General features: G+C 47.7%; 1 protein-coding gene across 1 annotated transcript; it reads left to right on the top strand.

The window, feature by feature from the left end:
* Positions 1-44,901: 44,901 nt before the first annotated feature.
* LOC105471399 (deleted in malignant brain tumors 1) lies at positions 44,902-138,724 on the top strand. Its single transcript, XM_071068709.1, has 39 exons — positions 44,902-44,962; positions 51,525-51,584; positions 54,624-54,653; positions 61,659-61,688; positions 65,869-65,916; positions 67,296-67,343; positions 68,522-68,569; positions 74,012-74,059; positions 76,670-76,993; positions 78,090-78,123; positions 79,067-79,101; positions 80,211-80,534; positions 83,607-83,930; positions 86,402-86,725; positions 90,258-90,581; positions 94,867-94,896; positions 95,794-95,826; positions 96,507-96,830; positions 97,805-97,834; positions 98,732-98,764; positions 99,446-99,769; positions 100,726-100,755; positions 101,682-101,720; positions 102,498-102,821; positions 103,781-103,810; positions 104,734-104,772; positions 110,127-110,450; positions 114,365-114,391; positions 115,023-115,055; positions 118,925-119,078; positions 119,373-119,575; positions 120,061-120,381; positions 120,952-120,972; positions 121,946-121,975; positions 122,270-122,420; positions 124,867-125,075; positions 126,004-126,188; positions 135,069-135,463; positions 138,118-138,724. The coding sequence occupies exons 1-39, from the start codon at positions 44,902-44,904 to the stop codon at positions 138,392-138,394; spliced, it is 5,628 nt and encodes a 1,875-aa protein (XP_070924810.1). The 3' UTR covers positions 138,395-138,724.
* The last annotated feature ends 4,463 nt before the right edge of the window (positions 138,725-143,187 follow it).

Below are 143,187 nucleotides of genomic sequence, written 5' to 3'. Positions count from 1 at the left end.
AGCTGTGTGACCTTGAGCAAGTTCCTAACCTCTCTGCCTGTTTTTCATCTATAAAATGTCCTCAGTTGTCATCTCTGCTTCCATGGAGCTCAGTTTCTAGTTCCTCTTGGCCATTTCTGGTCCCTTCAAGGTCACTCGAACAGCCCTCTGGCTGGTGGGCCAGCACCTGCCCCCTGTTCTGGCTCCTGGAGAACTCCTGCTCACCAAATGTGGGCTCAGCAGTGCCTCTTCCAATCTTGGCTCCCTTGGCTCTAGTCCTCTGCTTCCAGCTTCTGCAAAACTGTGAGCCAACCACGTGACTGGGCTTCCCCAGCAAGCTGCATCACGTGACTGTCCCCAGCCCGCCCTGCCAGATGCTTCTCTTGATGCACTGGCCAGGAGAGAGGGCCTGGTGTGCAGGGGTCTCCTTGCTGTGTCTTTCAGGCTCGGCTGAGTGAATCTGAGCTGGGCAGCTCTATACAGGGTCTACAGGGTCCTCTATCTTTTTTTTTTTTTTCTTTAGACAGGGTCTCATTCTGTTTCTCAGGCTAGAGTGCAGTGGTTTGATCATGGCTCACTGCAGTCTCGACCTCCCGGACTCATGTGATCCTCCCACCTTGGCCTCCTGGGGAGCTAGGACTACAGCTTGCACTGTCATGCCCTGCTCATTTTTGTATTTTTTGTAGAGGTAGGGTCTCGTCATGTTGCCCATGTTGGTCTCAAACTCCAGAGCTCAAGCGATCTGCCTGCCTCGGCCTCCCAAAGGCAGGAACCACCACGCCTGGGGGGGTCTTGTCTTTTCTGACTCCATTTCTCCATCTGAAAATTTGGAAGAATGCTCCTGTCTGGTGGGCGTGGTGAGGAGCGGCACATGTTGTTATCAGAACTTGCACAGTGATTGTCTCCACCTGGTTAATATTTTAGACAGGTCTGAACCTTGGGCGGTAGCATTTCCATGGGCTGGCAAGGATGCGTGGCCCATTTCAGCAAATACCACTGGAGTCAGGGCCAGGCCTCGCTGAGGTTGTGTGGACATATCTCTGGGTGAACGGGCCAGTCCAGTTCAAGGTTGCACCTCTGAAGGTGGTTATAGGTAAGGTCAGAGGTATGACAGCATCAGAGTGGCTCAGTGCCAGGAGGGCAGATAGGTTTCTGTTGTCCATCCTGCCAATGCTGATCCATTGGTGGGAACCATTTAGAGCACTGGGTTGAGGCGGATTGTGAGGCTCAGTGTGAAGTAGCTTAAAAGAGACCTGTGGCCAGGTGTGGTGGCTCATGCCTGTAATCTCAGCACTTTGAGAGGCTTAGGCTGGTGGATCAAAGAGTTCAAGACCAGCCCGGGCATCACAGTGAAACCCTGTCTCTACAAGAAATACAAAAATTAGCCAGGCGTGGTGGTGTGTGCCTGTGGTCCTAGATACTTGGGAGCCTTCGCTGGGAGGATCACTTGAGCCTGGGAAGTCAAGGCTGCTGTGAGCTGTGATCTCATCATTGCACTCTAGCCTGGGCGACAGAGGAAGACCCTGTCAAAAAAAGAAAAAAAAAAAAAAGGAGACCTGCTCTCTGGGTCTCCCTCTCAGGTCCCTGACCTGATGAGGTCCCTGCTCTGGGTGTGTGTCCAGCATCAGCTCCCTGGTTGAGTCCAGGGAGCAGCCAAGGCTGAGGACAGTCTGGAGCACGCTCGTGGGAGCAGGCAGGCTGCCCTGGGGGCTGCTTTTTGCTGCACTGCCCCCACCTCCAGGGTAAGGGTAACTTGCTCAGAAGATGGACTCTTTTCTATTCTTGAGGCATGAGAACAATCAGATCTCTCTTGGAGAGCCATTCCCATTTAGAGACACGTGTTTTTCATGACCTTTGTGAGCGTTCCAGCCTTGGAGGCCCACTCACTGCTGCCCTGGACCAGCTGGGACAGGTGCGCACATTGGTTAGCATTCTGGAGCCCAACAGCTGGGCGCTGGAGGCTTCCTTGCCATGGTAAAGGGAGGGCCGGTGAGAGGGGGCGTCATATCTGAGCTGCATCCAGGGGAGAGGAGTGATGTTAATAATAGAATGGCAGTGTCATGTAGTAAATGCTACCGTAGAATGAGTGTGGATGTGGCGTGCAGGGTGTGGAAGGTGGCAGCAGGTGCTGTCGCTAAGGCTTTCTGTGCCAAGCACAGTACAAGCATTTTACACACATATCTCACTTAGTCCCCTCAGTAATGCCAGGGAATAGAAACTATTTTTGGTTTTTTTGAGACAGAGTCTCGCTCTGTTGCCCAGGCTGAAGTACAGTGGCCGGATCTCAGCTCACTGCAAGCTCCGCCTCCCAGGTTACTACAGGCGCCCGCCACCTTGCCCGGCTAGTTTTTTGTATTCTTTTTTTTTTTTTTTTTTAGTAGAGACGGGGTTTCACTGTGTTAGCCAGGATGGTCTCGATCTCCTGACCTCGTGATCCGCCCGTCTCGGCCTCCCAAAGTGCTGGGATTACAGGCTTGAGCCACTGCACGAGGCCAGAAACTATTTTTATAGCATTTTATAGATGAAGGATTGAAGGCTCAGAGAGGTTAAGTAACTTGCCCAAGGCCACCCAGCTCGTCTCTGGCGGGGATAGGACACGCCTTTGCGGGGAAGTGGGGAAGAATGGGGAGAGTGGGGGCCCCAAGCCCCTGGCCTGGTGTGTCTGACCAGAGGAGGCAAGTGCTCCCATGTCTGTGACAGGTCAGGAGCACACAACTGAGCCCTACCTCGCCCCCAGGCTCCCTGGAACAAGTCTAAACACCTTTCTGGGACACCTGAGCCCCTTCCCGACTTGGTTCCCACTTTCCTTCCCCTCTCACCTCTCCATTCCTCTCCTGTTCTCAATGCTCTGTAATGTGGAATTCACTTCCATTCCTTGAACAGGCTGTTCTTTCTCTTGTCTCTACACCTAAATCCTAGTACCCTCCCTGCCCTGTGCATGGAAGCTCCTCCTCATCTCTTCACCATCTGCCCCACAGGGCTCCCCTGCCAGGAGCTCACACGCTGGCCATGTGCTGTCCTAACAGCCTGTTCTCTTGTCAGGACTCACTCTGGGGCTGCAGCTCCACGGGGCCAAGTTCATTCGCCTTTCCACTGTTGAGGCCATAGGGCCGAGCCCAGCCTGGAAAGCAGGTGTCAATCAACACAGATCAGCCGACAGCTGAGGTGGGCCCACACCTCCCTGGATGGTCACATCTGCCACTGGAGGAATGAATCCTCTTAGCACACACTCTTTCATGGAATCCATCTTTTTGTGTAACCACAGTGCACCCAGGACTATGCTGGGCACATTGAGAGTGGGGGTGTGAGGAGGGGGTGAGGCCGGAGAGGGAGGGAGCGGGGCCCAGAACAGAGAGGCCAGTGGGGTGCCCAGGGGCTCAAGCAAGGGAGCCTCACTCTCAGAGTAGTGCAACTGGGCGGTTTGTGAGGGATAAACAACAGGACCTGTGGGGGCCTCACACGTTGACCTTGGAAGGGAGGGGGACCACGGGTGGAGGTGAGAAGGGATCTCTGAGTCTACCATTGATCCCATCCCTTCTTGCAACAGCTGCTCTCAAAACCACTGCGGGCAAGGCCCAGTGCAGGGAATACTCCCGATCGTGGGTTCAGTCCCAGCTCTGGGCTTTACTGACCATGACACTTGGGGCAAGTCCCTTAATTTCTCTGAGATTCCTTGTCCTTATCTGTAAAAAGTGGCCAGTGGCCGGTGTCAGCCCCTCCTCGGGTCTGAGGCACTGGGGAACGGTGTGTGGGTGCCGGCCATGTGCTCATCTTGGTCATAAGTGGTACCACCATGGCTGTCTTACATCACTCCTTCTAAGCACCTTGTGAGCAGATCAGATGCTCCTTGACTCAGGATGGGGTTCCGTCCTGGTAAATTCATTGTAAAAGGAAAATACTGTAAGTTGAAAAATGCATTTAATACACCTCACCTACCGAACATCATTGCTCAGCATAGCCCACCTTAAACGTGCTCAGAACACTGACGTTGGCCTTCCACTGGGCAAAATCACCTCACACAAAGCCTGTTTACAATAAATTGTGGAATAAATCGTGTAATCAATTATTGAGTACTGTTCCGAACATGAGAAACAGAATGGTTGTGTTGGGACTCAAAGTGTGGCTTCTGCTGAAAGCATATTACTTCCACGCCACAACCGTTGGAAGTTGGGGGCTGTCTGTGCTGTGAGATCAAGTATTTATTTTAGCACATAGGGAAACAGAAGTGCCTGGAGCTAGTAGGAGGACAGGCCAGGTTCTGTCCCACACTCACCTCTGTCTATTTTACTGTCCCTATAATTATTATCTAGCTCCTGTACTTCACAAGGCAATAAAAGTCATGGTCATTTGAGTTTAAAAACTGCTGATTTGCCAATACTCCAAAGACTCTTCAAAATTCCAACACTATGTTGCCTTCCTTTCTCCTTCTCTCACCTCCTCAGTCATTATCTGATCTGATTGGATGAGCTTCCTTCAGAGATGTCCATGAAAAAGTTCTCAAGTCACCCCGTGGTGTGTCTGGGTGTGGACTGTTCTCCCTGGGCCCCAGCTTTCTCCACCACGCACAAGGGTCCCAGGCTCCTCTGTTGTTTGGAGATCTTCGGAAATACCCGAGGGGTGACATCACTCAGCCACGGCCCCCAGAAAGAAGTCTGACTGCCAAGGGGATGCCAGTTTTGGAATCAAATGATGTCTGCAGGTTGGAAACCCATCAGTAGGGCCCCAGTCTTTTCAGGGCACTGGGCCTGGTTCTGGGAGAGCCTACCTGGGCTGCCCACCCCCTCAGCATCCTGTGTTGGGGGGTCCAGCTGCGCTGACTCACTGCCGCCAGTGCCAGCTCCCAACTCGGAGGCCGAGGCTCTGCTGCTTCCGTCAGAATGTGGGTGGGGCACACACAGAGGAGGGGCCTTCCTGCCAGTGGGCAGTTGTTTCATTTAGAACTTTTAAAAGACATTGCCTCGGCGTAGGGCTCTGCCAAGAATCAGCAAGGATCAAGTGAAATAAACACTAACAAACGCGGTTTTAGTTTTAAAAAAGGATAAAAAGTGGCACAGACTCTGTCTGGAAACAGCGTTCAGTTAACTGTGTCTCACCCGGTCAGGTAAGCGTTTATGCACGCCAGCTGGTCCTCCTTCAGCCCACCTCCTCCCCTCACCCACCACCATTGTCAGCACCTCCAACCACCATGACATGTGATGTACACACAGCATTTCACAGCTGCCCCATGAGATCGTGTTAGAATCGCCATTTTACAGATGAGGATGTTGAGGCACAGAGCTGTTAAGTAACCAGCCTAAAGTCACACAGCAGGGAGGAGGGGTGGCTGACACATTGGAACCCAGGATGTCTGGCTCTGGAGCCCTCTCTCTTAACCCCCATGCCATTTTCCCCTTTGTCTGATGCTCATTGATATTTGTGACTGAAGACCCTCTTTGCACCGTGGTGTAATTTTCTACTGGTCTAACTCTGAAGTGGTGAAGTCGGCCTGACACAAGCTTAGTGGTTGATTTGTGAGAATGATTTTGTAAGACTGAAAAGTTCACACCACGTTCTATGGGCATCACCTCCTGTGAAAGGTCATCAATGCTGTAGGCAATAAGAGGGAGAGCCCGTGGGGACACCTGTCTCCCCATCTCAGATGCCTGGCTCTGTTAATTCTTGAGTATTGGGTCTGTCTTTGTGCATTTTCCATTGTGTTCTCTTCTGATGAGTCATTACATTTGGACACAAAGTCTGAGATGATACCCAGTGTAGAAAATGGGCACCATCACCAAAGGCCTTGCATGGATGCTGAGCATAAAGAGGCTCTAGGAACCTCAACAAAGAGAAGCCCAAGGAAGTCATTTGTGTGGGATTCAAACTGCATCAGAAATTCCAACAACCAAGACTCCTCAACTTTGAAGCTATTTTCCCGTTTATCACTCTTGTCCTTTCCTTCGTAAATGAGTTGCACTGACTTCAGTGTAAGGACTGCTGTTGAGAAAGGTGGAGTCGAGATGGAAGAATATGAGCAGCTTTCTCACAGGCACAAAGGCACATCCAAGGGAAGGGAGGTTTCAGGAGAATGTTCTCCTGGGATACTGAGTTAGGGGCTTGTCACATCAGTGTCTACTTTCAACCTTGGCCATGCACCCATTTTTGCTAACTTTCATCAAGCCCTGGTTTTGTGCCTGGTACTGTGCTAAGTCTATACAGTTCCCAGCCCATTAAATTCTCACCACACCTTAGTCAACGTTGCTACTCATCTTTTAAGAAAAGGAAACAAACTCAGAGAGGCAGCTTTCCTTGTCAAATGACACAGAACTACTGAAGTCAGAGCAGAGGGTGGAAACCAGGCTGTCTGCCTCTAGTGCTTGTACGCTGGTTCTCACTGCAGGGACCACTGGGCATTGGTCAGATTGCCTGAGCAGAGTCTTGTCCTGGATCGGCTAAGGGGTAAACATTTGTCAGTCACAGTGTTCTCATCAGTAGAAATTACTTAAAGTATGTTAAGCTGAAAATCCACGAAGTATAAAAATGCTTAAAAGCATCAGGATAGAAAACTTATGTGCACACAAAAACCCAAGCATGGGCATTTATAGCAGTTTTATTCATAATTACCAAAAAATGGGAAGCAGCTAAATGTCCTTCAGCAGGTAATGGGTAAGGAAACTGCAATACACCCAGACAATCGAATATTTTTCAGTGCTAAAAAGAAATGAGCTATTAAGCCATGAAAAGGCACGGAGGAAACTTGAATGGATATTGCTAAGTGAAAGAAGCCAGTCTGACAAAGCTACATCGTATATGATTCCAATTATATAATATTCTGGAAAATTATGGAAACAGTAACATTCTAGAAAATTACAGAGACAGTAAAAAGATCAGTAGTTGCTAGGAGTTGGGTAGAGGGAGAGATAAAGAAGTGAAACACAGGATTTTTAGGGCAGTGCAACTATTTTGTATGATATTGTAATGATAGGCACACACATTTGTCAATATCCACAGAATATACAACCCCCAAAATAAACCCTAATGTAATCTATGGATTTTGTGATGATGACATGTCCATGTAGGTTCATCATTAGGTAACTAATGTACCACTCTGGTGACGGATGTTGATAAAGGGGGTAGCTGGGGGTTGGGGCAGGCAGGGGGCATAGGGGTACTATCTATACTTCTTACTCAATTTAGCTGTGAAACTAAAACTGCTCTAAAAAAGTCTATTAATTAAAATTTAAAAATGAAATAATATGAGGCTCATTATCAAGCTCTAGAGCCAGAAGAAGCACCTGTCTGACCCAGAAAAAGACCCTGTGATGGCCCTCCAGCAGCATCTGCATTGGCCCACGTTGCAGATCTAAGGCAGGTGTCCTGGGCAAAGGTGAGCAGAGAGTGCTCTTCAGAGAAGAACTGTAACCACTCAGTGGGCTTTTCTTGCCCGCTGCTCAGATAGAGCTAATTTATCAAGACAGGGGAATTACAATAGAGAAAGAGTTTTACACACATAGAGCTGGCTTAAATGGGAGACCAGAGTTTTATTATTACTCAAATCAGCCTCCCTGAACATTTGGAGGCTAGGATTTTTCAAAGATAGTTTGAGGATAGGGGGATGGCTAGGGAATGGGTGCTGCTGATCGGTTAGGGGGTGCAGTCTTAGGCGTGTGGGAAATGGTCCTCATGTGTGCTGAGTTTGCTTCTGGGTGTGGCCACAGGGCAGGTTGGTGGGTCTGGGTGGAGCCATTGGTCATGAGAAATACAAAAAACCTGAAAAGACATCTCAAAAGGCCAACCTTAGGTTCTACAAAAGTGCTGTTGTCTGCAGGAGTAATTGGGGAAGTTGCAAATCTTGTGACCGCCAGAATAACAGCTGGTAATTATCGATTTAATCATTATTAATTGGCTCTATCTGGGCAGTGGGCAAGCAAAGCCCATTGGGTGGTTACAGTTCTTCTCTAAAGAGCACTCTCTGCTCACATTTGCTCAGGACACCTGTCTACACCTTAGCAGAATTCAGGTGCCTTTCATCCTCCTAACCTGGGGGAATTTTATTAGCTTTACAAAGGTGGTTTAGTTTTGGGGAAGGGCTATTATCATTTAAACTATAAGCTAAATTTCTCCCAAAGTTAATCTGGCCCAAGTCCAGGAATGACTAAAGGCAGTTTGAGGTTAAAGGCAACATGGGGGTTGGTTCGGTCAGATCTCTTTCACTGTCATACTTTTCTCACGGTTTTGGAACTTCCCAAAGGAAGAGACTCCCCAAGCAGGTTCAAGTTGTGGAATGTAAGCCTGAAATCACTGCAATAGCTAGAGTGTGGCAGGTGACTCTCATGTGGCTCCCACGTGGCACTAAGGTGCATTCCTCCCGACCTGCCCTGACAGTGCTTCCTAACCCCACTCTTTCCCCATGACAGAAACATACATTCCCATGGAAGAAAATCTGTTCTTGACTGATGAGGACTGGGAGGCTGTGACAAGATGGATACATGCACGGTGCTTTGGGTCAGTGTGGCTCTGGGAGGTGCTCCAGGTAGGCCGTCTTCCCCATGCAGTCCTACACCCTGGGCACACAAACCCCTCTCCTGTGGTGCGGTGGGGGACAGTGACCTGTCCTTGTGACAAAGACCTGAGCTGCCTCTCTTCCATGCAGCCACCATCACCTCCCTCCTGGGCTCTTTGGGGGTGCCTCTTGCCCCCGTGCCCTGCCCACCACCCCAGGTGCACGTGCCTGGCTAATGTGCTCCCCCCGCTTCCTTCGTTCATCTGCCAAGCCCTTTCTGCAGTGCCCAGGACTGCTATATCTGGTACAACCTGGTCCTTGCTCACACAGGGCCCCCTCCTCCCACTGGTTCATTTTGTAACCACATTACCTCCTCTTTATTCATGGATGTGAGGGTTAATTTTATGTGTCAACTTGACTGGGCTAAGGGATGCCCAGAGGGCTGGTAAAACATTATTTCTGGATGTATCTCTGAGGGTGTTTTTGGAAGAGATTAAGCAGACCAAGTAAAGAAGATTCGCCCTCTCCACTGCAGGTGGGCGTCAATCAGCCAACCCGTGGAGAGCACTGATAGAGCAAAAAGGCCGAGTAAGGGCAGAAGTTTCTCTCTTTGCTTAAGCTTGGATATCTGTCTTCTGCCCTCTGATGTTAGCACCTCGGGCGCTCTAGGTTTGAGCGGCTTCCTGGGACTCTGGCTTGCAGACAGCAGACTGTGGGACTCCTCAGCTTCCATAATCATGTGAGCCAATTCCCATAGTCAATCTCTTTCTGTAGATTTCTATATGTCCTATTGGTGCTATTTCTCTGGAGAATCCTGACTAGTACAATGAGGTAGGTATATTGCATTGGAGACCCAGAACACTTCAAATATTTATTACTGGGCTAGGAGAGAAGGCAAGGCCCTACTAAAATTTGTGGCTGTATAGGTAAACTTGTTCAGACACATGTACCCATGAATTTAAAATAAAAATTAAATGAAAAGCAAACACTTTTTAAAAATTTTGTGATGATGGTGGAGGTGTGTCCACCAGGGGGTGAGCTGGCCTCGTGAAACTCCAGGGAGGTGTCAGACGACCTGGGTGTGAAAGGGACGGATATCTGGAGGAAGTAATCAAGAGAGGATGGATACACAAGTTTGCTAGCAGGAGTGGGCAGCTTACCCCAGCCGGACTGTGGGCAGCACTGTCAGACTCAGGGGAGGTGGCTCCAAGCCCATTTGCCCCTGTCTGTTCCCTTCTATGCCCCAGCCACGTCTGGCCCCTTCTGTACACCCCAGCATCATTGCCTTGCTTATTCATTGCTTTTTCTCCCACTAAAATATAAACCCTATGAGAGCAGGGACCTTGTGCACAGACTCTCCAGAGTCCTGTACATGAACAGTTGAGGAATGAGGGAAAAATGAGTGGAGGGGCTGTGGGGAGATGTCCACAGGGACCTACAGACATTTACAGCCTCCTGTTTGCTCCATGGGAAGCATCTGCTGCCTCTGGCTTCATGAGATTTGAAACATGAGGCTACTTTAGGCCCTAAAGGGCAGGGGAGCATCACTTAGGGCTAGGAGCACCTTTATGTTCCCTAATTTGGGTGGCTTCTCTGCCACTGTATTCATCTTCCCTACTCATGGTTTCTTTGCTTGCTAAGCATTTCTTCTCATTTTGATGACCAGGGCTTAATCTCCCCTATTGGCACTGGGCTGTGATCTGGTTTAAACCACTCCTTGTCTGTTCATAGGGACATACCTGGTTTGGGGTCCCTTCCACCATGGATTCGTGACCTACCCAGACCCACTCAGGGCACAGAGGGGTTCCTGCCTCAATGGCCTTGGGTGACTTGAGGTACTCGACACGAGAACCCCTGATGCCAAAGATCAAATCTGTTTCCATCTCATGCTGGGCCCTCTTCCTCCCAGGAAGAAATGCTGGAAACTGGTGGTGATAAGTTAGTCTTCTCCAGGGTGGCAAGAGTGTTAATTTACAGCCACCTCTGCCTTCTTCTGTTCCTATCCGCCACCCAGCCCCCAGGCCTCCCTCTTACCAGCTGGGCTCTGATGTGAGTCACTTCTTACAGGGACGTGGAGCAAGCGGTTCACCTTCCCTCAACATCTTGAGCCTTCCCTGTTATTAAAAGTTGAAGGTGCTGGGGTTCCAGGTGATGAATGGGGGAGAGATGGCAGGCATGTGCGGAGGAGAGGTGGTCAAGCATGATGGTCCTAGTCCAGAGTGGAGTGGAGGTGGCCTCTGGGCAGCCTGGGATCAATATCCACTGCTGCTTTGTGCACAGCCTGGAAAGTGTGTGTTAAGCAGCATCCCAGCCAATGTTGGGAAAATGATTTAATCTCTTGGGGCTTCAGTTTGTTTCTGCCTCTCGACATAGCAAACACCCATGCTCCATCTAACCAGATTTAACAATTTGCACTTCGTTATATTTGCTTTTTTATAAGTGAAAAAGAAACGCTCTTTGATCACTCCCACCCAATCCCATTCTTCCCGCCTCCTCACCCTAGTGGCAACCATTGCTATTACTTTAGTGTGTTGTTTTTTTTCATACGTTTATATATGACATATGCATCCGTGGGCAGTACACATTGTCTTATGCAGGTTTTAATAATTTCATAAATGATATTGTAGTGTGTGTTATTCTGCAACTTTGTTTCTCACTCAGCTTTATTGTGTGAGATCTATCCTGTTGCGAGATATATGTATAGGTACGTATATGTGCATGTGTATACATACATACATATTTATAGTTCGCTCCATTTGACTTCTGCATAGTATTCTATCACGTGCATATGCCACAACCCATTTTTCTATTTCCTGGATGATAAGCCTTTATGGTGCTGGGGTTCACTGTGTTTATCTGTATTGGGGATCCTTACACCTTTCCCATATGTTGGGGCTATATGAGGGGCACAGGGGATTGGCCAAGGTGATTGGCCCCAGAACTTTCTCAGGTCTTCCCACAGAGAGGGGATTTTGGCCCCCAGGACTAGTGCTGTTGCAGAACACCTGTGCGCCCATGTCTTCCCCCGTGTCCGGCAATGGCGGTCTCTCAGGCTGCACCCGTCAAGGAGGGCTGTGACCCAGAGAATAGGGCTGGCACTGGGGGCTCCATGCCAAGACTGGAGGGAATTTGGGGAGTCCTCTGACCCAGTTCCGCCAAAAAGTTACCACTGTGAGCTGCGCATCCTGAGTAACACCTCCAGGAATGGGACCTGGCATCCCTCAAAGTGCTACTGTAGGCGTCTGCCTCTGAACGCACACACCTAAGAAAGGAGACTTCCTGTACCCAAAGGCAACTCAGTCTTACATTGGGTTGAAAAATCTGTGTCCTGGTAAGTTCCGTTTCTGTGGCCCAGCTGTGGCTATGGGGCCAACCAGAACCACCGAATCCCACTTTGGCAGCAAGCCTGTTGCATACTGAAAGGCCACAGTTATGCCCATCCCGACTCCTGTCTTTAATTTTCTAGGTGAAACATCCACCATTTAAAAATGATTTCTAGCCATTGAAACTATAGAAAACCAACAGCCACAAGAAACAAAAGCAAACAAAACATAAAATAAAAAAGGAAAGCAGCCTTCCTAGAGTGTGGGCATCCCATGCCCTCACTGTTGTGTTCATCCTCTGAATGTGTTCCTGTTTCCAGCACTAGATGATAAATTCCTGCTTGGGTTGAATTCCTGATGAAATGCTAGGGCCTGCAGTATTATGTCAGAAATAAGTCTGAGGTACCCTCCTTGGTGGAAGCTTTTTGCCTAAGTACAGACAGCTTGGTACTGAGTACCTGTTAGTTTTTCTGCCTAGTTCTCTTTCCCTCATCCACAATCGTCCTTGGAGCTCTCCGTTACTCAGTTCGCATGGAAAATGCAGTGAACACCCAGGCAGCCATTTCGGCAAAGTGGCTCTGCCTCCTGGCACAGTTAATTGGACCAGGATAATGGCTGCTCTGAGAAGGGGTTAAATCCTCCACTTCTCCTTCCCAAAGCCCCTAATCTCCCTCTGAGGCCCCATTCCTTGATGTAGACAATTAGTGACTCTCAACTTACATAAATTGTCATTTAAATACAGTGTCGAGCACCGATTTTCTTAGGTTGCAACTAAGAGATTCTCGGTTCACGGTTGTTGGTTTCCTAAAAGGAGCAGATCCAAATTGGAGAGCTGCTGGTAGCCTGAGGTTTCCTAGCTGAGAAAACTAGTAAGAGAGAGGGGGAAGGAAGCAGTGTGAGCAAGATGGGAGTTTCAGAGTGCTGAGGGAGCAGAGACGAGGGACTGGGAGATGATGAAGGAGCCCAAGCCCCTAGTTCCCATCCACTCCCGAGGGCTGACTGCACCCTAGCCCTTGGGGACCGTGAGACACCCTAGATATGCATTAAAAACACCCTTTCTGCTTGGGGGGTTCCAGTTAAGTTTCTGTTTCTTGCAACCACAAGTCTTGGTTCATGCAAACATAGAGTCCCACAAACTGTATTGCTAAAATGATCTTCTGATCCCCTCCAGAGCCAAGTCTGCTCCCTCGTACCCCTTCCACCCCCCACCCTTAGGCATAGCTTCTATTCTTCTGCCTTTAAATGTCCATTTTTGTAATGTGTTTTTATCCTAAGCCATCTCTGTTGACTTGGAAGGCAGCAGGACTCAGTGCTGACATAAATACAGCATAGGAGCCATAGGGGAAACTGAACCAGAAGTTCAAGTAGGGCCAAGTCATTGCCCTGCACAAAAGGGTGAATCTGGATTTTGTTAAGGACCCCATTCCACCACTTCATCTGGTCCAGAGAGAAGGAAATCAGCTCGCAGTGGGAAACACCTGTGCTTGTAACTTATCTTGAAGTTTATGCAACCAGAAAACTCTCCAACTCAAGGCTTCAGGAAATATGCTGATGTCTGGGCCTGCTTCCATTGGTTTTATCTAATTGCTGGAAAAATCATGTCACCTAAGGAGGAGGTCCACTCCCCTTCCTGCCCCACCTCCAGCAGTCCAGTGTGACCGAAAACAAGGTACTGGGAGATGCAGTGTCTGGCGGGGGTCCTCTTCCAGGTTCATAGATTGTTGTCTTGTTGCTGTGTCCTCATGTGGGTGAGGGCTCTCTTTGGGGTCCCTTTTGTTAGGCAGTTAACCCTTTTTATGAGGCTCTGCCCTCATGACCTAATCACCTTCCCAAAGCCTCACCTCCAAACCATCACCTTGGGGACTAGGTTTCAACACGTGAACTTTGGGGGTAACAGACATTCAGCAGCATCAAATCCCAAACTCATTGGCTTTGCACATTTAGGAGGTGGTCACCAGAAGTCACGGTCCAGTCGGCCAGCCACCACTGGGATCATAACCAACAGTCCCTGGCTTCTTTTTCTCAGGAACCCAACCCAACGTTCTAAAAGAAAACCGTATCTGAGGAAACCTGAGGAGGGCGCTCCCTCCAGTAGGTGAGGACAATAGCCAGCTCCCCAGGCGTGGCCCAAGATGACCGCTGCTGGGCTGCTGCTTGGCACTGGGTTTTTGTGGAAATGGTTTCCTGATTGTGGTCATGGGCATTTCCTTTGGCTGGACTACACCCCAAGCATCTTTGATTCTAAACGGAAATAGCCACGTACGGTTGGCAGGAGACCGGGACCTCTGGATGTGGAGCTCACAACTTCTGGGAAGGAGAATGGCACGAAGTTTGTTTTCGTGGTCACTCTTAGGACACTACGTTTCTCCCCCCAACAATTTCTCTTTTGCTATGTCCTTTTAGCCTTGAGGGCAATAGTCTGAAATGAGCAGTTAAGCTGGTTGTCATCTCTGATGTTTCCGAAATCCTCTGTCTGCTGTTTCATGTCCTAGATTTTAGTCACATGGCATGCTCACCACATGCCAGGCCCTTTACATACATTATCTTATTGAATCCTCAAAAGAGCCTTATGAAATGGACATTATACTAACCTACAAATAAGGAAATCAAGTCTTCAGGTTTGCCTGACTCCAAAACTTACGCTCTTATCCCCCAGTTTGATCTATCCTTCGTGGCTCAGCTGGAGACCTTTCCCTCCAGAAAGCCAACCCCTGCCATCCCCCCTGGGGGCTTTCCCTGCCCCAACCTTGTTTTCTAAATTCCTAGATTTATGCTTGCCTGCAAGTTTGGCTGAATAATGCCCCTCCCCACAGATGTCTCTCTCCTAATTCCTGGAACCTGTGAATATGTGACCTTATATGGCAAAAGGACTTTGCAAGCATCATTGAATTAGGAATCTTGAGACAGGGAGATCATTCTGGATTTTCTGGTGGGCACAGTGTAAATCACAGGGGTCCTTATAAGAAGATGTCAGGAGGATCAGAAGGAAGAAGAGGAGATGGGATGACCAAAGCAGAGGTTGGAATGATGGGCTTTGAAGGTGGAGGAAGGAGCTGCGAGCCTAGGAATGTGGGTGGCCTCTAGAAACTGGAAAAGGCAAGGAGATGGGTGCTCCCCTAGACCCTCTAGGGGAGCACAGTCCTGTGACACCTTGACTTTAGCCTGTAAGACTCGTTTAGGACTTCTGCCCTCCAGAGCTGTAAGATGGTACATTTGTGTTGCTTTCAGCTGCTTCGTTTGGGGTCATTTGTTATAGCAGCTGCAGGAAACTCACACAGTCTGTGTTGTGATCTCCTTTCTCTGCATCTGTATCCATCTCCCAGCCAGGAGGTGAGTTCTGGCAGCACAGACGCACTTAATTCAGTTCAGTAGAAATATTTTGGACACTTGCTGTATTTCTGAGCACGCTGCCTGTGTGGGAGGCAATGCAGGCATGAGTAAAGCATACCTCTGCCCTCCAGAAAACAAGTGTCTCAGATTTTGCATGGCTAGAGGTCCCAGCTCAAAACCTTGCATAAAAAAGATAAGTAGGAATTAGCTAGTGACTACAAAGAAAACATATGGTAATATAGAAAAAAAACACAAATACATTTAGTAAGCTTTTATAAATGAACTAGAAGTAGGGGACTCTTGATTTTTTAAATGAATGACTATGATGACAAACAAATGATGAACAACAAGGAAAAGGGGAGGCAGCCAGAGCCCAGGAGAGATGAAGAAAGGGGAGGTTGGCAAGACGTGGGAGGAAGGGATAAGATGAACGCTGCAGGTGCCAAGGGGCTGGGAGTTTCTGGGATGAGGAGGGGCTTGGTGAACTCTAATCATGCCTACTTCTGTGAGTTATAACCTCTTATCCCTGCCTTTGAACTGCTAAGCAAACACATTAGCCATATTCTTCAAGGTTAAGGTGGCATTTATCATTACGCCTTAGCTCTTACGTCTGAAAAGGACAGTGGAGAGCAAGGGCTGGAACGATCACTTCCCAGCACCAGGGTGTGGGTGAGCCCCAGGGCATTGCTGATGGGCATCTTGCCAGGGGAGAGATTGCCCTGTACTCAAATAGGTTGGTTACATCCCTTTAATGTGCAATTCCCCCAAATCACCTGAATTAGAATGACCTGAGCATACATTAGGATCCTTATGCCTATTCCAGACCCCTTGGTTCTGATGTCACCTAAGATTTGAGAACAGGGTAACTTTTCCCTTTATTGGACAAAAGGTTTTCAAAATATTAATAATCTTAGCAAGCTTAGGAACTTAATTCACATGAAGTTTGGAGGGGCATAGTATACCCACATTGTACCACCTGATTCTTGTGATTAATTTTCCTTATAAATTTCTATATAGTACAGAAAAGTCCAATTGAAGTATTTCATGATTGTCCTCTATTAACAATTATCAGGCATAATAATGGTGGGCATTTTATGGCATCTCTAGCATATATCAATTTCACTAAATTAAAATGTATTATCACACCTGTTCAACACTTCATTTCAGATCTTACGCAATACTTGGTATACCATAAGTTCAGAGTGTGTGGCTCTAACGAGCTTGATGTTTGAATAACAGAAGATGGTGGACTTTGCCTGGAAAACTTTTGGTAATCAGAGTTATCCATAATAATAAAGCAACTCTTGGGATAAGGCATTTCCCCACAAACCAAGTGCTTGATAATCTAAATGCCAGTAATTTGGATGTTTTATAACATAATAGGGTCATGGAAACTAATCTTTCTGTAGATTATTTTTATGCTATACATTAGTGGCATTGTCTAAGTTGTGAGAAATACTGTCAATGATTAACTGCAGTGTAAAAATGGGCTCGCTAGATAATATTCCTGCATGGGTGACAGGAGGCAGCTACGATTTCTCATGCTCATTTTCATACAGAGGAAGCCAGCTTGATCAGCTATTGTCGCACAGCTCCTGAGGCGGGGCTTCTGGAACATGAGGCCGTTGCTTGTTGCTGACTATGTCAGTTGCACATGAAAAAGTGAACGCAAGTGGTGGATGGAAGACTCCTTAAAAATGACATTGAAAAGGAAGTGCGGCATGCAAACCCTAACCCTCCTGAGATCATGCTTCCATATCGCACAGTGCTCCAATCTAGAATTTAAATGTATTTCTTTTTGTTTTTTTTTTCTGTCACCTGGTCTGGAGTGCAGTGGCACAATCACGGCTCACTGCAGCCTTGACCTCCCTGGCTCAGGTGATCCTCCCACCTCAGCCTCCCCAGTAGCTGGGACCACAGGCGCGGACCCCTTCGCCCAGCTAATTTTTTGTATATTTTTGTAGAGATGGGGTCTTGCCATGTTGCCAAGGCTGCTCTGGAACCCCTGGGCTCAAACGAGCCACCCAACTTGGCCTCCCATAATGCTGGGATTATAGGCATGAGCCACTGTGCCCAGCCTAAAATGTATTTCTTATATCATTATTTTGAATTTGCTTCTTGGAAAATGAAGTAAATAAAAGAGATGAACTAGGCACTGCATTCTCCTTACAGCAAAGGGTTCTCAGCAGGAGGCCATGGGGAGGATGAGGGCTCTCCAGGCCATGAGAATTGGGCTCAGGCTCTTGTTCGACTTCTCACTTACTAGCTGTGTGCCTCCAGGGAGTTTTCTCAACTGTACATCATCTGCAGAATGGGCCAACAAACCTCCTTCATAGAGTCGTTGTAGGGTTTTGAGACACTGCATATAATATGCCAGGCCCGATGTCGTTCTTGGTCCTTGTTCTTATTCTTCAATCCGATCCCTTAGAAACATTTAAAGCAATGATTTGCACCTAGTGAACAGGACTGTATCAATTACACCAAATGCATCCTGCATCCTTATTTCTTGCGAGGAAGGATATATGAAATGTTTCATTCATCTTTGTGATTCACCCTCCCTCCCACAGTTGCCTGGGGCCTATTGTCTTGTAGGTAGTAGGTACCATGTAGGTTTGGGTTGAATTGAGTTGAATTATAAACTTCGGCAAAGTAATCTTGACAGGGCATGGGGAACTTGGGATTTTCACCTTTGAGTAGATCACAATTAGGTAGTTAGACTTCAAAAGAGTCAACAGAGACTATTATACCTATCTATTTATCTGTAATTAAGATGCACAGTGGCTCTTTGAAGTATACACATACCAGGCGTCAGAGCTGCTAGCAGCTGTAATCTTGGGAACTTGTCTGGATTCCCTTTACTTTTTTTTAAAAAAAATCAGATTTTGCCAGAGACACTGTTGGGACCTTCTGGTACCAGTCTTTGGACTTGATTTTGATAGCAAAGGGGGTAACTAGAGGCTCTTTGTAATAATAGTGCTTTTTGCTTCCCATAAGAGATGTCAAGTGCTTCTGGCCATGGGGAAAGCCTAGGGTAGTGGTTAAGCAAGCGGCCCTGCAATCATTTAGATCTGGGATTGAATCTGAGCTGTCATTCGTTCTGATAATAGGCTAGTTACTTAACCTTCCCAAGCCTCAGTTTCCTCATCTGGAAAGTTGATGAAATGATATTAGGACTTGCCTTAGAAGCCATGGGGAGGATGCATGAAATACAGCAGCTAAGACATTCTGCACAATGTGTGGAGCCTAAGAAAGCTTATTGCTATCATCGTTGTCTGTTTCTCCTCAATCAGTCAAATGCTCGGCTCTCCTGTGGATGACCATGATTGCAGAATGTGGATTCACTGCTCCATATCCTGCACCTGGGCCTCTGCTCATAATGGCTGGGTAGATGAAAACATAACCTCTAAAGCTCAGACTTCCAGTATTGGATAAAAGCCATGTACTCTGTACCTAGGAAGTGTAGACACTCCCTGAATTTTAGGAGTTCATGGATACCTGAAGTTCATTTGTTTGTGGCACCAGATTTGGGAATCTCTGACTCAGGAAATGAATAATACAGGAATTAGGGGAGCCCTTACAATGCACCATGCTTCCAGTTCAGTAGGATGTACAATTGCATGGGCAGTTACTGTTATACTTCTCACTTGTCCTCTACTCTCTGGAAGTTGAGTGTCCAGCGGGCTGACTCTGGTCTTCTTCCTTGAGCCACAGTTCTTCCAGGGTCATAATCTAGATACTCAATGGAGAGGAGCATCTCTCAGCTGTCTTCCTAGCTCTTTGGAGGAGTCTGGATGCTCAGATTAGAATACCCATATATATATATTTTTTCATGTGCTTGTTGGGCACATGTATTTCTTCTTTTGAAAGGTATCTGTTCATGTCCTTTGCCCACTTTTGAATGGGGTTGTTTATTTTCTTGTAGTTTTGTTTAAGTTCCTTATAGATGCTAGATATTAGACTTTTGTCTGATGCATAGTTTATAAAAATTTCTCCCATTCTGTAGGTTGTCTGTTTACTCTGTTGATAGTTTCTTTTGCTGTGCAGAAGCTCTTCAGCTTAATTAGAGCCCATCTGTTAATTTTTGCTTTTGCTGCAGTTGGTTTTGGCATCTCCTGTCTTTGCTGTTGTGAATAGTGCTGCAATGAACATACATATGCATGTCTCTCTAGGATAGAAAGATTTATATTCCTTTGGCTGTAAACCCAATAATGGAATTGCTGGGTTGAATGGTAGTTCCGATTTTAGGTCTTTGAGGAATCGCCACACTGTTTTCCACAATGGTTGAACTAATTTACACTCTCATCAACAGTGTATAAGCATTGCTTTTTCTCTGTAACCTTGCTAACACCTGTTATTTTTTGACTTGTTAATAATAGTCATGCTGACTGGTGTGAGATGGTATCTCATTGTGGCTATGATTTGCATTTCTCTAATAATCAGTGATGTTGAGTTTTTTTCAAAAGTGGGAGCTAAATGATGAGAACACATGGAGACATAGAGGGGAAACAACAGACACTGGGGCCTATTGGAGGGAGGAGGCTGGGAGGAGGAAGAGGGTCAGGAAAAATAACTAATGGGTACTAGGCTTAATACCTGGGTGATGAAATAATCTGTACGACAAACCCCCATGGCACAAGTTTACCTATATACCAAACCTGCACGTGTGCCCATGAAATAAAAAGTTGAAAAACAAATACTCATACAATGAGAGTTTCATTATGGCTCTCAACTCAATGAGAAGTACTTTTGTAGTCATTTAAGCAAGCTAGCCCAATGAAACTTTTATGGGAAAGGAGCCAGATCTTGAACAGCTTACGTCATTCTTTTCTGGTGGTCATTAAATGTCTAAATAAGTTACTTGAGTAACTAAGACAGGCTAAAGGGGAGAAACATTGGTTCAGTCCTTCTTTGTCTGCATGTTTACTTGTTTAATTGTTCCTCCACCAGTCTGGAAGCTCCAGGAGGCCAGTGGCCCTGTATTCTTTGTTCACCACACAGTGCCTGGCACAGAGTAGGTACAATAAGTATTTGTGGACTAAATGATAATCTGTGATTCTCAAACTGCTGTTCTGTGGGAGGAACTCTGCCATCAACCAGTAGATTGTGATTGTGTTTGGAGGACCTAGGATCCATGGAATGATTTTGACTTCTCTATTTGCTGTAGAAAAATGTATTGAGAAAAAAAGCATATGTTCATATAGAGTATTAAGCCACCCAAAATATCTTCCCCTAAGTTCGTATAAATTCTAACAAGGCTGATACAGTTGATGCTAATAAATATCTTTCTTTCATGGTTATGGTCAACTGTGCTTTAATAGCATTTGGTGGATCCATGATTTACTTATTGTTAATTTCTTGGTCAAGAACACAACTTCCACATACAGAAACCAATAGCATTGCTATACATTAACAGTGAACTATCTGAAAAAGATATCATGAAAACAATCACATTTACAGTAGCTATAGAAAAATACCTAGGAAAAAATTAACCAAGGAGATAAAAGACTTGTACACTGAAAACTATAAAATACTGATGAAAGAAATTGAAGAAGACACAAATAGAAAGGATATCCCATGTTCATGAACTGGAAGAATTAATATTGTTAAAATGTCCATGCTACTCAAAGCAATCCACAGATTCAATGCAATCCTTATCAAAATTTTAATGATTTTTTTTACATAAATAGAAAAACATTCTGAAATTTGTATGGAACCACAAAAGACCTCAAATAGCCAAAGCAATCCTGAGCAAAAAGAACAAAGCTGGAAGCATCACACTGCCTGAATTCAAAATATACTACAAAGCTATAGTAATCCAAACCACACGGTATTGGCATTTAAAAAAATACATATAGGTTGGGCACAGTGGCTCATGCCTGTATTCCCAGCACTTTGGGAATCCAAGGTGGGCAGATCACTTGCGGTTAGGAGTTTGAGACCAGTCTGGCCAACATGTTGAAACTCTGTCTCTACTAAAAATACAAAAATTAGCCAGATGTGGTGGTGGATGCCTGTAGTCCCAGCTACTCAAGAGGCTGAGGCAGGAGAATCACTTGATGGGAGGAGGGTGAGGGATAAAAGACTACCTATTGGATTCAGTGTATATTACTCTGGTGATGGGTGAACCAAAATCTCACAAATCACCACTAAGGAACTTACTCATGTAACCAAATACCACCTCTTCCTAGAACTGATAAGTGAATTCAGCAAAGTTTCAGGATACAAAATTAGTGTACACAAACCAGTAGCTCTGCTATACACCAACAGTGACCAATCTGAGAATCAAATGAAGAACTTAATCCCTTTTATGATAGCTGCAAAAATAAAATACATACTTAGGAATATATCTGACCGAGGAGGTGAAGGACCTCTACAGGGAAAACTACAAAACTCTGCTGAAAGAAATCATAGATGACACAAACAAATGGAAACACATCCCATGCTCATGGATGAGTAGAATCAATATTGTAAAATTGACCATACTGCCAAAAGCAGTCTACAAATTCAATGCAATTCCCATCAAAATACCACCACCGTTCTTCACAGAACTAGAAATCCAATCGTTTTTAACAACATGGATGAATCTGGAGGACATTTCATTAAGTGAAATAAGCCAGGCACAGAAAAATACTGCGTGATATGTGGATTTTTTAAAAAGCTAAACTCACAGGAGCAGTGCAGAATGGTGGTTACCAGGGGCTGGGAGTGGGGAGTGTTAGGGAGATGTTGGTCAAAGCATACAAAATTTCAGTTAGGAGGAATAAGTTCAAGAGATCTATTGTATAACATGGTGACTGTAGTTAATAACAGCGTATTGTATTCTTGAAAATTGCTGAGAAAGTAGACTTTAAGTGTTCTCACTACCAAAAAATAAGTCTGTGAGCTTATGCATATGCCAATTAGCTCAATTTAGCCATTCCACAATGTATACATACTTCAAAATAACATGTCATACATGACAAATATATACAATTTTCATTTGTCAATGAAAATAAATAAACAAATAAGTATTTGTTCACACACACACACACAATAAAGAAACACCACTCTGGCTGCTGTGGGGAGAGCCGACCACAGAGTACTAAGAGTTGAGGCCAGAACACCAGCTTTCCAGGGGAGAAGGGAATGACTTGGACTGGGATGCTGGAAGCTGGCAGCAAAGGTGGGAGCGGTAGATGAGTTGGGATATATTTCAGTTCTGGCACCACCAGGATGTGCCTATGGATTGTACACGGGAGATATGAGAAGTAGGGGAAAAGGGGAAACCCTAGTGCCCTCTGCTGTACCACACTGCCTTGGATGGCCTTGGAGGTCACTTGAGCCTGTATGCTGCTGGGTGGCCTTCGCACATGGTTCCAACACTTCACGGAACTGGGAGCTTGTGCTCCACACAGCTCCCTGGAAACTCTTGACCCGGGAGAAAGCACCTTCCCAGGATGCATTGTATTTTGTTTTTCTGCAACATCCACCTGGTGTTACTTCCAGTTCTCTCTGGAGGTACAACAAGGAGAATCAATTCCTTTTCCTAAGAACTTCCTCCAAAAACTTTGAGACTTCATCCTTCTCAGGCCTTTTCCTGCTTCAAGAAATGAGTGTTTCTCTCAAGGGCTAGAGGAAGGACTTCCATATTCTTCCATATCCTGGTCTTTGCTAGTGTTTCTGCTTCTTACGTGTTCTTTCTTAGTCTTCCTCTCTTCCTTCACACCCCCCTTTTGACCATTCACTGAAAAGCCCCACACATACACACAGCCACTCACACATGCATGCATACTGACTCAAATGGCAGGATTGATATTCTTTTTTTTTTTTTTAACTCATCTGTGTCCCCCACGTGCTAAGGTGTTTGGGAGTAAAAAACAACCTCCTACATCATCCAACTATGGCATCATTTTTATGAGCTTCTTGATTATTTTGCATTCAAAAACTTTAATAATTGTTTTTCTTATGAATGTATATTAAATATGTGCCATAGATTTGAACAATACCAAAATTTATACAGAAAAAGAGGACAGTCACCTTAAAAATGTACATTGCCACCTTCAGAGGTAAATAGTCCTCATGTTTCCCATTCAGTGACCCAAGATCCCTGGGTCACCAGGCCTGGAGATGACCTTGACCATGGAGGAACCAGCATTAAATAGTTGGAATCTCACTGGGAGGAAGTGGATCCTTTTCAGGACTCCGGCACTTGTCTATTAGGTCAAGACATCTCAGTCTGGGGTTAGCCTTTACTGCTGTCTAACAACCAAGGTGCTCCCTTTTAACAACGAGAGAGCACAACTCAGGTTCTGATCCATACTAACCCAACTGACTTTTTGAAATGTAGAATGTGTCTTTCAGAGCACATTCGCTACCTCCAGGAGCTCAGGACATGACAAGTAAACATATGAGAAGAAATTTGACAATGCCAGGTGGTGCATACAAAATGCCAAATTATTGGGAAGACATTTTCTGATGCTCCACCAAAGGGGGCAGCTCGAGGTGAGTCCCGGACAGTGAATGTGGCTACAGAGGTGGAGCTAGGCTGCTGCAAGCAATTGAAAAGAGCTGGCGAAGAGTAAGTTCTGTTACTAGGACACAGGTGGGTAGGAGAAAAGTCTGCAGAGAGGCAGGTGGATTGCCTGGAGTTGGCGTCACACCTGGAATGTCAAACTTGAAAGTCGGCCGGGCGTGGTGGCTCAAGACTGTAATCCCAGCACTTTGGGAGGCCAAGATGGGTGGATCCTGAGGTCAGGAGATCGAGACCATCCTGGTTAACATGGTGAAACCCCGTCTCTACTAAAAACTACAAAAAACTAGCCGGGTGAGGTGGCGGGTGCCTGTAGTCCCAGCTACTTGGGAGGCTGAGGCAGGAGAATGGCGTGAACCTGGGAGGCGGAGCTTGCAGTGAGCTGAGATCTGGCCACTGCACTCCAGCCTGGGCGACAGAGCGAGACTCCGTCTCAAAAAAAAAAAAAAAAAAAAAAAACAAAAAAACCCAAAAAACTTGAAAGTCTGCGCTTTAGGCCACAGGCATTGAAGACGTCTGGAGGGATTCTTTTCCTGGCAGCTGGAAATACAGGACAAAAGGCTAAAGAATTGATTCAAAGCCCCAAGAAGACAAAGAAGTAGGCTATTTTGGCCTCGAGATCCGTGAAGAACTGCTGTAGAGATGAAGCTAAGCCTCCTTGTAGGGCCAGGCATGTGCGTCTCTCCTTGTTCAGGGTGCACACAAGGCTGTGTCTGGTTCCTGCTGGCTTCTGCAGCCTCATCTCTTACCACTCACTTCCTAGACTTTCTTCTGCACTCACAATCCTCCCAGTGTCTGGTGCTTGCTGCTATCTTTATGCCCTGCACATGTTAAACCTTCTGCCCTAATGCTCTAACCACTGTCATTACCTACTCCCCGCCTCCTTTCTGCCTACTCTTCTTTCATGACTTGGCCCAGTTACCGCCTTCAGGACTTGATGCTTTTACTCTATGCTATGCTCTCCAGCAAGGGGACTCTCCTAGGTGCCCTCATGGCCTCTTTGGTTATCTGATTGTAGTAGCAGTGTGTTGTTATTACCTGCTTGCCTAGGTCTCCCCACCTGCATCATAAGCTCTGCAAGAGCAGGGATCTTATTTGATTCATGTTGACTCCCAATGCCTGGGCCAAGACCTGACACGGAGTAGGTATTCTATAATTTATTAGTGAATGGATGATGCGGTTAACTATTCATTTGCCTTCCAGGAGCTAGTTTCAACTAAAGCAAAATGTTGTGTGTTATGAAGCATCAGAAAGGATGTAAGGATGGCGAGACCCTAGGACTGTAGTTCTCAAGTGTTGGGCCATGGCACCTTGATGTGTTATGAATTCTTTTCAAGAGGGTCAATGGATTTGGATCAACATTTGAAATACCTTTTGTTAAAATAAATGATATATATTGTTCTGATAGTGTTGATCACAGGCTCATTGAATGAAGCAGGGCATTTGAAGTGAAGTAGCTTTTCTCCTGACCTTTCTTCCGAGGAAGAGTTAAGAGGCTTAGTGTACAATTGAGCCTGAATCAGATGTGAACATGAGTATATAAAAGAGTCCAGACAGGGCAATAAACATTCCTGACCCGGGATACTCTCGTAAATAATAGTCAAGGGTCACACTAACTGTGGATGCTTTCATAGGCAGCATGAAAATTCTATTGTAATCTTTAGTGTTGTTTTGAGTCTTTTATTCTTTAAGTTCCTGCAAAAATTCTAGACGGGAAGCCCTGCCCTAGAAAGAGTTCCTGAGTGACCAGCCCCCCAGTCAGTAGGTGGCAAGTCTTCGGGCAGAGACTATGGGAGATGTTATCGTCTTATTTGCTCTTTAAGCCTGATGCCATTTTTTCAAATCAATGATACGATAAAAAGCCAAGGACTGCCTTCCTCTTGTTTTTACAAAACTGTCACCCTTTGGCAAGTTTTGAAAATGTGTGTTGTAATCCAGATTATTTAATCGTTTTCTGGCAGCAATAGCTTTTCAGTCATGCTATTCATGGGTAAATGATTGTCAGTGTGGTAAGAGAAAGGGTGCTGACAATGGGCTTACAGTGTGGACGCTTCTGTTTTTTATAACTTGCCTAAAATTGCATCACAGGTTGGATTTCAATCATGATTTGGTGACTAGCTCCCTTTCATATATAACCCTTCTATATTTTTACGAATTTTGTACTTACTTGATGTATAGTGTCTGAGCTAAAATCTTCCATGATGGTTGTGGTTTTATTAATTTCTGCTTGCAATTATGTCAGGTTTTGCTCAGTATGTTTCAGGATTATTTTGGTAGATGCAACCAAATTTTGGTGCAATGTTTCTTTTATTCTTATGTAGCCATCCTCTTTATGTCTGTTAATAATTTTTAGTATAATTATATAATATTTTACTACAAATTAATATCACCATGCAAACTTTTGTTGAGTATTTGCATAGTACATCTTTTCCCAATCTTTCTTGTCATTTTGTTTTAGGCATAACTTTTATAGATAGGACAGACGCAGCCTGATTAAAAACAATACAATATGGATAGTCTCTTTTAAAAAGTTAGTTTAATCCATTTCTGTTTAGTGTGATTTCTTACACATTTAAACTTCATTTCAAACATCTTCTGTATTTTCTATTTACCATCCTTGTTGTTTGCATTTCTTTCCCAGCCTGTCTTTGAAATTTTTTAATGTTCCCCATTTTTCTCCTTTGCTGATGTGGAGGCTGTACATTGTGTATTTCTTATTTTTAATTCTTATCCTTAAATTTAAAATTTTAAGTTAATACTTAACTCTAACTTTTTCTAGAAAAACTGAAAGTTATTCAGAATCTATATTAAATTAGTGTAGTATTTATTGGCATTTTGATAACTTCTTTGTGATGTGTTTATTATGTATAAACATGTCTTCAGGCAGCAAAGTTATCATAGCTCACTACACCTACATGCAGGCTTACACATACTTTATTGTGAGTGTCTTTTTTTTTTTTGTGACAGAATCTCACTTTGTCACCCAGGTTGGAGTGCAGTGGCTCCATCTCAGCTCACTGTGACCTCTGCCTCCAGGGTTCAAGCGATTCTCCTGCCTCAGGTTGCTGAGTGGCTGGGATTACAGGTGCCTGCCATCATGCCCGGCTAATTATTGTGAGTGTCTATTGTTTTGACTACTTTGTCTTCAGTTCTCTTGAGAATAGATTTTTGATTGCTTCTGGAAACTGCTCTATCCATTTGATTGGGCATTGCCATATTCTTGAAGATGGCACCGTTGGCCTTACTGAGCTGATTGGCTCAAGGGTAAGCATGTGACCTAAATTAGCCCAATCAGAATCCTTCCCCAATTTTTTGAATAGGAACAAAAAAAAAAAAAAAGGAGGGCTTGTCCTCTCTAGTCATGGATGCTGCGGCATATGGGATGTCAGCCCTATCAACACAATTCCTCTAATCCACAGTGGAAGAGAATGAAGAAAAGAGCAAAAACCCTCTAAAAGACAAATGGTTGAATGTCACTAGGCTCTTCAGGAGAGGGGCCAGGAGAAAGTGCAAGAGACTCTCTGGAGGCTGTGTGAGTGAGCACAAAGGCCCATAATCATGACTTTTTAAAGGAATACTGGAAGTGAGCATGGTCAAAGAATTAAAATGCTGCTCATACATATAGATATGCCACCATCCGACGACAGACAAAGGAAGACACTAAGGAATAGAAAGATGAGCTGCAGTGGTATTGAAGAAAAGTTTATAAAATCAGGAAAGGGCAAATGTTAAAACAGTAATTCTTTGAAGTCCATGAATGTGGCCCATTTAGAATGAGGAAAGGCAACATGAAGCATGTTATGTGGCGGGAGACACATTCTCAGAATATTTGAACCAGAGCAGGCTGCTGCTGAAATAAGAAGTTCAAAATGAATTTTGAAAAAAACCCTGAATGATAGGCTTCATTTCATATTTGGCTTCCACCTGAATCTCTTTTGGTTCTCCGGGTGTGTTTGTGCATGCACACACGTGCACATGTGCTTAATTAGGGGAGAGGCTGCAGCTTAGCCAGGTGAGAGGTGAAGGAGCATGACCATTGGCCAGTCCAGCCCAATCCTGTTTCTGCAGGTCTCAGAGGAAGGCAGATGGGATATTGCCCCAGCAGGGCTGGGACAGAGAGAGATGAGCATTTTCCTTTCTTTATTTTGGGCAGTGGCTAACGTTTATCTTGTGACTTTTGTGCATTGTTGCCCATAAAAAAGGGTGACTAAGAGTTGTAGAAGCTCATGTTGTAAATGTTTGAAAACATGTAGATTTTACCATCTGGGGGTGGTTGAAGAGGTGTTTTAACTGGAAGACTGACAGGTGGATAAGTTGGCTTCTTAGCAAGTCCTTTCTTGTCAAGAGATCCTCAGATATTACAGATACATTATCTGTGATGAAGACAGTTGCGGCCAGCAAGCCCCGGCCAGATGCCCTAACGAAGAGCATCTGAATGCACACCCTGCAGCTTTAGGTGTTATTTCAGAGCTCATGGTGACAGATGGCTGCAACATTCTGGATGCCTCCCGGAGGCAAAGAGAAACAGTGGGAGTGGCATAGGAAGGCTGTGAAAGAGGTCCCGAGGGAGAATACCCGTGCATGAAGGAGTGGGGCCTTTCTTCCTCCTGTTGTGGGTTTAAGTCTGGGTACTCCTGCTCTTTTGTTTTAGAGACAGGGTCTGGCTCTCTTGCCCAGGCTGGAGTGCAGTGGTGCAATCTCATTGTAACCTGGAACTCCTGGGCTCAAGCGATCCTCTCACTTCAGCCTCTTGAATAGCTAAGACTGCAGGCACATGCCACCATGCCCAGCTAATTTTTAAGTTTGTTTGTTTGTTTGTTTTTTCTAGAGGCAGGGTCTCACTATGGTGGCCAGGCTGGTCTTGAACTCATGTGTCTGGCCTCCTAAAGTGCTGGGATTACAGGCGTGAGCCACCACACCCAGCCTCCCTTGTTAGAAGGCCAACCTATCTGCCACTTTTATTTCTATTTTCTCAGCTAAAATGGAAAGAAAACTTTAAAGATTTCTTTGAGCAAGCTGATGCTTAGGAAGCCAGACTAATCTCCACCCCCAAATAACTCGGAAATGATTTTTCAATGTACAAAGGGAGTCCTCACAGATTCCTATAAATAACCAACCTCCCTAAGTTCCCGTAAAAATAGAGTTTCATTCACAGAATGCTACATATTCCGGGACAGTTTTTTATGTGAAGAAGAATGTAATGAAGAACCTTTCTAGGGATGACATGTGACCCATAAATCTTTTGGGATTAGGTGGTGATGTTTGATGTGTATGATGGTAAGTTGTTCATTTTATTATTTTGTGCCTTATTTGAAAGTTATATTTGTCCTTTAGAAATTCACTAGTATGGTTGATACATTGAATAAACATAATCCATGGTATAATCAAAATGCAAACTTACTTTTCGTCTTTGTATCTTAATTTTTTTTTTTTTTTGAGATGGAGTCTCACACTGTTGCCCAGTCTGGAGCGCAGTGGTGCGATCTCGGCTCACTGCAAGCTCCACCTCCCAGGTTCACGCCGTTCTCCTGCCTTGGTAGTATCTTTCCCTGCTCCAGGAAGAAAACTTGCGTGGGTCCTTCTTCAGTAGTAGAGTGCTATGGTTACTTTAAATCACAGAGCAGAGTTTTGGGGCTGGCTACCTGGGGGCCAGCAAAGGCATGGGCACTAAACCCAGATGCTTAGACACTAGAGTCACCCAACACTGCTTGAGCCAACTGGCCTGGGCAGGAAGCATGTCACACAAGACCTGCTTCTACAAGGCTGCAGTGATGGGCGGAGTGGAGAGGACCAGGATTCAATACAATGTCAGAGAACCACAGGGAGAGACCGGGTCGGGGCTGAGGTACATGAGACCACACTTGGGATCCTCGCATGATTCGACAAGGCAGGAGGACCCTCAAGGATGATATATTTTGCTCTTTAAAATAAAATATATTACCATCCTGGCTAACATGGTGAAACCCCATCTCTACTAAAAATACAAAAAACTAGCCGGGCGAGGTGGCGGGCGCCTGTAGTCCCAGCTACTCTGGAGGCTGAGGCAGGAGAATGGCGTGAACCCGGGAGGCGGAGCTTGCAGTGAGCTGAGACCCGGCCACTGCACTCCAGCCTGGGCGACAGAGCGAGACTCCGTCTCAAAAAAAAAAATAAAATAAAATAAAATAAAATAAAATAAAATAAAATATATTATCCTTTAAAAAAAAAAAAAAAAAAAAAAAAAAAAAAAAAAAAGGAGCCAGGCATGGTGACTCTTGCTTAGGAGGCTGAGGCGAGAGGATTGCTTGAGTCCAGGGATTCAAGACCAGCCTGGGCAACATAGTGAGACCCTTGCTTCTAAAAAAAATTAGACTTTCTTTCGTTATTTCATTGTAAATTTTAAAATGGTTTGGGAATTAAATTTCAACCACTTGTTGCAGCAATTTGTTGAAGAGACCATTTTCAGTCCAAGTGTGAGTCAAATTGTACCTCATTTTAAATTCATGCTAACTGCTTTCTTGGCATGGCATTAGAATTTTCTTTCTTCTTTCTTTTCTTTTCTTTTTTCCTTCTTTTTTTTTTTTTTTTTTTTTGAGACAGGGTCTCACTTTGTTACCCAGGCTGCAGTGCAGTGGCACGATCTTGGCTCTTTGCAGCCTTGACCTCCTAGGCTCAAGTGATCTCTTGCTTCAGCCCCCAACAAGTAGCCGGGACTATACGTGTGCTCCACAATGCCCGGCTAATTTTTTTGTAGAGACAAGGTTTTGTCATGTTGCCCAGGTTTTGTCATGTTGTCTTAAACTCCTAGGCCCAAGCAATTCACCTGCCTCGGCCTCCCAAAGTGCTGGGATTACAGGTGTGAGGCACTGCACCCAGCTTAGAATTTTCTGAAGTGGTTTGTGGTCAGACACTTGTAAGATCTGAGGACATGTTTCCCAGAAATGTGAAGGATCGCCGTGACAGCATCCCATGGGACCCAGAGGAAGCCCTACACTGCTCTGGGGAACCTCGTCCAATCCCTCAAATCCAAGTACTCCTGGCTTCTGCAGAGCCAGCTGGCACGTGCTGCCCTCCTGATACACCATGACAGACAACCTGGTCTCTGTTAGTGGCTTTATTTTCACCTTTACATTTAAAAAACAATTTCTTTTTTTTTTTTTTTTGGTGTAAGTTTTATTTATTTATTTATTTTATTATTCTTATACTTTAAGTTCTAGGGTACATGTGCATAACGTGCAGGTTTGTTACATATGTATACTTGTGCCATGTTGCTGTGCTGCACCCATCAACTCGTCAGCACCCATCAACTCGTCATTTACATCAGGTATAATTCCCAATGCAATCCCTCCCCCCTCCCCCCTCACCCCTCCCCATGATAGGCCCCGGTGTGTGATGTTCCCCTTCCCGAGTCCAAGTGATCTCATTGTTCAGTTCCCACCTATGAGTGAGAACATGCGGTGTTTGGTTTTCTGTTCTTGTGATAGTTTGCTAAGAATGATGGTTTCTAGCTGCATCCATGTCCCTACAAAGGACACAAACTCATCCTTTTTTATGGCTGCATAGTATTCCATGGTGTATATGTGCCACATTTTCTTAATCCAGTCTGTCACTGATGGACATTTGGGTTGATTCCAAGTCTTTGCTATTGTGAATAGTGCCGCAATAAACATACGTGTGCATGTGTCTTTATAGCAGCATGATTTATAATCCTTTGGGTATATACCCAGTAATGGGATGGCAAAAACAATTTCTAAAAGTAATAATTCAAAACAACCACTGGTCTTCTGTTTCTAAAAAAGTAATCCATAACATAAATTAAGATTTGAACTTATGAATGTCTAGGCACTGCCAGGTACTGTCTCAGAAATCTTTCACTATCATCCATCTAACTCTTAGCTGTTCCCCAAATTCAAGCTTACAGAGGTCTTTGATTTCACCTGTCTTTTTTCTTAAAGTCAAGTGTCTTCTAAGGTTTGTAGTACACATCTCCAGTGCCAGTTCTGATTGACAGATCTTGAAGTGGCTTAGTGGTTTGCATCGGTTATTTTCCGACACACCAGTGACTTTTCTCCCCAACTGGATTATAAATTTCTCAGGCAGGGATTGTAGCTTTCCAGACCCCTGGCACAGGCTATTTGGTGTGGTTGTGCTCAAGAAATGTGTGCATCTCCATGCATCTCAATACAGACACACTGTTCTATCTTTTGTCTTTATAAAATTCATCTCTTACCACTACCCTCCTCAAGAACCTGCCAGAGTTACCCATTTCCCACTAAATTAAATACAGAGTCCTCTGTGAGCTCTTTGAGATCACTGCCTTGCAGCTCAAACTGCCTTTCTTCTGTTCCCAAATGAACATGAGACTGCATCAAGGTGAATCTCTACCTGGGTTTGTGGCCAGGTGAGCATGCTCAGCACCTGTAGTCCTCAGTTCTCACACACCTGGTCATGCATCCCCATCGCCTGGGAATTGTATCTACTTCACCACAATTAAAATCATCTGGGAAGCTTGAACAACCTCTCTAGGCCTTATATCAACCTTAGCATATGAGAATCCATGGGGTGTGAGGCCCAGGCATGCGTATTTTAAACCAACACACCTGATGATGCTTATATACCGCCCAGCACAGCTCATGGCTCCAAATTTGGAATCAGTCCTGAGCAATCTCGTCAGTCTGCCACTGCATTTAGCAACACTGAAACACAAAAAGGGCTTTTAATGGGCTCCTATTCTCTGTAAGTTTCCATGGTTCAGTTAAGACACTTTCCAGAAGGTTCTGGAACTTATCTCCCGTATCCTCAGGAAGGACCTCCTAACCTTTGGGCCACAAAGCAATGGGAAGAGAGTAGGTTCCTAGTCTAACCAGGAAGCCAGTGTAGAAAAATCTGACTCTCTTTACCTCTTTCTATCTTATCTCTACTTACCTACTAGCTTTTTTAGCACCTGCTACTGGAAAGGCAGTGCCTTATCAAGGAGTTACAAAAAGTGATAAACCATTGGAAACCCATAAAGAGGCAGCAGGTGGGTCAAGAGACCTTTAACTGGGGGGTGGGGGAAGGTCTGTAACCTTTTAGATCTCAATTTCCTCCTCAAAAAATAAGAGACATTGATTAGGGACCTCTAAATTCTTGTGTTGGGAAAAAATATAAAAAGACAGCCCTTTCTAATAAATCCATTTTGCTAATTCTAATAGGCATGTCTTTTTTGCAATTTTAATGTGAAATTGGAAATTGTCTTGCAATTGAGATGTACTTTTAATGTGCTGTTTCGCCCTTCCTCTCTCACTGTGGTCATTAACATGTTTTAGATATAATCCATGATGCACTATAATCAAGAACACTTGGAATATTTCATGTTGGGGACACAGCCTTTCCCTCCCTGTTGAGTGTTTAGCTTTTTTCCCTTCTCTTCGCTGTCTGAGGAGAGAGGAGAAAAAAGCCCTACAGGAGAATTCTTGAGAGAACAGCAATTTTAGGAGAAACTCTACCCTCCCAGGGGGCTTGTGAGCCCAGGTAAGGCTTGAGAACATTGCCTGGGGATGGTGGGAGAGAGGAGGAGGATGAGAAGGGGACAGGGACCCAGATGCGGGCTTCCTGGGTCTCACTGAGAGCTCTGTTGGCCTAGAAAGGGGAAAGGCCCCTGGGAGTCTTGGATGCTGGAAAACGGACAGAAGAAATTTTAACGAAGTCAAAGGTGATATATCTGGCAGCTGTGAATTGAAATGAGCAGCTGCCAGCTCTGGGCAGCATTCTAAGTACTACCCAGAAAAGCAGAGATGCTTTGCAGGAGCTGAGGTTGTGGGGAGGAAGAAGGCCCAGGATCTGAGCTCATCCCTTCTCCCCCGTTTCATCACTTCCAACATCTCTGGGATGTGGAAACATGATTTGAAAGCCGCAGCCCTTCTCCCAGGCAAGCCCTCCATGAGGCCACATGGGAAACATTTTTCCAGACCCTAGGAACAAAAGTAATGGCTAAGAACAGCAAATGGGTTATGTCTTATAAGCACTGATCTTGTTTCCTTGTTTGCTTTGGCTGCTAGGAACCTTAGAGCCACAATTCAAGTTGATCTATTGTAGCCATGTTCCTCTAGTGGAAGGCCTTGTGGTATTCCTCAATTTTATGTTCTCAATGTACCCTGCCTTTGTTTCCCTAGTCTACCATTGTTTTTCCATTTATGTGGTCTTCCTAACCACTTCATTCTTTGCTGCTGCATTGTGAAAATTGTGAAAATTGCACCAAATGCTTTGGAGCAAGGCAAACAAACTGCCCAAGTTGCCACAGTCTTGGGGAGGGTATGACTGCAGAGGTGATGGAGGGTGCAGCTGCTCCACTCCACTGGGGGGACGAGTGGCAGCTCCTTTCATGGGGCTGACACTCCACCTTCCCGGAACTGCTGGGACCAGCTCTTTGCTGTGCTGGACCTCCTGGTTCCCCTGGTGCTGACTCCTCATTCCCATCAAAACCACCACCATGGCCTTGAATGCCATGAAAAAATGTGTTTATTCAATTACATCCACAATGGGTGTTGGTTGTGCATCTGCTGCGAGTTGCTGCCATATGCATGGGCACACACATACGCTCACACACATGCACACACACACAGGTGCTCCCACACAGCATGTGCCTGCCTGCATGCACACACATATGCATGCACCCCCTACATACAAACATGTGCCCCATACATGTGCACACACACTCATGCCCATGCACACATATATGCACACCCATGCACCCATACCTATGTGCACACACATCTGCCCACACTCGAGCACTTGCACACACAGCACACGTGCACACACACGCAGAGGCACTGGCTCCCGGGCCTGGTGCTATGACGAGGAAGAAGGAAATATAAATGGAATATTTCCCAGTCAAGGAACTAGCTGAGTGCCAGTGATAGCTTCATGGAGGCCATCCATCGCGGTTTCCCTCCTCACTGGTCAGGGATAGGGACCCCATTGTGGCCATGCCCCTCTTTAGCTTTGGTGACACCAGTGGCTCTTTTGTCCTTTGGTTTGGCTGAGTGTTGTGTGCTCGTCATTGCCCTATACGTGTTTAAAACTCTTCCTTTGTTCCATTTCCTTAGAGTATTTGTTGTGGTTTTCAACACTACCTGCCAAGCTCTCAACCACGGCTGACTTGGTAGCTGTTGATGAGTGAGCGGTGGATTTGGGCCTCTGCCTTAAACTCTATGTGAACCAGCTCTCTGGGACAGAGGGGCACGGCCAGGGCTTCAGGGCCCCCAGGGCCACACCTGCCACTGAGCTCACTTTGGGACTACAGTAGGCTCTTCAGCCAATATGGCCAACAGATCCTTGCCCCCTCCTCCTTTTTAAAGGCTCTCCTTCTGGGTGGTGGGTATCCTCTGAGATGCTCAACTTGGCCCACTTTGCTTGCAGTCCAGAGCCACGACCACCATCCTCAGTGTAGGAATAATAGGCTGGCAATGACAACGTCTCCATGACTGGAGCATGGGTGACTTGGGCTGATGCCCTGCCCAGAGGCCCTACAAGGGCCTTGCTGGGCTTTTGCTCAGAACCGGGCTCCTGTGTATCTTCCCTCCAATCCTTGGGCACGGTGAGTTGTGAAGGCACAGCACCATTTGTCACCAGCGTCCCCTGCCTCCTGTTGATCACGCTGCCTTCCTCTTCTGCCCCCTTGTGGTTTCACTGACTTGAAAGGCCCATGCTTCTGGCTGAAGGTGAGAAAGAGAGGTGGGTAGAGCATGTCGGGCCCCGAGGAGAAGGCAGGCTGGTTGGGCTGTAGGTCAGAGGGCAGGAGGACCATGAGCAGGGGCCAGATGTGCACAGGGGATGACTTTAGGGGAGGTGACCACATAATATCCCAACCCACCCCCCTTGCTTGGTTAAGGGGAAGGGAGCTGAAGCAATCACTGCCCTGGGATAAGAAGCAGGACAGGAGCCTGTAGTCCCAGCTACTTAGGAGGCTGAGGTGGAGAACAGTGTGAACCCAGGAGGCAGAGCTTGCAGTGAGCCAAGATCATGCCACTGCACCTCCAGTCTGGGTGACAGAGCGAGACTCCATCACAAAAAAAAAAAAAAGAAAAAGAAAAAGAAAAAGGAAGCAGGACTGGGGCCAGGCATGGTGGCTCACACCTGTAACCCCAGCACTTTGGGAGGCCAATCACCTGAGGTTGGGAGTTCAAGACCAGCCTGACCAACATGGAGAAACCTTGTCTCTACTAAAAATCTAAAATTGGCTGGGCTTGGTGGTGCATACCTGTAATCGCAGCTACTTGGGAGGCTGAGACAGGAGAATTGCTTGTACCTGGGAGGCGGAGGTTGCGGTAAGCCGAGATTGTGCCATTGCACTCCACCTTGGGTAAAAAGAGCAAAACTCCGTCTCAAAAAAAAAAAAAAGCAGCGGGACTGGGACCTGTGGCCCTAGCTAGAGGCTCTGCCATGGAGCTTGGGCTTCATGTGGAGCACACTGGGGTTGCCGCTGAAGGGTTTATTTCACAGGACAACATCGGATTTGTCTTGTGGTTTTTAGGGATCTCTCCAACTTCTGTGCCCAGGGGCCTTGTCTTTATTCCACTTTGGCTTCTTAGCCCCATGGCCACACACTGACCATAGCAGCTTCCAGGACTGTGGTCTGATGTGCCAGTCTCCACTCGGTCCTGGGCCCCAGCCCTCCCTCCCCTGATGGCAGCCACACGGCTGGTGATGGAGCCACATCCCATTTCCCTGATACCTCTTACAACCATTACCCGGCCCCGATATCACATCCATGACCATCTGTTTCCTCGCCTTCCAGACCCTCACCCCTGGAACCACCTGGGACTGTTTTCTTGTTTTGTTTTGTTTTGTTTTGTTTTTTTTGAGACGGAGTCTCGCTCTGTCGCCCAGGCTGGAGTGCAGTGGCCGGATCTCTGCTCACTGCAAGCTCCGCCTCCCGGGTTTTACGCCATTCTCCTGCCTCAGCCTCCCGAGTAGCTGGGACTACAGGCGCCCACCACCTTGCCCGGCTAGTTTTTTTTTGTATTTTTTATTAGAGACGGGGTTTCACCGTGTTAGCCAGGATGGTCTCGATCTCCTGACCTCGTGATCCGCCCACCTTGGCCTCCCAAAGTGCTGGGATTACAGGCTTGAGCCACTGTGCCAGGCTCACCTGGGACTGTTTTCTTCACCCTAACCCATGGGGCTGAGTGTGGCTGCCAAAGACCCCACAGTCGAGTGGGCGTGGGCTCCTTTTATTTGTGGCCCAACCCCAGCTGCTGCTGGGCTCTTGTTAGTCCTTCTATGTACCTTAGGTCAGGGCCCTGTCCTACCCTCGCCAGGGCTAAATGCCCTTGGTGTACAAGTTAAACTTTCATTTAGGTGGAGATGACCAGTGAGTAGTTGGAGGATGGACAGGAAGCAGGCACTGGGTGGAGAGGGCTAGGCTCAGTGGGAGTAGCTGGAGCCCATCAGGAGTGGGAGGGAGAAGAGGGCTGCAGCAGAGCCTGGAATGCACTCACTGTCTCCAGAGCCCACCCCTCCCGCTGGGTTCCCTGTCTCATGTGGTGGCATCCACACTTGGTGGCAATGAATCCGATCAGACCTGGGAGTCATTCTGGGCTCCTTGGTCCCCTTTGTCCCGCCTCCCCTGATATCCATTCAGCCCCCAGCTCATGTTTCTCACTGTAATTCCCATCATCTCTGAAATATCTTCCTTCCCCATGGCTGCTGGCTCTGCTTCACCCCTGGAGTGCAGGGTCCATGACTTACTCACCTACGTGTGCCTGGATGGTGAGCCGGCCTGGCAAACAGACCAGTGGTCTTACAAGTTTGCTTCGTGCAGATGTTCTCTGTGTTGTGCAAGCCTCAGAATCCCCCTGGAAGGCGTGTTAAAACACACATTGCTGGGTCCCACTCTGCAGCCTCAGATTTTGCAGTTCTAGCAAGTTGTCAGGTGACGCTGATGCTAGTGGCCTAAGGCCTGTGCTTTGAGAACCAGTACTATCGTGCATGGACTGATTGGTTCCAACTATGCTGGTACTCGAGGTATGGTCTGGTCCATTCAGATGGAAGTGGTTCAGAGGTCCATGCAACAATTAGAATGCCCTTAGATTCATCTGCATTTTTTTTTTTTTTTTTGAGATGGAGTCTCTCTCTGTGACCCAGGCTGGAGTGCAATGGTGTGATCTCAGTTCACTGCAACCTCCGCCTCCTGGGATCCAGCGATTCTCCTGCCTCAGCCTCCCAGGTAGCTGGGATTACGGGCCACCATGATGCCCGACTAATTTTTGTATTTTTGGTAGAGACGAGGTTTCACCATGTTGGCCAGGCTGGTCTCGAACTACTGACCTCAGGTGATCCACCCGCCTCAGTCTTCCAAACTGCTGGGATTACAGGCCTGAGCCACCACACCTGGCCCAATCCATCTGCTTTTTGTGGCATCCTTATTCTACTGGACTTCCAGGCAATTCCAGCCAATTACAACCCTGCAGTTGTTTTCACACAACTCAGTAAAATCCACCCCACTGTCCCCACTGTCCCCATTGTTCAGGAACTGTGCAGTTGTTTGCTAGGCTTAAAGACAGGTCTGATTTAGGGGACACTTGATCATGTCTGTTTGGTCACTCGTTTCAGTCTTTCTAGATTGACATGCATAGTGCTGATATCTTTGGCTTCCTATTCATCCCTCCATCTATGTCCTTTCCAAGTCATGGGTAAAAGTGTTGAAGGGGATGAAAGAATGTCCCACAGCTGGAAACATCCTTTGGGTAGACATTGACCATGATCAGCCCCCTTTGAACCACAAGACTTCCTCTAAAGGAACTGAGCCCTAATCTCTTAATTCAACAAAATGATCAACAAATGCTACCCTTCTGAAGCAACTTGAATTGAACACGAATACTTACGAAGTGAATTGAATTGACTGCAGCCTAAGGTCATGGGTGCTCTGGCTTGGAGGTGGCCTTTTTAAGAGTATCCCATATGTCTTTAAGAGTGTCCCATACCAGGGCTTCATGTCCTGAATTTAGGAGGGCAGTCATGCTGATAAGCCCAGAACAGTTCTTTATGCAGGACAGACAGGTTCCATTATCTTGATAAGAGTTTCTTTTGGACACCATCCAGTTTCCTTGTTCTCATTCTTTGCTCCCCAAGCAAACTGTTGGTATATAATTTTGTCCCTCAAGCAGACTAATTCTGGAGCCAAAGTATACACCCTATTGGAAATGAATGAATTGGCCTCCTGGTGTACCAATTAGTTTTTGGTGAGTACAATTAGTGTACCTGGGTTTCCTGGAACCTGATCACTCTGGGCCGAGCAAACTCTGAAAGGCTGAGGCTTAGTGATGCTGTCCCGCCTGAAATGGCTACCCCTGGCTGGTGCTTTGTTGACTTTGTTGTTGGACCTGTAACCAGGGTTTCTCTGCTCAGTTCCAATAACCCCCTTGGAGAGGCAGCACACTGTGCTTCACCAACCTCAAGTGCCTTAATGGGAAAGAGTTGCAAAATAACTTCGGGAGGACAGTGATTGTTGGTGAAGCAAAATGGCTCTTGGGATCTGGGGTGGAGAAATGAGGGTAGTACAGAAGGTCCGGGAGCGGGAGTCACAGCTTCAACCTCCTTTTATTTTCCCCCTTTCCTGTAAACCTCCCCTGAACTGCTAGTTGCCTTTGTGATTATAACCAGGTCAGTGTAGACCTAGTGTTGCCATTAAAAATATTCTCCCTTCACTCTTTTGGGAATAGGCCACTTACCACCTTCTGTAGAGCTTATGTCAAAAAATCTGCACTCTTCCTGATGACCTCAGAGCCAGTTTTCCTTCTCCACCTATTCCTTTGAATGGTTCCAAATCGCAAGACGTCCTTTGGTGGAGGGGATTCAAACCCATCATTTGAATGGAAACATAGTCTTTTGGTGGGAAGGGGGAAGATTCAGCATCTTTTGGAAAAATACCAGGTTTTGGGGTCAGACATCGATTTAAGCTCTGGTTCTGCCAGTTTCTGGGTGTGTGACTTTCAGCGAGTTACTTAACCTCTCTGAGCCTCAGATTTCTCATACCAGGGGCAGTTAGTAGGTTAATGTGATGCCCGGTCCAAAGTCGTCCTCCCTACCACAGCTACTTTCTATGCCATTGCATTGTTCATTTCCTCCATCATTCTTACCACAATCTGAAATCCTTCTCCCTACTGATTGATTTCTTGTCTGTTGTCTGTTTTGCCTCCCTGTGAGGACAGGGAGTGTGTCCATCTGGCATCAGGCTGCAGCCCCACTCCCTAGAGCAGTGTCTGGCACATTGGAGGCATTAGCGTGTATTTGCTGAATGAGCAGATGAATGAACAGCATTATCCTTTGGCAAACACAGAATTCACTTGAACCATCTGTGCAGAGGGGCCTGGTCCTCCTCTTCCAGATCTGCCCACGCTCATCCAGTCAATTCAATCTGCAGATATATATATATATATTTTTCTTTTTGAGATGGAGTCTTGCTCTGTTGCCTAGGCTGGAGTGCAGTGCCATGATCTCAGCTCATTGCAACCCTTGCCTCCTGGGTTCAAGCGATTCTTCTGCCTCAGCCTCCTGAGTAGCTGGGACCACAGGCATGTGCCACACTCCCAGCTAATTTTTTAGTATTTTTAGTAGAGACAGGGTTCGCCATGTTGGCCAGGCTGGTCACAAACTCAAGTGATCTGCCCACCTTGGCCTCCCAAAGTGCTGGGATTACAGGCGTGAGCCACCGTGCCTGGCCTGAATGCAGATATTTCTTGAGCATCTACTACTATGTGTGAAGCATTGTTCTAGGTTCTGAGTATACAGCAATGGATAAAACAGACAAAAATCCCACCTTGTACAGCTTGCATTTTAGTCAGAGCAGACAGGCAAAAGAATAAAGAAGTGAAATAGAAGGAGGCCAGATGGTGAGGAGTGCTGTGGGGAGAGGATGGGAGTGTTAGGGAGTGCTAGGGAGGAGCAGTTGGTAAGGCTGCATGGAGGAGGTGCTATGTTAGAAAAACTCTGGAGGAGGGGAACGAGTGAGTCTCCAGCCATTTGGGGAAAAAGTCTTCAGGCAGAGGGAGCAGCGAGTGCAAAGGCCCTGGGCCTGGATGATGGTTAGAGTGGGCAAGGGGGAGAAAGGGCAGGGGTATCTCATGCAGGGCCTTACAAACCATGGGGGGGCTTTGAGCCTTACTCTGAGCAAGATGGGAGGCATGCAATGGGATTTGTGTGTGTCGGGGTCCCTAGAGGGCTGTTTGTTGCTGGAAGATTCTGTGGTTGGATGGCATCCTGATGAACGTGGAGCTCATCTGTCCTTCAGATGGGAGGCAGCAGCTGCTGTGAGTGCTGTCCTGGACACGGTCTCAGCTCTGCGTGTCATTTCCCCTCTCTGGACCTCATCATCCCCAGCTGGAGGCTGAGTGGTGAAGGAGAACTGGCTCATCACCAGCCCCCGTTGAACCACAAGACTTCTTTCTGGGGACCTCTGGACAGCATGGGTGAGCCGCTCACCATCCCCACCTACAAAGTCATTGCCTGCCGAGCACCTGCTCTGCCTGGGGCACTGGAATTACAGAGGGGCAGCAGGAGACAACGGGTCTCAGCTTGGTCCTCAAAGCCCAGCAGGGAGGTGTGGGGTGGTGGGGGCAAGGGGGAGTGGGTGAAGGAGGGTAGGAAGGGGTCCCCTTGTAACTGATTGGGAAGACCGGCTCTCTGAGCAACAAAAATGAGTGACATTATAAATATCAGATACACAATGTCAAAAGATTGTTACAACGATAACAATGACTAGCAATTACAGTGTGCTACTCAATGAGGGTACAATTATGGTGTGCTACTCAATGAGGGTACAATTAGAGTTTGGGGTCAGACTGACACCTGAAGGGGAGCCCTGGTCACACAAATTATGGGTTGCAGGGACTGGAAGGCAATCAGCAGCTGCCGGAGGGTGCTACAGCCCTGACCCTTCCCACCAGGTTCCCGTCCTTCTGTCCTCCTCATCTCTCTGTCAGGTCACCGGCTCCTGGCTCAGAAATCAGAGAACCCTCAGAGGTGGGAGGTGGGAGGGGCCCTGGGCTGCCTTCCCGATCTCCATCTTCCTCTGGCTTCCCGGGGCACTGGTCTGTGGGTAGAAAGAATCTTTAGAAAACGGAGAACAACGGCCTGTTTTGGGAAGTCTGCCTGGGACCCCAGCTCAGCTTCGTGGCAGGGATGTGTGCCTGGAAGCCCCAGGGACCCTGCTGGGCCTCTCAGTGCCCTGTCTTATGAAGGGAGGGCTTGGCCACCCACAGGTAATCCTCAGCTCTGACGGCAGGTGGCCCTAGGGGAAGGGCCTGGAAGGGGACTCCCTCACCACAGTCAGGAGATTCCACTGCCCTGTTTTAGGTTTTGGGGCTTCCCCATGAATTCCAATTTAGGAAAGGATTCTGTAGCTTTAAAAAAAGCCATATATGGCCGGGCACAGTGGCTTATGCCTGTAATCCCAGGACTTTGAGAGGCCGAGGCAGGTGGATCACAAGGTCAAGAGATCGAGACCATCCTGGTCAACATGGTGAAACTGTCTCTACTAAAAATACAAAAATTAGCTGGGTGTGGGGATGCCCGCCTGTAGTTCCAGCTACTCGGGAGGCTGAGGCAGGAGAATCGCTTGAACCCGGGAGGTGGAGGTTGCAGCAAGCTGAGATCGCACCACTGCACTCCAGCCTAGCGACAGAGCTAGACTCAAATAAATAAATAAAAAGCCACATATGACCCTTGTAGGGGGCTCTTCCCCATGAAGACCAGTCTTCTGGTGCTGGGATTTAGGGGCTTGGTCCGACCTCCTGGAGTGTGCTATGGGGAGCCGCTTAAAATTGCCTGGGGAAGGTGCTTTGCAAATGGGGCCTGGGTGCCGAGTCTCTGAGCTTTAATGGGCTTCTCTTACTTCCTGTTGTTCTTCATGGCAGTTCTGGGATGAATCAAATGGAACTTTGTGGTTGTGGTCTTCCACCCCATGCTGTTTAAGCAGATGCTTCTAACCAGTAGGCAGGGGAAGATGAGGGTCCTCTGGGAGGGGCTACTGCTGGAAGGGGTTGTCCCCCCGGAACCCTTCTCTTCCTCCAAAGAAAGACCTTTCTAAATGGTGTCTTAGGAGCCACAAAATGGCCTTGGGACAAGATGGGGCACCTGACGGTGAAGCCCGAGGACCCACACAGTGTTGGCAGGTGGCCCTCAACCCCATTGTCTTCTGCCCGCACGCCCGGGACCACTACATCCTTCTTGTTCCACTGATGTCACCCATTTCCCACCTGGGATGCCTATCTGGGCTGGCTTTGAAATGACAGCTAGCCTTCACCATTTCCTTCTTCCTGGTGTCTCCTGAATAAAAAGCTCACAAGCCCTTGTTGTCTTAGGATCTTTTCTGCTAACCAGCGTGGACAAAGGATGCGGTCAAAACAACAAAAACGGGGAGGTTGCACAGTTCAGAAAATCCCACACATTCTCAAGAAGGGTGTCCCTGGCAAGCTGAGACATAGCTGGGACATCACGCTTTCCTGGAGGGGAAGGCTCCCCGCCCCCATTCCTGCACAGCTGGGAAAATCTCTCCTGTTCCTCCTCCAGTCTTCTCACTCTCATTTGCTGGGCTGACCCCTGCTGGTATTTCAAGACTGTTTGGTGCCACTGTCTCTGAGGGATGGCCTCCGTCATCTGATTTAGATGCTTTTCTTTACGTTCTCATAGTGGCTTGTACTAATACTTGCTACCCCCTGTTGAAATTGTCACCAGGCCGGTCTAAGACCAGGCAGTCTGCTTTTGTCTCAGAAGGACACTTATTACCCCTTCCTGTTCACAGGTATTGAGTATTCTTACCATCATCTTTCCCTGCTGTGCTCACGGCAGACAATGCTAATCTATCATGACACTCTGAGGATCCCAGACCCAGCTGCATAATCATTCTCAGTCCAACACTCCAGGAACCAAGGGATCACAATCCCCTTCTAAGAGGAATCCAGCGTGTGTCTGGTCTTGGGCATTCCCTGGTAGGTGAGTAACCCTGTTCTCTCATCACTCAGTGCTTATCAGTTGCTGATCTGGCAGTAGGAGGATGAAACACAGTCAGCCTATTTTGTGTTCCTGTTCTCCTCAAGGGGTGAAGAGGCACCTGGAAACAACAGGAAGAGTTGTAGGATTAAAAAGGAAATCAAAGATTGAATGTAACTTTCATCTGGATGAAGCCAAAGGCAGACTTCCAGCCCTAAATTCTGACTGGTGGCTGACACAGGACATGGGTTCATGGTACCCTTCTAGAATGCAGCACAGACTACTGATGAGCAGTGCATGGCAAAGAAGCCAAGTGTCATTTGATGGCCTCAGCCTCTCAGCTGAGAAGCAGGGCACAGCTCATCCAGGCTAGGAAAACAGAGGCAAGTCCTGGAAAACTGCCTGCCTTTAACTAAGAGTTACTGGCCATCAAGTGTCTTTCCCAAAAAATAAATGTCAGGCAACCTTCTCAGTAGAGTGTGTGGAGGGATTGTCAGACTCTGGTGATGACTTCTGAGGGTCCCAAAGAGTGAAGTGATATTTACATAGCAAATTCAATGAGGGGGATTGTGTGCAGTGTAGGTGGAGGTTGGGGGCAGGTTTTGTAGGTTTGCCAAGCTCCGAGGGTCATACAATGTGCATGTCAAGTATAAGAAATCAAAGCCGTGGAAATGGTTGGAGGTGGTTCAGTTTGAGGTCATGTGTTTCTCAGCTCCTGTTGTGGAATTAGTGTGAGACCCAGAAGACTGTGGCCAAAGTTATTATGGACTCATGGTCTCCATGGAATCATCCCTCATGCCTTCTGCTCTCTGATCACATCCACACTCATGTCATCCTCATTCTTCCAAGGTGAGGTTACTTGCACTGCACAGGGGCTGATGAGAGAATGTCCTGCCAGGAAAAACCATCCCAAAGAGATTCTTTCCCCCTTGGCACTGTGTCTTGTATTTGCTCAGCAGCCCACATCCTGTTCTGCTCCAAACCTTGGGGCAAACTTCCCACAGGTTAATTTGAACTCCCCAAGATTAAAATCAAGCCCATATTCAGGAAACACTTAGGAGTCTTCGAGGTTCACCTAGAAGGAAGTTGGAAATTGTTCACTTATGTCAGTGCATTTGCAGTTGGGCAACAGCCAGATTGTTCATATGGCAATCAATCAAACACACCTAAGTTTTTCCCACAGATTAGCCATTGACCGTTAGCAAAAGCCCTCACTTCCTTATATTGATTTATAGCAGCAGTGGAAATATGCCACCCTAGAGGACACACCTCCTTTTAGCTAGGTACCTATAAATGTCAAGGATTTTCTATTCAATTAAGAACCCAGCAAAATGGGGATCTCCACGGTCATCCTTGAAATATGTCTATTATGGGGACAAGTTCTATCTACAGGTATTACGTTTAATTATTATATTCATTAATTTCTCTCTTGCAGACTCAATCATGGCAAATTATATATACTAGTTTCCATTTCAAGGGAAGTTTTATATCAAAGAGTGGGTAGCCCTTTGCTGATAATTCTAATTGTTTGCAGGTATTTGGGAGGAATGGCTCTTTTTTGTTTTGTTTCTGGCTGAGAAATATAAATGGTTGTAGTTAGAAAAAGCCAGTCATTATGTCAATGTTTTCAGTAAGTCATTCAACTAAAGGAATGATTGATTGGTCTTAGAAAAATCCCTGAAGTTCAGGAAAGGTGGATGTGTATTATTAAAGAGGCCCTCAAACTTTGCAGCAATTGGTTAAACACACAATTTGTGTGCTATGAAAATGGACAGAAAGGATTCCCACTGTAAATGCCCTTTATGCGGCTTCTTTCTACAGGTGTGTCTGGCTTGATGGCTAATATTTGCCGAGCAAAATCAGGTCAAGTAATTGAGCACAGACAAAATCATTAAGATTCCAAGTTTGTCTTGGAATTCCAAGTTTGTCTGTCATGCACAGCTTTAAACAAACACTTGAAGCCCAGTCACTCAAGCATAGCTGTATGTTCTTAGAGTCAGATGATAAACGTGAGAGAGCCATTGGCAGAGTGTGCTGATTGCTGAATCTCAATGGCATTTTGCAGAGATACTAGGGGAACAAGTGATTCTCAGTTTCCCTATTCTGTCTCTCTCTCTTCCTCTCTCTATGCCTCTGTCTGTCTCTCTCTCTGTATCTTTCTCTCTTATCTATTGTGTAGTTATTATCACCTTTTCTCTCCCCTCTCTCTCCCTGTTTCTGTCTGCCTCTCTGTTTCTCTCTTTCCGTATCTTTCTCTCTTTCCCATCTTTTGGGCAGCTATCACCTTTTCTCTCTCCTTCTCCCTCTGTTTCTGTCTCTGCCTTTCTGTCCCTGCCCCCCTCACCGTATCTTCCTGTCTCTCTCATCTATCAGGCAGTTATTACTTTTCCTTCCTCCTTCCTCCCTCCTCTCTGTTTCTCTCTCCATCTCTCTTTCTCTTTATTGGGGAGATGTTATCACCTTTCTCTCTGTCTCTCTCTTCAACTATTGGGCAACTATTATCACCTTCCTTCTCTCTCTCTCTCTCTCTCTCTATCTCTCTATCTCTCTCTCTCTGTTTCTCTTCATCTATCAGGCAGCTATTACCACCTTCCCTCCCTCTCTCTTTTTCTCTCTCGCTCTTTCTCCTCATCTATCAGGCAGCTCTTATCACCTTTCCTCCCTATTTCTCTCTCTCTCCCTTTGTTTCTATCTTCCTACCTTTCTTCCCTCCCTTTTGCTTTCTCTTCCTCTCTTTATTCATTTCTTTCTTCCTTCTTCTATATTTCCTACTGCCATTTTTTTTTCTTTTGTGTCACCTTTTGCTAGATTTATGAATTTCAGGAGACAGGGTAAAAACCACCTAATTTTCAGATAACTTCCAGAACTCTCACTCTCCCCCTAGGCTCAGTGGGGGAAGCTTTGAAGATTAAGGTTCATTTGGGAGGTTGCTTTCATGAAAGCAGCACCCCAAAATCCAGCCCTCACACCCGGGTGGTAGGGAGCAGGCCCACGCCCTGTGATGAGCGTGTGAAGGGGCTGGGGGTCACCAGACCCAGGACCTCAGGGGAGTGGAGACTGGGCATCCTCATCCTGCCTCCATCAGAAGCATCTGAAACTGGGAGGCTGCGTCCTCAGCCCCAGCTCTTGTCAGTACCAAGTTCACCCTCCAGATTGTCTCTGAACCATGACATGGAATTCGCGTCAGCCACTGCAGATGGAGTGAATTGCCCTGTCTTTATCCACAAAGGAACAACAGGCAGCAGTGCTGTTGGATTGAGGAAATTTGTAGTTTGCCCATGATGTTATGTGCATGCATATGGACAGACACGCACACATGTGCAAGCAGGCCTGTGTTTGCCGTTCAGAGGTGGGAATTCATGCTCTCTGAAATGGACCCGTATTCTTTTATTTAAATTTGCTAACATTCCTGAAGTTAGGAACAATTATTTCCACATTTCAGGTGGGGGAACTGAGGCTCAGAAAGGTTATTGACTTGTCCAAAGACAGCACTGGTGAGTGGCTGTGTTAGGGCTTGAATCTGGATCGAATTCATTAGCATTCAGATGATAGCTCTGGCCCTCTGGCCCACTGGCCCTTGCTGATCCTTGCAGGGAGCTGAGGTGATGAACTGAACCGTGGCGTCTTACTCAGTGCTTGGAGCCTGGTCACAGAGCTTTGCGCTGGAAGTACCAAGGTGGCAAGCACCTGTCAGCTTTGGTCTTCACACAAACTCTTGAGAATGCCCAGGTTTGTGCTGGGCAGGAAGGGCTGTGGTACCCACTGGCTGGCCCCAGCAATGCCCCTCCTCTGCCACTTGCCCGCTGTGGAGCCTCTGCGAGTCTCAGTTTACTCATTTATAAATGGGGGTTATGTTCCAACCCATGCAGTGTCTGGCACATGGACAGAGCCTCAGAACCATTTAGTGTTGCTACTCTAGACATTTTCCTCATGTTTTATCCAAAAGCAGCTTCCTAAAAGTAATGTGAACTCTTGAATTGGATCCTGGAACAGAAAAGGAAAAACTGGTGAAATCCAGATAAAGCCTGGAGTAAACTCAGTAGGAAGGTACCCGTGTTTGTTTGTTAGCATGAGAATTACTTGAACTCAGGAGGCGGAGGTTGCAGTGAGCTGCGACTGTGCCACTGCACTCCAGCCTGGGTGACAGAGGGAGACTCTGTCTCAAAAAAAAAAAAAAATAAAAATAAAAATAAAAAATAAAAAAAATAATAATAATAAATCATTTTCCAGAAGTGATTCTTACTTCTACCAGGAAAAAACAAGAGTAGCAATTCCTGCACTTTCACCAGCTCTGAAGTTACTGTTCAAAAATCTTGGCTGAACTGCTGGATGAAAAAATGCCATAGAGTCATTTAAGTTTGCATTTCTTAATCTACAGTGAGAGTGAACATTTTTAAGCCATCTGTACTCCTTTTCTTTGAATTGCTTATGTATTTTGTCCAATTTTGGGGAAAGTTAGTGTTTTCTTTATTGATTTATATAAACTCTATATATTTGGGATACTTATACTTTGCCATTATATTGATGACAAATATTTTCCCAGTTTGTAGTTTGCCTTTTAATCTTGATTTTTTTCTGCACACATATTTTATATTTTTATGTAATTAAATATACTGCTGTTTTCCTTTGTGATTTCTGCAATTGATTTTTTTTTTTTTTTTAGATGGAGTCTTGCTCTGTTGCCCAGGCTGGAGAGCAGTGGTGTGATCATCGCTCACTGCAACCTCTGCCTCCCGGGTTCAAGCAATTCTCCTATCTCAGCCTCCCGCGTAGCTGGGACCACAGGCGCCCACCACCACACCTGGCTAATTTTTGTATTTTTAGTAGAGATAGTGTTTCACCATGTTGGCTAGGCTGGTCTCGAACTCCTGAGCTCAGGTGATCCACCTACCCCAGCCTCCCAAAGTGCTGGGATTACAGGCATGAGCCACCACACCCAGCTGATTTCTTCTATTGATTTTAAATCTAGAAATTTCTAACAGGAATCAGATAAAAATGTAACTAGTTTCTTATTTTTGTGCCTTTAAAAAATAGTTCTTGAGTTCTGAAAATTATTTTACTTTCTGGTGTGAGTTATATCTGACTTAGGTTTTTTCTATATTTTAATTTTTATAGCTTTAGTTTAGTTTATCTCACTTTATTTTACTAATTTTGAGCAAATGTTTTTGAACACTGACTACGTGGCAAACACTGTACTAAACACTTATGTTTTCTGATTTTGTCTTCACAATAACCTTATGAAGTAGCATAATCACCCTTTTACAAATGAGGAAACGAAGACTGAGGAGGTCGCATGGCTTGTCTGTGTTCAGAGAAAAAATACAGGGCGGGTCTAGAACTTGAACCCCGGTCACCTGCCTCCCAAGTCCATGGGGAACTCAGGTTCTCCCATCCCATTTCCATCCTCCTAACACCCTGCCCTGTCAGTATTTTTTATTTTTCAAGAATGTATCAGTTATTTTTAGCCTATTCATTTGTCCTGGTGAACTTTAGAATTATTTTCTGAAAGAACTAGTCAAACAAAGAAAAACCCTTTGATAAAAATTATATGAAACCTATGAATTAGTTTTGAATGATCAACATTTCTATGCTCAGTGTCGCCATCCAGAAACCTGGTTCTTCTCTGTCTGCCATGAGGCGCTCAAGAAGTTTTGTAGTTTGTAGCTTAATTCTTAGGAGGTTGTTTCGAAGGAGTAGTTCGTTCATAGTGTCTCTGCCTCCTTAGTGCTAATTTTAACCTGGACCTTCCCCTTTGCCTGGCTTTCCTCTGCCCATCCTGCCTGGTATAGCTCAGTGATTGACTTGAGGGTCAATCACATGTGACCTTCTGCTGTCCTCCTGAACATCCGTCCATTGGAGCCCTTAGTTTGCTATGCTCTACTTGCTTACCTGCATGTTTGCTGCAGCTACTAATTGCTTATCTGTACGTTTCACTCACTAGAGCCTAATTCCAAAGGGCAGTGGAGGCGTCGTATAATCTCAATATTCTCCCCGCCTGGTGGAAGAGCATCTATTATAGCCACAGCTCAGTATGTGGTTGTAAATGAATTCTTCCTTACCACACTAATAACATTGCTGCTACTGTTCCCTTTACACATGCTGTAGAACAGCATTTTTCAAGCTTAGTGTGTGTTAGAATCATGGGAGTGCTTCTGAAAACAGTGTTGAGTGCCACCTCTGAAGTTCCTGACTTTGTAAGTCTGGGCGAGGCTAAGACTTTACATTTTCATCAAGTCCCCAGGTGCTGCCTGATGCTTCATGGAACCCACTTTGAGAATCATTTCTCAAGAAGAACTCTTTTCTTTTTTTTTTTTTTGAGACGGAGTCTTGCTCTGTCGCCCAGGCTGGAGTGCCGTGGTGCGCAATCTCGGCTCACTGCAAGCTCTGGTTCCGGGGTTCACGCCATTCTCCTGCCTCAGCCTCCCAAGAAACTGGGACTACAGGCACCCACCACCACGCCCAGCTAATTTTTTGTGTTGTTTAGTAAAGACGGGGTTTCACCATGTTAGCCAGGAAGGTCTCGATCTCTTGACCTCGTGATCCACCTGCCTCGGCCTCCCAAAGTGCTGGGATTACAGGCATGAGCCACTGTGCCTGGCCTAAGAAGAACTCTTCTCTAATGTAACTGAGACAGGTAGTTGATGGGTTATTCAAAAAAGTTGTTTAAAACGGGAAATCAGAAAATAGGATCTACACACTTTAGATGTTTCGTTTTAACTTAAAACATGTAATCCATACATTGATTCCCTAATTTGTTGATGTAGGCATTTCTCTCTGCAGGGATCTTCAGTAGTTCTGCAATGCTTTTCTGGCATAAACCACACCCATTATGCATCATCTATTATTTCTAATTTTAGTTTCTCTAAAGAGGAACCTGGCATTAAAAACATTTGCAAAGCAAATAAAAGTGCAAAAGTTCTATTGTTTTATTTACCTTTCTTCTACTTATTTTTATTTTCTTTCTTCTACTGAATAAACTAAGTTGCTAAAAAGCGTTCTGCCTTATCTTTATAGAAAGACATCTTTCTTTTTGTACTCATATTTCATTAATGTATTTAATATTTAATTTAATTTCATGCCAAGTACCACTGGCACAAATACGTTTGGGACTCACATCTGACTCTAGATGACCACGCATTGCAGTTGGTTGGAGTGGAAACTGCCAGGTGTGCCAAATGTGCTTGGCCCACCCACACTAGTGCTCAGCAGGTTACAGAGGTTGAAGGGCTTCAGTTGACCTGGCTGGGGTTTAGTTAAAGGTCGGTGAAGAGAGCTTCCTGCCTACTGCCGCCTCTGGGGTACCTTTCATCCAGAGTTAACAGATTCCTCAAATAAAAATACAGGATACCCACTTAAATGTGAATTTTGGATACAAAATAATTTTTTTTTGTATAAGTTTGTCCCATGCAATATTTGGGACGTACTTACATTTAAAAAGTATTTCTTGTTGATCTGACATTCAAGTTTAACTGGACGTCCTGTATTTTATCTGACAATCCTATTTTTACCCCATTTTCTCTTGACACATGTCTATATCTCCTTCCATACCTACGTGAAATATCCACTTCTCTGGGTAGTTCCTGCTCAGAGGGGCCCCGTGAATTGCTCCCTCTGATGTTTCTACTTCTCCTCTACTCTGGGCCCCACTTAGGCCAAAACCCAAGTTATCAGGCACCAAACTGTGTCTGCCCAAGTGGCCTGTGAGCTCCGGAGGGCTGAGTCTTACCTTTTAGGACAAATTCCTTCTTTTCTCCCTGACGTTTAATGCTTCATGGAGCAGTCAGAGATTATTCCATATTCACTGAGTGACTTAATTAACAAGTGACAAACCCAGTGAACCCCCAAACTAAAATGTAGTGTTGCCTCCCTCTCCTGCTTGAATTAAGAAGGGTGTCAGATCTAACTCTTGTTTTCAGCTGACCTCTCATTTGGCCTTTTTGCTTTGCAATTTCAGCAGCAGTAAGCGTGAGACACGCCACAGAAACTGGTTTTCAGGAGACTCGGGTGATGACTGGTAATGCTATATCTAAGCTCTGGGGCTGGGGAGTGGTGCTGCCCAAGACTACCCCCAAGGAATCAGGAGGGTCTGCTGCAGAAAATCCTGCTGGGTTTTGTTTTAAAAGAAAATACATATATAGACATATATGTGTACATCTCAAATATATGTCTTTTTCTGATATATATATATATATATATATATATATATATATATATATATATATATATTTATATTTGAGACAGGGTCTTGTTCTGTTGCCAGGGATGAGGTGCAGTGGCCTAGACATGGCTTACCATAGCCTCGACCTCCCAGGTTCAAGCCTTTCTCCTCCCTCAGCCTCTGGAGTAGCTGGGACCACAGGTGCACACCACTATGCCTGGCTATTTTATTTTATTTTATTTAACTTTTGTAGAGACAAGTTCTCGCCATGTTGCCCAGGCTGGTCTGCAACTCCTAGGCTCAAGCAATCCTCCTGCCTTGGCCTCCCGAAGTGCTAAGATTACACATGTGAGCCACTGCATCCAACTGCTGCTAGGTTTTAGACATAGGGCAGGGAGAGCCTCCTTTAATGGGGTCACCAATGTTGGGCCCTTCAGCCCCTTCCTCCTTCCAGCTGACAGGCCCTGGGCCTCCATGCCCACCCCTGCCTATGCATACCTCCTGCCTCTGATCTCTGCCCCCAGGCTGCCCCACTGGGTGTCTGGGGGATTGTACCCAGTCACCAGGGCAGCAGAGGCACATGAGTACAGCAGCATCTAACTGAGGACCTTTGGATATAATCCCTTATTTTTTTTTTCTTTTCTAGAATTTGCAACACATCTTGAAACCTCTACCCTAGTTAATACTTCAAATGATAACTGCCTCCACTCAGTATTTCCTCATCTTATTATAGTCCTGTGTGTGTATGTGAGCACCTGTTTGTACAAAAGCATAGGCCATGAGTTGGGTCAAATGTTTCAAATGTTAAAAAATATATAGCAGAAGGCAGAAGCGTGAAATGGTTAAGAGCAATAGCTTGAGGACATGTCCTGCTCTGTCACTTGCGAGTCAGTTGACGAGCAAGTGGGTGACCTTCTTGAGCCTCAGTCTCTCCATGGAGTTGTGTTGAGAATGAGCTAAGATGATACGTGTGAAGCTCTTGTACATGATCTGAGGTTCCCGTGTTAGCAGATGCCCAAAATCATCTGCCATGACTAAGCTTTCGAGATTGGCACCTTGGGGCATGAGGGACTGGGGAGAAGAGGTATCAGGAGTGTGGAAGTGTGAAGCGCAGGGTTACAGGCACCTTAGAAGCAAGCCTAGCTCTCCCAGTGATACCTGGAGGGCTATTTTGTTTTCTGAAGGGAGCCCATCTGGAGTAATTCCCATCACAGTGCTGGGCTCACGTGGGGCACTTCCATTGGCGAGAAAAGGAGTTGCCGTGGGCAGGACAGGTTCTTCATAATTGGAACCTTACTTGAAAGGTCAGGCCAGAGGCACAGTGGAACTCGAAACTGATGATGCCACCAGGCCCCCTCAAGACGCAAGGTTGGCCAAACTCTACTGAAGGGTCAGGAAAGTTGAGCTTAAGTTCAAACAGGAAAACACACTGAGAAATCTGGGTTTCGGATCGTCGGTTCTTTTTGGGGTCCTTGCTCACAGTGTAGGGCAAGGGACAGAGAAGTGAAGTCTCTGTATCTCCCTCTAGATTTGACCCTGAGGCTGGTGAATGGAGGTGACCGGTGTAAGGGCTGGGTGGAGGTCAGGTGCCATGGTTCCTGGGGCACCATGTGTGATGACTTCTGGGACATCAATGATGCCAACGTGGTCTGCAGGCAGCTCGGCTGTGTCAGCCCCAGGAAGTGGCTGGTTTTGGCCAAGGCTCAGGGCCGATTGTCCTGGATGACATACGCTGCTCAGGATACGAGTCTTACCTGTGGAGCTGCCCCCACAATGGCTGGCTCTCCCATAATTGTGGCCACAATGAAGATGCTGGTGTCATCTGCTCAGTTGGGCCTCCAAGAGATAATACAAATGTGTAGCACAGGGCAGAGTAATAATAGTCATTATACCTATTCCTCCTTAAACTTCAGTTTCTCCAAAAGGAAAATGGAAATAATACTAATATCTTGGGTAACTTATTTTACCTCTAAGTGCTTCAGTTTACGTCTCTATAAGCCAAGAGGAAAAGCCCTACCATCGCGAGTTGCCATAAAGACAAAATGAGATAATACAGGTGAAATGTTTAAAACACTGAGTGGTAGAAATTGTACAATCAGTCATCATTATCATTGATACTACTATAGTACCTAACCCTTGCGGTTTGCTGACTTTGTGCCAGTTAGTAGGATGAGAATTTCATCTGCGTTGTCCCCTTTAATTCTCCCAGTAACCTTATGAAAGGTAGGAAGTCTCAATAAATGATTATCTCTGTCATTTTATGGGAAAGAAAAGGCATTTTCATCGCCCATTGTCTCTGTCAACACATCACTTGACTTTTTAGAATTAAATGACCAAGTAATTGCTGATCTGAACTTTTAGCAATTTCATTCAGTTCATTGAAAGCTAGCAAATTAATTCAAAGCTCTCAAACTCAACTCCTCAGGCCTATAAATAAAAGCTGGATGGGCTAATTTTTTCAAAGAAATAAGAAAAGCAACGAGTCTCACATTTGTGCACAAGCCTAATCTGCTTTTCCACTGTGATGAAGGGTTGATTGTATTTTAGTAAAATAACAAAGTATCTTCAGCAGGAAATATACAGGAGCAAATGTACAAGTTATTACCGAGTGTTTCATTAAACTTATTTTTAAGATATTGAGAGCCCTTTTTTTTAAATCGCCACATTTCCTGGGGCTGGTTTAGTATTTCGCCTTGTATATGCTAAAGACTCAGGAAATTGTTATCAATTTGAATTACATTTCAAAAACAGACTATAGATCTGTTGATGGTGATTTATGTGTAGCCTCTACAACTCTAGTTCACAGCCCACTGTATTGGTTTGAAGGTGGGTGTTTTGGTCAGGATTCCTGTGGGTGAAACACATGTGTCTGATTTTTCTTTTATTTCTTTTCAGCTTCTGAATCATCTCATCTCACAATACCCAGTAAGTACTTTGAAAAGAACATCCTGTATTAGTCTATGATTTTAAAAAATCCTATATAGTTATTTATATCTTAAGAATAAACGCTGCTGCACTGAACTTTAATGAATGGTATAAGGACTGAGTAAAACTTTGATTTGTGTCCCTTCTTGAAATACAAAGGCAATAGAAACTTCTTTTAGTACAGCATAAATGGATTATAAATTGTGTTCTTTTTCAATGTTATTTTGTCTCTGCCTTAAACTTCAGTGCACGTCAGAATCAACTAGAGTATTTGTTCGAATAGGTCCTTGGAATTCCTCCCTCCAGAGACCCTGATTTGGAGGGCCTGAGGTGAGGCTCAAGAATCCTCAGTTTTATAGAACCACACGAGGTTCTATAGTGTGGTTTGCAGACCACACTTTGAGAAACCATCCTGCATGGCCCAATACTGAATTAAACTTTGGTGTCTGCAATGTAATTTTGGAAGCACTACTTTGCTCAGAATTTACAAAGAAAGTGACAGAAGGGGTGTGTGTATGTGTGTGTGTGTGTGTGTCCTTTAAGTGCTGCCTACTTTTATTTATTGTCAAGTGAATTTAAATTTTTAACATTTTCCCAAACAGTTCTTGGCTACATCGTAAGTTTGACTTGTTGATATTAAAGACTTTTTCATGAGCAGATTGGTAACACTGAACCTTTAACATTGACTTCTCAAAATGGCCTCGACATCCTTGCCACCTCATCTGGCGAACCCCAGTCCTCCTAGGAGCCTTCTAAGCAGGAGAGCCCACAGCTTGGGAACACGTTCCCTGCCTTCAGGGATGACGCATCAACTGATCACACAGGCACAATGACAAAGTGTAAAAAGTGCTGGAGCCAGAGGTGCATGGCAGGAGAGGTGTGAGCAGCCCATCTGGGAGAGCAACCCTGAGGAAGTCACAGGGAGCTGAGGTCGGGAGCAGGTGCAGGAGTAGCCAGGCAGAGTGGGGAAGGAGAGTATTTGCCTCTTACCCCAGGCACTATTGTTAGGAACTTGAAAGAAACAGACATGGACTTAGGTTGACTGAGGCCACTGTCCCCCAGCAACCATATACTCTCCTCCCTGCTCAGTTACCCTAATGTGTATCTAGTCAGGGTGATGCTCTGATGGGAGGTTCTCCTGAGGTCCCATTTCTCTGTCTGTGTTCTTGATACACTTGCTGAAGCTCTAGGGAAAAAGACTGCTGATCAGTGAAGTTTTGAAAGTGGTGCTTGCCTTTGGTGGCGGGAAAATATTGGTCTTTGGGGATAAAGGGGTGAAGAGCGGGTGTGTGCGCAGCTGTGGTCAGTCTTGGTTCTTATTTGCTTTCTAAGTCCTTGTCTAAATCTGGAGGGAGAGGGCAGGGGCAAGTCTGCAGATATAATCAATGAGGAAATCTCTGGGGAGCTCATTCTTGGTCGTGTCTCGAACCGACACATTAAGCAATGAACAATCCACCACTACATCCACTTTGTGGCATCCTCTACCTCCTCCACACTATCCCCTCGGGCTGTCCCCATTCACTTGGGGACAATGAGACTCCATGGCAAGGGCTCACATGAGGCTCCCATCCACAAAATCCTTAAACCGTGCTGAGACAGAGGCAGACTATAGGGCAGAAAAGATAGTGCCTGAGAGTGTGAGATAAGCTGTGTGCTTGTGGTGGATGAAGGGGAAGGGCTTACCACCTCCTTAAAGATGAAAACTGTGAGGATCAAAATGGTCTTATCTTGAATGGTGCTGCAAAGTCAATAGTAAAGCAATGTGGAGCTTTGGTCAAGGCTGCTGGGTGACTTCCCATTGAAGACCCACCTCTGGTGGGCTATGGAAAGTAGGTTGGCATGGACCACCTTCCTTGCATCAGCTAGAACCACAAGGAGTGGGTTGGTAGCAGACAGTGGTTTTGCAGGAGGCAGTACACGGGAAAATGGTGGACAGGGATGTTACAATCTGTGTGTCCTTGCCTACTCTGTAAACATCTGTGCCTCAGTTTCTCATCGATAAGTGCAGATGACAGGGTTTATGGGAGGGTTAAAAGTGATAACATATATAAATAGTAAAACGGTATTATCTTCAAGAAATTATGAAGACACAGTAAGTCTTCAATGAATGTTTGCTTAGGTTCTCTTCCCGTAGTGCTTCTCCTCTTAGGCTTCTCTCCCAGCATCATTGGAGTAGCCTACTTGGTAGATATGGGCTGGCTTGATGATACCTTGCCTATTTTTATGTTCAAGCTCTTCATCAGCAGGTACATTTCTCACCTTCATGAGATTTGTGGCAGTGACTAAGTCCAAATGGAAAGGCACCAGAACTCTTGGAAAATGCTTAGATCTTTGGGAAATACCTTGACAGATCTCTTTGTGGCTTCTGGTTGGGCCATTCTGATGGCTTAGCTATGTTGGACACTGATCCCCAGTGGTAGAGACCAGCCTATCTCCATTTCCTGGAAAACAAACAAGTGGAAGCTTCTCCCTTCAGACAATGTACCACCATTCCTACAATGGCAGCTGGAGTAATCTATAGCTATGTGGTTGATTCTTGGAAGACTACAAATTGGTCTCAATATGTGCAGAAAGTTCTATTCAAAATGTGTGGACAGCAGAACCAGGAACAACTTCAATGTTCTGTTCCATGCGGTGGATGAGCCTTGTCAAGGCTCTGGAGCTCTGAGTTTCTGAGCTGGATGAGTTTGACTGCCATGGGATTAAGCAGGATACTTGGGGCCTGGCAGTGGGAATTGCATGGTGTCATGTAGACTGTGTTTAAATGACAGAGTGTTGAATGGAAGGCTCTCTCAGGCACATCTGTCAGCTTGTCCTTGAGTGTGGGAGCAGGGATGGCATGTCAGAAATGAGGTGGGGATGTTCTGGTACAGATGTTCCCTAGTTCACTATCTTTGTTGAAAGAATGTTCCGGTTTCTGGTTTCTTTTTTTATTTTATTTTTAAGTTTTTTATTATACTTTAAGTTCTAGGGTACATGTGCATAACGTGCAGGTTTGTTACATATGTATACATGTGCTATATTGGTGTGCTGCACCCATTAACTCGTCATTTACATTAGATCTATCTCCTAATGCTATCCCTCCCCTCTGCCCCCACCCCACGACAGGCCCCATTGTGTGATGTTCCCCTTCCTGTGTTCAAGTGTTCTCATTGTTCGATTCCCACCTATGAGTTAGAACATGTGGTGTTTGGTTTTCTGTTCCTGCGATAGTTTGCTGAGAATGATAGTTTCCAGCTGCATTCATGTCCCTACAAAGGACATGAACTCATCCTTTCTTATGGCTGCATAGTATTCCATGGTGTATATGTGCTACATTTTCTTTATCCACTCTATCATTGATGGACATTTGGTTCCAAGTCTTTGCTATTGTGAATAGTGCTGCAGTAAACATGTGTGCATGTGTCTTTATAGCAGCATGATTTGTACTCCTTTGGTTATAAACCCAGTAATGGCATGGCTGGGTCAAATGGTATTTCTAGTTCTAGATCCCTGAGGAATAGCCACACTGTCTTCCACAATGGTTGAACTAGTTTACAGTCCCACCAACAGTGTAAAAGTGTTCCTATTTCTCCACATCCTCTCCAGCACCTGTTGTTTCCTGACTTTTTAATGATTGCCATTCTAACTGGTGTGAGATGGTATCTCATTGTGGTTTTGATTTGCATTTCTCTGATGGTAAGTGATGATGAGCATTTTTTCATGTGTCTGTTGGCTACATAAATGTCTTCTTTTGAGAAGTATCTGTTCATATCTTTCACCCACTTTTTGATGGGGTTGTTTGTTTTTTTCTTGTAAATTTGTTTGCCTTCTTTGTAGGTTCTGGATATTAGCCCTTTGTCAGATGAGTAGATTGCAAAAATTTTCTCCCATTCTGTAGGTTGCCTGTTCACTCTGATGGTAGTTTCTTTTGCTGTGAAGAAGCTCTTTAGTTTAATTAGATCCCATTTGTCAAATTTGGCTTTTGTTGCCATTGCTTTTGGTGTTTTAGACATGAAGTCCTTGTCCATGCCTATGTCCTGAATGGTATTGCCTAGGTTTTCTTCTAGGGTTTTTATGGTTTTAGGTCTAACATTTAAGTCTCTAATCCATCTTGAATTACTTTTCGTATAAGGTGTAAGGAAGGGATCCAGTTTCAGCTTTCTAAATATGGCTAGCCAGTTTTCCCAGCATCATTTATTAAATAGGGAATCCTTTCCCCATTTCTTGTTTCCGTCAGGTTTGTCAAAGATCAGATGATTGTTGATGTGTGGTATTATTTCTGAGGGCTCTGTTCTGTTCCATTGGTCTATATCTCTGTTTTGGTACAAGTACCATGCTGTTTTGGTTACTGTAGCCTTGTAGTATAGTTTGAAGTCAGGTAGCGTGATGCTTCCAGCTTTGTTCTTTTGGCTTAGGATTGTCTTGGCAATGTGGGCTCTTTTTTGGTTCCATATGAATTTTAAAGTCGTTTTTCCAATTCTGTGAAGAAAGTCATTGGTAGCTTAATGGGGATGGCACTGAATCTATAAATTACCTTGGGCAGTATGGCCATTTTCACAATATTGATTCTTCCTATCCGTGAGCATGGAATGTTCTTCCTTTGTTTGTGTCCTCTTTTATTTCATTGAGCAGTGGTTTCTAGTTTTCCTTGAAGAGGTCCTTCACATCCTTGTAAGTTTGATTCCTAGCTATTTTATTCTATTTGAAGCAATCGTGAATGGGATTCACCCATGATTTGGCTCTCTGTTTGTCTGTTATTGATGTGTAAGAATGCTTGTGATTTTTGCACATTGATTTTGTATCCTGAGACTTTGTTGAAGTTGCTTATCAGGTTAAGGAGATTTTGGGCTGAGACGATGGGGTTTTCTAAATATACAATCATGTCATCTGCAAAGAGGGACAATTTGACTTCCTCTTTTCCTAATTGAATACCCTTTATTTCTTTCTCCTGCCTGATTGCCCTGGCCAGAACTTCCAACACTATGTTGAATAAGAGTGGTGAGAGAGGGCATCCCTGTCTTGTGCCAGTTTTCAAAGGGAATGTTTCCAGTTTTTGCCCATTCAGTGTGATATTGGCTGTGGGTTTGTCATAAGTAGCTCTTATTATTTTGAGATACGTTCCATCATGAATGTTCTGGTTTCTACTGTGAGTTTCATCTTCATTTTCAGGGATGCGTAGCCACGTGGTTTCAGTGGCCCCCTTCCTAAGCCATCAGGGCAGCTGGGGGAGCCCATCATGGAGCTCACATTCAGACTGTTGAGGCAGGTGAAGAGGTTCTCTGACATACAGCAAGTCCTGTCACTGGCCTGTTGGTTCCATTAGAGAATTCAAATCTCTGAACCATGATTGTCACTGCTATCAGGACCCACGTTTACAAAGAATCTGAAGAGCCGGGCATGGTGGCGCATACCTATAGTTCCAGCTACTCCAGGGCTGGAGGCAGGAGGCTCACTTGAACCTAGGAATTTGAATCCAGCCTGGGCAATACAGCAAGACTCTGTCTCTAAAAATAAAATAATAATCTGTCAAATGCCTTAATCCTCCTTTTACCAGGAAGTAAAAAGAAAAGGAATAATGAAAGAAAGTTGTTGGATTGTTAATAAAAATTTAAACATAGCAGACCTTTTTGTATCACATAGATTTTGGTATATAAACATCACAAAAGACAAAAGAATACCATCACAGGTCTTTTTTTCTAGCAAAATAAGATGATTGAAGTTCTTGCTGTAAAATATCATGTGATGAAATCCCTATCAAAGTGGGTAAGAGTACTGTATTTTATTTTTGTCCTTAGAATTGTATCATTGGCTCCTGGATTCTTGAATTTAAGAAATTCATCTAGGATATCATCATCTGAGGACTCACAGTCTGAGATTTTTGTTGTACAATCAATTCTACCATTATTTGTATCTGGAGTGCTATATCTTGTATCTTTATGTTCCTCTTCTGGTTCATCTAATTATTGCAAAAACATCTTCCTTTGTCAGTTTTCTTCTCTTTGCTATCACAAGTAGAAAATGAAAAAATTCTAATTCCTAATTGCATTCAATGAAAGCTAAAAGCAGACTATGAAGAAAGTATCTCTAGTCTTAAAAAAATCTTCTTGAAAGATAATACAATACTTTGGGCATGGAAGAATTATGACTTATTTCACTCGTTCATCTTCCTTCTAGGCAACTTGACCATTCTATCATTTTCTTACTATTTAATAATTGATGAATAATGATGCAATAATTTATTGGATGACAAAATAGTGAAATGTTTCAAGATATAGAAAAAATAAAATCAGGAGCCAATAATGAATCTTGGATTTATAAAAGGATCTAATGGATTCATATGGTGATTACAAGATAGAATGAGTTTTATCCTTTAAAAAAATGAATAAATGTTGTCTCTGATCTTTGAAAGACCTCTAAAATATATAAAAGTTGTGAAATATCAACAATCACAAGTATAGTTAGAGTTGCTCAAAAAGAAACTCAAAAGCTACAGTTGAGTCCGACGGACCTTGTCCAGCCTCACTGAATATAAAGATCTAGGGATCTCTAGATTTCCATTTGCTTCAAGATAGAATAAAATGTTTTCAGGTTATGGGTCAGAAGGAACAGAATATCTGACACTAACATATTTTCTTATTTAGGGGGCATCCGAGTGGTTGTTGTCAATGCCAGCTATACTCATATTTCAGACTGGACAACCAGCTTAAGCTGTCTTCTCTTGTCCAGCCCTTCTTTCCAAGCATAGATTACATCCTGTAGCTATAAGCTGTAGCGTTAGGGGCCTAGTAAAGAGACATATGTGCTTCATTACATCTAAAATGATCGAACTCCTCATATCCAATCCCCTTGCTTTAATTTGCTATTGCAAAATTCATTTAGCAAGAACGTCGGAGACACACAAACCCAAGATTGAGCCACAGCGCCCTCTGGTGTGATTGTACGGTGAAGCGAAAGCCAATTTCTGTGACTCATAGGAAATCATTTCTAAACAGTGTTTCTAAGACGAATTTGCGTTCTTTCCAGGTGAGTGGATCCCAAGTACTGCAGACTACGGTAAGACCTTTTCTTCATTCGTCTTCCCCGGTGGGGTTGGCCAGTTCTCCTCTGCTGCTGTTGGCTAGTTGAGGCTGAGCACAGCCCAGGTCACAGAGCAAACACCCGCCTTGCGAACGCAGGAATGCCGGGGAGACAGGAGACGTGGGTGCCAAGACCTGGGGCGTATCCCAAGTGCACACTGGGTCAATCCCAGCTGTCGTTCCCTTTCCTCTTGTTCTCTGACTCTCAGTCATTTATCAGATGAGGTTAGCTTCAGTTTGGTGTGAGGAGAGATAGTTGAAAATAAAGGTCAGTACCTTTTCCTTCCTTCCTTCCTTCCTTCCGTCCGTCCGTCCGTCCGTCCGTCCGTCCGTCCGTCCTTCTTGGCGGAGTCTCGCTCTGTCGCCAGACTGGAGTGCAGTGGTGCAACCTCGGCTCACTGCAATCTCCGCCTCCCAGGTTCAAGCAATTTTCCTGCCTCAGCCTCCAGAGTAGCTGGGACTACAGGCACGCGCCACCACGCCCAGCTAATTTTTGTATTTTTAGTAGAGATGAGGTTTCACCATGTTGGCCAGGATGGTCTCGATTTCTTGACCTCGTGATCCACCCACCTCGGATTCCCAAAGTGCTGGGATTACAGGCGTGAGTCACTGTGTCCAGCCCACCTTTCTTTTCACTAATAATGACAGGTATCTTGAAGATAACTAAACTCTACCAAGTACTTGCTATATACCATGCGTAAAATGATTTTCATGTATGAAATGAATGGATATATTTTAAAAATACTTAAAATATCACCTGGCACACAGTAAGTGCCCAACTAATGCACATAGTGAGTGCTATTGTCATGAAATCTTCCCAAGAACACTTTGAGGTAAGTAATATGATTATGCCCATTTTGCAGATGGGAAAACCAGGGCACAGTTAGCTAATTTGTCAATATTTCTATGTCTAAGATTATGTGTCTGGTGAGTAGCAGGGCAGAGATTTGAGCCTAGGATGGGTGCCTCCTCCTACCCCTGTCCTGGTCTTTGACTTTGGCTAAATGTCCCCGCCTCTCCAGTGAGAGTGTGCAGACTTTTGTGCCTAAGTTTGATTTTTCAGGGTCTTCTATGTGTTCACTTAAGATGACTCTGCTCCTGGGCCCTTGGCCCTGTTGAGGTCAGTCCCTCCCTTTCCAAAACATGACTTGAGAGATTCAGAAATGGCCTGGGAAAGGCAGCTTTCTGACCAACACCCAGCAAGGGAGAGTCTGAGGCAGGGACACTGAGCTCTTTTCTGGAAGGACCATTCACAGGGTGACCAGGAGGGGGCGCATTGCCCTGCTGCACCTCTAGGTTCATCTCTGTACCAGAAGAGGTGCAGATGGCATAGAAGATAGCGTGTTTAGCTCCTAAGAGGAGCTCTTCCGAATAAGGCCTCAGGTCTGAACAGGCATCTCCTCCGTGGATTATGTCCCTGAATCTGGGGAGGGACAGAGCATGGGAGGTCCTGAATGTATTTTGGGGATGCCCTGAAGATGGTGCAGCTGGCCTTTCCTCCCTCTGGGAGAAAAAGCAACCTGCCCCCTTCCCTTGCATCCCATTCCAGCCTCTCACTCTGTGACCACAAGTTTCTCATAATCTCAAACTCACCATTGAAAAGCCACACCCAGGATCTGGCTGGTACTCTCAGGATGGTGGGCTGTACCCCTCAGGACCTGTGCCTCTTTTCCTCACACCATCAATGCAGCTTACCCCAGTGGGTGGTCTAGTGGCATTGTGTCAGGCAGGAACATGGTACTTATTGACTTCCCAGCATGGCCAGCTCTGCGGTGGGAAGCAGGCTGTTTCAGCCCCTCCCAGGATAGGAGGCTGGAAAAGTAGGTCAAAGCTTGCTCTTGGACTTGATCCTGATGGGACTGGAGAGTATATTGAAGCATTTTGAGCAAGGAATTGAATTGAATATATTTGTACTTTGTAAAGATAAAACTTGAAGACCACCTGGAGACTGATGAATCCTCTTAGCACTGAAATGGGCACAGAGTAAGCACTCCATCAATGCTGGTTGAATCAATGAATGTGGATGGACTAGAGAAAGGAAGAGCAGAGACGGAGGATTCAGCTGGGAGGAGGCCAGGTTCAAGGGGATGAAGGCTTATCCCAGTGAAATGGCAGTGGGAATGACAAGGAAAGAATGACCTTGGTGATGTTAGATGTAGGACGTGAGGAGAAGGAGTCGTCGAATATGATGCCCTCGTTCCCAGCATGGTTGATGTGGAGCATGATGACATCCTTAATTCAAATGGAGGGAAGAGGCTGTGTTGAGTTTGGGATGATGTGGGGGATAGGATGGCCAGGAGGCCACTGAAAATGCTGGTCTAGAGCTCAGGGCTGGGCTGTCAGGGCTGAGTCAGGATCAGAGAGGTAGATTTGGGGGTCTTCTGGAAAGTTCTTAGAGTACATGAGGTTCTCCAGGGGGAAAATACAGAATGAGAAGAGGGCAAAGACAGAACGTGGAAGAACAAGGATATTTAAGGTCCTGTGGGGAGAAGGACTATAAATAGGCAGGGTGGTGAGAGGAAGAAGGGGGAGTGAGGTGGGTAGGGATGCAAGTCAAGGTGGCCAAGAGCACCAGGATAAGGGCTTCTCGCTGTGTCACTGCAGGTCTGCCTCTGAGACTGGTGAATGGAGGTGACCTGTGTCAGGGCCGGGTGGAGGTCCTGTACCAAGGCTACTGGGGCACTGTGTGTGATGACAGCTGGAATGCCCAGGATGCCAATGTTGTCTGCAGGCAGCTCGGCTGTGGCTATTCCGTGTCAGCCCTGGACGGGGCCCACTTTGGTCAGGGCTTGGGAAACATTCTCTTGGGTGACGTGCATTGCTCGGGAAGGGAGCCCTACCTGTCAAGCTGTCCCCACAGCGGATGGCATAACCACGAATGTGGCCACAGGGAAGATGCCGGTGTCATGTGCTCTGGTAGTGTGGATATCACCTTGCTCTGTGTATGTGCAACTCTGAGCCAATATCAACACAGATGAGCACATGTGTGTATGTATGTGTGTGCTCTGCAGCTTACTTGCTTTGCAGTAAGTCATGTCTTAATTGATGTTGGAGGGCAGGTGGTTACTGGCCTGTTTCATAGACAATGAAGGTCAAGGGATCATCAGCCTGTCCTGAAGCTGGATGTAGTGGAGGCAGGCTTCAGTCTCAGGCCCCCAGAGCCTGCTGATGCAATCATCTCACGGACTGGTTCTGATGAGCAGCATCACGACCACCCCTGGCCTCGGATACCAAATAAATATCTTCCTAAGTGGCAGTTTCTCCTCCTTTAAAGGCTGAGGAAGATGGGGGGAACTTAAAACATAAATGTATACCAACATCAAATTGAGGAGTAACGCAAAGCATTCGCTTTATTGGGAATTAAATAAAGGATACTTAAAATCCTCAATGGAAAAGAGAACTTCTCCTGGACCCAACCCAGCAAATCTCAGTGCTGATGTCCTTTGTTCACATAGTGCCAGGATGTGCACAAAGACCAAGGGGTTCTTTGATCCACAAATAAACCTCCAAGGACACTGGCCAATGGCGTGCTCCCCAAAGAGGAGTTTTGGGTTAAACTGTCCACTTCTAGAGGAACCGTGGCATTTGCTCTGTGGACTGGCCTGAGCCCATGCCTCTGCGCATGGGATGTGCCCTTGATAATCCAACCGCCATGTAGGACTGGGCTCCCCAAGGGGGCATGGTTCTATATGCAGCCACTTTGTGAGTGGTTTAGTTTTGCATTCTGAAAAGGATAGTTTTCTTCAGAAACCACCTTTTTTCTGGTTGAATCACGTTCTCAGGGATGTTTCAGTGATGGTGAATATTTGTCATTTGAGGGTGTGTTTGAGCTATAGAAACGGCCAGGTGTTATTTGTCATCCAATCTTGTGACTAGGATGGGGCTGTGAATGGACTGGGTGACTTTTTGAATAGAAGCTGTGGCAGCAGAGCAGGTTGGGGGAGGGTAACAAGAGCAAAGGATGCTCGTGCGGCATCCTAGCCCAGCCTGGGGCCATTATGGTGACAGAGGGATTGACAGTTGATTGGCTCTTAGTAATGGAGCCTGCACTTAGGCCCTGTGCTTCCAGTCTTTGCTTGAGAGCTGAGGAAGCCATGGACCAGCCCTTCCCAAGCAAGGGCTACCATTAATGAGCCCCTCCTTTCTCCACCCTGCAGGTACTGTGTTTCCCTCAGAGGCGCTCCTGGAGTCAACTGCAGCAGAAGGTAACATCTACTATGGGGGATCCCTGTGGGCTCATTACCCCACTGCACCCCTAGGTTCATCTCTGATCCAGAAGAGGTGCAGAGGGCATAGAAAGTAGTGAGCTGGCGTCATGTGCTCAGGTAGTGTGGATATCACCTTGCACTGTGTATGTGCAACTCTGAGTCAATATCACCACACATGAGCACGTGTTTGTACACTTGTGTGTGCTCTGCAGTTACTTGCTTTGCTGTAAGTGATGTCTTAGTTGATGTTGGAGGGTAGGTGGCACTGCCCCTATTTCATAGACAATGAAGGTCAAGGGATCATCTGCCTGTCCTTCTGAACCTGGATGTGGTGCAGGCAGGCTTCAGTCTCAGCCCCTCAGAGCCTGCTGATGCAATCACCTCATGGACTAGTTCTGATGAGCAGCATCAGGACCACCCCTGTCCTGCGATACAAATAAATACCTTCCTAGGGAGAAGTTTCTCCTCTTTTAAAGGCTAAGGAGGATGGGGGAACTGCTGGTCCTTAAGACATAAATGTTTACCAACATAAAATTGAGGAATAACCCAAGGCATTCTCTTTATTGGGAATTAAATGACAAATAAAAGATACTTAATACTCTCGATGGAAAAGAGAACTTCTCCCGGACCTGACCCAGCAAATCCCAGTTCTGATTTCCTTTGTTCACACATTGCCAGGATGTGTGCAGACACCAAGGGGATTTTTAATCCACAAAGAAACCTCCAAGGACACTGTCCCATGGTGTGATCCCCAAGAGGAGTTTCTGGTTAAACTGTCTACTTTGAGAGCAACTCTGGCATTTGGAGTGTGGGCTGGACTGAGCCCAGGCTACCATGCTGGGGTGTGCCCTTGATAATCCAACTACCAAGTGGGACTGGGCTCCCCAAGGGGGCATCGTCCCCCATGCAGCCGCTTTGTGAGTGGCTTAGTGTTGCATTCTGGAAAGGTTGGTTTGCTTTCAAAACCACCTTTTTTCTAGTTGAACCACCTTCTCAGGAATATTCCAGTCATGGTGAATATTTGTCATTTGAGGGTGTGTTTGAGCCATAGACACAGTCAGATGTCTTTTGACATTCAATCTTGTGACTAGCCTGGGGTTGTGAATGGACTGGGTAACCTCTTGAATAGAGACTGTGGCAGCAGAGGAGGTGGGGGTAGGGTGATAATAGTAAAGGATGCTCGTGTGGCATCCTAGCCCAGTCTGGGACCAGTACAATCAATCACAGAGCGATTGGCACATGGTTGGCTTTTAGCAATGGAGGGTGCCCTTAGGCCCTGTGTTTCCAGCCCTTGCTTCAGAGCTGAGGAAGCCATGGACCAACCCTCCCCAAGCAAGGGCTACCATTAATGAGCTCCTCCCTTCTCCACCCTGCAGGTACTGTGTTTCCCTCAGAGGCGCTCCTGGAGGCAACTGCAGCAGAAGGTAACATCTACTATGGGGGATCCCTGTGGGCTCATTACCCCACTGCACCCCTAGGTTCATCTCTGATCCAGAAGAGGTGCAGAGGGCATAGAAAGTAGTGAGCTGGCGTCATGTGCTCAGGTAGTGTGGATATCACCTTGCACTGTGTATGTGCAACTCTGAGTCAATATCACCACACATGAGCTCATGTGTATACTTATGAGTGTGCTCTATAGTTTACTTGCTTTGATGTAAGTCATGTCTTAATTGATGTTGGAAGGCAGGTGGTACCGCCCCTTTTCATAGATAGTGCAGGTCAATGGATCATCTGCCTGTCTTTCTGAAGCTGAATGTGGTGGAAGCAGGCTTCAGTCTCAGCCCCCCGGAGTCTGCTGATACAATCACCTCATAGACTGGTTCTGATGAGCAGCATCGCGACCACCCCTGGCCTAGGATACCAAGTATATATCTTCCTAAGTGGCAGTTTCTCCTCTTTTAAAGGATGAGGAGGATGGAGGGTTTTTTTAAATCCACAAAGAAACCTCCAAGGACACTGTCCCATGGTGTGTTCCCCAGAGAGGAGTTTCTGGTTAAACTGTCTACTTTGAGAGTAACTCTGGCATTTGGAGTGTGGGCTGGACTGAGCCCAGGCTACCATGCCTGGGGTGTGCCCTTGATAATCCAGCTACCAAGTGGGACTGGGCTCCCCAAGGGGGCATCGTCCCCCATGCAGCCGCTTTGTGAGTGGCTTAGTGTTGCATTCTGGAAAGGTTGGTTTGCTTTCAAAACCACCTTTTTTCTAGTTGAACCACCTTCTCAGGAATATTCCAGTCATGGTGAATATTTGTCATTTGAGGGTGTGTTTGAGCCATAGACACAGTCAGATGTCTTTTGACATTCAATCTTGTGACTAGCCTGGGGTTGTGAATGGACTGGGTAACCTCTTGAATAGAGACTGTGGCAGCAGAGGACGTGGGGGTAGGGTAATAATAGTAAAGGATGCTCGTGTGGCATCCTAGCCCAGTCTGGGACCAGTACAATCAATCACAGAGCGATTGGCACATGGTTGGCTTTTAGCAATGGAGGGTGCCCTTAGGCCCTGTGTTTCCAGCCCTTGCTTCAGAGCTGAGGAAGCCATGGACCAACCCTCCCCAAGCAAGGGCTACCATTAATGAGCTCCTCCCTTCTCCACCCTGCAGGTACTGTGTTTCCCTCGGAGGCGCTCCTGGAGGCAACTACAGCAGAAGGTAACATCTACTATGGGGGATCCCTGTGGGCTCATTACCCCACTGCACCCCTAGGTTCATCTCTGATCCAGAAGAGGTGCAGAGGGCATAGAAAGTAGTGAGCTGGCGTCATGTGCTCAGGTAGTGTGGATGTCACCTTACACTGTGTATGTGCAACTCTGAGTCAATATCACCACACATGAGCTCATGTGTATACTTATGAGTGTGCTCTATAGTTTACTTGCTTTGATGTAAGTCATGTCTTAATTGATGTTGGAAGGCAGGTGGTACCGCCCCTTTTCATAGATAGTGCAGGTCAATGGATCATCTGCCTGTCTTTCTGAAGCTGAATGTGGTGGAGGCAGGCTTCAGTCTCAGCCCCCCGGAGTCTGCTGATACAATCACCTCATAGACTGGTTCTGATGAACAGCATAGCGACCACCCCTGGCCTAGGATACCAAGTATATATCTTCCTGAGTGGCAGTTTCTCCTCTTTTAAAGGATGAGGAGGATGGAGGGTTTTTTAAATCCACAAAGAAACCTCCAAGGACACTGTCCCATGGTGTGTTCCCCAAAGAGGAGTTTCTGGCTAAACTGTCTACTTTGAGAGTAACTCTGGCATTTGGAGTGTGGGCTGGACTGAGCCCAGGCTACCATGCCTGGGGTGTGCCCTTGATAATCCAGCTACCAAGTGGGACTGGGCTCCCCAAGGGGGCATCGTCCCCCATGCAGCCGCTTTGTGAGTGGCTTAGTGTTGCATTCTGGAAAGGTTGGTTTGCTTTCAAAACCACCTTTTTTCTAGTTGAACCACCTTCTCAGGAATATTCCAGTCATGGTGAATATTTGTCATTTGAGGGTGTGTTTGAGCCATAGACACAGTCAGATGTCTTTTGACATTCAATCTTGTGACTAGCCTGGGGTTGTGAATGGACTGGGTAACCTCTTGAATAGAGACTGTGGCAGCAGAGGAGGTGGGGGTAGGGTAATAATAGTAAAGGATGCTCGTGTGGCATCCTAGCCCAGTCTGGGACCAGTACAATCAATCACAGAGCGATTGGCACATGGTTGGCTTTTAGCAATGGAGGGTGCCCTTAGGCCCTGTGTTTCCAGCCCTTGCTTCAGAGCTGAGGAAGCCATGGACCAACCCTCCCCAAGCAAGGGCTACCATTAATGAGCTCCTCCCTTCTCCACCCTGCAGGTACTGTGTTTCCCTCGGAGGCGCTCCTGGAGGCAACTACAGCAGAAGGTAACATCTACTATGGGGGATCCCTGTGGGCTCATTACCCCACTGCACCCCTAGGTTCATCTCTGATCCAGAAGAGGTGCAGAGGGCATAGAAAGTAGTGAGCTGGCGTCATGTGCTCAGGTAGTGTGGATGTCACCTTACACTGTGTATGTGCAACTCTGAGTCAATATCACCACACATGAGCTCATGTGTATACTTATGAGTGTGCTCTATAGTTTACTTGCTTTGATGTAAGTCATGTCTTAATTGATGTTGGAGGGCAGGTGGTACCGCCCCTTTTCATAGATAGTGCAGGTCAATGGATCATCTGCCTGTCTTTCTGAAGCTGAATGTGGTGGAGGCAGGCTTCAGTCTCAGCCCCCCGGAGTCTGCTGATACAATCACCTCATAGACTGGTTCTGATGAACAGCATCGCGACCACCCCTGGCCTAGGATACCAAGTATATATCTTCCTGAGTGGCAGTTTCTCCTCTTTTAAAGGATGAGGAGGATGGAGGGTTTTTTAAATCCACAAAGAAACCTCCAAGGACACTGTCCCATGGTGTGTTCCCCAAAGAGGAGTTTCTGGTTAAACTGTCTACTTTGAGAGTAACTCTGGCATTTGGAGTGTGGGCTGGACTGAGCCCAGGCTACCATGCCTGGGGTGTGCCCTTGATAATCCAGCTACCAAGTGGGACTGGGCTCCCCAAGGGGGCATCGTCCCCCATGCAGCCGCTTTGTGAGTGGCTTAGTGTTGCATTCTGGAAAGGTTGGTTTGCTTTCAAAACCACCTTTTTTCTAGTTGAACCACCTTCTCAGGAATATTCCAGTCATGGTGAATATTTGTCATTTGAGGGTGTGTTTGAGCCATAGACACAGTCAGATGTCTTTTGACATTCAATCTTGTGACTAGCCTGGGGTTGTGAATGGACTGGGTAACCTCTTGAATAGAGACTGTGGCAGCAGAGGAGGTGGGGGTAGGGTAATAATAGTAAAGGATGCTCGTGTGGCATCCTAGCCCAGTCTGGGACCAGTACAATCAATCACAGAGCGATTGGCACATGGTTGGCTTTTAGCAATGGAGGGTGCCCTTAGGCCCTGTGTTTCCAGCCCTTGCTTCAGAGCTGAGGAAGCCATGGACCAACCCTCCCCAAGCAAGGGCTACCATTAATGAGCTCCTCCCTTCTCCACCCTGCAGGTACTGTGTTTCCCTCGGAGGCGCTCCTGGAGGCAACTACAGCAGAAGGTAACATCTACTATGGGGGATCCCTGGGGGCTCATTACCCCACTGCACCCCTAGGTTCATCTCTGATCCAGAAGAGGTGCAGAGGGCATAGAAAGTAGTGAGCTGGCGTCATGTGCTCAGGTAGTGTGGATGTCACCTTACACTGTGTATGTGCAACTCTGAGTCAATATCACCACACATGAGCTCATGTGTATACTTATGAGTGTGCTCTATAGTTTACTTGCTTTGATGTAAGTCATGTCTTAATTGATGTTGGAAGGCAGGTGGTACCGCCCCTTTTCATAGATAGTGCAGGTCAATGGATCATCTGCCTGTCTTTCTGAAGCTGAATGTGGTGGAGGCAGGCTTCAGTCTCAGCCCCCCGGAGTCTGCTGATACAATCACCTCATAGACTGGTTCTGATGAACAGCATAGCGACCACCCCTGGCCTAGGATACCAAGTATATATCTTCCTGAGTGGCAGTTTCTCCTCTTTTAAAGGATGAGGAGGATGGAGGGTTTTTTAAATCCACAAAGAAACCTCCAAGGACACTGTCCCATGGTGTGTTCCCCAAAGAGGAGTTTCTGGTTAAACTGTCTACTTTGAGAGTAACTCTGGCATTTGGAGTGTGGGCTGGACTGAGCCCAGGCTACCATGCCTGGGGTGTGCCCTTGATAATCCAGCTACCAAGTGGGACTGGGCTCCCCAAGGGGGCATCGTCCCCCATGCAGCCGCTTTGTGAGTGGCTTAGTGTTGCATTCTGGAAAGGTTGGTTTGCTTTCAAAACCACCTTTTGTCTAGTTGAACCACCTTCTCAGGAATATTCCAGTCATGGTGAATATTTGTCATTTGAGGGTGTGTTTGAGCCATAGACACAGTCAGATGTCTTTTGACATTCAATCTTGTGACTAGCCTGGGGTTGTGAATGGACTGGGTAACCTCTTGAATAGAGACTGTGGCAGCAGAGGAGGTGGGGGTAGGGTAATAATAGTAAAGGATGCTCGTGTGGCATCCTAGCCCAGTCTGGGACCAGTACAATCAATCACAGAGCGATTGGCACATGGTTGGCTTTTAGCAATGGAGGGTGCCCTTAGGCCCTGTGTTTCCAGCCCTTGCTTCAGAGCTGAGGAAGCCATGGACCAACCCTCCCCAAGCAAGGGCTACCATTAATGAGCTCCTCCCTTCTCCACCCTGCAGGTACTGTGTTTCCCTCGGAGGCGCTCCTGGAGGCAACTGCAGCAGAAGGTAACATCTACTATGGGGGATCCCTGTGGGCTCATTACCCCACTGCACCCCTAGGTTCATCTCTGATCCAGAAGAGGTGCAGAGGGCATAGAAAGTAGTGAGCTGGCATCATGTGCTCAGGTAGTGTGGATGTCACCTTACACTGTGTATGTGCAACTCTGAGTCAATATCACCACACATGAGCTCATGTGTATACTTATGAGTGTGCTCTATAGTTTACTTGCTTTGATGTAAGTCATGTCTTAATTGATGTTGGAGGGCAGGTGGTACCGCCCCTTTTCATAGATAGTGCAGGTCAATGGATCATCTGCCTGTCTTTCTGAAGCTGAATGTGGTGGAGGCAGGCTTCAGTCTCAGCCCCCCGGAGTCTGCTGATACAATCACCTCATAGACTGGTTCTGATGAGCAGCATCGCGACCACCCCTGGCCTAGGATACCAAGTATATATATTCCTAAGTGGCAGTTTCTCCTCTTTTAAAGGATGAGGAGGATGGAGGGTTTTTTTAAATCCACAAAGAAACCTCCAAGGACACTGTCCCATGGTGTGTTCCCCAAAGAGGAATTTCTGGTTAAACTGTCTACTTTGAGAGCAACTCTGGCATTTGGAGTGTGGGCTGGACTGAGCCCAGGCTACCATGCCTGGGGTGTGCCCTTGATAATCCAGCTACCAAGTGGGACTGGGCTCCCCAAGGGGGCATCGTCCCCCATGCAGCCGCTTTGTGAGTGGCTTAGTGTTGCATTCTGGAAAGGTTGGTTTGCTTTCAAAACCACCTTTTTTCTAGTTGAACCACCTTCTCAGGAATATTCCAGTCATGGTGAATATTTGTCATTTGAGGGTGTGTTTGAGCCATAGACACAGTCAGATGTCTTTTGACATTCAATCTTGTGACTAGCCTGGGGTTGTGAATGGACTGGGTAACCTCTTGAATAGAGACTGTGGCAGCAGAGGACGTGGGGGTAGGGTAATAATAGTAAAGGATGCTCGTGTGGCATCCTAGCCCAGTCTGGGACCAGTACAATCAATCACAGAGCGATTGGCACATGGTTGGCTTTTAGCAATGGAGGGTGCCCTTAGGCCCTGTGTTTCCAGCCCTTGCTTCAGAGCTGAGGAAGCCATGGACCAACCCTCCCCAAGCAAGGGCTACCATTAATGAGCTCCTCCCTTCTCCACCCTGCAGGTACTGTGTTTCCCTCGGAGGCGCTCCTGGAGGCAACTGCAGCAGAAGGTAACATCTACTATGGGGGATCCCTGTGGGCTCATTACCCCACTGCACCCCTAGGTTCATCTCTGATCCAGAAGAGGTGCAGAGGGCATAGAAAGTAGTGAGCTGGCGTCATGTGCTCAGGTAGTGTGGATGTCACCTTACACTGTGTATGTGCAACTCTGAGTCAATATCACCACACATGAGCTCATGTGTATACTTATGAGTGTGCTCTATAGTTTACTTGCTTTGATGTAAGTCATGTCTTAATTGATGTTGGAGGGCAGGTGGTACCGCCCCTTTTCATAGATAGTGCAGGTCAATGGATCATCTGCCTGTCTTTCTGAAGCTGAATGTGGTGGAGTAAAGGATGCTCATGTGACATCCTAGCCAGCCTGGGACCAGTACAATGACAGAGCGATTGGCAAATGGTTGGCTTTTAGCAATGGAGGGTGCCCTTCGGCACTGTGTTTCCAGCCCTTGCTTCAGAGCTGAGGAAGCCATGGACCAACCCTCCCCAAGTGAGGGCTACCGTTAATGAGCTCCTCCTTTCTCCACCCTGCAGGTTCTGTGTTTCCTACAGAGGCGCCCCTGGAGTCAACTGCAGCAGAAGGTAACGTCTACTATGAGGGATCCCTGTGGGCTCATTACCACTCTGCACCCCTAGGTTCATCTCTGATTCAGATGAGGTGCAGAGGTCCTAGAAAGTAGGGTGCTTAGCTCCCAAGACGGGCCCTTCCACATAAGGCCTTAGGTCTGAACAGGTATCTCTTGCATCGATCGTGTCTGAGACTGAGGAGGAATCAACTTGAAGATACATCTCCAAGGAGTTCTCAGTGGACTCTTGTTTCTAGAGATTCTGTTTTCCTTGCTTGTTGCTCGCTCCTGTGTTCCTCACCCAGCTGTGCTCATCTCTGGCCAGCCTATGGTGCTGGATCTCTGGCTACAGGGCCTTGAGAGGCAGGTGCCTACCTGCTAAACGTAGCCAAATTGCTAGGACAGCATCCTTGCCCTTGCCCTTTCTTTAAGCCCATGTTAGGCCACCCTTGTTTCTTCTTAACAGAGAGAAATCACAATCCTTCAACTCATGGGCATCAGAGGTCATGTACTTCCCCCTTGGGTACCTCCAGTGAGAAATCTGGGAGACATAGTCAATACAGCCTGGGATTCTGGCAGTCTGGGCTTTGGGAAGGGAAGTCACTTCCCATTTCCCATGGGAAACCTTGGCCCTAGGAGAAGCTCAAGGACAACATTCTCACCAAAGCCTCTGCCCTGCCGAGGGTTGGCATGCAGCAGTTGGGAATGCAGTGTACACGCATCAGGCCCTCCCATTCCTCAGGTCATCTCTTTCCTCTCCCTCTGGCCCATGGGGTGAGGCCTGACTTAACCTCTTTCTCTTTCCTATGATTAAGGACACAGAAGACACTAGAAATGAGGGTGAGACTGGCTTTATTCTGACTTAGCCATGTCCCTTACCAAGATTCCCACATTTTCTTATTTGCAGCAGCTATAAGAGGAGAATCTGTTCCTTCCTCTGGAATGGTTTCCCCTGAGGACCCTGTTACATGTTAAGAACCACATCTTGGCCTGACAAGCCCTTTGGTATAACTGGTCCAGCCAAGGATGGGAGCAAGAGGGTGGAGGGATTTGGCTGATCTGCCTGTCACACAGGATTGCAGATAGGACTTACTCGGAGTTGCTCTTATCAGGAACTCCAGTGTCAGGTGGGAGTCACATTTCTTCTAGATATAGAGACCTCATGTGGAAGCCCAGTGGAGAGCTCAGACAGAAGCTGAGTGCTGTGGCTGCAGTGGGTTAAGGGTAACTCTCAGGTCACTTCCTCTCCAAGCCCCAGTTCTTGTAGGTCAGTTCTTGTAGGTGCCCTGGACAAATTCCAGGGCTCTGGAGCAATTCAAAAACAGAGATTCCAAGCCAGTATCTTACTTACAGGGGAATATTAGAAGCATTTCCACTAGTGTGAAAAACAAGGCAAGTATGTCCTCCATCCCCACTGCTGTTCAATGTCATACTGGAGGTAGTAGCCAATGCAATTAGAGAAGAGAAATCAATTAGAGGCATAATAATGAGAAAAGTTATTTTTGCATCCCTCTCCTGGAGTTCTGTATAGGTTACATGTAGGCATATCAGAATCAGAGTGAGTATGTTGGTACAGAAATATTTCCTCTACAAGCAGCCCTTTAGAATTGAAGAACTCAGTGCCAGACAGGTTTCTTGACTTTCCCAAAGTTACACAGCAAGACAATATCCAGATCAGGAGTGATGGCTTCTCAGCAGATCCTAGTTTACTTTCAGCCCATGAGTGTCCTCAGAGGAGATCTAATTTTATATATATATATTTTTTTAAATTTTGTTTTTCATCTTCTACAATTGGCAAATGCAGAGACTACCACCACAAATACCGAGTCTACTGTTGTGACAGGTAATCAGTAATTTTGAGTCTGTTTCTGCTATGTCATGATGCCAACTATATCCATGGGCTTTACTGTTATTCAGGAAAAGTTTTAGGGAATGGGATGGGAGGGAATGTTGTGAGTACACAGTGACCTGGATCCCAGAGGTCAGCTAGAGTGAAGCTTCCTTCATTGCCCATGCTCCTGGGAGTAGGGAGAAATCAGTCAGAATGTGGCATCTCCAAGAGCCTGTGTGCTTTGGAAGCAGAGACCAGTGGGATCAGTCTCCAGTTCAGAGTGACAACCCAGCTCCCCCATCTCCACAGCTCTGTGCTGACCCCAGCCATCCTGGCCCTGAGGAAGGCTATAAGGCCAGGAAGATCACATGCAAAATGTGCTCCAAGCCAACCTTAGAGCTGCAGATACACATCAGAGCTCCTTCCAGGACATCCTGATGTCATCACGCTGCTCTTCAGTGTGGGATGTTATGTGTCCCCTGTCTGAGTGAATCAGGCAGAGCCCATGGTCTGCTTAGAGAAGGGTCTTGTGTATCTCTAGGCTCCTTCCAGGATGCAGATTAGGTGGAGTCTTTTATTCTCCTCCAGCAGAAGCTCTAAGACTTGGGTTTGGGCCAAGCAGTCACTGTCCTCTTCCCCATGAAGAACTCTAACCTTAAGGCATGTTAGAGCCCAACCTAGTTAGAGATTCTCTCAAAGATATTTGCCTATGGGAAAGACCCTGAATGCCCTGCAGGCCCTGAGACCTTGTCTCTCAGTAGGAGTGTACAAGAGAAATTCTGTGCCTTCCTCTAGGATCTGATTATGATTTGGCCCTGAGACTGGTGAATGGAGATGGCAGGTGTCAGGGCCGGGTGGAGGTCCTGTATCAAGGCTCCTGGGGCACCGTGTGTGATGACAGCTGGGACACCAATGATGCCAACGTGGTCTGCAGGCAGCTGGGTTGTGGCTGGGCCATGTTAGCTCCAGGAAATGCCTGGTTTGGCCAGGGCTCAGGACCCATTGTCCTGGATGACGTGCGCTGCTCAGGGTACGAGTCCTACCTGTGGAGCTGCCCCCACAATGGCTGGCTCTCCCATAACTGTGGCCATAGTGAAGATGCTGGTGTTATCTGCTCAGGTGGGCATCAAAGATCTCTGGAGGGTCAGGTGTGGTGGCTCACAACTGTAATCCCAGCACTTTGGGAGGATGAGGCAGGCAGATTGCTTGAGCTCAGGTGTTCAAGACCAGTTCTGGGCAAGATGGCAAACCCCGTCTCTATTAAAAAAAGAAAATCACTTGGGCCCATTCTGGGGACAGACTGTATTCAGAGAATATAGTGACAAACAGGTTTCTCACTCCAGGGCCCCCGCCCAAGGCTTTCCTGGTTATCTGGTGGCTCTGGAGTTTAGTTGGGGCAACTGGCCTGTGGGTACAATGCCATGGTCAGCACGGATCCCCAAGCTGCAAGCAGTGCCCCAACATTGGTTTGGAGGTGACTGAGGCACCGGTGTTCAGACACAGGGTCCAGCATGCTGACATCAGAAATAACGAGCTTTTTATTCTGCTCTAGGAACGTCCGCATAACTCATACCCCTGTTTTCCCCGATGCTCCTTCTCAGGGATGGCATGTTTCAGGGACCTGGTTGGTGAAACCTCCCCTCCCCTTGAACACCGTATTACCTTGAGTGCTGTCAGCCACTGACCCAGAGGGAAGGATGCATTTGTAAATAGTTCACTTATGATTGCTGTGAAGAGAGGCAGGGAAGTGGGGTAAGGGTGGGAGGATGTCAGTGAGTCACAAATGGTGGGCTCACATGCGAGCTCAGCGTGGGGAGCAGGGGGACCTCCCAGAGGATCACCAAGAATCCACGTCAAACCTCAGACTCATTGCCGCTCAAGGGTGGAGAGTTAGGGTCTTCATCCACTCATTGCTTAGGGTGGCTGTTTGCTGCTCCCTGGGTGTTGATACTGAGGTTGTTGTGGCCAGTCCCAGGCACCGAAGTGACCTTCATATCCCTGGAGAGTGAGCCGCAGGCACAGAGACGGAGGCAATGCCGGGGACTGTGGGTTCCCTGAGGGACTGAGGGCTTCACGGTGGGCACTGGCAGGGCCCACTTGGTGGACATGTGATGGGCATCAGCTGAGGGTGTGGCTACCCCAAGTCACTTCAACCTTAACTCTAGTTGGAGTCACTGAGTGTTTGGTGTCTAATGTTGCTATTTTTTTCTCATAGCTGCCCAGCCTCAGTCGACGCTCAGGCCAGTTGAGTCCCCAGAATCCTTCCTCGGGATACCCTTTTCTGCTTGGTTACCCCTTCCCCAATCCACAGAGCCTTCCTGCTTCTCTGCAGATACTCTCGGGCATGTTATTTTCACCCCAGCTCTATAACTGAGACCCTAGCATGGTGCTTCTTAAGCACACGTAGGATTCAGCTTCTGCCTTCTCTTCAATCCATCTCAGCTTTCATCATATAGTTCCATGCTGTCCCAATGGAAAACCCTTACAGGTTCAGAAAGAAGCCACCTGTTTAATGAGCTTTGGCCCCTTTATGTTCTGGGCTGACATAACCTTTCTGAGAATTGAGGGTGAGACCCTCTAATGTTCTGTTGAAGGCAAGGTCAGTATAGGCCTGATACCCGCATCTCTCACTACTTGAAAGACCCTTGAAAGACCCCCAGATTCTGCAGGGCCATGTCTGCATTCAGAAGAGGCAGAGGCCATGCTCAGGTGAGAGAGAGGCTAAGAAATGTTTCTGGTGCCTTCACTTACCAGGAAACCTGATATCCCCCGGGTGGGCCCGCTAGTCCCCCGAATATTTTAGCTGCAAGTGTCAAGACTTGGCAGTGGTGTCAGATGAGTCAGACAGTCCATGTGTCAGTGGATGGTGGGGGATGGAGGTGGCGAAGGTTTCCTAATTGAGAAGAGGTCATCCTTGTCTCAGAGAGAGATGGAAGGGCCTGCATGGTGTCCTTTGTCCCTGAATGAGTTCTGTGGGCAGGAGACCTGGGCAGACACATGGGGAGCAAGTGGCTGGACCTGGGAGTGGAATTGTTTTCACAACCATGTCCTAGGAAATGCCCGGTTTGGCCAGGGCTCAGGACCCATTGTCCTGGATGATGTGTGCTGCCTGGTCCAGAGAACTGCTTGTTTTTTACCTTTTTCCCTTCAAATCCAATTGTATCCTTTCTCTTTGTTGCTGTTTACAGACAGTTGGCCTGTCAGGACATCACCTGTACCCACAGAAGGTAAAGAATCCTCTCAACACTCCCTGGGGCTCACTTTCTACCTCTGCATACACTTCGGAGTTCATAGTTCACTTATGATTGCCATGAAGAGAGGTGGGGAAGTAGGCTAAGGGTGGGAGGATGGCAGCAGGTGATAAACAGTTGGCTCAACAGTGAGCTGGGCACTAGGAACAGGAGTAGGACCTCCCAGAAGATCATTAGGAATCATTAGGCTCACGATAGGATAAGGCTCAAGGTGGGCCCCTGCTTCTTCACGTTTCTGTGGGTTGGGTAGGGAGGAAGCTGGAGTCTCTGAAGACCCAGAACTAGATGTGATGTTGGAGAGTGGAGGGTGCTGGTGACCTATCTCCTGTGGGATCCTGTTCCAAGTGGTCAGGAAAGATCCTCATCTGTGTGCTCAGGACAAGCCTTGGGGGTCTCCCTAATCCTACGGGGACCTCATCCCTGCCATCTCTGGTACTTTCCCAGTCAGCCAGACAGGACCATGCTCCTGAATAAGGGAGGGGTCTGGGCCTGCCATCTGCAGCTGAGAAGCTCCATCCTCTGTGTACCCAACTAGATAGTGGGATATCCATTCCTATCACCTCCACTGGGGTCACAGGTGCTTCCCCAGAAGTTGAGCATCCATAGACCTGGGCAGAGTAGGCTGTCAGTGCTACTTTCACTATAATTAAGCCTAATCTCTGGCTTCATTATGCAAAGGTGACTGCCTGCCTGGGTGACTTAGTTCATTAGGAAATGCCCTGAGTGTGGAACTTGCCCTAGATTGTTAGGGGTCTAGGCCTGCCATTTGTAGCTGTGTAGCTCCATCCTGTCTGCCCCCAGAGTGGGGAGTGGGGTGTCCATTCCTGGCCCCTCCTCTGGGATGTCATACATGCTTACCCATAACTTGAGCTTTTATAGACTTGAGTAGAATAGGGCATCACTTTTTCCACTATGACAAAGCTTAACCTCTGGGTATGGTAATCTTCAGTCGTGACTGCGTGTCCTGGTGACATTGGCATTTGTATTCAAACTTGACTACTTTGCCTACTGCTCTGAGTGTTGTACATGCCTTATCCTTGACCTCATCATAGAGATGGATGAAGGGTTCTTGTGTTCCCCTGTAGGATCTGAATCCAGTTTGGCCCTGAGGCTGGTGAATGGAGGTGACAGGTGTCAGGGCCGAGTGGAGGTCCTATACCGAGGCTCCTGGGGCACCGTGTGTGATGACTCCTGGGACACCAGTGACGCCAATGTGGTCTGCAGGCAGCTGCGCTGTGGCTGGGCCACGTCAGCCCCAGGAAATGCCCGGTTTGGCCAGGGCTCAGGACCCATTGTCCTGGATGACGTGCGCTGCTCAGGACAGGAGTCCTACCTGTGGAGCTGCCCCCACAATGGCTGGCTCTCCCACAACTGTCAGCACAGTGAAGACGCTGGTGTCATCTGCTCAGGTGGGTCTCCAAGACCTTGGGCTCCCTCTCTTGGAGTAGATTTTGCTCAAGAAGCAAGATCTCATGATGCTCTGATCTCCTCACTCAGAGCTTTTTCAACCTTTCCTATATTTCTAATATCTCCTTAGCTCTCTGCTAGGAAACAGCGTGAGTGTTCATTGCCAGGTTTTGAGGAGGTCAGGCAGGACAATGGCCAAAGTGAAATAAGGGTCACACCTTTGTTCACCGAAGCAGCACAAGCAGAGGGAGAAGACGAAAGCGCCAGGTCTTTGCCTTTTAGTGTGGCTGGAAAGGAATAGCTTGGGCAGGTTTGTTCAGCTCAGCTTCTGCTGAGGGCCTCGGGCTACTTGTACTCCTGGCAGAAGAGGATGGGGAACTGGCCTGGGCAGAGGTCACATGGTGAGGGAGGAAGCAAGAGAGGGCAAGAGGGAAGGCCCAGGCTCTTTTCAACCACCAGCTCTTGCTAGGAACTAAGAGAAGAACTCATCCCTCACCAGGAGGGCAGTAAGTTATTCATGAAGGGTGGGTCTCCATGACCCAGACATGGCGCATCAGGCCTCAACTCTAAACTTGGGGATCCAATTGCAATATGACACTTGGACGTGACAAGCCTCCAAAGTATAGCACTCTGGTTCTCCAGGGTTCCAATTTTCCCCTACTGAAAGATTTTGCATAAGGGTTACGTGGATGAAGCACATATAGGGGATGGGGGAGGGACTGTCTCACTGGAAGGAGCCCAGAACCAAAGGCTCCTGCTAGGAACTGCGGTCTTCTGCTTAGGCCCAATAAGGTGGTGTCTTAATAGAGACACAAGGCTAGGAGTGCAGATCTGTGTCTGTCCGTGTCTGGTCTGGGATTTGGGCACTGTGAGTCCTTGACCACAACTCCCTCCAGAGCACTGCAGTGTTGTGCCTGTGCACCAGTCTGGTGTGGAGTGTGCAGTTCCCATGAGGTCTGCTGGGCAAAGCCTTATTATGAATGCCTGTTGGCTGGGCTGGAAGATCACAGGCAAGACTTTGGCTGGAGTGGCCTCCTCACATTTTTTGACTCAGGGACTGCTAAGATGTGCAAGGGAGAGTGTTGGTTTTGTGTCAACCTGATTACTATTGGCAGACACAAAGTTAATCACTTTGGAGTTGGCAATAGTGGACAGGATCTGCCTAGACACCTTCCAAGGAGCATCTCTGTGGGGATGTGCATGGCAATACCCCTCCCTCTGTGATGGAGACCTAGGGTGGACTGAAGGCATGACCTGTTTAGTTCCTTCCACCTTTGTTCTGGTTTTGCCATCTTCGTAGTGCATCTGATCTGACCTCCTCTTTCTCACAGCTGCCCAGTCCTGGTCGACGCCCAAGCCAGGTGATTCACCAGTGTCCTTCCTTGGGATGTCCCTCTTCTTTCTGCACAATTATCCCTTTCTGCACTCCACAGAGCCCTCATTCTTCTCAGAGTGGATACTTCAGGGCATATGATTTTCCCTTGCTCTGTAACTGAGACCCCAGCATGGCACTTCTAAACCAGACCTAGGGTTCAGGAGGCTTCTGTCTTCTGTTCCATTTATCTCAGCTTTCGTGAAGCAGTTTCATATTGTCCCAATGACCAACCCTTAGAGGTTTAGAAAGTGGCCTCATATTTAATTAGCTTTGGTCCTTTTCTATTCAGAGCTGATATGACCTTCCTGAGAATTGAGTGATTGCCAAAGTCTCCTGGGAAGCCAATATCAGTCAATAAACATGACTTCTGCCATGGGCAAGCAATGTCAGTGCAGGCCTAATACCTCCATTCCTCACTCCTTCAAACACCTCAGATTCTGCAGGGCCACATCTGCATCTAGAAGAGGCATAGGCCATGCTCGGGCAGGGAGAGGGATAATAAATATTTCTGGCAATTCCACGTACCAGGAAACTTGATACCCCTTGGTTAGCTCCTTGGTTCCCCTAACATTTTAGCTCGAACTAGTAGAGTCTCAGCAATGGTGTCAAATATGCCTGTTAGTCCATGTGTCAGTGCATGGAACAGGCTAACCCTTTGTGACTGAGAAGAGGACATCCCACACTTCAGAGATAGGAGGGATCGAACTAGTCTTCCATCAGGCCTATGTCCCTTGCCGAGCTTGCTGAGCTGAAGACTTGGGCAGACACATAGGGAACAAGTGGCAGGAACCAGAAGTGGGGTAGTTTTCATGATGCTTGCCTTGTCCGGAGACCTTTCCTTTTGGGGCTTTTCATCCTTAGGTTTAACTCTAGCCTTTGTCTTTGTTGCAATTTATAGACGCGTTGCCAACCACCACCTTACCGGCATCGACAGTAGGTAAATAGTCCTCTCACTCCTCCCTAGGGCTCGCTCTCTACCTCTGGACAAATGTTTTGTCTGAAAATGATAGAATGAGGGTCAAGGAGGGCCCTTCTCTTTTTCATGTCCCTGCGGGTTGCGGGGGAGGAAGGTAGAGTCTGTGGGGACCCAGCTCTGGGTCTGATGTTGGAGGCTGGAGGTTGCTGGTGACTTGTCTCCTGTGGAATCCTGTTCCAACTGGTCAGGAAAGATCTTCATCCAGGTGCTGAGGAAAAGCCCTGGAGGATTCCCTAATCCTACTAAGACCTCATTCCTGTCCCTCAGCCCATGCATTGCAGAGGTGTGAAAAGTCAGTGAAAGTGACTGTCCCCGCACCTGTCTGGCCAAGGCCTTGTCATACCTGTGAAATTTTCAGAAGCCAGAAAGGACCATAGAATTGCCACCAAGCTCCTGAGCATGGGGAGGGTCTCGCCTGCCAACTGTAGCTGTGTAGCTCTGTCCTGGGTGTGCCCAAGTTAGGGAATGGAGTATCCATTCCTTTTAACTCCAGTGGGATCACAGGTGCTTCCCCAAAACTTGAGCCTTCATAAATCCAGACAGAAAAGGGTGTCACTGCTCCTTCAACTTTGATGAAGCTGAATCTCTGGTTGCAGTCATATTCAAAGGTGACTGCCTGCTCAGGTGACTTTAGCCATTAGGATGTGCCTTGAGTGTGGAACATTCCTTAGATCCTTGACCTCCTGATAGGGATTGCTGAAGGGTTCTTGTGTTCCCCTGTAGGACCTGAATCCAGTTTGGCCCTGAGGCTGGTGAATGGAGGTGACAGGTGTCAGGGCCGAGTGGAGGTCCTATACCGAGGCTCCTGGGGCACTGTGTGTGATGACAGCTGGGACACCAATGATGCCAATGTGGTCTGCAGGCAGCTGGGCTGTGGCTGGGCCACATCAGCCCCAGGAAGTGCCCGGTTTGGCCAGGGCTCAGGACCCATTGTCCTGGATGATGTGCGCTGCTCAGGGAATGAGTCGTACCTGTGGAACTGCCCCCACAATGGCTGGCTCTCCCACAACTGTGGCCATCATGAAGACGCTGGTGTCATCTGCACAGGTGGGTCTCCAAGACTTTGGGTCTCCTCTCTTGGGGTAGATTTTGCTCAGGAAATGAGGTCTTAATATGTTCTAATCTCCTCACTCAGGGCTTTTTCAATATTTCCTATATTTCTGATATCTCCTTAGCTCTCTCCTAGGAAACTGCGTGAGTCTTTACCACATTGCCAGGTTTTGAGGCGGTCAGAGAGGACAATGGCCAAAGTGAAATAAGGGTCACACCTTTGTTCACTGAGGCAGCACAAGCAGAGGGAGAAGACAAAAGCACCAGGTCTTTGCCTTTTAGTGTGGCTGGAAAGGAATAGCTGGGGCCAGGTTGTTCATGAAGATAGAGGTTGATTTGAGTCGTGACTTTGCAGGCTGCATAGGAGCATGGTGCAGGCATCTGCTCAGCTTTTGCTGTGGGCCTCAGGCTGCTTGTACTCCTGGTAGAAGGGGATGGAGGGCTGGCTTGGGCAGAGGTCACATGGTGAGGGAGGAAGCAAGAGAGAGCAAGAGGGAGGGCCCAGACTCTTTTCAACCACCAGCTCTTGCTAGGAACTAAGAGAAGAACTCATCCCTGACCAGGGAGGTCACTAAGTGATTCATGAAGTGTTGGCCTCTATGACCCAGACGTGGGACATCAGGCCTCACCTGTATACTTGGGGATCCAATCCCAACATGAGTCTTGGAGGGGACAAGCATCCAAACTATAGCATGCTGGCTCTCCAGGGTTCTGCCTTTCCCCTACTGAAAGGTTTAGGTGAGGGTGAGGTGGATACAGCACATATAGGCATTGGTGGAGGGATGGTCTCACTGGGAGGAGCCCAGAAGCAAAGGCTCATGCTGGGAAGGGAGGGTCTTCTGCTGAGGACCAATAAGGAGGCATTAGACTGGAAACACAAGGCTGGGAGTGCAGTTTTGTGACTGTCCATGACTGTCCATGTCTGGCCTGCTTGACTGCAATTCCCTCCAGAGCACTGCAGTGTCCTGCCTGTGCACCAGTCAGGTGTGGTGGTGGTGGGGTGGTGGCAATGTCCATGAGGCCTGCTGAGCAAAGCCTTGTTATGAATGCCTGTGGGCTGGGCTAGGAGATGACAGGCTGGATTTTTGCTGGAGTGCCTCTTCATACTTGCTGATGCAGGGACTACTAACATGTGCAAGGGAGAGGGTTGGTTTTGTGTCAACCTGATTGCTATGGGCAGACACAAAGTCCTTCAAACATCCCCAGATGCATCAGGGCCCCATCTACATCCAGAAAGGCAGAGGCCATGCTTGGGCAGGGAGAGAGATATTACATATTTCTGGTGCCTCCACTTGCTAGGAGACTTTATACTCCTTTGGGCAGCTCCCTGATCCTTCTAACACTTTAGCTCCAAAGGTCAGAGGCTCATCAATGGTGTCAGATATGCCCATTAGTCCATATGTCAGTGGATGGGGCAGGCAAACCCTTTGAACCTGAGAAGAGGATATCCCACACTTCAGAGGCTGGAGGGATCAGACTGGTCTCCAGTGAGGCCTGTGTCCCTTGCAGTGCTCACTGGGCTGAAGACATGGGCAGACACATGGGGAGCAAGTGACAGGAACCAGAAATTGAGTAGGTTTCATGATGCTTGCCATGTCCGGAGACTTTTCCTTTTGGAGCTTTTCACCCTCAAGTTTAATTCTAGCCTTTGTCTTTGTTGCAATTAAAGACGCGTTGCCGACCACCACCTTACCTGCATTGACAGTAGGTAAATAATCCTCTCAACCCTTCCTAGGGCTCACTCTCTACCTCTGGACAAATGTTTTTTTCTGGAAAGGATAGGATGAGGGTCAAGGTGGGCCCCTGTGTTTTTCATGCCTTGTGTATTAGTGGGAGGAAGTTGGAGTCTCTGGGGAGCCAGTCCTGGTTCTGGTGTTGGAGGCTGGAGGGTGCTGGTGACCTGTCTCCCATGGGATCGTCTTCCAAGTATCAGGAAAGATCCTCATCCACGTGCTGAGGACAAGTCCTGGAGGACTCCCTACATCCTGATGGGACCTCGTTCCTGGCCCTCCGGCCATGCATTGCAGACCTGCAAGGGTGGGTGACAGTTCCTGTCCCTGCAGCTGTCTGGCCAAGGCCTTGCCATCCTTGGCAATTTGCCAGAAACCAGGGAGGACCACGTGGGTGCCACCTAACTCTTGATCATGGGGACAGCATGGGCCTGACCTCTGGAGCTGTGACACTCCATCCTGTGTGTGCCCAGAGTAGGGAGTAGGGCGCCTACTCCTGTCACCTCCACTGGGGTCACAGATGCTTCCCCAAAACTTGATCCTCCATAAACCCGGGCAGGATAGCGTATCACCTCTCCTTCCACTGTGATGAAGCTAAACCTCTGGTTGCAGTCATACTCAGTCGTGACTGCCTGCCCAGGTGACTTTGGCATTAGGAAGTGCCCTGAGTGTGGAATGTGCCTTAGATCCTTGACCTCCTGATAGGAATGGATGAAGAGTTCTTGTGTTCCCCTGTAGGACCTGAATCCAGTTTGGCCCTGAGGCTGGTGAATGGAGGTGACAGGTGTCAGGGCCGAGTGGAGGTCCTATACCGAGGCTCCTGGGGCACCGTGTGTGATGACAGCTGGGACACCAATGATGCCAATGTGGTCTGCAGGCAGCTGGGCTGTGGCTGGGCCACATCAGCCCCAGGAAATGCCCGGTTTGGCCAGGGCTCAGGACCCATTGTCCTGGATGACGTGCGCTGCTCAGGCTACGAGTCCCACCTGTGGAACTGCCCCCACAATGGCTGGCTCTCCCACAACTGTGGCCATAGTGAAGACGCTGGTGTCATCTGCTCAGGTGGGTCTCCAAGACTTTGGGTCTCCTCTCTTGGGGTAGATTTTGCTCAGGAAGCAAAGTCTTAATATGTTCCAATCTCCTCACTCAGAGCTTTTTCAACCTTTCCTGTATTTCTGATATCTCCTTAGCTCTCTCCTAGAAAACTGCATGAGTCCTTGCCACATTGCCAGGTTTTGAGGAGGTCAGAAAGGACAATGGGCCAAAGTGAAATAAGGGTCACACCTTTGTTCACCGAGGCAGCACAAGCAGAGGGAGAAGACGAAAGCACCAGGTCTTTGCCTTTTAGTGTGGCTGGAAAGGAATAGCTGGGGCCAGGTTGTTCATGAAGATAGAGGTTGATTTGGGTTGTGGCTTTGCAGGCTACATAGGAGCATGGTGCAGGCATCTGCTCAGTTTCTGCTGCGAGCCTCAGACTGCTTTTACGCCTGGCAGAAGGGGATGGGGAGCTGGCTTGGGCAGAGGTCACATGGTGAGGGAGGAAGCAAGAGAGAGCAAGAGGGAGGGCCCAGACTCTTTTCAACCACCAGCTCTTGCTAGGAACTAAGAGAAGAACTCATCCCTGACCAGGGAGGTCACTAAGTGATTCATGAAGGGTTGGCCTCCATGACCCAGACATGGGACATCAGGCCTCACCTGTATACTTGGGGATCCAATCCCAACATGAGTCTTGGAGGGGACAAGCATCCAAACTATAGCATGCTGGCTCTCCAGGGTTCTGCCTTTCCCCTACTGAAAGGTTTAGGTGAGGGTGAGGTGGATACAGCACATATAGGCATTGGTGGAGGGATGGTCTCACTGGGAGGAGCCCAGAAGCAAAGGCTCATGCTGGGAAGGGAGGGTCTTCTGTCGAGGACCAATAAGGAGGCATCAGACTGGAAGCACAAGGCTGGAAATGCCGTTTCGTGACTGTCCATGTCTGGCCTGGGTTTTGGGGGTGTGAGTGCTTGACTATAATTCCCTCCAGAGCACTGCAGTGTCTTCCGTGTGCACCAGTCAGGTGTAGGTCAGACAGTGCCCATAAGGCCTGCTGAGCAAAGCCTTGTTATGAATGCCTGTGGGCTGGGCTAGGAGATGACAGGCTGGATTTTTGCTGGAGTGGCCGCTTCATACTTGCTGATGCAGGGACTACTAACACGTGCAAGGGTGAGGGTTGGTTTTGTGTCTTCCTGATTGCTATGGGCAGACACAAAGTCCTTCAAACACCCCCAGATGCGTCAGGGCCCCATCTACATCCAGAAAGGCAGAGGCCATGCTCAGGCAGGGAGAGAGATATTATATATTTCTGGTGCCTCCACTTGCTAGGAGAATTTATACTCCTTTGGGCAGCTCCCTGATCCTTCTAACACTTTAGCTCCAATGGTCAGAGGCTCAGCAATGGTGTCAGATGTGCCCATTAGTCCATGTGTATCGGGAGAACCTGCTCCCAATGTTTAATGTGGGTTCTTTTTAGTTCCTAAGTGTCTCGGCTGGGTTGGGAAATAAAGGGAAAGAGCACAGAGAGAAATTTAAAGCTGGGTGTCCGGGGGAGACATCACATGTCGGCCGGATCCGTGATGTTCCCTGAGCCATAAAACCAGCAAGTTTTTATTAGCGATTTTCAAAAGGGGAGGGAGTGCACGAATAGGGTGTGGGTCACAGAGATCACATACTTCACAAGGTAATAAAATATCACAAAGCAAATGCAGGCAGGGCAAGATCACAGGACCACCGGATGAGGAGAAATTAAAATTGCTAATGAAGTTTCGGGCACGCATTGTCATTGATAACATCTTATCAGGAAACAGGGTTTGAGAGCAGACAACCTGTCTGACCACAAATTATTAGGTGGGAATTTTCCTCCACCTAATAAGCCTGGGAGCGCTACAGGAGTCCGGGGCTTATTTCATCCCTTTGGCTTCAACCACAAAAGACGGAAGGCCTTAAAAGGGGTCATCTATAAGCCTACCTTCAGGGCGCATTCTCTTTCTCAGGGATGTTCCTTGCTGAGAAAAAGAATTCAGCAATATTTCTCCTATTTGCTTATGAAAGAGGAGAAATATAGCTCTGTTCCGTCTGGCTCTCCGGCAGCCAGTTCAAAGTTACCTCTCTCGCTCCCTGAATCTCACTGTTATCCTGTTTTTTTTTTTTTTTAAGATGCCCAGATTACATATTGTTCAAACACACACGCTCTACAAACAATTTGTGCAGTTGATACAATCCCAGGGTCCTGAGGTGACATTCATCCTCCTCAGTTTATGAAGAAGATGACAGGATTAAGAGATTAAACTGAAGACAGGAATCGGAAAACACAAGGGTATTGATTGTGGAAGTGATAAGTGTCCATGAAATCTTCACAATTTATGTTCAGAGATTACAGTAAAGACAGGTGTAAGAAATTATAAAAGCATTAATTTGGGGAACTAATAAATGTCCGTGAAATCTTCACAATTTATGTTCTTCTGCCGCAGCTTCAGCCGGTCCCTCTGTTCAGGGTCTCTGACTTCCTGCAACACATGTGTCAGTGGATGGGGCAGGCAAGCCCAGAGGTCAGAGGGATCAGATTGGTCTCCAGTGAGGCCTGTGTCCCTTGCTGAGCTCACTGGGCTGAAGACTTGGGCAGACACATGGGGAGCAAGTGACAGGAACCAGAAATTGAGTAGTTTTCATGATGCTTGCCATGTCCGGAGACTTTTCCTTTTGGAGCTTTTCACCCTCAAGTTTAATTCTAGCCTTTGTCTTTGTTGCAATTAAAGACACGTTGCCGACCACTACCTTACCTGCATTGACAGTAGGTAAATAATCCTCTCAACCGTTCCTAGGGCTCACTCTCTACCTCTGGACAAATGTTTTTTTCTGGAAAGGATAGGATGAGGGTCAAGGTGGGCCCCTGTGTTTTTCATGTCCTTGTGCATTAGTGGGAGGAAGTTGGAGTCTCTGGGGAGCCAGTCCTGGTTCTGGTGTTGGAGGCTGGAGGGTGCTGGTGACCTGTCTCCCATGGGATCCTCTTCCAAGTATCAGGAAAGATCCTCATCCAGGTGCTGAGGACAAGCCCTGGAGGACTCCCTACATCCTGATGGGACCTCGTTCCTGGCCCTCTGGCCATGCATTGCAGAGCTGCAAGGGTGGGTGACAGTTCCTGTCCCTGCAGCTGTCTGGCCAAGGCCTTGCCATCCTTGGCAATTTGCCAGAAACCAGGGAGGACCACATGGGTGCCACCTAACTCTTGATCATGGGGACAGCATGGGCATGCCCTCTGGAGCTATGGCACTCATTCCTGTGTGTGCCCAGAGTAGGGAGTAGGGCACTATTCCTGTCACCTCCACTGGGGTCATAGGTGCTTCCTGAAAACTTGATCCTCCATAAACCCGGGCAGGATAGCGTATCACCTCTCCTTCCACTGTGATGAAGCTGAACCTCTGGTTGCAATCATGCTCAATCGTGACTACTTGTCCAGGTGACCTTGGCCATTAGGAAGTGCCCTGAGTGTGGAATGTGCCTTAGATCCTTGACCTCCTGATAGGGATTGCTGAAGGGTTCTTGTGTTCCCCTGCAGGACCTGAATCCAGTTTGGCCCTGAGGCTGGTGAATGGAGGTGACAGGTGTCAGGGCCGAGTGGAGGTCCTATACCGAGGCTCCTGGGGCACCGTGTGTGACGACAGCTGGGACATCAATGATGCCAGTGTGGTCTGCAGGCAGCTGGGCTGTGGCTGGGCCATATCAGCCCCAGGAAATGCCCGGTTTGGCCAGGGCTCAGGACCCATTGTCCTGGATGATGTGCGCTGCTCAGGGAATGAGTCGTACCTGTGGAACTGCCCCCACAATGGCTGGCTCTCCCACAACTGTGGCCATAGTGAAGACGCTGGTGTCATCTGCTCAGGTGGGTCTCCAAGACTTTGGGTTTCCTCTCTTGGGGTAGATTTTGCTCAGGAAGTGAGGTCTTAATATATTCTAATCTCCTCACTCAGAGCTTTTTCAACCTTTCCTGTATTTCTGATATCTCCTTAGCTCTCTCCTAGGAAACTGCATGAGTCCTTGCCACATTACCAGATTTTGAGGAGTTCAGGGAGAAAAATGGGCCAAAGTGTAATAAGGGTCACGTCTTCGTTCACCTACTGAGGCAGCGCAAGCAGAGAGAGAAGAGGAAAGTGCTGGGTCTTTGCCTTTTAGTGTGGCTGGAAAGGAATAGCTAGGGTCAGGCTGTTCATGAAGATAGTGGTTGATTTGGGTCGGGGCTTTGCAGGCTGCATAGAAGCATGATATCTGCTTGGCTTCTGTTGATGGCCCCAGGCTGCTTTAGTTCCTGGCAGAAGGAGATGGGGAGCTGTCCTGGGCAGAGGTCACATGGCAAGTAAAGGAAGCAAGAGAGGGCAAGAGGGAGGGCCCAGACTCTTCAACCACCAGCTCTTGCTAGGAACTAAGAGAAGAACTCACCCTTGACCAGAGAGGGCACTAAGTGATTCATAAAGCGTTGGCCTCCATGACCCAGACATGGCGCATCAGGCCTCACCTCTATACTTCGAGTTTCCAATCCCAAGATGAGTCTTGGATGGGACAAACATCCAATCTATAGCACGCTGTCTCTCCAAGGTTCCGCCTTTCCCCTACTGAAAGGTTTAGGTGACAGTGAGGTGGATGCAGCACATATAGGCGTTGGGGGAGGGTCGATCTCACTGGGAGGAGCCCAGAAGCAAAGGCTCATGCTGGGAAGGGAGGGTCTTCTGGTGAGGCCCAGTAAGCAGGCCTCAGACTGGAAACACAAGGCTTGGAATGTAGATCTGTGTCTGTCCATGTCTGGCCTGGGTTTTGGGAGTGTGAATGCTTGACTGCAATTCCCTCCAGAGAACTGCAGTGTCCTGCCTGTGCACTGGTCAGGTGTGGGGTGGGCAGTGCCCGTGAGACCTGCTGAGCAAAGCCTTGTTCTGAATGACTGTGGGCTGGGCTGGAAGATCATAGGCTGGATTTTTGCTAGAGTGGCCTCTTCATACTTGCTGACTCAGGGACTGCTAAGACATGCAAGGGAGAGGGTTGGTTTTGTGTCAACCTGATTACTATGGGCAGACACAAACTTAATCACTTTGGAGCTGGCAGTAGTGGCAGGATCTGCCCAGACATCTTCCAAGGAGCATCCTTGTGGGGACATGCATGGCAATGCCCCTCCCTCTTGATGGGGACCTAGCATAGACTGAACGCATGACCTGTTTAGCTCCTTCCACCTTTGTTCCAGTTTTGCCAGCTTCTGTGTAGTGCATCTGATCTGACCTCCTTTCTCACAGCCGCCCAGTCCCATTTGACGCCCAGGTCAGGTGATTCCCCAGTGTCCTTCCTTGGGATATCCCTTTTCTTTCTGCACAATTGTCCTTTTTCCCACTCTGCAGAGCCCTCCTTCTTATCTGTGGGTCATACTATTTTCCCTGCTCTGTAACTGAGACCCTAGCATGAAGCTTCTTAACCAGACAGGTATGATCTTTCTAAGAATTGAGAGTGATTGCCAAAGTCTCCTGGGAAGGCAATGTCAGCTATAGCCTTAAACATGACTGTCTGTGGGCAAGCAATGTCAGTGCAGGCCTGATACCTCCATTCCTCACTCCTTCAAACACCCCCAGATGCGGCAGGGCCCCGTCTACCTCCAGAAAGGCAGAGGCCGTGCTCTGGCAGGGAGAGATATATTAGATATTTCTGGTGCCTCCACTTGCCAGGAGACTTTATACTCCTTTGGGCAGCTCCCCGATCCTTCTAACATTTTAGTTTCAAGTGTGAGAGTCTCAGCAATGGTGTCCAATGTGCCCATCAGTCCATGTGTCTGTGGATGGGGCAGGTAAACCCTTTGTAGCTGAGAAGAGGATATTCCACACTTCAGAGGTAGGAGGGATCAGACTGGTCTCCAGCGAGGCCTATGTCCCTGGCTGTGCTCCTTGAGCTACAGACTTGGGCAGACACCTGGGGAGCAAGTGGCAGGAACCAGAAATCGAGTAGTTTTCATGATGCTTGTCTTGCCCAGAGACCTTTCCTTTTGGAGTTTTTCACCCTCAACTTTAATTCTAGCCTTTGTCTTTGTTGCAATTTACAGACCTGTTGTCGACCAGCACCTTACCTGCATCGACAGTAGGTAAATAATCCTCTCACCCCTCCCTAGGGCTCACTCTCTACCTCTGGACAAATGTTTTGAATGAAAATGATAGGATGAGGGTCAAGGTGAGCCCTTCTCTGTTTCATGTCCCTGTGCATTGAGTGAGAGGAAGTTGGAGTCTCTGGGGAGCCAGTCCTGGGTCAGGTGTTGGAGGCTGGAGGGTGTTGGTGACCTGTCTCCTGTGGGACCCTGTTCCAAGTATCAGGAAATATCCTCATTCAGGTGCTCAGGACAAGCCCTGGAGGGCTCCCTACTCCTGGGACCTCATTCCTGGCCCTCTGGCCATGCATTGCAGACCTGCAAGGATGGGTGACAATTTCTGACCCTGCAGCTGACTGGCCAAGGCCTTGCCATCCCTGGTAATTTTCCAGAAGTCAGAGAGGACCACGTGGGTGCCACCAAAGTCTTCAACATGGGGACAGCATGGGCCTGGCCTCTGGAGCTGTGGCGCTCCATCCTGTGTGTGCTCAGAGTAGGGAGTGGGGCGTCCATTCCTGTCACCTCCACTGGGGTCACAGGTGCTTCCCCAAAACCTGAGACTCCACAAACCCAGGCAGAATAGGGTATCACCTCTCCTTCCACTGTGATGAAGCTGAACCTCTGGTTGCAGTCATGCTCAATCGTGACTGCTTGTCCAGGTGACCTTGGCCATTAGGAAGTGCCCTGAGTATGGAATGCGCCTTAGATCCTTGACCTCATGGTAGGGATGGATGAAGGGTTCTTGTGTTCCCCTGTAGGATCTGAATCCAGTTTGGCCCTGAGGCTGGTGAATGGAAGTGACAGGTGTCAGGGCCAAGTGGAGGTCCTATTCCGAGGCTCCTGGGGCACTGTGTGTGATGACAGCTGGGACACCAGTGATGCCAGTGTGGTCTGCAGGCAGCTGGGCTGTGGCTGGGCCACATCAGCCCCAGGAAATGCCTGGTTTGGCCAGGGCTCAGGACCCATTGTTCTGCATGATGTGCGCTGCTCAGGACACGAGTCCTACCTGTGGAGTTGCCCCCACAATGGCTGGCTCTCCCACAACTGTGGCCATCATGAAGACGCTGGTGTCATCTGCTCAGGTGCGCCTCCAAGACCTTGGGTTCCCTCTCCTAGACTGGAGTTTGCTTAGGAAGAAAATCCTAATTACATTGTGATCTCCTCACTCAAAGCTTCTTCTATGTTTCCCGTATTTATGCAGTCTTGTTAGCTCTCTGCTAAGAATCTGTATGAATTTCGCTATAGGGCCTGGTGTTCCTGTGGTCACTTAGGACAGGGGACCAAACTCAAACAACCCAGACTTTCTCCCTTTGTTGAGGCAGTGCAAGGAAGAGGCAGAAGAGAAAAGTGCTGGCTCCCCAGGGCCCCCTTTCTCCCCTGCTGAGTAGCACTGGGTGAGGGTATCATGGACGCAGGACAGACAGCAAGGCAGGGGAGGATTCCTCTCGCTGCGAGGAATTCTGAAATAAAAATGCTTGTCTGGAAGTGGGTTCTCAGCTGAGACCCATTGAGGACGTCTGCAAATAGAGGCTCAAGGGTTAGGAATGTAAATGTGTGTCTCTTCATGTCAGGCCTGGGTTGTGTGGGGTTGGAGTTCTTGACCTCAGCTCCTCTTAGAACGCTGCTGAGCATTGCCTGTGCCCCAGGTCTGGTGTGGGGAGGGCAGCCCACATGAGGCCGGCCAGGCATGGCCTTGTTATTGCCTCTGGTCCGGGCTGGAAGATCACACAAGGGATTTTGGCTGGAGTGGCTTCCTCAGCCTTGTTGACTCAGAAACGCCTAAGACATGCAAGGGAGAGGGTGGGTTTGGGGTCATCCTGGTTACCCTGGGCAGACACAAAGTTAATCACCTCAGAGCTGGCAATAGTGGACAGGATCTGCCTCGACCCTTTACATGGTGCATCTCTGTGGGGATGGCATGGCAATGTCCCTGCCTGTGTGATCGGAACTAGGATGGACTGAGTGTCACACTTGCCCATTTCTTTCCCTCCTCGTTCCAGTTTTGCAGACTTCTGTGTAACATGCCTGATCTGACCTTCTCTTCTCTTTCTCACAGTTTCCCAGTCCCAGTCGACACCTGGTCCAGGTAAGTTTCCAGTGTCCTTCCTCAAAACGTCCCTTCTCTTTCTGCCCAATCACCCCTTCCCCACTCCACAGAGCTCTCCTGTTTCTGTCTGTGGATACTGTGGAGCATATTATTTCTACCCCCAACACCGGCTATGTAACTGAGACCCCAGCACAACGCTTTTTAAACACACGTCGGATTCAGGAGGCTTCTGTCTTCTTTTCAACCCCTCTCAGCTTAATGAAACAGTTTCAAACTGTCCCAGTGGACAGCCCTTACAGCTTCAGGAACTGGCCCATGTTTAATCAGCTTTGGTCCTTTTATATTCAGGACTCACATATAGATTCTGAAAATTGAGGGTGTCATCTTCTGAACTGTTCAAGGCATCGTCAGGGCAGGCTCAATACCCCCATCCATCGCTGCTGGAAAAATTCCAAGATTATGATGGGCCACATTTGTATCCAGAAGATGCAGAGTTTGTGCTTGGGCAGGGAAAGGGATAATAAAAGTTTGTGGTGTCTCTGCTTAGCCAGAAACCTGATTCCTGATTGTCCCCTGGGAAGCCCCTGGTTCCCCTAACATTTTAGCTTCCAGTGTCCGAGCCTCAGCAATGGCGTCTGATATCCTAGTCAGTCCATGCATCAGCAGATGTGGGATGGCATGGTGGGGAGCATCCCCTAACACATAGAAAGATACCTCAGGATTAGAGAAATGGAGGGCTCAGTCTGGTCTCCAGCAGGACCTTTGCCCCTGGATGAGTTCACAGCAGAGGAGACCTGGGCAGACACATGGGAAGCAAGTGGCAGGAACAGGAAGTGGAATTGTTTCCAGTTTGATTCCCCCTCCCACGGAACCTTTTGTTCTGGGCCTTTTCCCTTCAAGTCTAATTCTGTCTTTTTTCTTTGTTGCAATTTACAGACACTTGGCTGACCTCACCTGCGTCAACAGCAGGTAAATAATCCTCTCACCCCTCCGTAGGGCTCACTATCTCTGGACATATTTTGTGTTTCAAACTGATAGGATGCGGCTCAAGGTGGGCCCCTCTCTTTCATGTCCCTGTGGGTTGCGTGGGAGGAAGGTGGAGTCTCTGGTGAGCCAGTCCTGGGTCTGATGTTGGAGGCTGGAGGCTGCTGGTGATCTGTCTCTCATGGGACCCTGTTCCAAGTGTTCGGGAATGATCCTCATCCAGGTGCTCAGGACAAGCACTGGAGGGCTCCCTAATAGTGTAGGGACCTCATTCCTGGCCTTCTGACCATGCACTGCAGACCTGCAAAAGTGCGTGAAAATTTCTATCCGTGCAGCTCTCTGGCCATGGCCCCGCTATCCCTGGCAATTTGCCAGAAACCAGAGAGGACAGCATGGGTGCCACCAAACTCTTGAACATGGGGCCAGCATGGGCCTGCCCTCTGGAGCTGTGGAGCTCCATCCTGTGTGTGCCCAGAGTAGGGAGTGGGGATACCATTCCTGTCACCTCCACTGGGGTCACAGATGATTCCCCAAAACTGAGCCTCCATAAACCCGGGCAGCATAGTACATCCCCTCTCCTTCCCCTGTGATAAAGCTGAACGTCTGGTAGCAGTAATATACAATCCCTGATAGGGATGGATGAGGGTTCTTGTGTTCCCCTGTAGGATCTGAATCCAGTTTGGCCCTGAGGCTGGTGAATGGAGGTGACAGGTGTCAGGGCCGAGTGGAGGTCCTATACCAAGGCTCCTGGGGCACCGTGTGTGATGACTACTGGGACACCAATGATGCCAATGTGGTCTGCAGGCAGCTGGGCTGTGGCTGGGCCACATCAGCCCCAGGAAATGCCCAGTTTGGCCAGGGCTCAGGACCCATTGTCCTGGATGACATGCGCTGCTCAGGGCACGAGTCCTACCTGTGGAACTGTCCCCACAGAGGCTGGCTCTCCCACAACTGTGGCCATCATGAAGACGCTGGTGTCATTTGCTCCGGTGGGCCTTCAAGACCTTGGGCTCCCACTCTTAAGTTCCAGTTTGCTCGGGAAGAAAATCCTAATTACATTGTGATCTCCTCACTCAAAGCTTCTTCTATGTTTCCCGTATTTATGCAGTCTTGTTAGCTCTCTGCTAAGAATCTGTATGAATTTCACTATAGGGCCTGTTGTTCCTGTGGTCACTTAGGACAGGGGACCAAACTCAAACAACCCAGACTTTCTCCCTTTGTTGAGGCAGTGCAAGGAGGAGGCAGAAGAGAAAAGTGCTGGCTCCCCAGGGTTCCATTTCTCCCCTGCTGAGTAGCACTGGGTGAGGGTATCATGGACGCAGGACAGACAGCAAGGCAGGGGCGGAATCCTCTCGCTGCGAGGAACTTTGAACTAAAAATGCTTGTCTGGAAGTGGGTTCTCAGCTGAGACCCATTGAGGACGTCTGCAAATAGAGGCTCAAGGGTTAGGAATGTAAATGTGTGTCTCTTCATGTCAGGCCTGGGTTGTGTGGGGTTGGAGTTCTTGACCTCAGCTCCTCTTAGAACGCTGCTGAGCATTGCCTGTGCCCCAGGTCTGGTGTGGGGAGGGCAGCCCACATGAGGCCGGCCAGGCATGGCCTTGTTATTGCCTCTGGTCCGGGCTGGAAGATCACACAAGGGATTTTGGCTGGAGTGGCTTCCTCAGCCTTGTTGACTCAGAAATGCCTAAGACGTGCAAGGGAGAGGGTGGGTTTGGGGTCATCCTGGTTACCCTGGGCAGACACAAAGTTAATCACCTCAGAGCTGGCAATAGTGGACAGGATCTGCCTCGACCCTTTACACGGTGCATCTCTGTGGGGATGGCATGGCAATGTCCCTGCCTGTGTGATCGGAACTAGGATGGACTGAGTGTCACACTTGCCCATTTCTTTCCCTCCTCGTTCCAGTTTTGCAGACTTCTGTGTAACGTGCCTGATCTGACCTTCTCTTCTCTTTCTCACAGTTTCCCAGTCCCAGTCGACACCCGGTCCAGGTAAGTTTCCAGTGTCCTTCCTCAAAACGTCCCTTCTCTTTCTGCCCAATCACCCCTTCCCCACTCCACAGAGCTCTCCTGTTTCTGTCTGTGGATACTGTGGAGCATATTATTTCTACCCCCAACACCGGCTATGTAACTGAGACCCCAGCACAACGCTTTTTAAACACACGTCAGATTCAGGAGGCTTCTGTCTTCTTTTCAACCCCTCTCAGCTTAATGAAACAGTTTCAAACTGTCCCAGTGGACAGCCCTTACAGCTTCAGGAATTGGCCTGTGTTTAATCAGCTTTGGTCCTTTTATATTCAGGACTCACGTAGAGTTTCTGAAAATTGAGGGTGTCACCTTCTGAACTGTTCAAGGCATTGTCAGGGCAGGCTCAATACCCCCATCCATCGCTGCTGGAAAAATTCCAAGATTATGATGGGCCGCATTTGTACCCAAAATAGGCAGAGTTTGTGCTGGGGCAGGGAAAGGGATAATAAAGGTTTGTGGTGTCTCTGCTTAGCCAGAAACCTGATTCCTGATTGTCCCCTGGGAAGCCCCTGGTTCCCCTAACATTTTAGCTTCCAGTGTCCGAGCCTCAGCAATGGCGTCTGATATCCTAGTCAGTCCATGCATCAGCAGATGTGGGATGGCATGGTGGGGAGCATCCCCTAACACATAGAAAGATACCTCAGGATTAGAGAAATGGAGGGCTCAGTCTGGTCTCCAGCAGGACCTTTGCCCCTGGATGAGTTCACAGCAGAGGAGACCTGGGCAGACACATGGGAAGCAAGTGGCAGGAACAGGAAGTGGAATTGTTTCCAGTTTGATTCCCCCTCCCACGGAACCTTTTGTTCTGGGCCTTTTCCCTTCAAGTCTAATTCTGTCTTTTTTCTTTGTTGCAATTTACAGACACTTGGCTGACCTCACCTGCGTCAACAGCAGGTAAATAATCCTCTCACCCCTCCGTAGGGCTCACTATCTCTGGACAAATTTTGTGTTTCAAACTGATAGGATGCGGCTCAAGGTGGGCCCCTCTCTTTCATGTCCCTGTGGGTTGCGTGGGAGGAAGGTGGAGTCTCTGGTGAGCCAGTCCTGGGTCTGATGTTGGAGGCTGGAGGCTGCTGGTGATCTGTCTCTCATGGGACCCTGTTCCAAGTGTTCGGGAATGATCCTCATCCAGGTGCTCAGGACAAGCACTGGAGGGCTCCCTAATCCTGTAGGGACCTCATTCCTGGCCTTCTGACCATGCACTGCAGACCTGCAAAAGTGCGTGAAAATTTCTATCCGTGCAGCTTTCTGGCCGTGGCCCCGCTATCCCTGGCAATTTGCCAGAAACCAGAGAGGACAGCATGGGTGCCACCAAACTCTTGAACATGGGGCCAGCATGGGCCTGCCCTCTGGAGCTGTGGAGCTCCATCCTGTGTGTGCCCAGAGTAGGGAGTGGGGATACCATTCCTGTCACCTCCACTGGGGTCAAAGATGATTCCCCAAACTCTGAACCTCCATAAACCCGGGCAGCATAGTATATCACCTCTCCTTCCCCTGTGATAAAGCTGAACGTCTGGTAGCAGTAATATACAATCCCTGATAGGGATGGATGAGGGTTCTTGTGTTCCCCTGTAGGATCTGAATCCAGTTTGGCCCTGAGGCTGGTGAATGGAGGTGACAGGTGTCAGGGCCGAGTGGAGGTCCTATACCAAGGCTCCTGGGGCACCGTGTGTGATGACTACTGGGACACCAATGATGCCAATGTGGTCTGCAGGCAGCTGGGCTGTGGCTGGGCCACATCAGCCCCAGGAAATGCCCGGTTTGGCCAGGGCTCAGGACCCATTGTCCTGGATGACATGCGCTGCTCAGGGCACGAGTCCTACCTATGGAACTGTCCCCACAGAGGCTGGCTCTCCCACAACTGTGGCCATCATGAAGACGCTGGTGTCATTTGCTCGGGTGGGCCTTCAAGACCTTGGGCTCCCACTCTTAAGTTCCAGTTTGCTCGGGAAGAAAATCCTAATTACATTGTGATCTCCTCACTCAAAGCTTCTCTGTTTTCTGTATTTCTGTAGTCTTGTTAGCTCTCTGCTAAGAATCTGTATGAATTTTGCTACAGTACCTGGTCACTTAGGCCAGGGCTCCAAACTGAGACAACCACCCAGACTTTATCCCCTTCCTGAGGTAGTGCAAGAAAGAGGAAGAAGAGAAACGTGCTGGCTCCCCAGGGCTCCATTTCTCCCAGGCTGAGTAGCGCTGGGTGAGGGTATCGTGGACACAGCACAGGCAGCAGGGGCAGGGAGGGATTCTCTGACTGCAAGGAACTCTGAACTAAAGATGCTTGTCTGGAAATGGGTTCTCAGCTGAGATCCGGTGAGGACGTCTGGAAATAGTGGCTCAAGGGTTAGGAGTGCAAATGCATGTCTGTTTGTGTCAGGCCCGGGTCACATGGGGTTGGAGTCCTTGACCTCAGGTCCTCCCAGAACGCTGCAGAGCACTGCCTGTGCCCCAGGTCCGGTGTGCGGAGGGCAGCTCCCATGAAGCCAGCCAGGCATGGCTTATTATTGCCTGTGGTCGGGTCTGGAAGATCACACAAGGCATTTGGGCTGGAGTGGCCTCCTCAGCCTTGCTGTCTCAGGAACTGCCAAAACATGCAAGGGAAAGGGTTGGTTTAGGGTCAATCTGGTCACCCTGGGCAGACACAGTTACTCACCTCGGAGCTGACAATAGTGGCTGGGATCTGCCCAGACCCCTTATATGGTGCATCTCTGTGGGGATGTCCTCGGCAATGCCTCTCCCTCTGTGACAGGGACTAGGATGGACTGAGTGTCAGGCTTGCCCAGTTCCTTCTACCTTTGTTGCGGTTTTGCCATTTTCTGTATAGTGCATCTGATCGGACCTTCTCTTTCTCACAGCTGCTCAGTCCCAGTCAACGCCCAGGCCAGGTGAGTCCCCAGCATCCTTCCTCGGGATGTCCCTTCTCTTTCTGCCCAGTTACCTCTTCCCCACTCCACAGAGCTCTCCTGCTTCTCTGTGCAGATACTGTGGGGCATGTTATTTTCACCCCCACCACTCTGTAACTGAGACCCCAGCACAGTGCTTCAACAGACCTAGAGTTCAGGAGGCTTCTGTTTTCTGTTCAATTTCTCTCAGCTTTCATGAAGCAGTTTCATACTGTACAATGGACAACCCTTAGAGGTTCAGGAAGTGGCCTCGTGTTTAATGAGTTTTGGCTCCTTCATATTCAGAGCTGATACAACATTTCTGAGAATTGAGAGTGATTGACAAAGTCACCTGGGAAGACAATGTCAGTTTGAGCCTTAAACATGACTTCCGCCATGGGCAAGCAATGTCAGTGCAGGCCTGATACCTCCATCCCTCACTCCTTCAAACAGCCCAGATTTTGCAGGGCCACATCTGCATCCAGAAAAGGCAGAGGCCATGCTTGGGCAGGGAGAGGGATAATAAATATTTCTGATGCCTCCACTTACCAAGAAACTTGATACTCGTTTGGACGGCTCCTTGGTTGCCTAACATTTTAGCTCCAACTGTCAGAGTCTCAGCAAATGGTGTCAGATGTGCCCATCAGTCCATGTGTCACTGGATGGGGCAGGCTAACCCTTTGTAGCCGAGAGAAGGACATCTCACACTTCAGAGGTAGGAGGGATGAGACTGGTCTCCAGCAAGGCTTTTGTTCCTGGCTGAGCTCACTGAGCTGAAGACTTGGGCAGCACTTGGAGCAAGTGGCAGGAACCAGAAATTGAATAGTTTTCATGATGCTTGCCTGATCCAGAGACTTTTTTTTTTTTTTTTTTTGTAGCTTTTCATCTTCAAGTCTAATTTTGTCCTTTCTCTTTGTTGCAATTTACAGATACTTGGCTGACCACCAACTTACTGACGTTGCCAATAGGTAAATCATCCTCTCACTCCTCCCAGAGGCTCACTCTCTACCTCTGGACAAATGCTTCTTTTGAAAATGATAGAATGAGGCTCAAGGTGGGAGCCTCTGTTTTTCATGTTGCTGCGAATGGCCTGGGGAGAAAGGTGGACTCCCTGGGAACCTAGTTCTGGGTCTGCTGTTGGGGGCTGGAGGGTGCTAGTGACCTGTCTCCCCTGGGATTCTGTTTTATGTAGTCATGAAAGATCCTCATCCAGGTGCTCAGAACAAGCCCTGGCGGGCTCCCTAATCCTACTGGGACCTTGTTCCTGGCCCTCAGGCCACAGGCTGCAGACCTGAGAAGAGTGGGGAAAGTGCCTGTCCCCGCTGCCGTCTGGCCAAAGTCCTGCCATTTCTGGCACTTTGTTAGAAGCCAGAGAGGACCCTGTGGGTGCCACCAAACTCCTGAACATGAGGCAGGTCTCGGCCTCCTATCTGGAGCTGTGGGGCTTCATCCTGTGTGAGAATGGAGCTCAGAATGAGGAGTGAGGCCTCCATTCCTGTCACTTCCAGTGGAGTCGCAGGTGCTTTCCCAATTATTTGAGCTTCCATAGACTTGGGTAGAGTAGGACCTCACTGTTTCTTCCACTATGATGAAGCTGAACCTCTGTTTGTCTTCATATTCCAAGGTGATTACCTGCCCACGTGACTTTGGCCATGAGAAACTGCCCTGAGTGTAGAACATTCCTTAAATCCTTAACCTTGAACTCATAATCAGTATGGATGAAGGGTTCTTCTGTTGCCCTGTAGGATCTGAATCCAGTTTGGCCCTGAGGCTGGTGAATGGAGGTGACAGGTGTCAGGGCCGAGTGGAGGTCCTATACCGAGGCTCCTGGGGCACCGTATGTGATGACTACTGGGACACCAATGATGCCAATGTGGTCTGCAGGCAGCTGGGCTGTGGCTGGGCCACGTCAGCCCCAGGAAATGCCCGGTTTGGCCAGGGCTCAGGACCCATTGTCCTGGATGACGTGCGCTGCTCAGGACAGGAGTCCTACCTGTGGAACTGTCCCCACAGAGGCTGGCTCTCCCACAACTGTGGCCATCATGAAGACGCTGGTGTCATTTGCTCAGGTGGGCCTTCAAGATATTGGGCTGCCTCTCTTAGGTTGAAGTTTGCCCCTGAAGAAAATCCTAATTACATTGTGATCTCCTCACTCAAAGCTTCTTCTCTGTTTTCTGTATTTCTGTAGTCTTGTTAGCTCTCTGCTAAGAATCTGTATGAATTTTGCTACAGTACCTGGTCACTTAGGCCAGGGCTCCAAACTGAGACAACCACCCAGACTTTATCCCCTTCCTGAGGTAGTGCAAGAAAGAGGAAGAAGAGAAACGTGCTGGCTCCCCAGGGCTCCATTTCTCCCAGGCTGAGTAGTGCTGGGTGAGGGTATCGTGGACACAGCACAGACAGCAGGGGCAGGGAGGGATTCTCTGACTGCAAGGAACTCTGAACTAAAGATGCTTGTCTGGAAATGGGTTCTCAGCTGAGATCCGGTGAGGACGTCTGGAAATAGCGGCTCAAGGGTTAGGAGTGCTAATGCATGTCTGTTTGTGTCAGGCCCGTGTCACATGGGGTTGGAGTCCTTGACCTCAGGTCCTCCCAGAAGGCTGCAGAGCACTGCCTGTGCCCCAGGTCCGGTGTGGGGAGGGCAGCTCCCATGAAGCCAGCCAGGCATGGCTTATTATTGCCTGTGGTCGGGTCTGGAAGATCACACAAGGCATTTGGGCTGGAGTGGCCTCCTCAGCCTTGCTGTCTCAGGAACTGCCAAAACATGCAAGGGAAAGGGTTGGTTTAGGGTCAATCTGGTCACCCTGGGCAGACACAGTTACTCACCTCGGAGCTGACAATAGTGGCTGGGATCTGCCCAGACCCCTTATATGGTGCATCTCTGTGGGGATGTCCTCGGCAATGCCTCTCCCTCTGTGACAGGGACTAGGATGGACTGAGTGTCAGGCTTGCCCAGTTCCTTCTACCTTTGTTGCGGTTTTGCCATTTTCTGTATAGTGCATCTGATCGGACCTTCTCTTTCTCACAGCTGCTCAGTCCCAGTCAACGCCCAGGCCAGGTGAGTCCCCAGCATCCTTCCTCGGGATGTCCCTTCTCTTTCTGCCCAGTTACCTCTTCCCCACTCCACAGAGCTCTCCTGCTTCTCTGTGCAGATACTGTGGGGCATGTTATTTTCACCCCCACCACTCTGTAACTGAGACCCCAGCACAGTGCTTCAACAGACCTAGGGTTCAGGAGGCTTCTGTTTTCTGTTCATTTATCTCAGCTTTCATGAAGCAGTCTTATAGTGTACAATGGAAAACCCTTAGAGGTTCAGGAAGTGGCCTCGTGTTTAATGAGTTTTGGCTCCTTCATATTCAGAGCTGATACAACATTTCTGAGAATTGAGAGTGATTGCCAAAGTCACCTAGGAAGGCAATGTCAGTTTGAGCCTTAAACATGACTTCCGCCATGGGCAAGCAATGTCAGTGCAGGCCTGATACCTCATCCCTCACTCCTTCAAACAGCCCAGATTTTGCAGGGCCACATCTGCATCCAGAAAAGGCAGAGGCCATGCTTGGGCAGGGAGAGGGATAATAAATATTTCTGATGCCTCCACTTACCAAGAAACTTGATACTCGTTTGGACGGCTCCTTGGTTTCCTAACATTTTAGCTCCAACTGTCAGAGTCTCAGCAATGGTGTCAGATGTGCCCATCAGTCCATGTGTCACGGGATGGGGCAGGCTAACCCTTTGTAGCCGAGAGAAGGACATCTCACACTTCAGAGGTAGGAGGGAGGAGACTGGTCTCCAGCAAGGCTTTTGTTCCTGGCTGAGCTCACTGAGCTGAAGACTTGGGCAGCACTTGGAGCAAGTGGCAGGAACCAGAAATTGAATAGTTTTCATGATGCTTGCCTGATCCAGAGACTTTTTGTTTGTTTGTTTGTTTGTAGCTTTTCACCTTCAAGTCTAATTTTGTTCTTTCTTTGTTGCAATTTACAGATACTTGGCTGACCACCAACTTACTGACGTTGCCAATAGGTAAATCATCCTCTCACTCCTCCCAGAGGCTCACTCTCTACCTCTGGACAAATGTTTCTTTTGAAAATGATAGAATGAGGCTCAAGGTGGGAACCTCTGTTTTTCATGTTTCTGCGAATGGCCTGCGGAGAAAGGTGGACTCCCTGGGAACCTAGTTCTGGGTCTGCTGTTGGGGGCTGGAGGGTGCTAGTGACCTGTCTCCCCCGGGATTCTGTTTTATGTAGTCATGAAAGATCCTCATCCAGGTGCTCAGAACAAGCCCTGGCGGGCTCCCTAATCCTACTGGGACCTTGTTCCTGGCCCTCAGGCCACAGGCTGCAGACCTGAGAAGAGTGGGGAAAGTGCCTGTCCCCGCCACCGTCTGGCCAAAGTCCTGCCATTCCTGGCACTTTGTTAGAAGCCAGAGAGGACCCTGTGGGTGCCACCAAACTCCTGAACATGAGGCAGGTCTCGGCCTCCTATCTGGAGCTGTGGGGCTTCATCCTGTGTGAGAATGGAGCTCAGAATGAGGAGTGAGGCCTCCATTCCTGTCACTTCCAGTGGAGTCACAGGTGCTTTCCCAATTATTTGAGCTTCCATAGACTTGGGTAGAGTAGGACCTCACTGTTACTTCCACTATGATGAAGCTGAACCTCTGTTTGTATTCATATTCCAAGGTGATTACCTGCCCACGTGACTTTGGCCATGAGGAACTGCCCTGAGTGTAGAACATTCCTTAAATCCTTAAATCCTTGACCTCATAATCAGTATGGATGAAGGGTTCTTCTGTTGCCCTGTAGGATCTGAATCCAGTTTGGCCCTGTACAATGGACAACCGTTACAGGTTCAGGAACTGGCTTCATGTTTAATGAGTTTTGGCTCCTTCATATTCAGAACTGATATAACCTTTCTGAGAATTGAGAGTGATTGCCAAAGTCACCTGGGAAGACAATGTCAGTTCGAGCCTTAAACATGACTTCTGCCATGGGCAAGCAATGTCAGTGCAGGCCTGATACCTCCATCCCTCACTCCTTCAAACAGCCCAGATTTTGCAGGGCCACATCTGCATCTAGAAAAGGCAGAGGCCATGCTTGGGCAAGGAGAGGGATAATAATATTTCTGATGCCTCCACTTACCAAGAAACTTGATACTCGTTTGGACGGCTCCTTGGTTGCCTAACATTTTAGCTCCAACTGTCAGAGTCTCAGCAATGGTGTCAGATGTGCCCATCAGTCCATGTGTCACTGGATGGGGCAGGCTAACCCTTTGTAGCCGAGAGAAGGACATCTCACACTTCAGAGGTAGGAGGGATGAGACTGGTCTCCAGCAAGGCTTTTGTTCCTGGCTGAGCTCACTGAGCTGAAGACTTGGGCAGCACTTGGAGCAAGTGGCAGGAACCAGAAATTGAATAGTTTTCATGATGCTTGCCTGATCCAGAGACTTTTTTTTTTTTTTTGTAGCTTTTCATCTTCAAGTCTAATTTTGTCCTTTCTCTTTGTTGCAATTTACAGATACTTGGCTGACCACCAACTTACTGACACTGCCAATAGGTAAATCATCCTCTCACTCCTCCCAGAGGCTCACTCTCTACCTCTGGACAAATGTTTCTTTTGAAAATGATAGAATGAGGCTCAAGGTGGGAGCCTCGGTTTTTCATGTTTCTGCGAATGGCCTCGGGAGAAAGGTGGACTCCCTGGGAACCTAGTTCTCGGTCTGATGTTGGAGGCTGGAGGGTGCTAGTGACCTGTCTCCCCCGGGATTCTGTTTTATGTAGTCATGAAAGATCCTCATCCAGGTGCTCAGAACAAGCCCTGGAGGGCTCCCTAATCCTACTGGGACCTTGTTCCTGGCCCTCAGGCCACAGGCTGCAGACCTGAGAAGAGTGGGGAAAGTGCCTGTCCCCGCCGCCGTCTGGCCAAAGTCCTGCCATTTCTGGCACTTTGTTAGGAGCCAGAGAGGACCCTGTGGGTGCCACCAAACTCCTGAACATGAGGCAGGTCTCGGCCTCCTATCTGGAGCTGTGGGGCTTCATCCTGTGTGAGAATGGAGCTCAGAATGAGGAGTGAGGCCTCCATTCCTGTCACTTCCAGTGGAGTCGCAGGTGCTTTCCCAATTATTTGAGCTTCCATAGACTTGGGTAGAGTAGGACCTCACTGTTTCTTCCACTATGATGAAGCTGAACCTCTGTTTGTATTCATATTCCAAGGTGATTACCTGCCCACGTGACTTTGGCCATGAGAAACTGCCTGAGTGTAGAACATTCCTTAAATCCTTAAATCCTTGAACTCATAATCAGTATGGATGAAGGGTTCTTCTGTTGCCCTGTAGGATCTGAATCCAGTTTGGCCCTGAGGCTGGTGAATGGAGGTGACAGGTGTCAGGGCCGAGTGGAGGTCCTATACCGAGGCTCCTGGGGCACCGTATGTGATGACTACTGGGACACCAATGATGCCAATGTGGTCTGCAGGCAGCTGGGCTGTGGCTGGGCCACGTCAGCCCCAGGAAATGCCCGGTTTGGCCAGGGCTCAGGACCCATTGTCCTGGATGACGTGCACTGCTCAGGACAGGAGTCCTACCTGTGGAACTGTCCCCACAGAGGCTGGCTCTCCCACAACTGTGGCCATCATGAAGACGCTGGTGTCATTTGCTCAGGTGGGCCTTCAAGACATTGGGCTGCCTCTCTTAGGTTGAAGTTTGCCCCTGAAGAAAATCCTAATTACATTGTGATCTCCTCACTCAAAGCTTCTCTGTTTTCTGTATTTCTGTAGTCTTGTTAGCTCTCTGCTAAGAATCTGTATGAATTTTGCTACAGTACCTGGTCACTTAGGCCAGGGCTCCAAACTGAGACAACCACCCAGACTTTATCCCCTTCCTGAGGTAGTGCAAGGAAGAGGAAGAAGAGAAACGTGCTGGCTCCCCAGGGCTCCATTTCTCCCAGGCTGAGTAGCGCTGGGTGAGGGTATCGTGGACACAGCACAGGCAGCAGGGGCAGGGAGGGATTCTCTGACTGCAAGGAGCTCTGAACTAAAGATGCTTGTCTGGAAATGCGTTCTCAGCTGAGATCCGGTGAGGACGTCTGGAAATAGCGGCTCAAGGGTTAGGAGTGCAAATGCATGTCTGTTTGTGTCAGGCCCGTGTCACATGGGGTTGGAGTCCTTGACCTCAGGTCCTCCCAGAACGCTGCAGAGCACTGCCTGTGCCCCAGGTCCGGTGTGCGGAGGGCAGCTCCCATGAAGCCAGCCAGGCATGGCTTATTATTGCCTGTGGTCGGGTCTGGAAGATCACACAAGGCATTTGGGCTGGAGTGGCCTCCTCAGCCTTGCTGTCTCAGGAACTGCCAAAACATGCAAGGGAAAGGGTTGGTTTAGGGTCAATCTGGTCACCCTGGGCAGACACAGTTACTCACCTCGGAGCTGACAATAGTGGCTGGGATCTGCCCAGACCCCTTATATGGTGCATCTCTGTGGGGATGTCCTCGGCAATGCCTCTCCCTCTGTGACAGGGACTAGGATGGACTGAGTGTCAGGCTTGCCCAGTTCCTTCTACCTTTGTTGCGGTTTTGCCATTTTCTGTATAGTGCATCTGATCGGACCTTCTCTTTCTCACAGCTGCTCAGTCCCAGTCAACGCCCAGGCCAGGTGAGTCCCCAGCATCCTTCCTCGGGATGTCCCTTCTCTTTCTGCCCAGTTACCTCTTCCCCACTCCACAGAGCTCTCCTGCTTCTCTGTGCAGATACTGTGGGGCATGTTATTTTCACCCCCACCACTCTGTAACTGAGACCCCAGCACAGTGCTTCAACAGACCTAGGGTTCAGGAGGCTTCTGTTTTCTGTTCAGTTTATCTCAGCTTTCATGAAGCAGTCTTATAGTGTACAATGGAAAACCCTTAGAGGTTCAGGAAGTGGCCTCGTGTTTAATGAGTTTTGGCTCCTTCATATTCAGAGCTGATACAACATTTCTGAGAATTGAGAGTGATTGCCAAAGTCACCTGGGAAGGCAATGTCAGTTTGAGCCTTAAACATGACTTCTGCCATGGGCAAGCAATGTCAGTGCAGGCCTGGTACCTCCATCCCTCTCTCCTTCAAACAGCCCAGATTTTGCAGGGCCACATCTGCATCTAGAAAAGGCAGAGGCCATGCTTGGGCAGGGAGAGGGATAATAAATATTTCTGATGCCTCCACTTACCAAGAAACTTGATACCCGTTTGGACGGCTCCTTGGTTGCCTAACATTTTAGCTCCAACTGTCAGAGTCTCAGCAATGGTGTCAGATGTGCCCATCAGTCCATGTGTCACTGGATGGGGCAGGCTAACCCTTTGTAGCCGAGAGAAGGACATCTCACACTTCAGAGGTAGGAGGGAGGAGACTGGTCTCCAGCAAGGCTTTTGTTCCTGGCTGAGCTCACTGAGCTGAAGACTTGGGCAGCACTTGGAGCAAGTGGCAGGAACCAGAAATTGAATAGTTTTCATGATGCTTGCCTGATCCAGAGACTTTTTTTTTTTTTTTTTTTTTTGGTAACTTTTCATCTTCAAGTCTAATTTTGTGTTTTCTCTTTGTTGCAATTTACAGATACTTGGCTCACCACCAACTTACTGACGTTGCCAATAGGTAAATCATCCTCTCACTCCTCCCAGAGGCTCACTCTCTACCTCTGGACAAATGTTTCTTTTGAAAATGATAGAATGAGGCTCAAGTGGGTGGCTCTGTTTTTCATGTTTCTGCAAGTTGCCTGGGGAGAATGGTGGACTCCCTGGAACCTAGTCCTGGGTCTGATGTTGGAGGTTGGAGGGTGCTAGTGACCTGTCTCCCCCGGGATTCTGTTTTATGTAGTCAGGAAAGATCCTCATCCAGGTTGTCAGGAGAAGCCCTGGAGGGTTCCCTAATCCTACTGGGACCTTGTTCCTGGACCTCAGGCCCCAGGCTGCAGATGTGAAAACAGTGGGGAAAGTGCCTGTCCCCGCCGCCGTCTGGCCAAAGTCCTGCCATTCCTGGCATTTTGGTAGAAGCCAGAGAGGACCCTGTGGGTGCCACCAAACTCCTGAACATGAGGCAGGTCTCATCCTCCCATCTGGAGCTGTGCAGCTTCATCCTGTGTGAGAATGGAGCTCAGAATGAGGAGTGAGGCATCCATTCCTGTCACCTCCAGTGGAGTCACAGGTGCTTTCCCAATTATTTGAGCTTTCATAGAGTTGGGCAGAGTAGGACCTCACTGCTTCTTCCACTATGATGAAGCTGAACCTCTGTTTGTATTCATATTCGAAGGTGATTACCTGCCTACGTGACTTTGGCCATGAGGAACTGCCCTGAGTGTAGAACATTCCTTAAATCCTTGACCTCATAATCAGTATGGATGAAGGGTTCTTGTGTTCCCCTGTAGGATCTGAATCCAGTTTGGCCCTGAGGCTAGTGAATGGAGGTGACAGGTGTCAGGGCCGAGTGGAGGTCCTATACCGAGGCTCCTGGGGCACCGTGTGTGACGACTACTGGGACACCAATGATGCCAATGTGGTCTGCAGGCAGCTGGGCTGTGGCTGGGCCACATCAGCCCCAGGAAATGCCCGGTTTGGCCAGGGCTCAGGACCCATAGTTCTGGATGATGTGCGCTGCTCAGGACAGGAGTCCTACCTGTGGAACTGTCCCCACAGAGGCTGGCTCTCCCACAACTGTGGCCATCATGAAGACGCTGGTGTCATCTGCTCAGGTGGGTCTCCAAGACTTTCCAGACCCAAGAGTGGGCTCCCTCTCTTGGGGTGGAGTTTGCTCCAGAGGAAAGTCGTAATTGCATTCTGATCTCCTCACTCGAAGCTTCTTCTGTGTTTCCTATGTTTCTGAAGACTTGTTAGCTCTCTGCTAAGAATCCATATGAATTCACTGCCTGGTGTTCCTATGGTCACTTAGGAGAGAGGGCCAAACTCACACAACAATCCAGACTTTATCCCCATCCTAAGGCAGTGCAAGGAAGAGGCAGAAGAGAAAACTGCTGGCTCCCCAGGGTTCCATTTCTCCCCTGCTGAGTAACAGTGGGTGAGGGTATGGTAGCCACTGCACAGACAGCGGGGCGGAGGAGGGATCCTCTCCTTGGGAGAGGCTCATGGTAAGGAAAGGACACATTTTGGGGTAGGGAATTCTCACTTAAGGCCCCAGTAAGGAGCATTTGGATTGGAGGCATATGGGCTAGCAGTGTAAATGTGTAGCTGTGCATGTGTGACCTGGTTCTTGGTCAGTTTCAACTCCTTCCAAAGAACTGAAGTGCATTGTCTGTCTAGCAAGCCTGGTGTTGGGAGGGCAGCCCCCATGAGATCGCCAGGCAAACCCTTGTTATTACCTGTGGTTTGGGATGGAAGATCACACAGGAGATTTTTGCTGGAGTGGTATCCTGAGACTTGCTGACTTGGTGAATTACTAAAACCTTCAAGGGAAAGGGTTGGTTTTGGTTCAACTTGGACATCACATCCAGACACAGAGTTAATTGCCTTGGAGCTGGAAATGGTGGGCAGAATCTGCTTGGACCTTTTCTAAGGAGCATCTTCGAGTCCAGCCAAAGCACTGGCATTCAGCAGGTCTGGGTGAAACTCCTGGGTCTTGCTTGAAGCCTCTGGCCACTCCTTACCTCATTCGATGTGGAAGGTTCCCTTATTTACCAGTTGTCAATTGATCTTTAAAGAGGATTTATTATTAGGGATGCTTTTGTTTGCACATGGCAGGAACTGAACTCAAACTCTCTTTAGCTAGGAAGGAATTCATTGGCTCAGGTATCCAGAATGTTTAGTGGTGGATCTGGAGCTTCAGGTACAGCTGGTTCCAGAAGTTCTAAGTCTTTTTTCCCTATGCTTTGCTTACATTTACCCTTTTATCTGTGTGGGCTTCACTATCAACTTGCTTTTTGCATATGGCTGAAAGACAGCAGAGGGCAGCCCCAAGTCTATATCCCACCAGGAGAAGGAGTCAGGCTGTCCCAGTACCTCTGGCTGACAAGGCCTGGGAGGACTCTGATTGACCTGCTTGTCAACAGGTGCTTTCTTCCAAACCATCTCTATTAGCTCTGATGGCTCAGCCAGAGTTCTATACCCATCTTTGTGTTCCCTTGGGGCGATGGGAAGGATGGGGGCACTAGGCTGTACTTGAACCTTGTAGGATGCTACTTTTTAAAATAGGAATGACTGTTTCTATTAGCATAAAAAACAGGCAGGATGTTTGAGACAGAGTCAGCAGTCCCTTAGTTGGACCCTTCCTTTCCTTTGATACTCTCTGCTCTTTGTTGGCTGACGTTACCCCTCTATCCCAAGATGGAACCTTCCCTCTCCCTGGCTGTTGTCCATGTTCGTTACCATCATCTCTATCTAGTTCCAGGACTTTTTCATTATCCCCAACTGAAAGCTCTTACCCCTTAACCATTCATAATCCATTCCTCTTTCCCTCAGCTCCTGGCAACCACTAATCTGCTTTCTGTCTCTGTATACAGATTTTACTAAGAACCCTGATCATTTTCTGTGAATGGAATCATAGCCTTTTCTGTCTGGCTTCATTCACTTAACATAATGTTTCCAAGGTTCATTCATGTTTTAGCATGTGTCAGAACTTCATTACTTTTAATTGCCAACTAATATTCCATTGTATGGCCATGCCATCTTTTGTCTATCCATTTATCAGCTTATGGACATTTGGATTGCTTCCATCTTTTGGCTGTTGTGAATAAGGCTGCTATGAACATTAGTGTATGATTTTTTTGTTTGCACTTGTGTTTCCAATTTTGGGAGATATATATCTAGGAGTGGGATTTCTGGGTAATAGGGTAATTATGTTTAATTTATTGTGGAAACACCGAACAGTTGCCATAGCTGCTGCACCAATTTGCTTTCCCCCCAGCAATGCCTGAGAATTCTGATTCCTCCATATCCTCACCAACACTTGTTATGATGTCTTTTTCATCATGGCCATCCTAGTGGGTGTAAGGTGGTATTTCATGGTGTTTTGATTTGCATTTCCCTGATGACTAATGATGCTGAGCATCTTTTCATGTGTTGGTGGGCCCTTTGTATATATTCTTGGGAGAAGAGTGGCTTCGTTTTATAGATACTAAGCTGAAGACCAGAAGAACTAGACTAATATCAGTATCTTAGCCCAGCTCCTGAGCTCACCGGACAGGGTTCAGTTACACAGAGGGATCAGGATGCCTGGCCCAGTGTTGTGTCTAGCATGTGACATTCCTTCATGGAGGCCTAACTCTGCCATTTTTCCTCCACTCTCAGGCATAGGCACCTCTAGGTATGCACAACTAAGTGTTATCATAGTCACTTCTGCCCACTGTCCCTGTAGCTCATGGTATTCAGTGGGTCCAGGTTTTGTTTCAGATTGAAGGCAAGCTGTGGGTTTGAAAGTGACTCAGGAACAAGCCTCAGGCCTGATGGGGTGGTCCCTGTGAGCAGAGTGAGTCAGCCAGAGGTGGAGAGGTGGAATCTCCCAAGAACCAGGTCCTAGGGCTGCACTTTGCCAGGCAAGTGGGAGCTGGTCTTGGTTGCATCCTGCTGCAGGGGCGCTTGAGCCCAGTGGTCCCTGCAGATCCAGGCTGATGGCTCCTGCACTTTAACCTCTGAATCTGAAGGCCTGGCTCAGCACTTGAATTTCTGGGCACTGAGATAACTCCATTGGAGAACATGCACAGCTCAGTCCGTGCCCAAAGGTTCTAGAAGACAGCCCTTAAGGATAACATGTTGAAGAACAGGCTTCCGTCAATGTCTATGCTGCTGGAGAACATTGACTGGAGACCCAGAAACCTTGGCCTTCTGGAAGAATTCAGAACTTCACTCTGACCTCAGATCCTCTCCCTTTAGCAGATACAGGAGAGAGTGAATTTTCCTGTCTCTTCTAGAATCCAATTCTGGTGTGGCCCTGAGGCTGGTGAATGGAGGTGACAGGTGTCAGGAGTGGAGGTCCTATACCAAGGCTCCTGGGGCACCATGTGTGATGACAGCTGGGACACCAATGATGCCAATGTGGTCTGCAGGCAGCTGGGCTGTGGCTGGGCCATGTCAGCCCCTGGAAATGCCCAGTTTGGTCAGGGCTCAGGACCCATTGTCCTGGATGATGTGCGCTGCTCAGGGAACGAGTCCTACCTGTGGAGCTGCCCCCACAATGACTGGCTCTCCCACAGCTGTCAGCATAGTGAAGCCACTGTCATCTGTTCAGATGGGCCTCCAAGACTTGGGCCTCTATTTTAGTGCATGGTTTTCTCCATGACAAGGCTTCTCTTTGCACTAACCTCCTCCCAGCCTGAGCTTCTCTTCTAGATGGCCAGTTTCTCTGATACCTCAACAGGGCAAGAACATCAGCAAATGTTGTCGATGTCTTTGACTTTTATGGGTAGGCACTAGCTTCTTCCTTACATAGGTTCCTATAGCAAACAAGGGTTCAGTCAACTTTCAGCTGTAAGAGTGAATTCTTCAAACACCTTTTTTTGAGACTAACCCTTAATGTTGTTTATGTCTACTGTTCCACTCTCCTGGATGACTCTTGGGGAGCATTTCTAAGTGACAAGGTGGGACAGACACTCAACATTTATCTCGCTCATCATCCTGGGCACTGGGACTGACTCACGTTTTCTTCTTTTCCTTGCAGCCACCCAAATAAATTCTACTGTGTCAGGTGAGTCTGCTCCACCCCAGCCTAGCAATATTCTCTTGGAAATTCCACTCTCTCTTGTTTCCAGAAGTAGGAGGAGTAGGGTAAGTTCCCCCTGAGGGGTAATTTCTCTCTGAGGGCTCAGACCTTTGTTAGGGTGATGAGCTGAGTTCCCACTGCCATCACTCTCATGTCTGGCTGCACTGCAGAGGACCCCTGTGGCCTCCTGCTATTGCCTGCTGATAGTGCTAAGTGCTGGCAGAGATGCTGCTGTGGAAGGAGGCTTTGGTCCTCCCATTATTTCAGATGAAAATAACTGTCTAAATTAACCCATGGAAAATTGGGACCTTCATTTTAGAAACATAGCCAAGCGAGACTTCTGCATGTATTTGTCAAATGAAGAATTCTTTCACTTTGAGGGAGCCATCCCCAACATGTTTTTGTGCCACAGTGAAAATATCCTGGGCCAAATATGTTGGGAGGTGCTACATACTCTAGACCTTACTGGCCATGAACAGTGTAAACTGGAATGGTCAAGGCTCTGAGAAGTCCTATACTAAGGAAAAGGATTTAACTTTGTCAGTCATACAAATGACTATGGAATGGAAAAATTATCTAGTAAATTCCTAAACAGCTTCATTTTTTTTTTTTCTAGATTGGTGGCATCCAACAACTACAATCACTACAAGTAAGTATCACATTTTCCACCTGAATCATAGGTCATGCATTTCTTATCCTCAAGCTTGGCTATCCATGAGTGAATGCTCTGCCCCCACCCCAGCCTTCCTCAATCTGCACATAGCCCTGGCCTGTCCCACTACACCCTTCACCTCTTCATTTGAATCAATGAGATAAGTATTCTTAAAATAATCGACTTAAAGGCTTTTATTTTGGGGGGTATCTCCAAAGCTTTGGGAAGAAGAAGGGAGACAAATAGTAAATGGATAATTTTACTACAAATTATGCTTTTCCACGTCATTTTTATTTCACTATATGGATATGTTTCAATAGATTTTCATTGCTTTTAAAAAATAGTAGGACTACTTTTCTGTGTTATTAAATCTTTTCTCACTATTATTTTAAGTGCCTGTATTGTATTCTACTATAGAGATACGCCATGAATTATTTGACAAATCCTCATACTAGATATTTGTTTGTATTTCTTCATTACTGTAAATGATTTTGTGATGAAGAATATTTTTATAGACAATTTTTTTGCATACCTCACTAATTTTTCCTTTAGGATGTAAATGGGTGTACTGGACTAAAGTCAACATCAACATAGTGCCTGGTACATAGAATGTACTCCATACATACTAACTTTTACTGTGTTAGGTATTTTAAGATCTTGCTGTGTGTATGGTCCAACTACCATCAAGAATTGTTGTAAAATTATGGAATGATGTAACAGTCAAAGTGATCTTCTTCCTCAGAGCTCACAGTATTATTTAATACACAACCAACTAGAAAATTACAGTTGTGACAAGTGTTTCCAAGGAAAAGTTCAGTGTGCAAAGAGGAAGTATTAGTAGAGATCTTCCTTGACTGGGGGGTTAGGGGAAGTTCCTTATGGAAGTGACATTTAAGCTGGGAGTTAATAGAGGAGCAGGTTCATTTGCTGAAGTGTCTTCTAACTAGAAGGAATGCTTTGAAGGCCCTAAGCTGGGAAGGAGCTTGGCTCTTTGAAGGAGGATGGGGTGGGGGCAAGGAGGGACTGCAGGAAATCTGTTGGGTGAGGCCAGATCATTCAGGGCCTTGTGGGGAGGTTAAGACTTCTATCTTTATCCTAAAGGTAGGGAGGCTGTGGAAAGATTTTAATCTTGAGAGTTAGCTAATTGGAAACATATTTGCAAAAGATCATGTTTATCTTTTCTGCCAAACTGCATTTCCTGGAGGCAGGGGCCATGTCTGCCTTTTCCATAATGTATCCTTATTATGCAGCATTGTGTCTGCCTTTCAAGAACTATTTATTGAAAGAATAAATGAATGAATGGATAAATTAATGAATACATACATAATTACTGTTGACATTTTGGCATACGTTCCATACACTATACACACACACACACACACACACACAGAGTATGGCATGCTTTATATCCCATTGTATAACCCATCATTTTCATTTAAGTGCATATAATACTTTTTTCATGACCTTAAAATTAGCATTTTTATAGCATTGAAATTATTTGTATAGAAGAAGGTTTAATGACTACACAATTTTCCACTGTATAGATATACCATCATTTAGTTAAACAGTTACTAATTGTGGGACAAAAACATTGTTTCCAATTATATTTTATAATATTAAGTGACTACATATAATAGCATATTTTATAACCATTTCTATTTAATGTTTAGAAATATGTAATTCGTATCCTTGCCTCTGAAAGTTTGACTTTATCCTTAATTATTTCCCAGTGTAGAAATAGAATGGGTGGGCAGGCCACACGATCTTCAAGAAACACTGTATTCCCACCAAATGGGAGAACACATTTCTATCTCGTAAGGGACTTGTACCTAGGATATATAAGTGACTCTTGTAGTCAATGATAAAAAGTCAAATAACCCAACTGAACAATGAGCAAAAGACCTAAAAGATATTTCTCTACAGAAGATTCACAGATGGCAGAGAAGGCATTGGAAAGATGCTCAATGTCATTAGCCGTAAAGGACATGCAAATTAAACACCCAGTAGGTGGGTCTTAGTCAAAAAGCCAGATCATAGCAAGTGTTGATGAGGATGTGGAGAAATTGGAAACCTTATGCATGGCTTCAGGGAATGTGAAATGGTACAGCCACTTTGAGAAGCAGTTTGGTGGCTCCCCAAAAGGTTAGACCTGGAGTGACCATATGACCCACCACTTGAACTCCTAGGCATATACCCAGGAGGCATGAAAACATACTTCCACACAGAAACTTGTATGTCAATGTTCAGGACAGCTTCATTCGTAGTAGCCAAATGTGAATGCAATGCAAATGTTCCTCATGGTGAATCAAGAAACAAATATGATACGTCCATGCAGTGGAGTATTATTTGGCAATAAAAATGAATTTAATAGTGGCCGGATGCGGTGGCTCACACCTGTAATCCCAGCACTTTGGGAGGCTGAGATGGGTGGATTGGCTGAGGTCAGGACTTCGAGACCAGCCTGGCCGACATGGTGAAACCCTGTCTCTACTAAAAATACAAAAATTAGCTGGGCGTGATGGTGGGCAGCTGTAATCCCAGCTACTTGGGAGGCTGGGGCAGGAGAATTGCTTGAATCTGGGAAGCAGAGGTTGCAGTGAGCTGAGATCGTGCCATTGCACTCCAGCCTGGGCTACAAGAGTGAAACTCCGTCTCAAAAAAAAAAAAAAAAAAAAAAAAGAATTTAATACTGATTTATGCTACAACATGATGAACTTTGAAAACACGTTGAGAAGTAAGTCAAAAAAGACTACCATATTGTACAATTTGTTTTATATGAAATGTCCAGAATAGTCAAATCTATAGAGACAGAAAAGTAGATCAGTGGTTGCCAGGAATGGAGGGTGTTGAGAAGAAATGGGGAGTGATTGCTAATCACTCCTAAACAAGGTTTCTTTTTAGGGTAATGAAAATAATCTAAAACTGTGGTGATTTCAGAGCTCTGAGTATGCTAAAAACCATGGACTTGTCTCCTTAGAAAAACTAAACAAAGAGTTATGAAAAAGAAAAAAAAAGAAAACGTTTTAATTTATATCACTGAGTGTGCACATTTAAAAAAATTTTTATTACTATAAACCACCCACAAAATGTTTGACTGTCTAGTATTTATCCCTTTCTGATAAATAGCAATAGCTAATATTGCTGGGTGCTTATGTGCCTGGCACTCTCTAAGAGTTTATATAGGCATAGAAACATATCTCATGTTTATGTGTAAATGTTCATATATACATATCTTATTTAATACCCATAAGAGTCTGATGAGGCAGACGCCATTACCACTCTCATTTTTCTGATGAGGAAACTGAGGCAGAGAGGTTAAGTAACTGGCTCCGGATCATGGAGCTGATAGAGGCAGAGCCAAGATGCAAACCCAGGCTTCTTGTTGCAGAAACGCTGCTCCTAACCCAACGTTGTGCTACTTGTGAATTGATAGAGTCCTGTGCTCATGGAAGACGCTAGGGAGCACCCCGTATTATGGAGTGCTCTCCACGGGTCGGTGCTGTGCTCAGCCGGGACTATCCCACGTCCCTGTCTGTAGCAGATTGAACAATGATAGCAGTCACTTTGTTGCTTTCTTGGCATTTTTGCTAGAGGTGACACATGCTCCCTCTGAAGCTTAGGTCACCTCCTCCCAGAGGATTGCTGTCCAGGCCCAACAGGGAAAGCAGACAAAGCTCCTAATGTTGGGCCACCTCGAACCAGGCCCCAGAGAAGGGGACTTGTTTACAGGGAAAGTTAAGTCATGTTAAAGTTAAGTCATGTTATAGTGCAGAAGATGAAACTGGATGATACTTACACGGATGATTGCTTGTCACAAAATACCTGAAGACCTGGTACAATGGAGATGTCCCCTCTCTCCTCTCTAGGACCCTCTTCAAATTGTGGTGGTTTCTTATTCAGTGCCAGTGGGACATTCTCCAGCCCATCCTACCCTGCATACTACCCCAACAATGCTAAGTGTGTTTGGGAAATAGAAGTGAATTCTGGTTATCGCATAAACCTGGGCTTCAGTAATCTGCAGTAAGTAATGCCTGGTCATCTGGTGAGGGGTGAGTCCCTCTGCAGCACACCCAGTGGTTTAGACTGTGTCCTGGGCTGGGATGCTTTTCACTGTCGTGTGCTGTGGACAAGCTTTTGGTTGCTTTGGTTCTTATCATAAAGCATCAGGGAATACTGATGTCCTTTGGCTTAATTGAGGAAGAGCTAGAAGAAAAACCTGTATTCAATGGCATCACTCGTAAAGTCCAAACTATTTAAAAAATGGAGGGCCAATAGGAATTTCGATGTTGACTTGAATACATTTTCTCCATACAGGCTGGAGGCACACTATAACTGCAGTTTTGATTATGTTGAAATCTTTGATGGATCATTAAATAGCAGTCACCTGCTGGGGAAAATCTGTAATGATACCAGGCAAATATTTACATCTTCTTACAACCGAATGACCATTCACTTTCGAAGTGACATCAGTTTCCAAAACACCGGCTTTTTGGCTTGGTATAACTCTTTCCCAAGCGGTAAGTGCACACTAGACCATGTCTACAAGGCTTGGTGGATTTACCCAGCTGCCTCTTTGGGGGCATCATGGTTCCCCAAGGAAATCAACGAAGGGCCTCAGCAATGCATTGCCCATTCTCCTTCTCTTAGCACTGGCTATGTGAGCCTCAAGGAGGGGCAGGCCCTTGGGAAGGCAGCAAAGGGTGCAGACTGGGGGGTCACACCTGGCCTTGGGTCTGCCACCAACTTTCCGGGGGACCTAGCGACTCTCCTTGCAGAGCCACTCCTCTCTGTCTGGAGGTGAGGGGATCTGAGCTTGGTGATGTCTGGAGCCCCTTTCAGCTCTACATGGAGTGGTCCAGTACCTCCACTCCAGCTTTTCCACATTTCTATTTGATGACTGTGGAGGTGGGGAAAGGCCTGTGGGATGCTTGGCCTTTGAGGTTTGTTGTGGGACATTTGTTGTGGGAAATGGCCATGATTTCCCAGTTAATGTGTCTTTCAGATGCCACCTTGAGGTTGGTCAATTTAAACTCATCCTACGGTCTATGTGCTGGGCGTGTTGAAATTTACCATGGTGGCACCTGGGGGACAGTTTGTGATGACTCCTGGACCATTCACGAAGCTGAGGTGGTCTGCAGACAGCTGGGGTGTGGACGTGCAGTTTCAGCCCTTGGAAACGCCTATTTTGGCGCTGGCTCTGGCCCCATCACCCTGGACGACGTAGAGTGCTCAGGGACGGAATCCACTCTCTGGCAGTGCCGGAACCGAGGCTGGTTCTCCCACAACTGTCGTCACAACGAAGATGCTGGTGTCATCTGCTCAGGTATGGCCCAATGCCATGGAAGGCCCATTTCACCTGTAACCTACTATAAAGGGAGAGCTTAAGGCCAGTGGCTGATGGTGTCTGTGTCCCAGGCAGGAGCTGGTCATGTGTGCTCGTGGCCTGTGCACTCCAGAAGAGCATGCAGGGGGCTGCTTTATCTTTGGCCAGTTTCTGGACCCAGGGCCATTATGCTGAACACTCATCTGACTAAAGGACCTCCAGCAATGATTCAACTTCTTTATGCTTCAGTTTCCTTGACTGTTGAGTCGGGGTGGCTATGATAGTACTTGCTGCCAGTGACAATTGGGATGATTTTAGAACAATCATGGTCAAGGAGAGAGTGATGGGTGTTATGACCTCAGCTGTAATCCTGATGACCACAAGTATGATGGGATTTAGGGAGCATCTGGGGAAGCTGTGAAGGCTTCTCAACAGCAATTGCTTGGTGGACCTGGGGGTCCTCGACAAGGGGGTCAGGTTATGAGCCATGTACGTGTATCTCTGCCTCATTCGGGCCCCTCCTCAAAGTCACATGTCTGTGACCTATGCTTTTCTTCTATTCCTTTTCAGGAAACCCACTATCGACACCTGGTAAGTCCCCCCGATTTCCATTCCACTTCCCTAGTCTCCAGGTCTCTCCATTGCTGCTGCCTAGACTGTGCAGGGCGTGTTGCTCACTCTCCAAGGAGTTTATCTGTGGTGCCCTCCTCTATAGCCCCTGTCCCCTCCCCTGCCAGCCACCAGGACAGTGTGCCCGTCTCTGTGCTTCAGTGGCTTGGCCCACCTAAGAGTAGGATCTCCAGTCAGTCCCGAGGTGAGGCCTGCCACCTGTCAGATTTGCCTGTCCTCGCAGACACTAGACCCTGACCAGTGCTGGCCAAATGGGGCCCACTGCATCGCTAAGCTCCTCTCTGCCTGCTCCTGAGCTGCTCTGAGTGTTCCCAGCATGGCTCTGGCACCTCAGGTCTTTCCTTTCCAATATCACCTCCCATCCCTGCTTGCCTTGTCATCTCGTCTGGCCTCCCACAGCAGCAGCTTCAGGCCTGCCCCTCTCATCCATTCTCCACTGTGCAGCCCCTTCAAGTGATTCCTCAGGGTCTTCTGGTGGTGACCCCCTTCTCAGCACAGCATGACTGCCAGGCTCCCTATGCTTGGTGCCCTCTCCCCCTCCGCTGCCTGCTCCATCCACATGGAGGTTCCCAAATCTCTTCCACCTGGGTGCAGTTGCACCTGCTGTTCCTCTGCCTGGGACACCCTGTTTCTACCTCTTTGCCTGCCCTCTAATTACTGCCCTTTTTTCCCCATTCCATTTGGGGCAGGGGCCAGACTTCCAGGCTCCTCTCCTTCCCCAGGCTTTGGTCAATCTCAGCCTCTTCCCACTCTGCTGGGATTCGCTCTCCTCCAGACCTCCCCAAGGGCAAGTGAGCTCCCCAAGGGCAAGGCCTGTGTCCAGCTCCTCCCTGTGGACTCAGGCTTGGCACAGCATCTGCACAGCTCACAAGCAGTCGACAGCTGTGCCAGGGATGCCGGAAAACTGATCCTGATCTTTTCTTTTTGTCAACAGCTCCTTTTCTCAACGTCACTGGTCCAAACAGTAAGTTCTGAGCTCCCTGATGAGTCTGTGGCAGAGTGGCGTGGAAATCCCCCTTCCCATTTCCTCAGTGACAATGGGGCTGGGGAGGAGACAGCTTCCCCCAAGGTGATCTCCCTGCAAGAGTGCCCCGCCAGCCCTCAGTGGATGGTCCAGATCTAGGCCACCTCTTGCTTTCATTTGGTTTCTGTCTTGGGAATTATTTTTTAAATTTTTAAAGTAATTTAAATTTAAAATAGTCCCCAGGTGACTGTGTGCTCTGAGGGTCCCCAACATTCCCGTTTTTTGTCCTGACAGCAAATTATTCCTGTGGAGGCTTCCTGTCCCAACCATCAGGGGACTTTTCCAGCCCATTCTATCCCAGGAACTATCCGAACAATGCCAAGTGTGTGTGGGACATTGAGGTGCAAAACAACCACCGTGTGACGGTGGTCTTCAGAGATGTCCAGTAAGTGTGTGCCAAGAAGAATGCCTTGGGGCCTCACAGACCTTTCAAGAGGGAATAAATGGTACTTAGAACATCAGGAGAGATGTTTGCTGGGAGACATTTTTGACCTAGCCCAGAGGCATCCCGTGCAGAGTTGGGGAGGGAGCACAAGAGCCTTGGACTGGACAAAAGCTCTGGTTTCAAGTCCTAGGTCTGCCACCAATTTGCTGTGTGACCACAGGAAGTCACTTAACTTTCCTGAGCCTCAGTCAAAAGAGGGGAATAAAATACCTGATCTCCTCACTTCATTGGTTACTGGGAAGGTCACGAGAAAGAGAGAGGAGAGAGAGGGAGAGAGATGTGAAAATATTTACAAAATGTTGTCCAATGGAAAAGATGGTTGTTAAGTAGTAATGATAGACTTAGGGGCAATAATAGCACAAATAATCCTATTAGCAACCACACTGGCCAGGTATGGTGCCTTAGGCTTGTAATCCCAACAGTTTGGGAGGCTGAGGCCGGAGGATCACCTGAGCCCAGGAGTTCAAGACCAACCTGAGCAACATAGGGAGACCCCCATCTCTATGAAAAAAAAAAATACAAAAATTAGCTGGGCATGGTGGCCTGCACCTGTAGTCCCAGCTACCCAGGAGGCTGAGGTGGGAGAATCGCCAGAGCCCTGGAAGTTCAAAGTTGTGGTGAACTATGATAGCGCCAGTGCACTCCAGCTTGTGGAACAAAGCGAGACCCTGTCTCAGGAAAGCAAAACAAAACAAAACAAAAAGAACAATTGTATCAGCTTTGTGGAACCCTTTTTCTCCACCCTCTCCTTTCTTCATGTGAGTTCCCAGGGATCAGGGAGAGATGGAGGAATTGCTGCTGCAGAGGGTAGGGTATCTGCTCTGCATCCAATCACAAGTAGAAATCATTGTTTTAAGCAGAGGGGACATTACTAAAAGCACTTTTCTTTTCTTTCTTTCTTTTTTTTCTCTTTTTGACACAGAGTCTCGCTCTGTCACCCAGGCTGGAGTGTAGAGGCACGGTCTTGGCTCACTCTAACCTCTGACTCCTGGGTTCAAGCGATTCTCCTGCCTCAGCCTCTCAAGTAGCTGAGATTACAGGCGCACACCACAATGCCTGGCTAATTTTTGTATTTTTATTAGAGATGGGGTTTCACCGTGTTGGCCAGGCTGGTCTCGAACTCCTGACCTCAGGTGACCCTCCCACCTCAGCCTCCCAAAGTGCTGGGATTACAGGTGTGAGCCACCATGGCTGACATCAAAAGTACATTAATATATGATTTATCCAAGGAGGTGGGTGGCCCAACTGACCACGAAGAGGCACCAGTATTTTCTAGTGTCCTGAACAAGGGGCTACACTAATTTCTTCTCTAACAGCCACTATTGAACAAAATAGTTTTCCCTGTTGATTTCTGTTTGCAGTGGGTTTTGGAGTCTCTGCTTTAGTAATTCATATGGGATTTTGCAAAAGATATATCATTTTATTCTCTTTGTCATTACAATACAAAGATTGCACTTAAAACTTATGCAGTCCTATGGGAAAAGGTTGACCATGAGTGGTTCTTTAACCAGCATCTTGATAGCAATGACCATCACCATTTGTGACATTTTACAAAGCCCTTTTCTGTATGTTGTTTTATTTGAGCTTCACCATAGCCCTCTTCAGCGTGCATGGATCAGATTATTTTGCCTTTGTAAACAGGAAAAGCTTTAGAGAGATTATTTGACTTGCCCAATATTTATTCAGTTATTTATTTCTCTCACTATGAACTCATGCATATTGATTTTATTCTGTGGGGGCACCAGGGGCTTTTCGATAGAAGAAAAATGATCTAGATCAGGATGCGAGCCCTTCCTTTCCTGATGTAAAGGGCTGACACGTGAGGGGCTGTAGATTTCATATTTGTGACCACAAAGGGCAGGACTAAGACCCAGGCATGGAGGTTGAGGGAAGATGAGACTCTCTTGATTTAAGGAGACCTATGACTTTCTTTTTTTTCAATTTTTATTTTTATTTTTATTTTTTGAGACAGGGCCTCGCTCTGTCGCCCAAACTGGAGTGCAGTGGCACGATCTCGGCTCACTGCAACCTCTGCCTCCCGGGTTCAAGCGATTCTCCTACCTCAGCCTCCTGAGTAGCCGCCCTCACACTACAGGCTTATGCCACCATGCCCAGCTAATTTTTGTATTTTTAGTGGAGACAGGGTTTCACCACATTGGCCAGGCTGGTCTCTAACTTATGACCTCAGATGATCCACCCACCTCAGCCTCCCAAAGTGCTGGGATTATAAGCGTGAGCTGCTGTGCCCAGCCAAGGAGACCTATGACTTTCATTGATGAACTTTGTCAGAGTTTCTGGCACAGAGGTGCGACCCCACCCTGAGATCTGACCCCTGTGTCAAATTCTGGGAGGAAATGAAGCCAAATGGTGTTTCCTTTCTCTGCAGGCTTGAAGGTGGCTGCAACTATGATTACGTTGAAGTTTTCGATGGCCCCTACCACAGTTCCCCTCTCATTGCTCGAGTTTGTGATGGGGCCAGAGGCTCCTTCACTTCCTCCTCCAACTTCATGTCCATTCGCTTCGTCAGTGACCACAGCATCACGAGGAGAGGGTTCCGGGCTGAGTACTACTCCAGTCCCTCCAATGACAGCACCAGTAAGTCCCCTTGTGGGAATGATTTGTTGGGACTGGGGACATCCTGAGAGCATCTGTGGCTCAACTGTCCCGTGGTTGTGGAATAAGAAATGAAGGAACCCTTTCAGGTCACCAGGGCTTGATTTTCAGCTGAAAGGGGCCAGGAGTAGTGGGCCTCAGGACTCTGGCTGCCCAGAAATGAAGTCAGGACTAGAACTGGCTGACAGGTGCTGATTGGCCTTTCTGTGGTCAGCAGAGACTAAGTAGAGGGTCCCAGATGATGCTCTTAGTGGAGAGAGATGAGTCAGTGCCAGAGGCAGAGGTGACCTCTTGGCTTGAAACCTTGTGACCTTCTCAGAGTGTGGGACACTGTGTCCGTGGCCTGAGACCTAACACATTTGGCTTCTGTCTGAAGATAGACTGAGCTGGGTGGCTGGAAGTGGCTGAGATAAGGTCACTCAGCCACTTCCAGCAGAGCCTGTATGGCTATGATTTGAGTTGCTGTATGGACTGATGTATAGATTGGCCAAGGGCCAGGCAAGGTGACCTCCAGGGTCTCTTATGCAGTCAGGATTAAAGACTGACTTGCTTCATGGCTAAAAGACTTTGTTTTATGACATTCCCATAATTTGAGCATGCAGTTACTTTCCTTTATAGATAAATGGTAACTTGGCCAAACATTCCACTTATTTAAAAATGCTGCCTCCAGTTCTCCATCAGAGAAATCCTGAGTCCACGTGCTCTCCCTGGGCTTTCATAAGAATGGGGCTGACTTGACCCTAGGGTCCTTGGGGGATTGCAGGGAAGTCTGTGCCCACACCCTAAGTGCCCACCCTCCCTGTCAGCCACCCTGGTCTGTGCACTTTTTAAGTGGAAAGGGCATCTGACTCCGTAGGACTTGTGGAGTCCGGGGCAGTAACTGAGTGCCTTATCTGTCCTTGTCTATCAGACCTGCTCTGTCTGCCAAATCACATGCAAGCCAGCGTGAGCAGGAGCTACCTCCAAGCCTTGGGCTTTTCTGCCAGTGACGTTGTCATTTCCACCTGGAACGGATACTACGAGTGTCGGCCCCAGATAACGCCGAGCCTGGTGATATTCACAATTCCCTACTCAGGCTGCGGCACCTTCAAGCAGGTAAGCCTGGGGCTTCCCATTCCATTTCCCAGTGCACGAGCTTTCTTATAGTGGTATGTGCTGTGCTTCTTGAATTCTGGGGATGCAGAAATTATGATTTTGGCATAATCAGGACATAATTGGAATAAAGGAAGATAAAAAACTTTCGCTTTTTTTCCATCAGCAGTAACAACAGCAGCTCCTGGAGCAGCTCCAGATTTTGCAGGGCCCGAAGCTTATACAGTTAGGGTCGGGCGTGAGGGGCAGGTGTTGAGAGGGGCAGGGGCCTCGTTAAGTCAAAGAGTGCAATATCTATAAACTTTTATAAACTTTGTGACAATGTATGGCTGTGCAAACACATCACTAGGCCTTGGACGAGGCCCGCACATTGCACCAGGCAGGGAAGAGGGGCCCGAAAGCTTCAGCTTCATTAGCTCCACAGTCAGTTGGCCTCTGCAGCTGCCATTTGTTGAGCTATCACCATCTAAGATGGCCCCCTGCGTCCAATTTTGGGTGAAAGTGAAGCCAAAATGGTGTGTCCCTTCTCTATAGGCTTGAAGGTGACTGCAGCTATGGTTATACTGAAGTTTTCAACAGCCCCTACCACAGATTTCTGTGATTTGCCTGGGACTTTGCAGATTTTAGCATAGAAAGTCCCACATTCCAGGAAACCCCTCACTCCCAGGCAAACGAGGACAGTTAGTCACCCTGCAAGTGGCAGATGCTGTGATTAGTCCTTGTCATACTCCTCCAGTGAAGGCTCAGCCTTAATTGTGTTGGGTTCTGGCTTGTGAGTTTGGTCAGTGGAAGTCAGTTCACTGAAGGTGACCACTGTTCCTGTGCCAAGTGTGTAGCCTGGAGACTGCCACCTGAGCAGCCCTGCTGAGAGCCCTTCACACCTGTTCACACCTGTTCACACCCATTCACACCCATTTGGAGCAGCCAGACAATTCTCTCAGCCCTGTTTCTTCTAACTTGGCTGATTATGCACAGCACATTCCACATTCTTATTCCTCCACTTATTTATTTATTTTTATTTTAATTTTTTAATGACAGGTTCTCATTCTGTTGCCCAGGCTGGATGCCCAGGCATGGGTGCATCATAGCTCACAGCAGATCTGAACTCCTGGGCTTAAGCAATCTTCCAGCCTCAGCCTTCAGAGTAGCTGGGACTACAGGCATGTGCCACTACACCCAGCTAATTAAAAAAAATTTTTTTTTGTAGAGGTGGGATCTTGCTATGTGTCCAGGCTGGTCTCAAACTCCTGAGCTCAAGTGATCCTCCTGCCTTGGCCTCCCAAATGCTGGGATTATGGGCATGAATCACTGCTCCTGGCCTCCTCTATTTCTTTAAATAACCATATTTCCTATCACACTGAGTGCCTCAGGGGCAGGGCCAATGTTTTGTTCATCTTTGCAACCCCCAGTGCCCCTGGTCCTGAGCCTGAGAGTTGATATAGTGTTATTAATGGCTCATACAGATATCAGACACTGAACTAAGCGTACTATATAACTTTTAAAATTCTCAGGACAACTTTATTCCCACTTAATTATGAGGCAATGGAGGCTTGCAGAAGGTAAGCCACTTGCCCAGGACCATATGGCCATGAGCTGCGTGTCTAGGACACAGAGGTAGGGCTGTGCCATCCATGGCTGGAGCTTCCCACAGCTCTACCAGGCTGGCCTGTGATAATGAATCTTAATCTAAAATTAGAACTGCTTCTTCTGACCAAGAAATAAATCTGTACTCCACGTTCATTGTTTGGAGTGGATTCAGAATTTATCTCCATCGTAGGCACCATAGGCAAAGGTGACGTCCATGCAAATGATCATGTTAATGTACAGGGTTCAATGGAAAGCACCTGAGAGTATCTTTGAAAGACTAAGAAAGGTCATACTGTCACGCGCATCTGTGTGAAAAGACCACCAAACAGGCTTTGTGTGAGCAATAAAGCATTTTAATTACCTGGGGGCAGGCGAGCTGAATCCGAAAAGAGAGTCAGCGAAGGGAGATAGGGGTGGGGCCGTTTTATGGGATTTGGGTAGGTAGTGGAAAATTACAGTCAAAGGGGGTTGTTCTCCGGCAGGCAGGGGTGAGGGTCACAAGGTGCTCAGTGGGGGAGCTTCTGAGGCAGGAGAAGGAATTTCACAAGGTAATGTTGTCAGTTAAGGCAGGAACTGGCCATCTTCACTTTTTTTGTGATGTTTCAGTTACTTCAGGCCATCTGGACGTATACGTGCAGGCTCAGGCTCAGAGGCCTGACATTCCTGTCTTCTTATATTAATAAGAAAAATAACATAAAATAGCATTGAAGTGTTGGGGCAGTGAAAATTTTTTCGGGGGTGGTATGGAGAGATAATGGACAATGTTTCTCAGGGCTGCTTTGAGCAGGATTAGGGGCTGTGTGGGAACCTAGAGTGGGAAGGATTAAGCTGAAGGAAGATTTTGTGGTAGGGGGCGATATTGTGGGGTTGTTAGAAGGAGCATTTGTCATACAGAATGATTGGTGATTGCCCGGATGCAGTTTTGTATGAATTGAGAAATGGAAGACACAAGATCTGAATAAGAGAGGGAGAAAAACAGGTATTAAAGGACCAAGAATTGGGAGGACCCAGGATATCCCATTAGAGAGTGCCCAAGGGGATTCAGCATAATTATTTGCTTGGTTGGTGAGTTTTTGGGCTCTATTCTTGAGTTTTTTTATGTTGTCGTACACCAGGCCAGATTGATTTAGGTAAAAACAACACTTTTCATTAAAAAATATACAGAGTCCCCTTTCTTCAGTAGTGAGTAAGTCGGGGCTTCGGTGATTTTGGAAGAAAGAGAAATGCAAAGCCAGCAACTGTTTGTTAAAGAAGGATTAGAAATGGCTAGGAGAGAGTGAGTGAGATTGATAGTGTGGTGGAGATAGCTGGGGAGAGGTAGAGGGTGGCTTAAGAATAGGAAGGAGAATAAGATTTTGAGTATAAAAGTAAAGAATAGGACTTCAGGGTGAAAGTATTGGAGCGTACTTCCTGTCAGCAAAGATTATCTATCCACTTTAAGAGAGACTTAAGGGTGGTGGTTTGAGATAAAACCAGGACATATCAGTTATGATGGTTTGAAGGAAAAGTGTAAACTGGCAGAGTAGTTGAGAATGGTGAATAGGAGTATGACTAGACAGAAGACAGTAGGGATGACAAGTTTTTGGGGTGCAATTCAAGTTGGGCTAGCGTCTGGAATGAGACTGAGGCCTAATAAAAAGGAGCGTCCATACAGGAGTCCAAATGGGCTGTACCCTGTAGCATCCCGGGGACAGGCTCTAATTCTGAGAAGGGCAAGAGGTAAAAGTACCGTCCAGTCCTTTTTAAGTTGGAGGCTGAACTTGGCAAGGTGTGTCTTTAAAAGACTATTAGTCCGTTTTACCTTTCCTGAAGATTGAGGACAGTAAGGGGTATGAAGGTTCCACTGAATACCAAGAGGCTGAGAAACTGCTTGGGTGATTTGACTAGTAAAGGCTGGTCCATTATCAGACTATATAGACGTGGGAAGGCCAAACCGAGGAATTATGTCTGACAGAAGGGAAGAAATGACCGCGGTGGCCTTCTCAGACCCTGTGGGAAAGGCCCCTACCCATCCAGTGAAAGTGTCTACCCAGACCAAGAGGTATTTTAGTTTCCTGACTTCAGGCATGTGAGTAAAGTTAATTTGCCAGTTCTGGGCGGGAGTAAATCCCCAAGCTTGATGTGTAGGGAAGGGAGAGGGCCTGAGAAATTCCTAAGGAGTAGTAAGATAGCAGATGGAACACTGAGAAGTGATTTTTTGAGGATAGATTTTTATGATGGAAAGGAAATGAGAGGTTCTAAGAGGCAGGCTAGCAACTTATAACTTACATGGAAGAGGTTATGAAATGATGACAGAATAGAATGGGCCTGTGAGGCTGGAAGGAGATATTTTCCTTGGTCCAAGAACTATTTACCTTGTGTGGGAAGAGATTGATAGGTGGCAGTTTCAGTTGGGGAGTAGGTGAGAGTGAGTGATGAGAAGGAGAAAAACTGGCCATAAGGGACAGAAGTTGGAACGCTAGCTGCTCCTTTAGCTACCTTATCAGCATAAGCGTTGCCCTGAGCGATGGGATCTGACTCCTTTTGATGGCCCTTGCAGTGAATGACTCCAGCTTCCTTTCAAAGTAAAGCAGCCTTGAGAAGAGTTTTTATTAAAGAGGCATGAATAATGGAGGACCCTTGCGTAGTGAGGAAACCTCTTTCTGCCCATATAACAGCATGGTGGTGCAGGATATGGAAGGCATATTTAGAGTCAGTATAAATATTAATGTATAGTCCTTTTGCAAGAGTGAGGGCCTGAGTTAAGGCAATGAGTTCGGCTTGCTGAGAGGTAGTGGACGGGGGCAGAGCAGTAGCCTCAAGGATAAATGTGGAAGATACTATAGCATAGCCTGCCTTTGCTGGTGAGTAGTGATTAGGCCTGGTTGAACTGCCATCAATAAACCAAGTGTGATCAGGGTGAGGAACATGAAAGAAGGAAACATGGGGAAATCGTGAATGCCAGGTGGATTAGAGAGATACAGTCATGGGGGTGTGGTATCAGGAATAATTTGGGAGGCTGGATTGAAGTCCAGGCCAGGAACAATGGTAATTGTGGGAGACTCAAAAAAGAGTGAATGTAGTTGAAGGAGCCAGGGAGCAGAAAGTATATGCGTCAGGTGTGAGGAAGAAAATAGATTTTGGAGGTCATGAGAACTGTAGAGAGTGAGTTGAGCATAGTTTGTGATTTTGAGGGTCTCTAAAAGTATCAGGGCAGTGGCAGCTGCCACACGCAGACATGAGGGCTAGGCTAAAACAGTAAGGTCAAGTTGTTTGGAAAGAAAGGCTACAGGGTGCAGTCCCAGGTCTTGTATAAGAATTCTGACTGCATAGCCCTGTACTTCGGCTGTGTGTAATGAAAAGGATTGGGATGAGTTAGGGAGAGCTCATGTGGGAGCAGCTTTTAGGGCTGTTTTTTACGGATGGAAAGGAGAGTGAGGAAAGGATTTAGGATTTATGGGGTCAACTAGCATTTCTTTTGTGAGTTTATATAATGGTTTAGCCAGGATGGTAAAACTAGGTATTTAAAGGCAGAAGTATCCAACCACGCCCCAGGAAGGAAAGGAATTGTTGTTTTGTAGAAGGGGTTGGGGTTTTGGAGATTAGCCAGACACGATTAGCAGGGAGAGCACATGTATTTTTATGAAGAATTATGCTGAGATAGGTAATGAATGAGGAAGAAATTTGGGCTTTGGAGGGGGATACGCAATATTCTTTTGAGAATAGATGTTGGAGGAGCAGAAGGGTGTCCTGTTGGGAAGATTTGTAGGAGGGGCTATAAAGTAGAAGGTTGTCAAAATATTTAATAAGGTGAGAAGCAGATGGATGGAAAGAGAGTAAATCATGAGAAAAGGCTTTACTGAAGTAATGAGGGCTGTCCCTAAAGCCTTGTGGCAGTACAGCCCAGGTAAGCTGCTGGGACTGATGGGTGTCAGGGTCAGTCCAGGTAAAAGCAAAGAGAGGCTGGGATGAGGGGTGCAGGGGAATAGTGAAAAAAACATCTTTAAGATTAAGAATGTGGAATAGTGAGTTGTGGAGGAAGGTATTGAGGACAAAAGAGTGTATGGGTCGGGCACCACAGGGTGGACTGGCAGAACGATTTGGCTGATAAGGCGCAGATCCTGAACTAACCTGTAAGACTTGTCCAGTTTTTGGACAGGTAAAAGGGGGAATTTTAAGGAGCGTTTATAGGCTTTAAAAGGCCATGCTGTAATAGGCGAGTGATAATGGGCTTTAATCCTTTTAAAGCGTGCTGTGGGATGGGATATTGGCGTTAAGCTGGGTAAGTGTGATTAGGTTTTAATGGGATGGTAAGGGGTGCATGATCGGTCACCAAGGAGGGAGTAGAGGTGTCCCATACCTGTGGATTAAGGTGGGGAGATACAAGGGGAGGATGCAAAGACGGCTTTGAACTGGGGAAGAGGGCAGCAATCGGGCGTGGCTATCACCTAGGAATAGTGAGGGAAGCAGATAATTTAGTTAAAATGTCTCCACCTAATAAGGGAGCTGGGCAGGTGAGGATAACTAAAAAGGAGTGCATAAGAGAATGTTGTCCAAGTTGACATCAGAGATGGGGAGTTTTAAGAGGTTTAGACGCCTGGCCATCAATACCCACAACAGTTATAGAGGCAAGGGAAACAGGCCCTTGAAAAGAAGGTAATGTGGAGTAGGCAGCCTCCATATTGATTAAGAAGGGGATGGACTTACCCTGCACTGTAAGAGTTACCTAAAGCGTCCATGATGGTCCAGGAGGCTTCCGAGGCGATGGGGCAGCATCAGTCTTTAGCCACTAAGCCGAGAAGATCTGGGAAGGAGTCAGTCATAGAGCCTTGGGCCAGAGTTCCAGGGACTCTGGGAGTGGCGGCCGGGTGAGCTGGAGAGTCCGATTTCCAGTGGGATCCTGCACACATGGGACACAGCTTGGGAGGAATCCCAGGCTGCGGGCATTCCTTGGCCCAGTAGCCAGATTTCTGGCACTTGAAGCAAGATCCCGATGGAGGAGGTCCTGTAGGAATGTTTGACCACTGTGGCTTAGGCATTTTGAAGTTCTTGTGTGCTGGAGATGTGGCTGGGGTTTCTCTCACAGTGGAGGCAAGGAATTGCAACTCAGAAATGTGTTGCTACTTAGTTGCCTCTATTATTGTACATCTTGAAGGCGAGGTTAATTAAGTCCTGTTGTGAGGTTTGAGGGCCAGAATCTAATTTTTGGAGCTTTATTTAATGTCGTGATCAGATTGGGTAATAAAATGCATATTGAGAATAAGACAGCCTTCTGATCCTTCAGGGTCTGGGGCTGTAAAGCATCTCAGGGTTGCTGCCAAACAAGCCATGAACTGGGCTGGGTTTTTATATTTGATGAAAAAGAGCCTAAACGCTAACTGATTTGGGAGAGGTCAGATAAAGAAAAAGGAGCATTAACCTTGACTATGCCTTTAGCTTCCTCTTTAAGAGGAAATTGTTGGGCGGGTGGGGGAGGACTAGTCGCAGAACAAAACTGTAAACCGGACCAGGTGTGAGGAGGGGAGGTGATAGAAGGATTATAGGGTGGGGGAGTGGAGGCTGAGGAAGAACTGGATCCTGATTCAGTCAGGTGGGGAAAGACCTGAGAAGTAGCAGTCTGGGTAGGAGGGGAGAGGTCAGATGGGTAGGTAGAAAAGGAAGATTGAAAAGACTCAGCGACCCTTGGGGTTGGGACTGAGGGGACAGGCGGGAGGGAAAGGAGGAGGATTTGGGATGAGTCGCACTGGGAACAGAGACTAGGGAGTGACGGATGATGTGTAAAAGAATGCCTGGACGTCAGGCACCTCAGACCATTTGCCCATTTTACGACAAGAATTACCTAGATCATGTAGGATGGAAAAATCAAAAGTGCCATTTTCAGGCTATTTGGAACCACTGTCAAGTTTGTAGTGGGGTTAAATGGCATTGCAGAAGAAAATAAGGCATTTAGGTTTTAGGTCAGGTGTGAGTTGAAGAGGTTTTAAGTTTTTGAGAACACAGGCTAAGGGAGGAAAAGGAGGAATGGAGGGTGGAAATTTGCCCATAGTGAAGGAGGCAAGGCCAGAGAAAAGAAAGGATAGAGACACGAGAGAAGGGGTTGGGGGTGCTTGCCCCCCAGAAAAGCGGTGATTGCCACTAAGGGTGAAGGATCAAGGCAGGCATCCCTGCAGTGATCAGACACCTCTGAAACATGGAATAATCAAGCAGGCATCCCCACAGTGATTAAACACCAAGGGGAGACTGTCTTCCTGAGTCTGTGACTGGCGCCGGAGTTTTGGGTTCATGGATAAAACGTGTCTTCTCTATCTCTACCAGGAAAGGAAAGGAACTGAAATTAAGAGAAGGCAGAGATTGAAGGAAGGCGCCAAGATTGAAAGGAGAAAGAGGCTGAGGGACAGTGAGAGAGGTTGGGGAAGAGAGTAAAAAGTGGCCACTTACCTGATTTAAAATTGGTGAGATGTTCATCGGGCTGGTCGGTCTGAGGACCAGAGGTCATAGGTGGATCTTTCTCATGGAACAAAGAGCAGGAGGACAGGGGATTGATCTCCCAAGGGAGGTCCCCCAATCTGAGTCACGGCACCAAATGTCACACGCATCCATGTGAAAAGACCACCAAACAGGCTTTGTGTGAGCAATAAAACTTTTTAATCACCTGGGTGCAGGTGGGCTGAGTCCAAAAAGAGCGTCAGTGAAGGGAGATAGGGGTGGAGGCCATTTTATAGGATTTGGGTAGGTAGTGGAAAATTACAGTCAAAGCGGGTTGTTCTCTGGTGGGCAGGGGTAGGGGTCATAAGGTGCTCAGTGAGGGAGCTTCTGAACCAGGAGAAGGAATTTCACAAGGTAATGTCATCAGTTAAGGCAGGAACTGGCCATTTTCACTTCTTTTGTGATTCTTCAGTTACTTCAGGCCATCTGGATGTTTATGTGCTGGCTTAGGCTCAGAGGCCTGACAATACGGTTTATTGTCATATGGTTTAAGTCATATGATTTATTGTGACAACTGTTGGTACTGAAATATAAAGCAAAAAAAAAATTTTAAGACAGTTTAGAGTCAGAAAATGTAGCTAAGAGCAGGTGGGCAACGTAGAACCCCTTCCTGTGGGTCTTCCCCAGACCTGGAACCAGAGTGTGGGCTCTGGCATCCTCTGCTGCCTCATAGCTAAAGGACAGGCATGTGCCATTGCCATCTCTGAGTGGTTCTGGGAGGGGTGGAAGTCTTGCTGAATAATGTCCCTCTCATTCACACCCAAATCAGCTGTGGGATTCCCTTAGCAGGTGACATGTGCCTGACTCTGCTCTCTTGCCTGCCTCTCCTAGGTAGACAATGACACCATCGACTATTCCAACTTCCTCACAGCAGCTCACGTGGCATCACGTGGCATCATCACAAGGAGGAAGAACTTCCGTATTCACCTCAGCTGCAGGATGCTTCAGAACACCTGGGTCAACACCATGTACATTGCTAATGACACCATCCAGGTCGAGGAAGTCCAGTATGGCAATTTTGACGTGAACATTTCCTTTTATACTTCCTCCTCTTTCTTGTATCCTGTGACCAGCCACCCTTACTATGTGAAGCTGAACCAGGACTTGTACGTTCAGGCTGAAATCCTCCATTCTGATGCTGCACTGACCTTGTTTGTGGACACCTGCGTGGCATCACCATACTCCAATGACTTCACGTCTTTGAATTATGATCTAATCCGGAGTGGGTAAGGAGTGTCTTTATGCGATGGCCTTAAATCTTTACTTGATAACTCAAACATGAGTAGCCCTAAAGGCTTAAAGAATGCAAATTTTGATGGACTGCAGTTCCCAGTACTTCAAGCTTAACTAGATCCCTTTCTACATGTAGTAACATCCTGTAGCTTTTACCTTTGAGGTGATTTTACTCTGTGTTCTGTATCACATCCCTGATTTCTCATCAGGTAGGATGACCATGTATCATCTCCAGTTAACATCTGGGGAGGTGGGTGTCTGGAGAATAGAACAGCTCAGCAGTGTTCACTCAGCAGGTTAGCTGTAAACTGGGATTAGACTCCAGGTGACTGAACTCCAGCCATATGGTTAAAAAGACCTACGTATAGTGGGAAAAGCATTGATTTGCAGCAGACCAAGTTGAAATGTCAGCTCTGCCACGTGCCAGTTGCATGATTCTGGGCCAGTGAAAGCAACTCTATGGCCCAGCTGCTCGCCTGTCAGGTAGGGATAATGACACACACATCGTAAGGCTGTTGGGAGGATGAGATGAGAGAGAGTGGACGGGGCACTGAGCACAGACAGTGTGCGGCAGGTGGTGCACCAGGAATGTGCACTGAAGATGGCAGGAGCCCTGCTGCCCTCCTTCAGTCTGGGAATAGAAGCTCTGGGAGTCCATGGTTCTAGTCAAGCTCAGGGGGTGCAGAGGTCAGGCCAGGAATGTCAGGCTGGGGCCAGAGGGTGTCCAGGCTGGGCTGCTCTACCACAGCCCAGCTTCCTGGGATGACTGCACGTGGATGAGGTGGGGTTTGACTCTTCTGCACTCACGACAACACCATGATGTGCAACTCCAGCCCCCTCTGAAGTCTCTGTTGATGGGTGTGTACCATGCTTCTTGGCTTACAATATAGACCTGGACACTTCAGTAGCCATTGCCTTCCAAGATAATTTATACCAATAGGGTAAAGGGTTCTGCTAGGAATTAGAAGTGGGTGGATTCAATTCAACACCCCCTTGATATGCTAAGCATAACACCTCTTCCCAGGCACAGTGTGAACATATGTCAGTTCAGTAAGCAGGTGTTGAGGCTCATCTTGTTCACAGTCTATGCACTTTGTTCAATTCACAGCAGCCCCCTTGGTGGCTGAGAGGAGGGGAGAAAGCTTAACCAGATTCCCTTTGTACAAAAAGTCATCAGGTGACATTTAAATTTGTGTGAATTGATTGACATTAATGAAAACGAGTGGGTGACTTAGTTCTTCCCTTCCAAAAGATCCTTTCTGGTCAAATCCTGCCATTTATATATGACAATGCAATTTGCTGGGAAGATGGGGATGTGTATGCAGGGGTAGATGCACCCTGGCTATATCTGGAGCACAGGGAGTTATTGGCTATCGCTGGCCATCAACAAGATCATGCACCTGGATGTACATTAGAATGACCGGGACTCCAAACACACCCTGCCCAGGCCCCACCCATACATTCTCTGTATTTGGCCTAGTGGGGCCTGGGTTACATTTAAAAAATCTTGAGTGATTCTGAGGTGGACTCTTGGCTGTGGCTTCGCTGTGGCATTCTGGTCTGCCTGAAGCCCTAAATGGCAGGGTTTGATGGCAAGTACAATGACTGCCCGGGGGCTTCTGAGTGACCCTGACCTTTTTCCCCAGTGTCCCACCTCTGAACAAGCCTCCAGCTATTTTTGATTCCTCCTTTGCCACTAAGGGAGTTACTGTGGGAAAAAAAAAAAATCTTGGTATTTGAGAGAATCTGGGTTGCCTATGGAGGAAAGAAGGAGGCTCTAGAAGACAGAAGGAGGGGAGCAGATCCTGGCCAGGTTCCCAGGCTGAGCCAGACTGCCCTGGAGACCACACCCACCACCCATGAGAAATGCCCATCCTAGGCCGGTGGGCCAACTTTCCTGGCTCTTCTGTTTGCCGCACCCTTCAAAATCCCACCCATCTATAATAACTAGGTTAGTGTGAGCTGCTTCTTCCATATCTTAGGAAAATTCCTGTAAGCATATCCTTAGGTTATTTTCCTTCTGACAGTGGCTGAGAGGAGGTGCCCAAGGGAATGAGGAAGGGGTTGATATCGGGGTAGGGGCTACTGGAGGGTTCGCAGGCCAGTGTGGAAAGTACAGTTGCATAGGGCTCAGGGCAGGCTGACGAGGGTCAGGAGAGAGAGGCCCTGGGAGAGGGAGGGCCAGGGCACTGTACTCAGAGTGCAGCCCAATGAGACACTGCTGGCCCTGACACCAGGAGAGAGAAGGGAAGGTCATTTCCTTTTCTGCTCTGTCTCTGGGTCCCGCTCCTGGGCGCCAAACTCCAGCTACTTCCCTGACTCACCAGGCTTACCTGGGTACATGGAGCGTGTGGTCATTGTGGAATTAGGCTGCAACCCACTATGCAGTATGGGGCCTGCGTGTCTATCGGGAAAACCCCCGCAGGCTTTGCTACCTAAAGATGGCGGTGAGGTACCAGAGCTGCCAGGATTTGTCTGCAGGCCCCACAGTGAGTGTCTGATCCACACGTTCTGACAGAAGGAAAGTCAGGTGTGCAGGAGGCAAGGGCAGTGAGGACAGGCTGTGGAGTTCCTCACCTGGCATAACTGAGTCATGAAGAAAGAATTGGGCCTTGGTGAGAGCTAAAGGGCTACTGTTCTCTTCCAGATGCGTGAGGGATGACACCTACGGATCCTACTCCCAGCCGTCTCCTCGCATTGCCCGCTTCCGGTTCAGGGCCTTCCACTTCCTGAACCGCTTCCCCTCCGTGTACCTGCGTTGTAAAATGGTGGTGTGCAGGGCGTATGACCCCTCTTCCCGCTGCAACCGAGGTTGTGTGATGAGGTCCAAGAGGGATGTGGGCTCCTACCAGGAAAAGGTGGACGTCGTCCTGGGTCCCATCCAGCTGCAGACCCCCCCACGCCTAGAAGAGGAGCCTCAGTAGGTGGTCGCTCTCAGACCCCACTGCCCACCGGGGCACAGACCCCTGACTCTCGGGGACTTGGGATGTTTCTCTTGGTGTCATACTCCAACTCAAATTGAGCTCTACACTGTGCTGCACCTGGTCATACAGAGTTGAATCAGACCTGGTTCCTGCCTTCCCCAAGGCTCATGGTCCTTAGAGGACCCATTGCAGGGCGAGGTCAAGAGAGTTCTGACCTGGATGGCCCATAGACCTGACGTCCTAGAATCCATGCTTCTCACCTGTGAAATGAAAATGTCAATACTTACTTCTTAGCACTGTTGAGAGGGTTACATAAAAGAATTTTGGTGAAACTGCCTCAGCCTGTTCCTGGTGCAAGTCACTGAGTGCTTGGTAAATGGTAGTTTTTGTTACTCCTGTTGTCACCCATGTTAACAACACTAATGATGACAGTATTCCTCACAATGATAGTAACTATAACAGCAGACATGTTGACATCAGGGTCTAGACAGGGCCATGGGGATGCCAGCTGCATCGATTTGTCCTGACCGCTGGCAGGCTCCGCTCGGCACAAGCCATGTCACTTTTCTCCTCTGGAACAGGGAGTGCACCCGCTGCTGTGTTGCTGTGCTGCTGTGCTGCTGTGTTGCTGTGTTGCTCTGTTGTTGTGTTGCTGTATTGTGTGCTGCTGTGTTGCTGTGCTGCGCTGTTGCTGTGCTGCTCTCCTGCTGTGCTGCTGTGCTGCTCTCCTGCTGTGCTGCTCTGCTGCTGTGCTGCTGTGTTGCCTGAGCTCCTGTGCTGCTGTGCTGCTCTCCTGCTGTGCTGCTGTGCTGCTGTGCTGCTCTGCTACTGTGCTGCTGTGCTGCTGTGTTGCCTGAGCTCCTGTGCTGCTGTGCTGCTCTGCTGCTGTGCTGCTATGCTGCTGTGTTGCCTGAGCTGCTGTGCTGCTGTGCTTCTGTGCTGCTGTGTTGTTCTGTTGCTGTGTTGCTGTGCTGCTGTGTTGCTGTGCTGTTGTGTTGCCGTGTTGTGGACATGGATGAGGGAATGAATGTTCGCAGAGTGATGCCCAGGATTTCTGGCCCAGTCTGGGGCCAGGTCAATGGATGTGGTGGCAGTGGTATTGGGGATGGATAGGGCAGCAGTAGTTGTCCCAAACCCTCTCCTTGTTCAGGGCGCTGTCCATGGGGCATCTTTGACAGCTCTCTCTCTTCTTTATTCCTATTCAGGCCGTCTTTATGTCCAGCTGATTCCAGACTCTTTCCTCACTTGTTCATTCATTCGATGCATGTTTAATGAAGGAATGTTATGCACCAGGAGGCAGATAAAGTCTTGCAGGAAAAGATACAATTCAGAATAAGTCTCATGAATGGTGCATGCAATGGGGTTGCAGTGAGGAGCAAAGGACATCAGGGTAGGGCGATAGGCACCTGTGGGCACAGGCTCACTTCCCTCCTCTTCCTCCTGTTCCCTGCAGCTGCTGTAGTAGCTCACGTCCTGGAGGCCTGTTACCTGGGACTCTTGTAATCATTTCCCAGCTGGTCTAAAATGCCCAATTCTCTCCCCTCCCATCTATCTGGAGCCTCAGGCCAGATTTGTTCTGCCGAAGCCCAGTTCCCAGTTCCTGCTAAGAAAACCTTCCCTGACTCTCCTTGGCTGACAAACGTGAAATCTCTCTAGTCCGACAGTCAGCTGCCGTTTGGGGTCTGGCCTCAGTTTCCCATTCAGCACTTCCTTCTCCAAGTTTTTTATCCCTTCCCACCAAACAGTTCTGATTGTCTTTACCATGCCCAGGGGGCCACGGCCTTTACTTGTCTTCCTCTCCTCCTCTGCTGGACTCTGTCCTGGTCCCCACTCTATTATTGTGGTCTCCTATCCTTCCCAGACGTGTTGGTGGCTGACACCAACTGGAGACATCCAGCTCCCAGGGGAGCTATCACAGCACTGCTATCTCTGCTGGGGTCTTCCTGGCTGTGGTCCTGGCTGTGGTGGCCTTCACCCTGGGGAGGAAGACACATAGCACCAGTGGCCGGCCTCTGAGCTCCAAGATGTGAAGCGCAGAGAAGGTCTTTAGATATTGGCTCTGTCAGCCCAGGCACCCGAGAGAGGATGGAAGAAACAAGGGTGCAGAGCTTGGGGCCCAGCAGCACCTGAACTCCATTTGCCTTGGCACAGGTGTATGGTGGGGTGGGTGGAGGTGGGGTGAAGAAAGGTGGGGCCCAGGTTTTCCCCAGATCCAAAGGCTCAGTTCTGGGGCAAAATGTCAAAGGTAAACAGGTGCTAACGTCTAAAGTCTCACTTTTTTTTTTTTTTTTTTTTTTTTTTTGAGACAGACTCTTGCTCTGTTGCCCAGGCTTGAGTGCAGTGGCACAATCTCAACTCGCTGCAACCTCTGTCTCCCGGGTTCAAGCAATTCTTCTGCCTCAGCTTCCCTAGTAGCTGGGATTACAGACACGATAGACCATGCCTAGCTAAGTTTTGTATTTTTAGTAGAGACAGGGTTTCATCATGTTGGCCAGGCTGGTCTCAAACTCCTGACTTTGAGTGATCTGCCCGCCTAGGCCTCCCAAAGTGCCAGGATTACAGGCATGAGCCACTGCACCTGGCCTCTTTTCTGACCTTTTATAAGCTCGCTTCTTAGGCCTATAGCATAAATCTCAGCCTTTCCTTAGGGCAGAGCCAGCTGAACAAAGAACCTTTTTCAGAGTAAGTGTCAGTCTGGATACTGTTTACTTTATTCCCCCTAAGAACTAGATCCCTTCAAATTAAGCAGACAGGTGGGGGGGTTGTCATACAGAATGAGAAGGGACAGCTCGTGTGTCTTCCCAGTGTCCTTGGAGTGATTTTGTTCTTCCCAAAGCAGGATATGCAGGATGCAGCCTGGAGAAAGACAAGAATGCTAACTGCGTAAGTTTCAGTGGCTGTGATTGAAAATTAAAGATGATTGCCTCCATTTCTCTAGGGATCTGCCTATTGGTTTTTGACACATCATCTCCAGAACTGTGGACTGGGGCGGTTCAGGGAAAGAAGCAAACTCCTTAGGGCCCTTAGGAAGAGAGTCCTGTTTGCATGACGTCTCCAGAGAGAAGGAGATCGACAGGCGACCCAAGGAGCTCAGAAGAAACAAAGGGATGAGCTGGGTTCCAAGGAAGCAGTGAATTTGCCTAGAAAATCAGAGAGAAATCAGGCTCAGAACTCCTAGGTTAGGCTTGGCAGGAATGGGAGCATTTGTTTACTGCCCTGGCAGTGCCAGTGTTTGCTCCATGAAGCCAATCTCAGGACCCCTGTCCCAAGAGGGGACAGCTCAGACAACCTAACTCTGGATGTGTGAATTGAGCTGCATGAGATCCCAGCAGGGCAACGGCTACAGGGGAAACCCCAGGATGAGGGCACAGAGAATTCCAACAGAGACTTGGCCACAGCTGCCAGCTCTGACTAGGGCTGCCCAAGAGCTGCCCACCACCAGCAGCTGTGGTGAGAGGCCGTGAGCCTCCGTGGGATGCAGCGTAAGTCCTGAGGAGCTAGGGGGCCCCAGGGACTGTCTCTTGTTGGTTTCCATTCTCCTTGCCATCACCCCCCACACTCACCCTTACCCTCCCAGGCTGGGGCAGTTAAGGAAATCCTTGAGGGTCACCCTGTGACCATGAGTCTGCCCTGAAAAGCAATGTCAATACAGTGGAATGCAGGCACCAGCCCAGGACTGGATCTGAGCAGTTGCAGAAGAAGCAGGAACCTGGAGTGGTGTGCGGGTTTGAGATACACATCAACCACAGTAATGAAGTGGCAAGTCAGATCCGAGAATTCAAAAAAGTTCAGAGGCTGGGAACCCAACATGGAATCCCAACTCCCCATTCATTCATTCACTCATTCATGAATGTCCAGGTTGCACCCTGTGCTTGAGAAGGAGCAGTGGAGGCTGCGGGTCTCCGCTGTGAGGATGAGGGGGACCCTGGGGCTGGGGGCTCAGCAGGCTTGCCCTGAGTGGTCCCCATGGGTTCTAACCCCAAGCCAGGCTCTGTGCTTGAACCTGTGGATACAAAGAGGGGTCATGCAAGGGTCGCCATTATAAAGGGGAAATTTATTTCCACCGGAAACATTTCCACCTCCTGAAGTGTCCTTTCTCCTTAAAAAGAGCCCCAGTAGCCAGTGCTGCTTCACAGATAACCACCACAGTCTTAGCCACTTGGCAGCCTCTCAAGGAAGGAGGTAAGGGCCCCTTTATCAGCAGGGCCCAGCCAGGTGAGTGGCTAGTAGGGACAGATAAGTTTGGTAGCAAGAGACAGTAACGTCCAAGAGACAGGTGGAGCAGAAAACAGGGCCACTGGTGACAGGGGCTCTGGACTAAAGCTGTCAGAGTGTGACTGAGGGTCCAGTCACAGGGGACACAGAGAAGCAGGCTTGCTTGGGAGCACGGACTCGTCCCCCTCATCCACACCACACTCAGGGAGGATTGGGCTCACACCAAGTGGCTGTGATTCCCAGCAACTGAGACTGTGGTTTGAGGCAAGGGTGCTCAACGCTACTGCATATGAGAATGGCCCCGGGGCTTTTGAATCTGCTGCTGCCAGGCTGCACCCAGGCCCGTTAGATCAAAATCTAACCAGAGGGTAGGCCTGGACATTGGTGACCCACCAGACTCAGGTTGTTCCAATATTGAGAGCTGCTGGTTTAGGGCTCCTTAAATCCCTCTGAAAGAGTCCAGGTTGTGCCCTGAGCTGAAGAAGGAGCAGTGGAGACTATGGGTCCCTGCTGTAAGGATGAGGGACACCGTGGGGCCGGGGTCTCAGCAGGCTTGCCCTGAGTGTTCCTGAAAGATC

Source organism: Macaca nemestrina, chromosome 9 (assembly GCF_043159975.1).
Source record: "Macaca nemestrina isolate mMacNem1 chromosome 9, mMacNem.hap1, whole genome shotgun sequence".
In the NCBI taxonomy this organism is placed as follows: Eukaryota; Metazoa; Chordata; class Mammalia; order Primates; family Cercopithecidae; genus Macaca; species Macaca nemestrina.
This window is presented reverse-complemented; position numbering and strand designations above follow the sequence as displayed.

Excerpts from the sequence above, each read along its gene's own strand:
- LOC105471399 (XM_071068709.1), top strand. The coding sequence starts at position 44,902 with ATGGGGATCTCCACGGTCATCCTTGAAATATGTCTATTATGGGGACAA. Across the intron at positions 74,060-76,669 it reads GGAGTCAACTGCAGCAGAAG|GATCTGATTATGATTTGGCC; the intron begins GTAACGTCTACT and ends GCCTTCCTCTAG. Across the intron at positions 94,897-95,793 it reads CCAGTCGACACCTGGTCCAG|ACACTTGGCTGACCTCACCT; the intron begins GTAAGTTTCCAG and ends TGCAATTTACAG.